The sequence below is a fragment of the Pseudophryne corroboree genome, chromosome 5, assembly GCF_028390025.1.
Source record: "Pseudophryne corroboree isolate aPseCor3 chromosome 5, aPseCor3.hap2, whole genome shotgun sequence".
Lineage (NCBI taxonomy): Eukaryota > Metazoa > Chordata > Amphibia > Anura > Myobatrachidae > Pseudophryne > Pseudophryne corroboree.
Window position 1 is genome coordinate 744,486,043 of NC_086448.1, and position 144,179 is coordinate 744,630,221.

Sequence of the window (144,179 nt, forward strand, 5' to 3'; positions counted from 1 at the left end):
TGCAACCAAGCATCTGACTTGCCTTTCTCAATGCTTTGTTGCATTGCTTTCCTGCCTTTAAGTCACTTGAAATAGTGACTCCTAAATCCCTTTTCTCCTCAGTAGTTTCCATTATAGTACCCTTGATACTATATTTAGCCTTTGGGTTTTTGAGACCCAAGTGCATGATTTTGCATTTTTTAGCATTAAACTGTAGTTGCCATGTTCTTGACCATTTTTCAAGCCTACCTAGGTCATCAATCATTTGTTTTACCCCTCCTGGTATGTCTACCCTGTTGCATATCTTTGAATCATCTGCAAAAAGGCATACTTTCCCTTCAATAACATTTGCAATGTCACCAACAAAGATATTAAAGAGAACTGGACCAAGTACAGATCCCTGGGGTACTCCACTGGTAACATTTCCCTCCACAGATTGCACTCCATTTACTACAACTGTCTGTTTCCTATCCTGCAACCAGGTTCTTATCCATTTAACTATTTTATAATCCACCCCCACACTTTCAAGTTTATTTAGCAGTCTGCGATGTGGGACAGTGTCAAATGCCTTACTAAAGTCTAGATATGCTACGTCTACAGCTCCCCCTTGATCTATTATTTTCATCACAGTGTCAAAAAAATCAATAAGATTTGTTTGGCATGATCTCCCACCAGTAAATCCATGCTGTTTTGGATCCTGTAAATTGTTTGATTTAAGATATTCCACAACTCTTTCTTTTAGTAGTTTTTCCATTACTTTCCCTACTACTGATGTAAGGCTTACTGGTCTGTGTTTACTTGCTTCTTCTTTGCTTCCACTTTTCCAGTCCTCTGGAATGGCACCTGTATTTAGTGACTGGTTGTCACGATCCGGGTATCTGGACGCCATTACTTACCCTTCAGATGCCTCCTAAGGCTGGCTCAGCGTTCCAGGACCGGATCCCGCTGTTCCTGAGTTTCCACATGCAGAATGTCAGAGTGGTGATTTCATCAGCCGCGGCCTCCGCGTCAGTGCTTTGGTTGTCTAACCTAGTTCCAGTTTGTCTCTCTCCTGTGGTTGTCTTCCAGGTTCCAGCTCCTGTCTCCAGACTTCTGCTATAGAGACCCGCACCAGCATTCCATCTGCGGTGTAGCCTGACTCTCCGATCCATTCTGGACTCACCTGTTTCCAGCTACAACAATCACCTGCTTCCAGCCCAGCTTCCAGCAGTGTACAGCTTCTCTTAAAGGGCCGGTGTCCTTTCTGCAGTTTACCACTCTCCACCGGTATTATTATTTCACCGCTCTCAAACAATCACCTGCTTCCAGCCCAGCTTCCAGCAGTGTACAGCTTCTCTTAAAGGGCCGGTGTCCTTTTCTGCAGTTTACCACTCTCCACCGGTATTATTATTTCATCGCTCTCAAGTTCGTTTATTATTTAACTGGTTCCAGCCAGTATCCACTCCGTACCAACAACAGTCTGGTTCCAGCCAGTATCCACAGCAGCCGTTTTACATTCAGCAGCCCAGCCTTTCCTGGAACATCAGCTGGTACGATCCTGGGTTCTCTCCATTGCTACAGTCAGGCCTGGTAAGGACTTTCCAACTAGAAGATTATAAGAACTGTCTCACACTACCAGTGCCTGTGGCCCTTGCCACTCTGTAGTACCCAGGAATTGTATTTATCCTCTGTTGACTTTTATGTTTCCTTTTACTGCTGCTGTGTTACGGAGTTTGTCATAATAAACATCATTGACTTTTATCCTGGTTGTCGTGGTCACGCCTTCGGGCAGTTATTCTACATGTTACTTACATGTCTAGGGGTCTGATACAACCTCCCAGGTTCTGTTACATCTCAGCCCCTACAACTGAGGCTGCCTCCCGTCAGCTCAGGCCCTCAGTTGTGACAGTAAGCACTGACCTAATGAATCCAGCCGGAGACCAGGATCAAGCGGCCAGGCCGATGCAAGAACTGGCAGCCCGACTTGAACATCAGGAGGCTGCACAGGGCCACATCATCCGCTGTCTCCAGGATCTCTCTACAAGGCTGGATGGGATTCAAACGACCCTCCGTGGACCTGGCACGTCCGGTGCGTCCACTACAGTGACACCAGCTGTAACCCCACCCACCTTACCCATTTTCAGTCCACATCTTCATCTTCCAACGCCAGCAAAATTTGATGGATCTCCAAGGTTCTGCAGGGGATTTCTCAATCAATGTGAAATCCACTTTGAGCTTCTACCTGGCAATTTCTTCAGTGACCGTACCAAAATTGCCTATATCATCTCCCTTCTCAGTGGCTCAGCCCTTAACTGGGCATCACCTTTATGGGAGAAGTCTGATCCCCTGCTATCCTCCTATACTGACTTTGTAGCTACATTCAGGCGCATCTTCGACGAGCCAGGCCGGATAACATCTGCTTCATCTGAGATTCTCTGTTTACGCCAGGGAACACGTACTGTGGGACAGTATCTTATACAGTTTAAAATCCTGGCATCCGAACTGGCATGGAACGACGAGGCCCTGTATGCTGCATTCTGGCATGGCTTATCAGAACGCATCAAGGATGAGTTAGCTACCAGAGACTTGCCCTCTAAGTTGGATGAGCTAATTTCTCTTTGCACGAAGGTTGATCTACGTTTCAGAGAGAGAGCAACCGAGCGAGGAAGATCATCTACTCCTAAATCTTCTGCTCCTCCTCCTCGTCAACCATCTCCATCCAAGGATGAGCCTATGCAAATTAGTCGTTCCCGTCTATCTCCCGCTGAGCGCCGAAGACGTCTCTCTGAGTCTCTCTGTCTCTACTGTGCAGCTCCGTCGCACACTATCAATGCCTGTCCCAAACGTCCGGGAAACTCCAGATCCTAGCTCGCCAAGGAGAGGGCCGGCTAGGAGTAATGATCTCCTCTCCATCTCCTCATGACTGTAACCTCCCAGTGTCGCTCCAAATTGCTCAACGTTATAGGAACGTCATTGCCCTCCTTGATTCCGGAGCAGCTGGGAATTTCATAACCGAAGCTTATGTTAAACGGTGGTCCCTACCCACCGAGAGACTGTCCTCGTCCATCTCTTTGACTGCCGTGGATGGCAGCAAGATTTTTGACGCAGTCATTTCCTTAAGGACTCTTCCAGTTCGTCTGAGAGTGGGAGTTCTTCATTCTGAGTATATTTCTTTTTTAGTGATTCCAAGAGCCACACATCCAGTGGTTTTAGGCCTTCCATGGCTCCGTCTCCACAACCCATCAATTGACTGGACGACTACGCAAATACTGGCATGGGGTCCCTCCTGTGCTGAGACTTGTTTAGCCAAAGTTCTTCCTGTTTTTTCTTCCTTCCCCAGGTCATCTGATGTTCCGCCTCCTCCATATCAAGACTTCACGGACGTGTTCAGTAAAGCCTCTGCTGATATCCTTCCTCCTCATAGAGAATGGGACTGCCCAATCGACCTCATTCCAGGGAAGGTTCCACCGCGAGGCCGAACTTATCCGTTGTCTCTGCCTGAGACACACTCCATGGAAGAGTACATCAAAGAGAACCTGGCGAAGGGTTTCATCCGACCATCTTCTTCTCCAGCCGGCGCAGGCTTCTTCTTCGTTAAGAAGAAAGACGGTGGTCTGCGTCCGTGCATCGACTACAGAGGTCTGAACGACATTACCGTCAAGAACCGATACCCTTTACCCCTGATTACCGAGCTCTTTGATAGAGTTAGTGGTGCAACTATTTTCACAAAGCTGGACTTGAGGGGTGCCTACAATCTCATCCGAATCCGTGAGGGTGACGAGTGGAAGACCGCCTTTAACACCCGTGACGGACATTATGAGTACCTCGTCATGCCCTTCGGATTGAGCAACGCTCCAGCAGTCTTCCAGCACTTCGTGAATGAGATTTTCAGGGACATCTTGTACCGCCATGTCGTGGTTTATCTAGACGACATCCTCATCTTTGCTAATAATCTCGAAGATCATCGTTTCTGGGTAAAAGAGGTTCTTTCCCGTCTCCGTGTCAATCACCTCTATTGTAAATTGGAGAAGTGTGTGTTTGAAGTTAAAACCATTCCGTTTCTAGGTTACATTGTGTCCGGTTCCGGACTAGAGATGGATCCTGAGAAACTCCAAGCAATCCAGAATTGGCCTATACCCTTAAGCCTCAAAGGGGTCCAGAGGTTCTTAGGGTTCGCCAATTATTATAGAAAATTTATACGAGACTTTTCCACCATTGTGGCGCCTATCACTGCATTAACCAAGAAAGGTGCTAATCCGCCCAAGTGGTCCGAGGAAGCTACACAGGCCTTTCACCTTCTGAAGCAACGGTTCATCTCTGCACCAGTTCTGAAACAGCCCGACACCGACTCTCCTTTTATCTTAGAGGTAGATGCCTCCTCCGTTGGAGTAGGAGCAGTGTTATCCCAGAGGGCCAAAGATGGACATCTACATCCTTGCAGTTTCTTCTCCCGGAAGTTCTCCCCAGCTGAGCGCAACTATGCCATTGGCGATCAGGAGTTGCTAGCCATCAAGCTCGCTCTGGAGGAGTGGAGATACCTGTTGGAGGGAGCTTCCCACTCAATCACCATACTTACCGACCACAAAAATCTTTTATATCTCAAAGGCGCACAATGTCTGAATCCTCGTCAGGCCAGATGGGCACTTTTCTTCTCTAGGTTTGACTTTAAACTCCAGTTCTGTCCGGGTTCTCAGAATCGTAAGGCCGATGCCCTTTCCCGCTCATGGGAGCAAGAAAATGAGTCCGAGTCTGCAGACAAGCATCCTATTATTAATCCGTTGGCATTCTCCACGGTAGGGATGGACTCTACGCCCCCACCAGGGAAAAGTTTTGTTAAGCCAGTTCTAAGGAAGAAGCTCATGCATTGGGCCCATGCTTCCCGTTTTGCTGGACATACAGGCATTCAGAAAACCCTTGAATTTATTTCTAGGTCCTACTGGTGGCCAACTCTGAAGAAGGACGTTATGGAATTTATTGCCTCCTGCCCAAAGTGTGCCCAACACAAAGTCTCCCGCCAGTCGCCTGCGGGGCAACTGGTTCCATTATCTGTTCCCCGTCGACCTTGGACCCATTTGTCGATGGACTTTGCTTCCGATCTACCTATCTGCAACAAGTTTAATACCATCTGGGTGGTAGTTGACCGGTTCACCAAGATGGCACATTTCATCCCTCTCACCGGTCTTCCGTCAGCTTCCAAGTTGGCTCAAGTGTTTATACAAGAGATCTTCCGACTTCACGGTCTTCCTGAAGAGATCATCTCGGATCGTGGAGTACAATTTGTAGCCAAATTTTGGCGAAGTTTGTGTCAAGCCCTCCAAGTCAAGTTAAAGTTTTCCACGGCTTACCATCCTCAGACCAATGGTCAAACCGAGAGGGTGAATCAGGACTTGGAGGCCTTCCTCCGTATATATGTGTCTTCCTCTCAAGATGACTGGGTTCAACTCCTTCCTTGGGCCGAGTTCAGCCACAACAATCAATACCATTCCTCATCTTCTTCTACACCATTCTTCATTAATTATGGATTCCACCCTAAAGTCCCAGAATTCCAACCGCTTCCCGCAACTTCTGTTCCAGCAGTGGATGTCACCTTGCGTCAGTTTTCAAATAACTGGAGGAACGTCCGCGCAGCCCTGCTTAAAGCCTCATTCAGGTATAAGAAGTTTGCCGATAGGAAGCGTAGAGCGGTTCCTGCTCTCAAGGTGGGTGATCGTGTGTGGCTGTCCACGAAGAATTTGAGGTTGAGAGTTCCCAGCATGAAATTTGCACCTCGCTACATCGGACCCTTCAAGATTGAACAAGTCATCAATCCTGTTGCCTACAGGTTACAGTTACCATCCTTCTTGAAAATACCCAGGACATTTCATGTTTCTTTGTTGAAACCGCTGATCCTGAATCGGTTTCATTCCGCACTTCCTCCAGCTCCCAAAGTTCAGACTCAACGGGGAGTCGAGTACGAGGTGGCCAAGATTTTGGACTCACGTTTCCGTTACGGTCAGTTACAATACCTCATTGACTGGAAGGGCTATGGTCCTGAAGAACGCTCTTGGACCAATGCCTCAGACGTCCATGCTCCTGCCTTGGTCCGAAATTTCCACGCAAAGTTTCCTTTAAAGCCTAAGAAGTGTCCTGGGGCCACTCCTAAAGGGGGGTGTGCTGTCACGATCCGGGTATCTGGACGCCATTACTTACCCTTCAGATGCCTCCTAAGGCTGGCTCAGCGTTCCAGGACCGGATCCCGCTGTTCCTGAGTTTCCACATGTAGAATGTCAGAGTGGTGATTTCATCAGCCGCGGCCTCCGCTGTGCCCGCGTGGTTAAATGTGCGCTTGTCAGTCTGGCGTCTCCTGTCTCCTGTGGCCGGCGTCGCCATTACTGTTTCAATTCTCACATGGATTACAAACCAAACTTCCCTCCAAGTGTCTGCATGGGCGCATCCATCTTGGATTTTGTCATCTGATCATTTCCACCAATCTGCTGTCTGTATTGTTGATTTGCATAATTGCCTAGCCAACCCCTTCCTTGCTGCAGGTATAAGTAAGCTGTGCCTGAGCAAGGAAGGCGTCAGTGCTTTGGTTGTCTAACCTAGTTCCAGTTTGTCTCTCTCCTGTGGTTGTCTTCCAGGTTCCAGCTCCTGTCTCCAGACTTCTGCTATAGAGACCCGCACCAGCATTCCATCTGCGGTGTAGCCTGACTCTCCGATCCATTCTGGACTCACCTGTTTCCAGCTACAACAATCACCTGCTTCCAGCCCAGCTTCCAGCAGTGTACAGCTTCTCTTAAAGGGCCGGTGTCCTTTCTGCAGTTTACCACTCTCCACCGGTATTATTATTTCATCGCTCTCAAGTTCGTTTATTATTTAACTGGTTCCAGCCAGTATCCACTCCGTACCAACAACAGTCTGGTTCCAGCCAGTATCCACAGCAGCCGTTTTACCTTCAGCAGCCCAGCCTTTCCTGGAACATCAGCTGGTACGATCCTGGGTTCTCTCCATTGCTACAGTCAGGCCTGGTAAGGACTTTCCAACTAGAAGATTATAAGAACTGTCTCACACTACCAGTGCCTGTGGCCCTTGCCATCCTGTAGTACCCAGGAATTGTATTTATCCTCTGTTGACTTTTATGTTTCCTTTTACTGCTGCTGTGTTACGGAGTTTGTCATAATGAACATCATTGACTTTTATCCTGGTTGTCGTGGTCACGCCTTCGGGCAGTTATTCTACATGTTACTTACATGTCTAGGGGTCTGATACAACCTCCCAGGTTCCGTTACATCTCAGCCCCTACAACTGAGGCTGCCTCCCGTCAGCTCAGGCCCTCAGTTATGACACTGGTTAAATAATTCTGTTAATGGTGCCACCAGCACATCTTTTAGGGTGTATCCCATCTGGCCCCATTGATTTTTCCACTTTTAGTTTTGAAAGTTCAGTTAGGACCTTCTCCACTGTAAATGTACTTTCGCCTACCTTATTTTTTTTTTTTTTTTAAGGATTTGTTTATTGGAAGATCACAATACATCAATAATACAGATTTCAACCTTCACAATCGAGTACAATAAAAACTCCTATAAAAAACCTGGGAAGCATGGTACTATCAAATTTCTGTATGTGATCCATTTTATCCGTTTTTAAAGAAATAAAGAAAAAAGAAAAAACAAACGTCTAGATGGTGTAGTTATTGGAGAAAGAAATAAACCTAAAAGAAGCAGAGAGTAAGAAAAAAGAGAGTTAGAGGACAGAAGGAGAACAGAGGGTAAGGAAGAAGGAATGAGGGGGGGAGGGCTGGACCCTTGCCAAAAAGGAATAAAGGATCATACGATCTAGTATATAAAAAAAAAAAAAAACCAAGAGGATAGATATTAAATAACAAAAGGAGAGCTGATCCGGTGTAGGGAGATCCACGGAGACCAAATGGCAATGAATTTTTTTGAAGAGTTATTGAGGATACTTGTCATGTACTCCATATGGTACACATACCAACATTATAGTGTGCAAAGAGGGAGCAGTCAATTGTTTCCAGTCCAATGAGATCTGGCAGGTGACCGCAGAGACTACATGGCGCATCAATTTATTTTGATGTTTGGATAACGTTGGAATATCTAGTGGTAAAAGAAAATATTTAGGGTCATTTGGAATGGGGATATGTAATAGGATTGCTATGAAGTTGACTACTTCATTCCATAAGCTAGCTATCTTGGGGCAAGACCACCATATATGCATAAATGAGCCTTCTAAGTTACACCCTCTCCAACACCTGTCGTAGGCATCAGGATAGATCTTACTAAGTCTGGAGGGGACATAGTACCACCGATATAATAACTTATAAATGTTCTCTTTAATCTTGACGCATATAGAGCTAGAGGCCACATTGTCCCAGATCTCTGACCACTCATCCTCAGTGAAAGTAGTGTTAAGATCCGTTTCCCAGGCTTTTTCGTAGGGAGGTTGTGGGGACGTGGAGCCATCAGAGAGCAATGTATAAAGAAAAGAAATCAGTCCTCTAGTGGAAGCGTGTCTGAGGCATAATGCTTCAAAAGCAGATAGTGGCCTGCCAGTGAGTGCATGTTTCGTTGAAGAGTGAAAGTGTCTAATTTGTAAATATTGAAAAAAATGTTTAGTAGGTATGTGGTTATTATCCTGAACTTGAGAGAATTGGGGAAAATTTTTATCTTTAGAAATATCATTAAGGAACAGAATGCCTCTGTGTTTCCATGGAAGAAATGCTGTACTATGCATTCCTGGAGGAAAGGCCGGATTATGGAGGAGTGGAATAACAGGGGAGGGAGAAGGAGCCAAACTATGTTTTCTATTTGCATAATCCCAGATTGATAAAGAACGAGATACAATCGGATGAGAAACCACACCTTTAGGACGGTTAGGTCTCGAGATCCATAAAAGAGAGGAGATGGAAGAGAGTCCTAGCTCAGCAGCCTCAATATCAACCCAAACCTTCCCTGCTCCAGCACCGCACCACTGCACACATTGTGCTAACTGTGCAGCGATATAATATTTTCTGAAATCTGGAATACCTAGCCCTCCACCATGAGTGTGGCGCTGAAGCAGTTGTAGGCGTATTCTAGGATGTCTATTTGCCCATATGAAGCGAGAGGACTGAAACCTCAAAAATTTAAATACATAAGCCGGGATAAAAATCGGAAGAGTCTGAAAAAGGTAGAGAAGTCTGGGGAGTATATTCTTCTTAACCGAATTTATTCTTCCTATCCAGGAAATGAAGTGAGAAGACCATGAGAGTAAGTCTGATTTAATCTGGTCTAAAATACGGGGGAAGTTAGCTTGAAACAGTTGGTGATGTCTATGTGTTAAAAAAATACCTAAATATTTAAGTTTCTTCTTATGCCAATTAAATGGAAAAGAGGCCTCTAGGGTTAGTTTGGTCGGTCCTGGAATATAAAAGTCTAATACTCCAGATTTTTCAGTATTGATTTTATAGCCTGAGAGTTGAGAGTAAAGGCCAATTTCAGATAAAAGGGGATGTAAAGATTGGGTGGGGTTTCCCAGAGATAAGAGAACATTGTCCGCGTATAGGGCAATTTTATGTTCAGTCGGACCAACACGTACACCCATAATGTCAGAATTATTACGTATTCTCGCAGCTAGGGGTTCCATGACCAAGGCGAAAATTAGGGGGGAGAGTGGGCATCCTTGTCTAGTGCCATTGGTAATCTGAAGAGGAGAAGAAGTGAGACGGTTAACAGAAACTGTGGCTGTAGGGTGCTGGTATAGGGCTTTGACGCCTTGGGAGAATTTACTGGTAAAGCCCATTCTGTCAAGAACCTGGAAGGCAAAAGGCCAGGAAATGCGGTCAAATGCCTTTTCGGCATCTAGTGCAAGGATCAAAGAGGGTAGTTTCTGCTTATGTATAGAGTGAATTATATCTATAGCCCTTCTAGTGTTGTCAGATGCTTGACGACCTGGGATGAAACCTACTTGATATGGGTGAATTAGGTGAGGAAGATAGGAAGCTAATCGTTTTGCCAAAATCTTTGCATAGATTTTGAGGTCTACTTTAAGCAACGAAATTGGCCTATAATTGACGCATTTCGTGGGATCTTTGTCAGGTTTCGGGATCACCACAATGTTTGCTTGCAGGGAGGCCGGTGCAAAGGAGGACCCATTTAAAATGCTATTGAATAGATGGGTAAGGTGGGGGGTGAGTTCATGTACAAAAGTTTTGTAATATTGGGCCGTGAAGCCATCAGGTCCTGGGGCAGCAGAAGACCGCATGGACCTGATGGCAGCCGTGACTTCCTCCGGTGATACGTCTGCGTTTAGTGATGTTAGTTGCGTATCGGTAATGGTAGGTAGAGGAGTGTTCAATAAGTATGTCCGTATATTCTCTAAATCAATTGAAGGGGAGGAGGATGTCGGCAAGTTATACAGCAACTTGTACAAATCTCTAAATTCATCCACCATTTCTGTGGAATCATACGCAGGTCCATTTAATTTTTTGGTAAAGAGTTTATCAATAGTGGTTGAAGCTTGTTTGCATCTCAGTTTATTAGTTAGCAAGGAGTCGACCTTATCTGATTTATCGTAAAATCTCTGTCTCAGTTTCTGCAAGATGTTCGCTGCCCGATGAGAAAGTAAAGCGTTCAATTGACCTTTGAGATTGTCGATCTGGGATAGGAGCGGTGCAGTAGGAGATAGTTTACGTTGGGCCAGTAAAGTAGCTATTTGATTTTCCAAAGAAGAGATTTCACGTGCTGCTTTTTTTCCGCATGACAGAGGTCTTAACCATTATGTGGCCTTGGAGGGTAGCTTTATGAGCCTCCCACACAATTCCAGGGGTGACGTCTGGAGTGCCATTTTCATCAAAATAGTGTTTCAAGGTCATTTTGAGGTCAGTTAAGGTCGAAGGGTGTAGAAATAATGTGTCATCTAGACGCCATTTACGAGTGGGTGGAGGGCCCTGGAGGAGGTCTAATAAAATATAAACGCCGGCATGATCAGTCCACTTAAAGGGGGATATACCAGCATCCGCAATTAAAGAGGCAGTGGATTGAGAAATGTGGAGCATGTCAATGCGTGAGCATTGCTGATGAGGGGCTGAATAGTGTGTGTAGTCTCGAGCCGAGGAGTGACATAACCGCTATGAGTCGCATAAGTTCAATTGTTTAAGAGACGAGGAAAGGGTGAGAGAAGCTTTAGAAGCGGTAACGTCCTTCTTAGCACCTGGAGGGCCGGATTTATCCAATGAGTGATCAATAACAGCATTGAAATCCCCACCTAGAATTATGTGACCTTGTGCAACCTTTTGAAGACGCTTAAATAAAATTTGGAAAACCTGGGACTGGTCTTGATTCGGGGCATATATAGAGGCGAGAGTGAAGGTTTCGGAGCGTAGGGAACCAATTACCACAATATAACGCCCTTCCGAGTCCGTTATTGTTTTAGAGTGAATAAAGGGAACGTTGCGGTGAATTAAAATAGCGACCCCCCTTTTTTTACAATTAGCCGAGGCAAAAAAGGTCTGAGAGTACTGCTTGCCTTTTAGTTGGGTGTGTAGACCCGTGAGATGTGTTTCTTGAAAAAAAACAATATCTGCCTTCTCTCTCTTACATGCGCTGAGAGCCACAGTACGTTTTTTGGGGGAGTTTAGCCCATTAACATTAATTGATAATAATTTCAGAGCCATAACTGAGTAGCAAAGAAGGGGTCAGCTCTAAATTCTTGAAAACACTGAATGCGCTGAGAGGAGGAAAATAAAAATAAAAAAAATAGCAAGGGTCCAACCCAAGAAGAGAAAAGTCGAGAAGAAGGGGGGGAAGAGAGAGGTTAAGTCTACAGCATAGGATGAAAAAGAAAAAGAGACAAAGGGTGCCCATAAGGGCGTAAACCCTAAAAAGGTGGGTCCCGATAAGGGGCCGCTGTATCAACAACAAACAAAATGCAATCTCTACAAACAAAGGGTGCATGGGGGTGGTGGGTTTCGAAACCGGTGCGACCAGAGAACTCTGGTCCCCAACTGTCAGAGAGTTCCAACAGAACAGCAAGATTCCCTAAACGTAGGGAAAAGATACGGTGTACTACCTGTAAGGATGGGAAGGGAAAGGGTTCACACAAAAAAAATTATAAAAAAATTGTGTGTGTGTGTGTGTGTGTGGGGGGGGGGGGGGGGGGTTACACAATACCAAGCAGCGAATTAGAACAGTTCAGGTCTGCAAGACTTCTAAACAATAACACATAAGCAGTCATACAGTAATCAGATCAAAGGCGGCCCTATAACACCCAACAACAGTTTAAAGGTTGACCAGACAAACTGAAATAACTAATATGAAATCGAATGGAATGAAGAAATGGGCCTAACTGGAACCGTTATGCGAAAGTCCGTACCATAGACTCATAGAGAACCGGTTGTCTGTGACCTGTAGGGAGAGGGGGGGGGAAAAACACACACACACACACACACACAAAAAACCAACACACACATAACACGGGGGGAAAAGGACGAGAAACGGCCTAAAGAGACCGGGCAGGGCCTGCGACTTGGTGGCGAGACCGGCCCATATATAAGTTCAACTGCGGGCGGAGCTAAAAAAAGATATGGCGGGGTCTGTTGGCCAATAAACATAAACAAAACAAAGTCTGAAAAATAAACCAAGTCAATGTGTTGCGGCAAGTAAGGGTAGAGGCACAGAGAGCGACCAAGTATAGTCAAGGGGGGTCCGCTTCCTCGGAACGTTGATGGCCCACTCTTGTCCACTCAGCTGCTGGAGGCTTCGGGCGTTGAGGTGTAGGAGAGATCGGTGGGGTGGAGGCATGGGCGGGGTCTGGGAGCAGATCCATTTTTGCTAGTAAGTCGTGACCCTGTGCCAGAGTCTTAATCGGGTACACGACATTGTTGGCAGAGACTTGGAGGAGAAAAGGGAAGCCCCACCTGTTACGGATATTATGCTGGCGAAGAATCCTCGTAACAGGCTGAAGGTCCCTCCTCTTCTGAATAGTGGAAGGGGCCAAATCCTGGTATATTTGCAGATGCATGTCTCGGAAAGGAATAGTAGGAGTGTCTCGGGTGGAAAACAAAATGTGCTCCTTGGATTTATAGTAGTGTAGGCGGACAATAACATCTCTGGGAGGTTGAGATGCCGAGGGTCTGCTCCTTAAAGCTCTATGGGCTCTGTCGCAGAGGCAGTCATCATCAGAAAGATCTGGTACCAGGTGCTGAAAGAAGTCTCCTAGAAACGCCTGTAGGGAAGGGCCAGACACAGATTCCGCAACATTCCGGATGCGGAGATTATTGCTGCGGGAGCGATTTTCTTGATCTTCCTGCTTCTCATTGAGTATTTCGATTTCGTCTTGGAGCTTGGTAAGTTCCGAGTCCATGTGCATTTGGGAGCGACATGGGTCGTCGGTCTTGGTTTCCAGAGCATCGGTCCTGGAACCCAAAGAAGCAATTTACGATTTAAATTCCGAGACCGCCTTGGAGAGTTCTTGGTTAAAAGCGGATTGCACGCCTTCTAGTAGGCTGGTCATCACCGCCTGTATATGTGGGTCGATACAGGAATCAGAGGATTGGAGGGAAGAAGGCGAGTCCAGGAGGGACCGCTGTGACTGTGTGGGTTTAGTTTTGTTCCCAGAAAAGTTTGTGGGGGCCGTTTGGCCTTTCTTATTTCTTTGCGACATAGCAAGGGAGGGTAGGAGGGGGAATGTAGATTACACCTCAGAGATAGGGGAGAAAGAGAGCGCAGGTAGTACTTTTATACAAATAGGGGACCAGAGGGAGGTATGGTCACATTAGAAAGACATGTCATAAGGCCCCCAGACAGAGGTCTCGTGACTAGAGCACATCCCTTAGAGAGCGCTGAGGATAAGGATAGTTTAGCATCACACTAGTGGTCAGTAAGTAATTAGCAGTGCCAGCTAAAGAGTATCACTGTGGGGAGAAATAAATAGAAGCCCCACGTGTCTAATCGTGCCAAGGGGCACTAAAAATGGGGCACTCTATAAGCAATAGCAGGGCAATATAATGGCCCCAGAGTGGAGTTGAGAGGGACGGGCAGTAGGGGGATCGGCTGAGGGAGGGCGTCCGCAGCGGAGCTCTCAGAGGACACCAGAGATTCCTCACTACAGAGCAAGCAGGTCACGGACACCCAGCTAGATGACCCGGTGCACGGGTCAGGCAGCACACACCACCCAGTAGCTGGTTAGAGCCAGGGGACAACAGCCGTAGAATCATCTGCAGAGAAGGAGCCCCTGTTGAATGAAGCATGCAGCTCAGGGCACAGTACCTTTGATCCCGGGCACCAGGGATCCACAGCACGCCGTCCCCCCCCAGCAGGTGAATAGGTCCGGAGCCCAGCTGAGAGGATGTGGGTGACGGGGATCCACAGTGTGCCCCCCAGGTAGCAGACTGTCAGATAATCAGGTCCGGGGCCCAGCAAGGGAGAGGAAGCAGCAGCACTTCCGGTCGCGGGTGCTGGGGAACACAGCGCACCCCCAGGGGTATAGACAGCTAGGTCCGGGGCCCAGCTAGGGAGAACAGTCGGCAGTACCTCTGATCGCGGGCGCCCAGGCTCCACAGCGTGCCCCCCCAGCCGGCAGATGATCCGCTCTGCAGAAGGTAGCGGTCAGCCCATCTACCTTATTTTTATGAATGTCCTTGCAACTTATCTGTGACCCCTTCCCTTCTCCTTCTGTAGTAAATACTGAGCAAAAATAATTATTTAAGTGATCTGCTATTGCCTTGTCTCCCTCCACCATATTCTCACTCTCTGTCTTAAGTCTTATTATTCCTCCATTTGATTTTCTCCTTTCATTTATATACTTAAAAAAAGTTTTGCCCCCTTTATCTACTGACTGGGCCATTTTCTCCTCAGCTTCTGCCTTTGCATGTCTGATCACTTTTTTAGCATCCTTCCGTCTGTCAAGATACACCTCTTTGTCATTATTATTTTTAGTCTGTTTGTATTTCCTAAAAGCCATCTTTTTTGCTTTCACACTAGTTGATACTTCTTTTGTGAACCACACTGGCTTCCTTTTCCTGGTGCTTTTCCTAACCCTTCGACCTTCAAACCCTGTCGACCTAGTGACTGTCGACCTATAGTGGTCGACCTAGACACTGTCGATCCAGTGATCCACACCCATCTTGGCTATCTAGTGTACTATCTAATACAAAGTATAGTCAAAATTGGCACTTAGTCAAAATCGTACATAGACAAAATCGAAAGTACAGATCGTCAAAATCTGTACTATCTGTGCTCTGGAAGAGTTCAAGGGAATTTGCAGAGTCAAATCGGGCATAGCAAGGATCTCACCGTGTGTACACACCTTTTGTTAGGCGCCGGGGTCCGCTCGTCTGCGCGGCCCGGCGCCTAGCAACTAGGGACGCCGTGCGCGTACAGCCGCCGGCTCCCTAGCAACGCTAGACGCCGGGCGCGCTGAGCCGCACGGACCCTAGCAACGGGGACGCCACTGGCGGACCGCGTTCCCCGTTGCTGGGTCCTGTTTAATTAATAGGTGCACCTGATCTCTGGCCGTGCAGCAAGGCAGCTGCATGGCATTCATTCTAATCAGCTCTGTCAGCAGCTGATTGGAGGACTCCTGTTTAAATACACTCTCAGGGCTTCTCACAGAGTCTCTGGAGTTACATCCTTGTGCCTTTATGTCCAGGAAATTCTCCTCCGCTAAATCCAACTATGACGTTGGCAGTTTTGTTTCTCCGCCATGTTTTCAGACTTCATGGGTTGCCTACTGATATTGTTTCTGATCGGGGTCCACAATTCATCGCACAATTCTGGAAGTGTTTTTGTGCTTCATTAAAGATGAAATTGTCGTTAACATCCGGTTACCACCCACAATCCAACGGGCAAACCGAGCGAGTTAACCAATCATTGAAACAGTATTTGCGTTTGTATTCAGCCAAACTCCAGAATGATTGGTCCAAGTTTCTTCCGTTGGCGGAGTTTGCTTACAATAATTCCTGTCATTCCTCCACTAAAGTGTCTCCATTCTTTTCAGTTTTTGGTTTTCACCCCAGAGCTAATTCTTTTTTTCATCATTCCTCAGTCTCCCCGCTAACCTTAACCTCCCATCTCAGAGCCATTTGGAAAAAAGTGCACCTTGCTCTCAGAAAAGCGGCCTTTCGAGAGAAGAAATTTTCTGACAGGCTCCGACGTCCTTGCACTTTTAAGGTGGGAGATAGGGTATGGTTGTCGACTCGTAACATCAGGCTTCGACAATCCTCGGCTAGATTGGGACCCAAATTTATTGGGCCATTTCTTATTATTAAAAGAGTCAACCCAGTTGCCTTCCAGTTACGTTTACCAAGATCTCTTAGGATTGGAAATACGTTTCATTGCTCCCTGTTGAAACTATACATTTCTTCCAGTAGATTTCCAAGGAGGATCTCTCAGGGTAGATCTCCGGTGGATGTACAGGGACAACAGGAGTTCTTGGTGGAGAAGGTTCTCGATTCCAAATTGTCCCGGGGCCGGCTTTATTTTCTGGTGCACTGGAGAGGCTATGGTCCGGAGGAAAGGTCTTGGGTCTTGGATAAGGATCTTCATGCCCCGAGGCTCAAGAGGGCATTTTTTCGGGAATTTCCTCGGAAACCTGGCTTTAGGGGTTCCTTGACCCCTCCTCAAGGGGGGGGGGTACTGTTAGGCGCCGGGGTCCGCTCGTCTGCGCGGCCCGGCGCCTAGCAACTAGGGACGCCGTGCGCGTACAGCCGCCATCACCCTAGCAACGCTAGACGCCGGGCGCGCTGAGCCGCACGGACCCTAGCAACGGGGACGCCACTGGCGGACCGCGTTCCCCGTTGCTGGGTCCTGTTTAATTAATAGGTGCACCTGATCTCTGGCCGTGCAGCAAGGCAGCTGCATGGCATTCATTCTAATCAGCTCTGTCAGCAGCTGATTGGAGGACTCCTGTTTAAATACACTCTCAGGGCTTCTCACAGACGCCGGTAATAGCTTCCTGCATGCTGTCTTTGGTTGCTGAGAGTCTGTTTCCAGTCTTGCTGTATCCGGTCGTTCCAGTCCTCTGAAGTCCTGTACTCGGGAGTTATCATCTCGTCCCTGGAGTCCTGACCGATCACCGTTTAACATCCAGTGGTGTTCGTGAGTCGCGGCTCTGCCGTGTGTAGCGGCTCGGCCGCTTTACCCTTTATTATTTGTGTTTGGAGCATTTTGCGGAGGGTTCCGCTTCCACAGGTCCACTCTGGTATCCGGCGGTGCCGGGTAGGAGTATTGGACAAGTGGATTTTGGTTGTCCTTTTCCCTGGCGGTTTTTCCGCACATACTTTAGGTTTTTTAGTTAGCTCGTAGCCCCTGGCCTGTTGTTAGCTAGAGGTCCTCTTGTTATCATCCTGCCTCGGATTTCCCTTTGTCTCTCATTAAGACCGGGGGGCATCGGAGTTGGGCAGACATAATCCGCCCTTCAAACGCGGCTGCCAAGGGCTCAAGAAACCATAGTCTCGCAAGGGATTTCCGATAGCACGGGTGAGACAACAGAGTTAGGGCGCCAGGGGCTATTATTCTTTCCTGCTCCCGTTCCCAGCATTCCATTCCAGTGCTCCGGTCATTGTCATAAGATCTACTCTGGCCAGGAGTGCTGGAATCATAACATTATTACCGGCCATACCAAAACTTAAAATTAAACAGGGTTTAATTTTTTCTTATTCAGTTTTGTGAGAGTTTATCGGCCTCATGAATCCTACAGGTTTAGGGCCAAATCCTGGTCAGCTCTTAGTCAGCCAGATTCAAGAACTTACTCAGATGGTTCAGGATCTTTCTCTTCGGGTGAAGTCGCAGGAAGATCTTTTGTGAGCTTCCCCGAAGGTAGTTCCTGAACCAAAGATGCATTTGCCTGACCGTTTTTCTGGTGATAGGAAAGAGTTTTTTAATTTTAAAGAATCCTGTAAACTTTATTTTCGTTTAAGACCGATTTCCTCAGGTACTGAATCTCAGCGGGTCGGGATTATTATTTCTTTGCTCCAGGGGGATCCTCAGACCTGGGCATTTGGTTTAAAAGCAGAGGATCCGGCATTGTTGTCAGTGGACGCTTTTTTTGGGTCTTTAGGGCTCTTGTATGATGACCCTGATAGAGAGGCGTCCGCTGAAAGTCAGTTGCGCGCTCTCAGACAGGGTAGAAATCCTGCGGAGGTTTATTGTACGGAGTTTCGCCGTTGGTCGAACGACTGTGGCTGGAATGACCCAGCCCTGTGCAGTCAGTTTCGCCTCGGCTTATCAGAGTCTATAAAAGACAATCTCCTTCAGTACCCCGCTCCTGAGACTCTCGATAAGCTCATGGAGCTTTCTATTAAGATAGATCGTCGTCTCAGAGAGCGGAGGGCTGAAAAAGGAGCACCTGTAAGGTCAAGTCCGTGTGTATATTCCATTCCTGAGGACGTAGAGGAGCCCATGCAGATGGGTCTCTCCCGGCTGTCTCCTGAAGAAAGAGCCAGAAGGCAAAATTCTGGTCTTTGCCTGTACTGTGGGGGTAAGGGACATTTTTCTCGTAATTGTCCGAACAAGTTGGGAAACGCTTTGACCAGGTGAATTGTGAGGGGGTTCACCTAGGTCTGCAGCTTATCTCCTCGAATAACTCCCTTTTAGTCCCAATTAAAGTTTCCTTTGGCAGCCTCAGTTCTTCGGTGTCGGCTTTTGTTGACAGTGGAGCTGCAGGAAACTTTATGGATTTAACTTGGGCTAAGGCCTTAGGCATTCCTCAGTTACCTTTGGGTAGGTGTGTCACCATGCATGGCTTAGATGGGAGTCCACTGTCCAATGGGGTTATTTCTCTACGTACACCCCCTGTATTACTTACAGTAGGAGCTCTACATTTTGAAAAAATCGAGTTCTTCCTTACTCATTGCCCAGCAGTTCCAGTAGTTCTGGGTCACCCTTGGCTGGCCTTTCATAATCCCACCATTGATTGGCGGTCGGGGGAGATTTCACAATGGGGTACCTTTTGTGATAGGGAATGTATTACGTTTCCAGTCAGAGTAGCAGCTGCCATTCCTGAACTCATTCCTGTGGAATACCAGGAGTTTGCTGATGTGTTCTCCAAAGGCAATGCGGACATTCTGCCTCCTCATCGGCCGTATGATTGTGCTATTGAGCTTATTCCTGGTGCCGCATTACCAAAGGGAAGATTATATGCTTTACCCGGGCCAGAAACTGCGGCCATGAGTGATTATGTTAAGGAGAGCCTAGGGAAAGGATTTATTAGACCATCAAAATCTCCTTTAAGTGCAGGTTTCTTCTTTGTGGAGAAAAAGGATGGCTCGCTTAGACCTTGCATTGACTTTAGAGCCCTGAATAAGATCTCAGTTAAAAATACTTATCCTTTGCCGCTGATATCTGTACTCTTTGATCAGCTACGTTCGGCTGTGATTTTTTCTAAAATTGACCTTAGAGGAGCGTTTAACCTCATCCGAATCAAATCTGGAGATGAGTGGAAGACGGCCTTCAGTACTCAGTCAGGTCACTACGAGTACCTGGTGATGCCGTTCGGCTTGTCCAATGCTCCAGCAGTTTTTCAAGACCTCATTAATGATGTGCTCCGTGACTTCCTAGGGAAATTCGTGGTCGTTTACTTAGACGACATCCTGATTTATTCTGAATCAATGGAACAACATGTTACCCAGGTGCGTCTGGTTCTTCAGAAGTTACGTGAGAATCATTTATATGCCAAGCTGGAGAAGTGTGAGTTTCATGTCACGGAGGTATCTTTTTTAGGGTACATTATTTCCCCTCAGGGATTTTCCATGGAACCAAAGAAGCTCCAGGCCATCCTTAGTTGGGCGCAACCCACCAATTTAAAAGCAATTCAGCGCTTTTTAGGGTTTGCGAATTATTATAGGAGGTTCATTCATTCTTTTTCTGACCTGGTTGCTCCCATTGTAGCTCTGACAAAGAAAGGAGCGGATCCTACCAACTGGTCGCGTGAAGCAGAGTTGTCCTTTCGGGCCTTGAAACAAGCCTTTGTCTCGGCTCCAGTCCTCAGACATCCCAATCCGGAATTGCCCTTTGTTGTGGAGGTTAATGCCTCGGAGGTTGGAGTGGGGGCTATCCTTTCTCAAAAGGATCCGGAGTCTCTGGAGTTACATCCTTGTGCCTTTATGTCCAGGAAATTCTCCTCCGCTAAATCCAACTATGACGTTGGCAGTTTTGTTTCTCCGCCATGTTTTCAGACTTCATGGGTTGCCTACTGATATTGTTTCTGATCGGGGTCCACAATTCATCGCACAATTCTGGAAGTGTTTTTGTGCTTCATTAAAGATGAAATTGTCGTTAACATCCGGTTACCACCCACAATCCAACGGGCAAACCGAGCGAGTTAACCAATCATTGAAACAGTATTTGCGTTTGTATTCAGCCAAACTCCAGAATGATTGGTCCAAGTTTCTTCCGTTGGCGGAGTTTGCTTACAATAATTCCTGTCATTCCTCCACTAAAGTGTCTCCATTCTTTTCAGTTTTTGGTTTTCACCCCAGAGCTAATTCTTTTTTTCATCATTCCTCAGTCTCCCCGCTAACCTTAACCTCCCATCTCAGAGCCATTTGGAAAAAAGTGCACCTTGCTCTCAGAAAAGCGGCCTTTCGAGAGAAGAAATTTTCTGACAGGCTCCAACGTCCTTGCACTTTTAAGGTGGGAGATAGGGTATGGTTGTCGACTCGTAACATCAGGCTTCGACAATCCTCGGCTAGATTGGGACCCAAATTTATTGGGCCATTTCTTATTATTAAAAGAGTCAACCCAGTTGCCTTCCAGTTACGTTTACCAAGATCTCTTAGGATTGGAAATACGTTTCATTGCTCCCTGTTGAAACTATACATTTCTTCCAGTAGATTTCCAAGGAGGATCTCTCAGGGTAGATCTCCGGTGGATGTACAGGGACAACAGGAGTTCTTGGTGGAGAAGGTTCTCGATTCCAAATTGTCCCGGGGCCGGCTTTATTTTCTGGTGCACTGGAGAGGCTATGGTCCGGAGGAAAGGTCTTGGGTCTTGGATAAGGATCTTCATGCCCCGAGGCTCAAGAGGGCATTTTTTCGGGAATTTCCTCGGAAACCTGGCTTTAGGGGTTCCTTGACCCCTCCTCAAGGGGGGGGGTACTGTTAGGCGCCGGGGTCCGCTCGTCTGCGCGGCCCGGCGCCTAGCAACTAGGGACGCCGTGCGCGTACAGCCGCCATCACCCTAGCAACGCTAGACGCCGGGCGCGCTGAGCCGCACGGACCCTAGCAACGGGGACGCCACTGGCGGACCGCGTTCCCCGTTGCTGGGTCCTGTTTAATTAATAGGTGCACCTGATCTCTGGCCGTGCAGCAAGGCAGCTGCATGGCATTCATTCTAATCAGCTCTGTCAGCAGCTGATTGGAGGACTCCTGTTTAAATACACTCTCAGGGCTTCTCACAGACGCCGGTAATAGCTTCCTGCATGCTGTCTTTGGTTGCTGAGAGTCTGTTTCCAGTCTTGCTGTATCCGGTCGTTCCAGTCCTCTGAAGTCCTGTACTCGGGAGTTATCATCTCGTCCCTGGAGTCCTGACCGATCACCGTTTAACATCCAGTGGTGTTCGTGAGTCGCGGCTCTGCCGTGTGTAGCGGCTCGGCCGCTTTACCCTTTATTATTTGTGTTTGGAGCATTTTGCGGAGGGTTCCGCTTCCACAGGTCCACTCTGGTATCCGGCGGTGCCGGGTAGGAGTATTGGACAAGTGGATTTTGGTTGTCCTTTTCCCTGGCGGTTTTTCCGCACATACTTTAGGTTTTTTAGTTAGCTCGTAGCCCCTGGCCTGTTGTTAGCTAGAGGTCCTCTTGTTATCATCCTGCCTCGGATTTCCCTTTGTCTCTCATTAAGACCGGGGGGCATCGGAGTTGGGCAGACATAATCCGCCCGTCAAACGCGGCTGCCAAGGGCTCAAGAAACCATAATCTCGCAAGGGATTTCCGATAGCACGGGTGAGACAACAGAGTTAGGGCGCCAGGGGCTATTATTCTTTCCTGCTCCCGTTCCCAGCATTCCATTCCAGTGCTCCGGTCATTGTCATAAGATCTCCTCTGGCCAGGAGTGCTGGAATCATAACACCTTTAGTCAAAATCTCTCAAATAAAGATAGTCAATATCGGTGGTTCACGGCTCTGGGGAGTTCAGTGGAAATCGCAGTAAAATTGGAAATAGTCAATATCTCACTGTATGTGCACTTTAACACTGAATATGTCAACATGGCTAAAGTAAACCCATCACCTGCACAATGTCGACATTGACAGAATGTCGACACTGTACAGATGTCAATCTTTCCATTGGGCATACCTGCCAACTGTCCAGTCTTTGGTGGGACAGTCCCATTTTTTGGTTACTGTCCCGCCAGCCCAACCGGGGGCTGCAGTGTCACACAATGGGGGTGGGAGAGTTTGGAGGCCCCCTCTTACTTGCTGTGAAAAGATGCTGTGCCCATGCACACATCTTCTATTCATGGGAGAGAGGAATTTGGGCATGTCCAGCAGCTGCAGAAGCGCTGACCATGCCCCCACAGTGACAAACAAATGGGGGCGTGGCTCACAGGCATGACATTTCCTGCTAGGCCACGCCTCTAACAGTGAGGCCACACCCATTAATTTCAGGATGTGCCATGACAACATGTTCAATCTTGACATGATGTTCATGTCAACATTGTGAATATCAACTATATATACCACATGAGGGACAGTATAGTGGCAAAGTGGTTAGCAGAAGAGCTGAATGGATAGATAAAAAGGGGTTAGGTATGTGTGACTGGCGCTCGCCAGAGGTTCTATTCCCACTCTAAGGGTGTCGTGGACACCCACGAGTGGGAATAGTCCCTGTTGGTCGGCATGCTGACCATCGGGATGGTGAGGCGGCGGGATGTAGGTGCCAGTATTGTGACTGGCGGTCTCCTGACCTCCGGCCACATAACTACATCCCGATAAAAAGTCCTGTAATCTCAGTCAAATGCAACATAAAAAATGTTTCACACACATGACAGGATGGATCTGTGTGTGGCTAGATTATGGGTATTGAAGGACACATAAAAAATTGGTTGGAACAATTGGCAGCCAAAAAAATATATCTTGCATTCCTCTTGCCATGTTGTGGGAAAAAAACGCACATCTATGATCAAAATCCCTGACATGCGGGGGGACACCCAGCACAGGACTAGTCCGCCCACATGACGGATCCTGCCCCCTCCCCCGCAGTCGTGCGAAAGCATCGCGTAGCGGAGATTATTTCATACCTGGCGAGTAGCTCCCTGCCTACGCAGCCTAGCTGTGAAGGCAGGCGGCTGCCCGCCATGTTTTTGGCCATGGTGACTGTGCCGCGACCCGAAAATGCCACTGCAACGCCGCCGATGCGCCCCACGACCGCCTCTGCCTGTCAATCAGGCAGAGGCGATCGCACAAGTGCGCACATCTCACCGCGACCGCTGTTGTAGCAGCGCCCAGGTCTGAATTAGGCCCTAAATGCTAAAGTCACATTAACCAGCTTGTACACAGTACAATGGCCCTCATTCCGAGTTGATCGCTCGCTAGCCGCTTTTCGCAGCAGTGCACACGCTAAGCCGCCGCCCTCTGGGAGTGAATCTTAGCTTAGCTGAATTGCGAATGAAGTATTCGCAATATTGCGAAAAGATTTTTCTGTGCAGTTTCTGAGTAGCTCCAGACTTACTCTTCCAGTGCGATCAGTTCAGTGCTTGTCGTTCCTGGTTTGACGTCACAAACACACCCAGCGTTCGCCCAGACACTCCCCCGTTTCTCCAGCCACTCCCGCGTTTTTCCCAGAAACGGAAGCGTTTTTTCACACACACCCATAAAACGGCCAGTTTCCGCCCAGAAACACCCACTTCCTGTCAATCACATTACGTTCACCAGAACGATGAAAAAACCTCGTAATGCCGTGAGTAAAATACCTAACTTCTTAGCAAATTTACTTGGCGCAGCCGCAGTGCGAACATTGCGCATGCGCAGTTAGCGGAAAATCACACCGATGCGAAGGAAAATAACAAGCGAACAACTTGGAATGAGGGCCAATATTATAATGAAGTGTCATGTACATAAAACAGAACAGTCTCAGGACAGCATTATTAATAAATATCAAAATTGCATTTAAAATGTACAACATAATTAAACAGACACAAATACAAAAATACTAATTATATTCAATGCAAACATAATTTTTCTCCCCTATAAGAATCAAACAGAGTCTGCCTCTCCTTCTGCGGTCTGAATGCAAATATCAATTAAGTATTATTTATTTATTTCCAGTTATTTATACAGCGCACACATATTCCGCAGCGCTTTACAGAGAATATTTGCCCATTCACATCAGTCCCTGCCCCAGTGGAGCTTACAATCTAGATTCCCTATCACACGTACACACATTCACACTAGGGTTAATTTTTTTGTTGGGAGCCAATTAACCTGCCAGTATTTTTTTGGATTGTGAAAGGAAACCGGAGTGCCAGGAGGAAACCCACGCAAGTACAGGAAGAATATACAAACTCCACACAGTAGTGTGAACAGATGGCAGTGACTTCATATAATATTGCAGCAACAGTAATAATTGATATACTATCATTGGGATGGGTCCAAGCGTAATCGGCCAATCAGAAGAGACTGTAAATTATCAACATCATTGGTGCGTATTTTACACCAAAGCACCAGCGAGAGATTTACCTCTTGACAGGCACAGATGCGTTTATGTCCAAATCTACCTTGGTTGTGCACTTACTGTGTACTCAGGGGCAACAAAATTGTGGGGGCCCCCACTAATCACACATATAGCAGGGGCACACATCTCCCACACACAGCAGGGACACAGCACACAGCCCACCCAACCCTCACACAGCCTTCTACAGTAGGGACACACAGCTATGGCGCTGCGAACATGGGGGTTTGTCACCGCACAGGGAGAAGGGGGACAGGCGGCCGCTGCACGGAGAGCTGCAGCTCACTTACATGATCCATGAACTGGAGGAAAAGGGAGGGCTGGGACAGCCAGGTCTCTCCAGCGAGTGGCCGGACAGTGCTGAACTGCTGATCCGCGGCTGAGGCAGGGACCACACGGACACAGAGTAGTAGCTGGAGATAAGACCAGCGTGCCAGATCACCCACACTGCCAGCTCCCGCCCACTGCCTTGCATTATTTCACTCACTGGTTTGTAAGTAAAGTAAAAAAGCAAGCAAGTGGGCAAAATCATGCTGCACTGCAGATGTGGCAGATGTAACATGTGCAGAGAGAGTTAGATTTGGGTGGGGTGTATCCAAACTGAAATCTAAATTGCAGTGTAAAATTAAAAGCAGTCTAACATTTGTGGGCTACATGCAAAAGCAGCCAGTATTTAACCTGCACAGAAAAAATTTATAAGTATTTGATCCACTTACATGGCCACATGGTTTGTTCCATACTTGCTCAGGGATGGACTGGCCCCAGGGGCTGGCTGGGCAGGTGGGCAGGGTGCCATCTGCCCCCCGGGCCACTGCGATTAAAGTGTTCCAGGGCCATCTGACTGCAGATTTCCTGTGAAAAGCTGGACCGCTTGCTTGAGTCTGCCCCCCCCCCCCCCCCCCCCCCCGGGCTGAAAGCTGCCAGCCAGCCCCTGACTGACCCACATGAGTACAGGTGGACCCCCCCAGTGGGCCCCACTGTCTGGGGGGGGGGGCACCTCCTCCTCTAGGGTTCAAGTTCTAGACTGTGCACTTGAATTATACATATGTTACATTATACCACTTTCATACCAAAAGCTGCTGGACTTACCTGGGAATACGGTCCCGGGGTCATGCAGGGACATTCCCGGGTCAGGCGCCTATCATACCGCAGTCAGCAGCCCGGGTTGCTGACGTCTGCGGCGGGGGCGGCGCTAGAGTTCACATGATCTCAAAGTGCTGCCCGTACATACGGAGTGAACGGGAGCCGGGTCGCATCGACCTGGCTCCCGTTCACACCGCAAAGTGAGCCGGGTTGAACATGGGTTCAACCCGGCTCAAGAGCAGGGTTGAAATACTGGGTCGCTGGACCCGGCATTTCAACCCCGGTACCCTTTCATACCGTACGTGAACACGGGTTATGCGCGTTCATGTGCCAAAATCCTGTGTTCAGAGACGCTGGTGTGAAAGGGGTATCACAGTATATTGCACATGACTATGGTGTATTTTCTTCAATGCATTGCAGTAATCTGGCACATTATCATGCATGCACTAGCAGATATATATATATATATATATATATATATATATCGATCTGGAAGAAGAAATTCAGAAGAACGCACCCATAGTGCAAATCAAATTTATTTCTTAGAGCGCCTCATTAAAATGAAACACAGGTTTAGATATGCTAGCAGTGCCGTAACTAGGTATGTGCCGGCGGTGCCTGGCACACAGCGCATGTGCACTGAGGGCGCAGGACCGCCGGCAACACGTGTGGGTTGCCGCTGCTCAGTGCTCGTCTGCAGAGCAGGACACTAGATGTGATTGCCGTATGTCCGGTCCTGTGCCTCCTTGTCTCCCAGTCCGCCTGTCTGTGCTGAAAGGGGGCGTGACCACGGGTCCACGATTAGGCCACGCCCCCGACTTTGCTGTTTGGTCTGTCTGCATCCATCTCTGCTACAGCTCTCCTTGAGGTAAAGTTGGCACGAGGGGAGGGGGGGATGTGTGTGTGTGGTGTGACTGTAGGTGACAGGGGGTAGGTGTGTGTGTGTGTGTGTGTGTGTGTGTGTGTGTATGTGTGTGTGTGCTGTCTGCCATAATGTGTAATAAGGGGACGCCGTCTGCCGTAATGTGTAATAAGGGGACGCCGTCTGCCGTAATGTGTAATAAGGGGACGCTGTCTGCCGTAATGTGTAATAAGGGGACGCTGTCTGTCGTAATGTGTAATAAGGGGACGCTGTCTGTCGTAATGTGTAAAACAGGGCACACTGTCTGCCGTAATGTGTAATAAGGGGGACGCCGTCTGCCGTAATGTGTAATAAGGGGACGCTTTCTGCCATAATGTGTAATAAGGGGACGCTGTCTGCCGTAATGTGTAATAAGGGGACGCTGTCTGCCGTAATGTGTAATAAGGGGACGCTGTCTGCCGTAATGTGTAATAAGGAGACGCTGTCTGCCGTAATGTGTAATAAGGGGACGCTATCTGCCGTAATGTGTAAAACAGGGGACACTGTCTGCCGTAATGTGTAAAACAGGGCACGCTGTCTGCTGTAATGTGTAATAAGGGGGACGCCGTCTGCCGTAATGTGTAATAAGGGGACGCTGTCTGCCGTAATGTGTAATAAGGGGACGCTGTCTGCCGTAATGTGTAATAAGGGGACGCTGTCTGCCGTAATGTGTAATAAGGGGATGCTGTCTGCCGTAATGTGTAAAACAGGGCACGCTGTCTGCCGTAATGTGTAATAAGGGGGACGCCATCTGCCGTTATGTGTAATAAGGGGACGCTGTCTACCGTAATGTGTAATAAGCGGACGCTGTCTGCCATAGTGTGTAATAAGGGGACGCGATCTGCCGTAATGTGTAATAAGGGGACGCAGTCTGCCATAATGTGTAATATGAGGGCGCAATCTGCCGTAATGTGTAATAAGGGGATGCTGTCTGCTGTAATGTGTAATAAGGGTACGCTGTCTGCCGTAATGTGTAATAAGCGGACGCTGTCTGCCGTAATGTGCAATAAGGGGGACGCTCTCTGTCGTAATGTGTAATAAGGGGACGCAGTCTGCCGTAATGTGTAATATGGGGACACAATCTGCCGTAATGTGTAATAATTGGATGCGGTCTGCCGTAATGTGTAATAAGGGGATGCTGTCTGCCGTAATGTGTATTATGGGGATGCTGTCTGCCGTAATGTGTATTATGGGGATGATGTCTGCCGTAAAGTGTAAAACAGGGGACGCTGTCTGCCGTAATGTGTAATAAGGGGACGCTGTCTGCCGTAATGTGTAATAAGGGGACGCAATCTGCCGTAATGTGTAATATGGCGACGCAATCTGCCGTAATGTGTAATAAGGGGATGCTGTCTGCCATAATGTGTAAAAAGGTGGACGCTGTCTGCTGTAATGTGTAAAAAGGGGACGCTGTCTGCCGTAATGTGTTAAAAGGTGAATCTGTCTGCCATAATATGTAAAAAGGGCTCTACCTGGTGTAGTGGTGCTACTGTGTGGCGTAATTTGAATAATAGAGACTACTGTGCACAGTAATATGAATTGGTATTATTTTGTGGCCACACCCCTTCCCCATGAAGCCGCGCCCCTACATATTTTTTGCGCGCCTACGGTGCGCACTGCCCCTGTTTTGCATAGAGGGGGGGGGGTGCCGAGGCTGTTTCTTGCACACAGCGCTAAAATGTCTAGTTACGGCACTGTATGCTAGTACCCTTTCAGACCCACTCTTTGGGCCAGTTTGTGCACATGAACAGACTCCACAAGGCAGTTACACCAACCACTTTATCCAGAAGCCGGGACCATGCACTGCGCCGGTAATCCGAGCCCGTCCGGCCACCCGCAGCGATCACAGGGAGATGTATGCACCAAGTGTAGAGAAGCAGACGTCTAGCAAGCTCCGTCCCAACGCGTTTCGTGGATACTTCGTCAGGAGGCTGGCTTGCAGACGTCATCTAGAGCTTAATATACTACCTCACATATTGTCCCAAGCAGTTTTCAATAATTAGCGGTAGATGAACAATACTCAACCCACCAGCTTTACATACAGATTTTAAACACGGTTACAGCATATAGCACAAAAATTTAAAGTATTACATATAATTAAAAAACATTTTGTTTTCAGAGTTTAAATAAACACATACAACAATTGCTAGTCTTTTAAAAACATCTGTCCCTGACTGCTACATAATCCTTTTAAAAATTAAAAACATCATAAACCATAATGTCTGAAATATATATATATATATATATATATTTAACTGTAATTCTTGCCCGTAGACCACATATATATTTATAAATTCATAAGGGGCCATAATTGAAATGAAAATGACATAAACACACACACTCATTCTGCCGTCCGTTTACTGCTTTATAGGTGTGTAGTTGGTGATGGTACTTCAGTCTATCTCATCTCTGTGCTGTCTGGGTGATAGGATGTTCTGCTGCAAGTCCTGATGATGGTACTAATTGGACCGAAACGTCACGCCGACAATCTCTTTTGCACGATTGCACTTCAATATGGTCTGTAAGTAATAAATGGACTATTTTTTCAGCTATAAGCAAATTGCTCCTTTTTTTTTGATTATTGAGTGCCCAGTTTATAATTATTGTATATATATTATAGACACACATATATATATTTATTATATATATATTGTAACAAGCGACTTTCCATCAGTCAAGACGCTGACACAGTTGTATGAAAGAAATGCAGACCGTTTACTTCCACAGCATAGTAACAGACTTTTCACAGCAAGTTTCAATGGGTACCTTAATTAGGCACCAGTTCATAAACAGCATGTACACAATCTTATGCTCCCTGTCTCTAGCCCACTGACCCATCCTCTATCGCCTGGCCCCTTGTTGGCATCAGGAGCCCTGAGCCCTTGCCCTAACGAGCTTTATAAAAGTGTGGCACAGGTGTGCCTGATTGCTGGGAGCACTTGCTCCAATACCTGGACCGGATCTTAATGGATGGGATCTCATGTATGAAATTGCAGGGTATTTCTGTATATCAACAGCAATACAATACCATACCCTCCAACATGACCCGCCCCACTAGGTACAAAATGCTCTGTTTCTGGACTTCCCTCTTAATTTATTATTGCCATCACCTGTGAAGAAACAGCTTTCTTATCATTTAACTAGTTCAACACAGGTGATGGAAATCATAAATTAAGAGGGAAGTCCAGAAACAGAGAATTTTGTACCTAGTGGGGCGGGTCACGTTGGAGGGTCTGCAATACTATAATTTCAAACTGCCAGATAATTAAAGAGACAACCTGCTGTGTCCCAACACCTCCCTGGGCTTCCTCTTGGTCCAGCCCTAAACCCAGGTCGCCTTAGCTCGGGGCACCCGAACTGTTGTGCCCTGTCCTGCAAACACATATTTGCCTACCTGACCCTCTCCATGAGGGAGAAAATGCTGTTCCTGGACTTTCCTGGTAATGTATGATTGCCATCACCTGTGGTGAAACACCTTTCTTATCAATTAACTAGCTCACCACAGCTGATGGCAATCATACATTACCAGGAACAGAGCATTTTCTCCCTCATGGAGAGGGTCAGGTAGGCAAGTATGTGCAAACACCCGGGGTGGCATCCGGACTGGCCTGCCACAATGTATATATATATATATATATATATATATATATATATATATACACAAATCAGATTAATCAGGTGCGCTCAGTATAGTTGCAAAAAAAATATCTTTAGCCAGTAAAGCTTAAGATCACTTCTCTACAGTCAAAGGAGAGTGGGTGCACCAGTGTCCTTCTTTTAGCAGAACCGCTGCTCCCCCGCCATCATAAATAACCCGGAATTCCACGGGAGACAGGTATCTAAAAAGAAAGACAGGGGGGGGGGGGGGGGGGGGGGGGGGCGCTCCATAGTGCAAAGTCAATTTTAAAAGCACACAAACACTCCGGTTCAAAACACAACGTTAATTGCCCGTACCAGAACAAAATCCGCTGTGGGCTTAATACCACATGATTTACACACATATGCCCCCGTCAATTCTCCAAACCTCCGGCAGATCTCCTGAGACAGGACCACAGCCCCGTGCCGCTGGACCGCTGGAAACAGCCGCCGCACTTCGGGACACCGTCACTCGTCGATGGCTACCGAGGCAGGAGGGGGCCCGACCACACACGTCAGCAAGCCACGCCCCTACGCGTTTCGTCACAGACTTCGTCAGAGGGCTGTCCCGACGTGCGGTGGCTGTTTCCAGCGGTCCAGCGGCACGGGGCTGTGGTCCTGTCTCAGGAGATCTGCCGGAGGTTTGGAGAATTGACGGGGGCATATGTGTGTAAATCATGTGGTATTAAGCCCACAGCGGATTTTGTTCTGGTACGGGCAATTAACGTTGTATTTTGAACCGGAGTGTTTGTGTGCTTTTAAAATTAAAATTGACTTTGCACTATGGAGCGCCCCCCCTGTCTTTCTTTTTAGATATATATATATATATATATCAAGGGGCCCAGCCCATGCACTCTCTAATGGTTAGGCAAACCAATGTGATGTCTGGTCACACCCCCTCTGGAGACTGGACACACTCCTAAACATTGGCCCCCTACCACTGCATTCCCCCGTGGGCCCTTCATACCCAAGTCCGACACTGTACTTGCGTACCCTCCTGGAAGCTGCTGGAGACTCACGATTTTTGGACTAATCCCCTGCAGTCCCGGAAGAGTAGGCGACTCTTCCGCATCTGTCAGGATGATGTAACAATCACCGGCAATCACAAGGCCACATGAAGGGGGTGGAGCTAAATTATAAGAATTAGTAGTTCAGCTCCGCCCCTCGTCACGGACCATCAAATCGCGGGTGTATTCCCTTGAGCTCCACTCCTCACCGCAGACCCGACACTGGGGGACAGGGCCTAATGAAGAGACCGTTTGGTCCCGTCCCCTGAAGTGACACGCAGTGTCTCCTCTCTGCGCTGCTCCCGGAGAGAAGACTGAAAAAGCAGGGAAGTATGGTTTGTTCCAGATACAGAGTTACTTGCTTTTTTTGTTTTATTCACAAGCCGGAATCAGGCTGATTATGAGATAATGTATCCTATTGAAAGAGCTTGAAGTTTGCGGGGATTTTTTAACAGGTGCTAATCCCCACTCTTTTGTTGTCTTATTCTTTAAGGGACACTACAGATAAAAGTGTGATATTGTCATTATTATGACTTCTCAAAATTGTAACAAATTAAAGTACAATGTAAATACTAAATTACTAGCTGAACCCTGGACAACAAATGCTAAATCTTAGCAACATAATAAATACCTGTCTATCTGGTTTAGCTGTTTTACAGCTAAGATAGTTCTCCTCTTCAAAGTGAGACGTCATTGTGTGAAGTGTATGGACCTCTGAATGGTATAAATTAGCATACTGTAGTTTGTTTATATACACGATGGTTAGTATTATAGTATTATATTATATGTGTATATAGTCCTGGGTTCCAGTCTATATGATGAAGTGTTTACTACTTAGACTCTTTTGAACTGCTATATGCATTTATAAAGGCCTTAATTAATATTGTTTTGAAATTTCCATTATAAACCAACAGAGCAGAGAGCTCCAGGATTACATTACACCCAGGGTGTACGACTTGTCTTGTCCTAAACACTTTAATAACTGTAATGAGCCCAACAAAGTCTAACGTCAATCTCACCCATTTCATCCAGACACCTGTCTGCTCCTGACCATAGAACCTGAGATGGGTTCTAATATCTCTGCTGCTGGGATCCCGTATGCAGAGGTCGTACGAAAATATGCAAATGTCGCATCTGCCGGGATTTGTACTGAGATTCCCCCAGGCAGCGTCTGAGATCCGCAGCTTGTGTACGAAGACTGAGCCATCGGACACACACGGGTCAATAATCAACCTTACAGTTGTGCAGCATGGCCATCGCAGATGCTAGAGCCATTTTGATTGCATATGGGATTGCAGTTGCAAGTTGTAACACGCCCCAGGTTGCAGCACGCCTTCATTTGAGTGACCAACCTTCCCGATACTGCCCACAAATGCTCCCTGACTGTCAATCACTTTGCCAATAAATCCTCACCACGACCGCCATCACAAGACCATCGCAGTATGTGCGCAGTACGACATAGATGCATAAAATCGCTCCACTGCTCCAAACATCGACATTGCGTCTAGGGCAGCATGGATGGTGTAATGGTTAGCATTACTGCCTCACAGCATTGAGGTTGTAGGCTCTATTCCCACCACAACCCTAACTGTGTGGAGTTTATATATGCTCCTCATACTTGCGTGGGTTTCCTCTGGGTACTCCAGTTTCCTCCCAAATTTAAAAAATATACTGGTAGGGTAATCGTCTCTCAGCAAAAAAAATGAAGTGTGTGTGTGTGTGTGTGTGTGTGTGTGTGTATAGGCAGACTAGATGGGCCAAGTAGTTTTTATCTACCATCAAATTCTATGGGATATATTTACTAAAGTGTATGTTTTTAGATGTGGAGACGTTGCCCTTAGCAACCAATCAGATTATACTTATCATTTATCTAGCACTTTCTAGAAGATAATAGCTAGTATCTGATTTGTTGCTATGGCAAAACTCCATTTCTAAATCCACACTTTAGTAAATATACCCCTATGTTTCTATATATCTCTGACACAGGTCCATAACACTGACTTTCTGACTACATTAAGCCGGACTCAATGAATGTGAACATCAAGGGGCGTATTAATTAAAGTCATTTTGCAATAAATCCCCCGAAAATAGAAATTTTGGGGAAATTCCAGCAAAAACGAATACGCCTTTCACACCGCACAAATAATCCGGTATCGACCCGGTATATTGCCGGGTCGATGTGGGTCACTGTGCAGTGTGAATGGGGTCACTGACGAATTCCCGGGTTGCCTGACCTAGTATTTCAACCCGGGAATAAAGAAGGGTTATTACCGGGTCAGGTGCAGTGTGAACGGGTTGCCGGGTCAATGCGACCCAGGACCTTTTCCACAGTATAGGCAGAGGTGGCGTGGAAATTTTCTCATCTCCCATCGCCGCCTCCACACTCGCCCCTGATGCCACCTCTGTCCCCGCCCCCGAATGCAACCCGAACCGGCAGGCCAATGTGAAAGGGTCCAATGCTGGGACGCCCCCAGGAAGGACCCGTTTCCAAATCCCGGGTGCGACCCAGCATTGCGATCTGAGGGGCTGATTCAGGTTGGATCACAAAACACGATCCAACTGCAAAAATTACCAAAAGATTGCGGGCGCATGCGCAGTGCCCATCCTGCGCATATGCCTACATTTACTGCGGGCACCCACAAAAAATGCGAATGCCTATGCCTGTCAATCAGGCAGTGGCGTTCGTGGGGCCGGGGGGGGGTGCAGCGCTCTGTTTCCTAGGCAGAGATGGATCATTGTATGGACGTGGCTACAAAACAGGGGGAGGTGTGGTGTGAACAGGGCGTGGCAGGGGTGTGATCGGGGCTGCTGCTTGATGTCACACAATCAGAAAAATGGCAGGAGGCTACCCCATCATATATTGCGATCAAGCAGAATTTCCGGTGCAACTGCAATTTCTGCTTGGTCAAGGGGGGGGGGGGGGGGGGGCGTGGGCGATGGGCGGCCCCCAGCATGCGATCACAAGGATTGCAAATTCTGTTACTTGGCAGAATTTGCAATTCTTACTGAATTGGACCCTGAAAACGGTATAAGTATCTCCTGGGGGTAGGAGGGAGACAGATATCTCCAGCATTTGCTGCATTACTTCCATTTCCGAGTGCAAAAGGGGGGCTGCTGGGGCTGCTAAACTGTCAAATTTACCAATTCTGGAGCTTGGCATAGGCAGAAAATAACCTATAGTATACTCATCCACATTGTTTTCAGAGGAGGAGCCTAGTATGGACTCCTGCCTGTCAGTCCCCACTGACATATGCGCAGCCCAACAGCGGCTTATGCACAGCACACTTACCGGGTTCATACTTGGAAGGAAAGTTATAACTGTAGTTATCACTTTGCTTCTTGCCCTGTCCCAGGAGAGGGCTTTTTGAGAAGCTCTGTCCTGGCAATCCAACTATGATAAATGCATGCAGTAATTTACATTACAGCCGTGTGAGTTGGAGCATAATTATCACCTCACAACTGCAATAAAAATGTGCTGGTGATAGAAATTCCCCATAATGTCAGTTAGTACATGACAGCTTCAGAGACAGCAACCTGACCCATTTCCTCTACTCCTAATGTGGTAGAAAATGTACTGCAGAGCATTATAATGGTACATAATATGAACTGGGGGCACTGTAATGTGGCATAATATGAACTGGGGGCACTAAAGTGTGGCATAGTATGAACTGGGGACACTGTATGTCATAATATGAATTGGGGGTACTGTGTTGTATAATGTGTACTGACAGCCCTACATTGTGACATATTGTGAACGAGGACGGTAATATGGTTCAGAAAATAAACTAAAGCACTGCTAAGGGGCATAACAATAACTAGGGCACTACTATGGTTAAAAAAATGAACTAGGGCACTATTATGTGGCATAACATTAACAGCTGCTGCGGAGGGGTTCGGTATGAAATACCGGTGGCTGGGATGCCGGCGGTCACATGACCGACAGTGGCAACCCGACACTGAAGATCCCGACAGCGGAAGGGGTAAGTATTTTAACCCTAACCCCCCTAGTGCCTAAGCCTCCCCCGGGCCCTAACCAGAACCCTGATACTTACTTTCGGGATGTCGACTGTCAGTGTTCCGGTGGCAGTTTCCTGAGGGGTGTCGGGATTCCGGTGTAGGTCACATGACCGCCAGGATGCTGATTGCATCCCCTGTGGAGAGGTGTCTCTCTAGAAGGACAGGGGCCCCTTCAAATGCTGCTATGGGGCCCAGAATGCTCTGGCTACACCCCTGCTCTGGAGTACTCTGCCATATTAACATATTGACATAACTTTTGCTCATAAAATATCCAATTTTCCTAATCATCACCTGAATAGTATTTTAATGTAGTAAGAAACTACATTATCACATTACATTATTGAGCTGGCTTGTTTTTGGTTGTTGTGTTTTTTTTTTTTTTGCAGCCATGCAACTTATAGATAAGAATATATATCTGTAATTCACTAGTAAAACATTATTTTTATTAAAATATGTATTCAATTGGATTTGCACGTTAAATAGACATGTAATATACTGTATACGGGTGTTTAGAACACGCATTGGTAAAATGCCAGCGGCAGACAGTAAATAAGGTATAATCAGTCACTTGTGACTTATTTGACCTTGATTTAGGACTAACAATACTTAAAATGTTCCCTGACCTCCCCATTACACACCGACAATGGCTATGAGTGAAACAATACGTGTACAATACAGATTGGCAGTGGAATATTGTTTCCCTCAGCGCCTGAAGGTGGAGCCCGAGAGACGGCGCCCGAACCCAGCCGAACAAGATGTACGGAAAGAGCCGAAGCGACCTGCCCAGGTATCTCTTACCTGGAAGACCACGTGGTAAGGGGGGCGGAGCAGGCACATCCCAATGACAAGTCTCCAGCCACTGCCAGGCGCCTAGCAGGGGTGCAGCCTGCATTGTATTGGTTACCTCACTGCTGTGCAAAACAAAAAAGAGGCAAAACCGGCCTCTCCCTCCCCTCCCCCCCCAACCTGGATCCTCCTGCAGAGTGAGTGCAGGTCCCCAGGGTGTCCTGTTCCATATCTATAGGTGGAGGTGATTCAAGGTGTAGGGTGGTGTTGTGTTTTTTTTCTTGTGGGGGGGCTTTTTTCTTTCACTTTTTGGGGGGGAAGGTGAAAGTTTTTTTGTTTATTTGGTTTTTATTTTGTTTTGTATATATCCTTTTTGGTTGTTTTTTTTGACACTTTGTAACCATCATGACTGCTGCTTCCCCGGATTACCTGGTGGTGCTGTTCACTACCACTGCGGGTGCAAACTGTGCTAAACTGGGCTCAGATGAGAAAGAAGTCATCCAGCTGTTGTGGAAAGTGATAGATTTGGCTAACCAGAAGGTGAGTGTGCCCTCACCTGGGGGCAGTGGAAGAGGGGACACCTGGAGCTTCACCTGTGGGGAGAGAAAATATCAGTGTTCTGCAAGCAGCCTATAGGTGGGCTGCAGTATGGGGCAGCAGTGCTACCTGGGCCCCATTGCACACACACACACAGATAATGAGATTACACGTTGTGCTGCTTTGTGTTCCAGGTGGGGGAGCTGCACGACGTTAAGGTCAGACCTGATCACCTGGACCTGACAGAAGAATGCAAAGAAGCCACAAAGATGGAGGCAGAGAGCCTGTACTTGGCCCCACAGCTAGAACAGGCTCTGCAACAGGTGAGTGGCCCCTCACCCTTGCAAAATTCCCCCTCCGGCTAAGGGAGGGAGCCTGACACCTGAATGTGCATTGGGTTATCATGGAGTGACAATCCTCAGGGCTATTTAGCCAGATAAATGCATGCAGCTTCACTTTCACTAAAACCTATATATAAGTTATGGCATTCATTAGTGCTTTGTGAAAGGACGTGTTGGCTTTATGTCATAAAGTGACGCTGCTTTTTTTTTTTTTATCTTTCTTCTCCCTTTTGTGTGTAGATGTATTTCCCTTAGGACATGCCTGGTGCTGGTTTTTTTTTTTTTTCCCATATTTTTTTTTTTTCCCTGTGGGTGTAGCCACACCAAACAAGAAAGTCATTAACTAAACAGGTGGCGTGGGTTTGCACAACCTACAGCTGTGGCGTTGTCCACCCACAATCGCTCTGCTGGTAATGACACAGAGCAGCAGAGATACGGGTGGAGCGTTTCCTGGAGGTGGAACAAATTTTGGATCACTTATTATTTGCCACCTCTTTGAGAAATGGTCTCCAGTGGTTTTTGTTCTTTAGGTTCCCCTTTGATGCCATATATGATCAAATAAAGTTTTATGCATTCTTACCTAAACTTGTGTTTTATTGCTATGTTATTTCTGATATAAATATCAAAATTGTGAGGTTGCTTATACACGCATTTATCATGTTTGAGTAATTTCAAACCTCTCAATCTGTTTTAGGGCGTATTCTGTGTAGTATCTCTGCTGTAGAGATGAATGACTCTGGTTATAGACCCTAAGCACCAGGTGCTACAATATTAACCCCGTAGTCTCCAGGAAAAATTACTAATCCGGTGAAATTAATGCAGTTTGCTCAACTTCATAGAAAACAAAACCGATATACGCTTTTAAATGTAATTGTCCTATCCAGAATATTTTGTTTATAAACCTACTTACATTTTTGCACGTATATATTTATCTCAAGATACAAAATAATTTGGTTTCTTGAAACAAAACCATTTTTTTTTGTTTCTGGACAGGTATTCCTGTCATTATTTCACCAGTAAGGGTAGATTTATCAAGGCTTGGAGAGAAATAAAGTACTTCATTTATGTAACACCAGTAGCTTATTTCATTTAGCATCACAGTAATACAAATGAAAATGTATTTGGTCTTCAGCACTACTTACCTCTCCAGTGAAGTACAGCACTGTCCACCCCCCGCAGGGTCTTACGCTCTCGTGCTGGAAGCCTAACGCTCCAGCGATGGACTGCTGAGTCGTGTATGTGCGACCTCCGGTCTGCAAATGTGCAAACTAACTTAGGGGATAATTCAGAGTTGATTGTAGATGTGCTAAATTTAGCACTTCTCCGATCATTTACTCTGACAAGCGGGGGGGGGACGCCCAGCACGGGGTTAGTCCACCCCGTATGTCAGGCACTACCCCCACCCCCACTGCACATGTACAAAAGCATAGCACAGCGGCAATGCTTTTGTACTTGACAAGTAGCTCCCCACCAGCGCAGTGCCTGTGCGCTGGCAGGGAGCTACTTGTCGCATCGGCTGCATGTGATGTCACGCAGCTGCCGCGGCCTGCCCTCACATGGTCATGGCATGCCTGCGTTTCCCGGACCGCGCCCCCAAAATGGCGGCCAAATGCCACCAACCTGCCCCCTTCCGCCCAGCGAATGCCTCTGCCTGTCAATCAGGCAGAGGCGATCGCTGGGCTGAGATGCCGATGGCATCTCTTGCATGCACATGCGCACTGTGGTGCCTGTGCAGTTCAGACCTAATCGCCCAATGCACGAAAACACACAGCAGCGATCAGGTTACAGCTATTTGGAAACTGAAAGTAGGGCAGAACCCCTGTAGCGAGTGCTAAAGGGGTTATGCATCATTGATAAATGGGGCCCAAAGTAACAACCAGTCAACTTTTAACTGCCTTGTTACAGGTTGGGCCTAAAAAATGACTGTTGGGAAAACGGATTGGTACTTGTGTTCTCTCCGTACTTTAATAAATATGGTTTGTTGCCCTTGGCAATCAAATTCTAGCTATCACTATAGAATGTACTAAGTAAATGATGGTTAGAATGTTATTGGTTGCTATTGGAAACGCCTCTGCTTGTCATCAATAGAAGGTCTGATAAATCTTAAGACATCCGTTAATGGGAGACGATGTACCAAACCCCTCTCCAGACAGACCCACGGTTTGGGATCATTTCCTTTAAACCATGCAGTAGTTTGGGCGAGAATACTAGCCGCTTGATATGAATGCAAATCCGGATAAGCTAAGCCTCCTTCAGACTTAAGGCCCCCATCCACTAGTCCGATTTGGGCAGTTTTCTTCAGATTTCGACACATCTGACCGTCATATCTGAAGAAAAGTGTCACATCGGATGGCTCTTCCGATCCGATGCGCACTCCCGTGTCAGATATATCTGACCTAGAGATCTCTGAGGCTGCCCCAACTATTTATCTGAATTTGAAGAAAACGGGTGCACATCGGATTGTTTCTTTTACTTCAGATGTATCTGATCAGATTCATCTGAAGCGTCGCTTGACTGGCATCTCCCTAGACACTCCCACCCACCAAGAGGGGGAACAGCGGCAGCAGCAGATCAATCGCATGTAGCATGTGTGCATCAGATATATCTGATGCGATCTGGCACATGATATATTGCATCCGATATATCTGAAGTGAATGTAATTAAAATTAAAGCCAGGGTCTGATCCAATTCCCGGGAGAATTCAAGAGAAATCTGATGCTATTTGCAGTTCAGACAAGTCTGAGTAGTGGATGGCCACCTTAAGGAAGCAACATCATCTTCCAAAATACTTTTTATTATAACCAATACATTTCTATACTGTTATCTGTTTAGCTTTTTTTTTTTTGGGGGGGGGGGGGGGGGGGATATGGGCAGCTTTACCCACTTATCACAGCTGGCAACAATTTTTGTGGTAAACCTGGTTTTTGCCAATTTGCAGTTAACTAGGCGAATCGTGGGCATGCGCATACCCACAAAAAGCCCATTTTCACAGCAAACCCCCCCCCCCCCCCTTACACACACACACTACAATTGTGGTAAATAACTGCAATTTTGCGGCTAGTTGAATTGGTCCCCATGTAGCATTTTCTAGATTAAAACGCCATTGTAATAAATGATGAACAATGCTGTTAAAGTAAATTCACTTTTATTAGTGTGATATTAAATTTTCTCTCCCGTCTAAAGTGACGGGAGATTGGGGGGCGATGTTCTATTTGTTTTTGTTGCACTACTCACGCCCTGAGATGTAAAGCAGCTAAAGCTGACCAAAGTAATGGGCGCAACATGAAAAATCCAGTTTGAACGCTAAAACGGGTCATTTTGTTCATTTTAATGCCAGCGCTGGCAGCTGATTGCGCACGAACAAAGCTACAATTGAATGGCTCCATTGGGTGCCATTTACTGGCTGCAGGCGGTTCAAACAAATAAATACCACCCTTAATGTCCATTTAAAAATATATTGTTATATATTATATAAATTTGTAGCCCAAATCCACCATATTACCTTCTTAATTCCTATTATTTACATATATCTTAATGACGTTCTATGTTCATCGGTCAGTAGTCAACTATATCTGTCTGCCTTAAATTGTTAATCATTTTGTTTAGGAAGTTTCAGCAATTGTAAGTCCATTGCTCATGCAACAGTCTGTACACAGTCTAGTAAAAGAAATGACATTGTAGCTAACTAAGGTAGAAACGGTGTTACAAATTTAACATTGTGAATCATATACTGGGATACAAATGTACATGATAAAGGTTCCCAGGAAGATTTGATACATACAGTATTATCTAGCTGAGTGAAAGCTATCTCTTATCTGTTCACCCCACCCGTCTCCCAATCCATATAGGAACAAATATTTGTGTTGCCTGTTCATGGACAGGAAGTTGGTCATGAAGAAATTATTAATAATAATAATAATAATTATTATTATTATTATTATTATTATTATTATGTCAATACATAGGAAATTCGGATTTCTAAAATTCTAAAGTGGAATTGCAGTATCAATATATTAGAATGCCATTGAGATAGATAGATCAATCTATCTATCTATCTATCTATCTATCTATCTATCTATCTATCTATCTATCTATCTATCTATCTATCCTCTTTATAAATTATAGTAAACAAATCTAAACTACCTAGTGGAGCCTTGCTTGTGAGAAGGGGAATTCTGAACAGAAGCATCAATGGTTTATTGACCTGTATGACTATTACATATTCCTTGAACTACATAATACAACTGGTGCTACTGTATATGAATATATTATGTAGATATACAGTTAAGAATTTGAATATGTGTTGACAAGACACACACACACACACACACACACACACACACACACACACACACACACACACACACACACATCTATAATTCCTTCTATATGGTCGGTTTCACTAAACCTCAATACATTGTACCATTGTTGTGCGAGACAGGCTTGTCCCTACTGTGCATGTATAAGCATGTCCCGTCATGCATGTCTAATCCTGCGGTAGCATTGGACTGTCTCACTGGTGGCATCTATGTGCATGGTATGGAAAGCTAAGAGGAGCCTTTAGGGCACAGTAGTAGCAGTTCTGAGCACCCAGTGTCATATTCCCTATAAAAGTGAAAACAGCAGTTGTCATGTCTGTATTATAAAGTCAAAGCAATTTGTCATACTGGAATATTTCTGACATGGGGCTGCTTTTAAACATCTGTATTAATTGAAACAATAGTATTGTATTTTAGTGTATTACTGATATTACTGACTGAAACCGCTCTATTCTATAGATGTAAGGGCATTGAGTTTCTGATTGGACAGTCGTTTGGGTGGTATGGTAGCACAATAGGCAGTGTACAGGTCTAATTTTCCTTCATTTACCAAGAGTGCAGTTGTTATCTGATATGTACGGGTATTTTTGATATGTACAATACCATCTTCGAGAGTATCTCTATCAGTGAAAAGAGACAGAGGAAAGCTATGGGCTTCTCTACTGTTTTTTTCTGCTTCATACATCACCCCCTCCCCCTCCCTCCTCTTTCATGTTTCAGAAAGACCTATGTGGCTGCTCCAATACTTACAAATTACTAGAGATGAGCGGGTTCGGATTTACTCTGTTCTTAACGCCAGAACTATCGCAAATTATTTTTTTCTGTATATTTCTTATTGGCTAACCAAAACACGTGACGTCCGTGAGCCAATAAGGAGGTTCGGGTAAATCCGAGTAAAACCGAACCTGCTCATCTCTACAAATTAGCAGTTATTTTGAGTGCAGGGGGATTTGGATTCAGTATGAAATACAGATGCCGGATTCCTGGCAGCGAGAGCGCAGTGAGTCCTCTTGCAGGCTCACAATGCTTCTGGCATGGTGGCAAGCTGCGCTCGCCACTCTATTATATTTCCCCATTGGGTGGTGGAGTGGACCACCAGCTGAGTGGGAATACCGGGCTTTCGTCTGGATTCCAACCGCTGGCATTTCCCCGGCTGTTGGTCTCCTGACCGCTGGAATCCCAACAGCCGGTAACTTAACCGCCTCCCGGGGAATATGTATAAAGCCACCTATGTAGTGGACAAGTGGTGCAGAAGTTGTCCATAGCAACTAATCAGCTTTGAGGTAGCATGTTTCCAAGTACAGTCTATAAAAGGATAGGTAGGCAACTTCTCCCCTATTTAGATGGCTTGGAACATCTGCCGGCTACTTGAGGTGGTGGATGGGAGGTCGTATACAGTATGGCCCATGCACACTGTTTATGTGGGCATTTGGCAGGTCATGTCCTGGCTCTACTGTCCGTGCCTCCTAATAACCTGACTTGTCATTGTTTTCTCAAATTGCAGTTTAACCAGTCAGTAGGCAATGAGATAAACATTGGTGTGGGGACCTCTTTCTGCCTGTGCACCGACGGACAGCTTCATATCAGACAAGTGTTACACCCGGAAGCATCTAAAAAGGTAACCAATGTCTCTTGTATACATGATTAAATATAGATTTGGTGTTTTGTTACCCAAATTTCACAATAACGTATTTGCAGGTTGACTTCTAATGGTGTATAGGAGTTTTATACGTGATGCGGTTACATTGCCGGCATCCAGGCGATCAGGATACCGACGCCGGAATCCCAACCACTGGCAATGCTGACAGTCAGAATCCCGGCTAACGGGGGCTATTCCCACTCGTGGGTGTCCACGACACCCGTGTAGGGTGTGTTTAGTTTTAGCTTGTGTGTTTTTACGTGAAATTTGTCTTGACCGCGTAAAACTAAAAAGGGAATGTTCTATCTCTGAAAGCTCAAACTTAGATTAATAACCTTTTTCTGTTCTCTTTAGCAAATGCCGATACTACTTGGTATCTAGAAGAATTGTAGATCTGTCAAAATATTGTTTCAGATATTGCTTGATAAACCTAGTAGAAGTTGTCTGCTATGGAGCTATAAATGGCAGACTCCTCACAGAGGTGCACAGGCTGTCTTAACAGCAGTGTAGGCCCCTGGGCACAGAAATGCACTGGGGCCCCTACCCATCCTCCAGTGGTAGGGATGGGGGGGTGCTATCAGCACAGCTTTGATGTCCAACGGGCGGTAGGGGGTGTTCTATCTTCAACTCAGCATGTAGGACCTGGAGCAGTAATTTCTCTAATTACTCCTTTACTGCACAGATGGGGCTAAACTGTATAATGGGGCATTGGGCTGAATGAAGAAGTCCTGGTACATGACTTCCAGGGTGGTAGGGGGTGTTTAACACGTAGGGGAGGGGAGGATAGTGGAGTGGGCTTAATATTTATCACTTTCCAGTGGGAGGGCAGCTTGCTTGACTGCAGATATCTCAAGTTCCTGAAAATATATTTGTTAGCTTTGAATGGGTTAAAAAACTAGAGTTCCACCTTTTAGGAGGTACTGGGGACTTGGGGATCAGAGTTCAGGGGCCAAAGCAATTCACCAATGAAAATCTAAAACTGCATATTAGGCGTGTGGAGCTGGAGCAGGGACCGGTTGCTTGAAGGCTGATATCTCTGGTTCTGGGCATAGTAGAGACAAGCTGCCAGCGTCCACCAAAAGGGGAGATACGCAGCTTTAGGATTATACCCTCAGAAATACTCTACGTCGGACAAAATCCAAGCTATCGGGCTGGAAAGAGCGATTAACAGGCTTGGTTGGGGACCACTGCTTTCAAGTCAGATATCTCCAGTTCCACAGGGCCGATTTTAAAAAATCTGGTACCCCTGGAAAGAGGGGACCCTCAGCTTAAACTCCTGGGGCCCTTGGGCAAGAGCCCATTGAGCCCATACAAAAAGACGGCCTGGGGGGGTGTTCCTCTGTTATTATTTGAAGTCTTGCTGATAAGTGCTGCAGATTTGGTTTGGAGAATTGATGTAACTGGTAAATGCTGTATCTTTCAGATGTTTGGTAACATGACACCCTTAAAATGGAAAGTCTAATTATAACGATTACCCAGGCAGACTCCCAGTGGACTCCGAGATACTAAATGATCTGTTTACAGTTTTGGATATAATTTAAATGTAGTGTATAATCCTATTGACTGCTGTCACCCCATTAAGTATATAATATCTGTTCTCAATAAGCTTTAAACGGATATGTTATTTGGCCTAGTTTGGTGGTTTTCAGAATATTGCAATTAGTGTTTTAAGTACCCATTGCTTATATTGTGACATGTACCCCACTAGCACTAGTAACCAATATGCTGCAATATGTGAAGGGTGTTTTTTTTTTTTTTTTTTTTTTTACACCTACAGAATTGATGGGTTACAATCTAGTATGTATGTTTAAGGCCGAGATTGATTTTCAAATGTACAAGCTTGTTTATAGTGAAGACAGATATGGATGCAAATACATTGTGGTTTTTGTTTTTTTCCTTTTGTGAAAGTACATTCATCACCTTTTGTACATGTTAGATCCGCTTTTACCTGCCCAATGAGGCTAACATGGGGCAGTGCTGAAAGGTTACTTTTTACCCGGTACACGTGAGGTGGTACTCTATCACCCCTGTAACGGAGTCTGCGCTCAGTCAAATGTGCGGATACTTGGCTGACCAGTTTTTGGTTTCTTAACCTGTTCTAACGACTATTAATACAATAGATTAACCAAAAAGGAAGAAAGACAATTGTGTACACGCTGATAAATGCTAAGATACAAAATGTGCATGGAGTTAGTTGTTACCGTACTAGGAGGCAGCCTTTTAGTTATTATATAATATCAAGTGTGGGTAATCTTACACCATTATACAACGGTGACTTTATTTTGCAAGAATGTGCGGAAATGCTTCTTTAGTATGGAGGATATTTCTTTTCCTCAGAAGAAGGTTGCAGAATCTTATGCTGGGTACATACCTAGCAGAGGCGTGTCTATGTAGATAATATAAATCTTTTTTCCTTTCTCTCTGGGTAGAGTAAACACCTACCGATCGGTTGCTCAAGATGTCTGTCCAGACATCACAGCTGAGTGGGATTTTAAGTTGCCCACCCCTTTGTAACGTCTGTGTCAGCAGTCCCTACAGGCACTGTACAGGTGGTTGCAGGTTGCCCATACAGACAGACATGCCGATATATATTGGGCATCGACTGTGCTGCAGGGCTGACCCACCTGCCGATATAATGAATGATAAATCTACCAGTGTGTACCCAGTGTTTGTTTACCTTGTACTCACATAGGTGGACAGAGGTCCAACAAACTGTTGCATCATTGTCTGTTTTGTGTGTAGTTTTGTTTTTTTATCCTCTCATTCACACCTTCTTCTAAAACTTTGCTCTTGACTGTTTCCTCCTTCTAATTAGTCGTTGAGATTAATATTTCCATTTTTATTTTTTAGATTTATCCTGCATTTTGGATTGCTTGTTTCTTATTTGTACTTTTTGGGATGGTGGTTTTTTGTTTTTTTTGTTTTTTGTTTTGGTAAATAAAAATGACTTATTTAGCCCTAGGGGGCCTATTTGTTCAGCTTTTTTCCCCATAAAATTTTGTGGATACTGAAGTTTAATGTGCAGAATTCTAATTAGCACTACAGATTGCAGTCCCCATTTCACCAATAGGGACTACATCTGACCCCTATGTACTAAACCCACGTTCGTTTGTGCCATCTTCAGATGGCGTGAACTGCTTTAATCCTATGCTGGCACAGTATCGGGAGAGAAATCTCTTGGTCTCCCTCCTGCAGCCTCTGTCTGGTGCTGCCCCCGATCCCAGAAACTGACGCAATGTACATTCGCAGCGTCCGATTCCCCCAGAGGAGTTTTTCACAATTAGAAAATCTCCTACAAAATGCCGGGGAAGTAACTCGCAGGGACAGTGGTTATCGCTACTTGCGGGTTTCTCTACTTGCATAGTAATAGGGATATTTTCATACATGCATTTAAAAAAAGGTAACCAGCTCGAGGTTGAATCAGTGTGGCCTCCGGACAGCCAACCTTCGACAATCAGTCACGGACTCAAAGCCAGATCACAGACGCCGGCCAAACTCCAGTCAATGTGCTACACGTCCTGTGCTATGCGTTGCCAAGCAGGACGTGTAGCACATTGACCGTAGTTTGGCCGGTGTCTGTGATCCCGCTTTGAGTCCGTGCAGCTGAGAGATTTCAGCGGCTTTTGGTATCCTGAAAGGGTAGATGCTAGAATCAAGTGGGCTAAGGGACCTTTTCCGTAAGGGGGAGGAGTTACGACGCAAGGGGGAGGAGCTAGGCCAGCGGGATAGTTCCTCTACTATCCACGCCACCAACTATTACCTTTAGTAATTAGGTGGTGAGCAAAGCGGAGCGGAGCGAGCCACCGTGCCCGAAGCGTGGCGAGCGAAGCGTGGCGAGCGAAGCGAGCCCGCGAGGGTACTTTTCGGGTACCCTGTTCGCCCGTAGCTCCTCCCCCTGGTGACATAGCTCCTCCCCTCAATATGTCACAAGGTCCCTTCAGCCCCTCCGATATAGAACCAACCATCCTGAAAGCGATGGTGATTGTCGGAGGTTGGCTGTCTGGAGGCCACACTGATTTCAACCTCGAGCTGGTTACCTTTTTATTTAAAAGTATGTGAGTTATTACACATTAGTAAAATACTGATATATCTGATACTCACCTATGCGCCCTCCATTTTTTTTTTTCTTTCCACATTCACCTGAGGAGTACGGGTTGACTCTTTAAAGGAGGATAGCTGCATACTACATTGATTGGACTACTATTGATTACAAGATGGACTGTTTTAATGTGCAACTATATTTTTGTGTGTGTGTGTGTGTGTGTATATATGTATGTATGTATGTATGTATCTATGTATGTATGTATGTATGTATATATATTTAATATTCTGTCCATTTAATTCTCCATGTATTCTAGTATTTATCACAGTATGGGCGAGATGCATAATTGCTTGTAGAGTGAAAAAGTGCTAGCCAATCTGGTCCTAACTGCCATGTCACAGGCTGTGTTTGTGAAATGACAGTTAGGAGCTGATTGTCTGGTACTTTTTCACTCTCCATTTTATCACTTTCCAAGCGATGATGCATCTGGCCCTATATTTTACACCCTCTGTTTGTGGTACACCTTCTTGTAAGTCACCCACCCTTAGAGGTTGCAGAAGCACTGGATAAACTCACCTTTACTTAGAGTATGTGGGTCTATTGGCCAGTTCCTGTGTTCCCACCTGCAGACCTTTCTCTTTGGTGCAGACCAGCTCCCGCTATCTCCTATATGAAGAGTAGTGCTTCTGCTGTACACAAAGTGTATGTAGTAATGGGATTGTACGGGATGGCTGCAGTCAGAATACAGACAGCGGCATCCCGTCGTGCAGAATCCCGACACCTGGTAAGTGTTCTAAGCCGCACCTTCCCTCCCTTGGTGCATAACCTTTACCTTCCCTCCCTTGGTGCATAACCCTACCCTTCCCTGAAGTGCCTAAATCTAAACACCCACCTCGTGTAGCGGAACTCTTACACTCATACTTACGATGGATATGCTGACAGTCAGGATTCCAGTGCATTATGATCGTTGTCGGGATTCTGACTGCCGGCACCCCTAATGCCGTTATGCTAACTGGATCCCGTAGTAACTGCATCCATGGGTCATTATTAAACTACTTTAAGCATATTAAGCAACCTGATTCAGGTTCTTATTTGGTGCCACGGGGTCATTTGCTAAACCGCAAACTAAAATTTCTTATTGCGCAATATGAGACTGTAATTTATGTTTTAGGTTATCTTTAATGGTATATACAAATCTGCCTCTATATACGTTCACTGAGTGGTCCATCTGCACATTGCATATGTGTGATTATTGTAATTGACGAGTTTGGGTGCCACAGTGCATCTGGAGTGATATCACCACACACATCCTATTATCTCTCCAGACAACCCCCCCCCTTTAACTCTCATTGCTAAAAACATTTTTTTATTCTTCCAACTATTCCTCGCCTGACCCTTATTTTCATGCAACTCATGCTTTTATTTTACGTTACCAAACCTCTGCATTTCCATAACTCAAGTCTATTGGTTCAAATATTAATAGGCCTACACAATGGTTTTATAAATGTACAGTGCATCCGGAAAGGATTCGCAACGCTTCACTTTTTCCGCATTTTGTTATGTTACAGCCTTATTCCAAAATGGAATAAAAAAAAATTTCCCTCTAAATTCTACACACAATACCCCATAATGACAACATTAATTTTTTTTTTTCATTATTTTTTTTTTTACATGTATTACAAATAAAAAAAATGAAGAAATCACATGTATACAAGTATTCACAACCTTTGCTCAATACTTTGTTGATGCACCTTTGGCAGCAATTACAGCCTTAGGTCTTTTTGAATATGATGCCACAAGCTGGCACAACTTTCTTTGGCAAATTTCGCCCATTCCTCTTTGCAGCACCTCTCAAGCTTCATCAGGTTGGATGGGAAGCGTCGGTGCACAGCCATTTTCAGATCTCTACAGAGATGTTCAATTGGATTCAAGTCTGGGTTCTGGATGGGCCACTCAAGGACATTCACAGAGTTGTCCTGAAGCCACTACTTTGATATCTTGGCTGTGTGCTTAGGGTCGTTGTCCTGCTGAAAGATGAACCGTCGCCCCAGTCTGAGGTCAAGAGCGCTCTGTAGCAGGTTTTCATCTAGGTTGTCTCTGTACATTGTTGCATTCATCTTTCCCTCTATCCTGACTAGTCTCCCAGTTCCTGCCAATTAAAAACATCCCCACAGTATGACACTGCCACCACCATGCTTCACTGTAGGGATGGTATTGGCCTGGTGATGAGCTGGGCCTGGTTTCCTACAAACATGACCCCTGGCATTCACGTCAAAGAGTTAAATCTTTGTCTCATCAGACCAGAGAATTTTGTTTCTCATGGTCTGAGAGTCCTTCAGGTGCATTTTAGCAAACTCCAGGTGGGATGCCATGTGCTTTTTACTAAGGAGTGGCTGCTGTCTGGCCACTCTACAATAAGGGCCTGATTGTTGGATTGCTGCAGTAATGCTTGTCCTTCTGGAAGGTCCTCCTCACTTCTCAGAGGAATGATGTAGCTCTGACAGAGTGACCATTGGGTTCTTGGTCACTTTCCTGACTAGGACCCTTCTCCCCCGATCACTCAGTTTAGATGGCCGGCCAGCTCTAGGAGGAGTACTGGTGGTTCCGAACTTCTTCCATTTACGGATGATGGAGGCCACTGTGCTCATTGGGACCTTCAAAGCAGCAGATATTTTTCCGTACCCTTCCCCTGATTTGTGCCTCGAGACAATCCTGTCTCGGTCTACAGAGAATTCCTTTGACTTCATGCTTGGTTTGTGTTCAGACATGAACTGTCAAGTGTGGGACCTTATATAGACAGGTGTGTGCCTTTTCTAAATCATGTCCAATCAACTGAATTTACCACATCTCAAGGATGATCAGTGGAAACAGGATGCACCGGAGCTTAATTTTGAGCTTCATGGCAAAGGCTGTGAATACTTATGAACATATTTCTAAAAATCTCAACTTTTTTCACGTTGTCATTATGGGGTATTGTCAAGGCCGGATTAAGCATTCAGGGGGACCAGGGCACTTAAGGCAGGGGGGGGAGCCTCCCCTTCTGGTCAGCAACTACCTCCTGGATGTGCCTACTGTGTCGCCCCCTCCCTTCCAACACAATGAGGCTGATCACTTAACGCACCTTTATAACGGGTTCTCCCTGGCGCTGCTGCTGCACCATTTCCTGCTCCTCACTGATTTGCTGGGGCTGGACTCTGGTAAGGCTCCTTGCTAGGGTGGAACAGAATGCAGGCAAGCAGCCAACACAGGGTGGGGGTGGGGGGGGGGGGGGGGACTTTGTGGCATGCTGTTGGGAAGGGAGGGTTTTATGCTGCGGGGTGTGTGGTGGTTAAGGGAGATTTCGGGGCAGGCTGTCGGGGCAGAAGAGTTTCAGGCTGCGGTGTCGTGGGGGGGGGGGGGAGGAGACTTTGGGGCAGGCTGTCGGGCAGCAGGGTTTCAGGCTGCCAGGGGGGAGGAGAGTAGTGACTTAAAAGCAGGTGCCGCAGCTGTGTGTTGTCAGGTGTGCAGCATCTCTTCTCCCCCTCCCCTCCTTTCGGACAGCGCACCACGCAGAATTAAACTGTAATCTCCAGCCTCCGCTGCTGCCAGCGAAGGATGGAGAGGGGAGACGGCTCCAAAGTAGCTCTGGCCAGGGGGCCCAGGGATACTTAACCCCTCGGAAACTTCCCCCCTTAATCCGGCTCTGGGTATTGTGTGTAGAATGTTGAGGGGAAAAACAATTTTTTCCATTTTGGAATAATGCTGTAACATTACAAAATGTTGTAAAAAGTGAAGCGCTGTGAATACTTTCCGGATGCAGTATATGTTTGTATTGGTTATGTTGTGTCTAGTTTTAGGGAATAGTCCTGGACATGAGGGCAGGACCTGGTTGAATGGCAAAATAGCCAGTACCGTGATCTAATCTAAAGTGACCAGGGCTAGAATTTGGGTTAAGTATACAGGTGGGAAATCTTAGTATGGTGTAATTCCATGCAGTGGCACATAAAACCAGGAACGCCTTTATGTATGTTCCGTCTGTTTTCCCCCGCCAGCAATTTTTAGTGACCTTTTCAGTAAAGCAAAACTGGTTTTGTGATTTTTGCCCATAGTAAATCAAATAATTATGTAAAACCTGCAGCTTTCTCCCTGTGGGGCTTTATACACATTCCTTCCTGAACTATCAACAGCCTCCAGAAAGTCATTTAAACACACTGGTGACTTTTCCTTTTTTAAACCAATATTACAGTGTGTCACAATAAGGTGTATATGTACTCTACTTCCCTAACGCCAACATTCTCAAAACTGGCAATACATCCTTTTAAACCTGAAAAATGTAATTCTTCTAGATCGATATTGCAACATTTACTTGAATAGTAAAATTATCATATTTTAAAGAATTAAATATAACAATTATCTGACTAATCTATAGGCAAATGATCCAAAAGATCAGTACACAAATAGTGTGGATCTTGCTGATCTGTGCTTATCGCCCGAAAACCCAGCCAATCTTGCAACATCCATGGCATTCCATATATAGACAGGTTTCCGTTCACTGTGAACTCTCAGTGAATTGAGGTACCCTAGCGGAAACGGAGCAATATTTCAATATCTATTACCCATTTTCATTACTGGTAATTTTTTATGCCCATCCCCCAGCTAAGTTTAGAGAGTCTAATCACATGAAGCAAACTGTAAAGACACTGCATCAAAAAGTAAAATATTAAAATCTGAAAAGTATATAATTTATTAAGCTACTGCCTGTCTTGTAGCCTGCAGAATTAGTGGGATAAACTTTAGAATCTGGATATTGTTTCAGTTCTCCTCCTTCCCTTACACAACTGATCCTGTATCCTGTGTGCAGCCTCCCGACCCAGTCGTTCAGGTCTTAGAACAAGCTGAAGCTTTCAACAGATGTGTATAAGAGTACATTTTGATCTGTTGTCACTGATTTTCTTAAGCAATCTTGGCACCAGAGTCAGAACTCTGGGAGGCAACGGAGTCAGCTGCCGCCGGGCTCCTGCTTTGAAGGGGGGCACCTCTCCTCCTGTTCTGTGTTTAGCGACATTAATCCATTAAATTAATTGACAGCAGCCGGTATCTCTTCCGTAGCGGACTTCCCCACTAGTCACTACACCTTACAAATCTCACCCTCTTTATTATAGATACACTGGAAGCAGACAACTTACTGATGAAGCTATTTGCTCCTATAGAGGAAACATGAGAATTCTAACTATATGAAGTTATTCTCTGACAATTACACGAAACTTCATGTAGTTAGAATTCTCATACTTCCTATGCAAGAGCAGATCTCTCCACCAGTAAGGTGCATGCTTCCAGTGTAAAAAGTTGTGGGTTCTAATCCTGGATATGACACTTGCAAATTAATTGTCAGAGAAATAATCAGCATTGTGAGTGACTGAGCAGATCTATGTAGTGTGTGCCTGTACACTACATAGATCTGCCTAGTTGCAACGGTTTTGTAGTAGCTTCATATACTGTAGTTAGAATCAGAGATGAGCGGGTTCGGTTTTACTCTGATCTCAAAATGACATCTTATTGGCTCACGGATGATATATAGGGGGGGGGGACGGACCAATATTTTTCTTGCCTCCGGGCAACTGGGATAAACTTGCGCCACTGCTTGGCACGATGGTCTAATGTTAGGCTTTCCTTCCCTCATGTCCCAGCAAGTGTTTGTAGACCTGCTACCTTGTACATGTTGGCTGATATCATTGCAAAGCATGTTGGTTGCCCATAAGAGCACATGTGTGAAGCAAACAGTCCTCATACTACTTAGTATTTGGCTGTGCAGGTGTATAAGAAAGTGAGGCGGTTGCAGCGAGTCTTACAGGCATGACTGGTTTCCCTGCTTGGCATAGTGTTAGTGCAGCTTTCAGGGCAGTTAAGCGGATTCTAAGACAAAAAGGAATGGTTCCTTATCTGTAGCTGCTGCCAGTGTAGACTTTCCAGCACATCTATAGCTTGGTTGCTTATTTTGATTACTTTATAAAGGGGTGTCGTACAATTTATCCCATATTAATAAGGAAAAATGTGTTCTCTCCTTTTTTTTTGGGGGGGGTGGAGGGGGGGTTGGAGACAGACTGGTCACCTTTTAGACCTGTGTTGTGGGCACTTGACTGAGTAAACACTGCACTCCCTCTGGAGGCTGGCCACGCCCCTAAGCATGGGTATGTACCACTGCTTGACCCCGGTGGGCCCTTCAGTCCGACTGTGCAAAGCTACAGTATTATTGAGTACTGTGTACATGCAGGAACAGCTGTTGCAGCGGTGGCACGGATGGCTGGCCACCTTTTTTAGACCTTTTGTTGTGGGCACTTGACTGAGTAAACTCTGCACTCCCTTTAAGTATAGATGCAGATTACAGATGCACAGCAGCCTACTGTTTCAGTAGTGGGTAGGAGGCTCCAAAATCTAAAACGATCACATTGTTTCGGTCCTAGGACTAGATTCCAATATATATTGCAAATCGCCGGTATCCTTAACGCCGCGATCCCAACAGCCGCCATTTTAACTGCAAACCAGGCTAGCCATATGGAGATTGTTAGACGCGGGCTTTTTCAGTGTCTGCTTTGTGGACTTTAGGCTGTCATGCAGTATGTTAAATCTGTCTGTACACAAAGCTTCTTCCTGACATTTTCTAGCACTTTTTTTTTAAAATGAGAAGAATCCTGAGACTGTAGTCTATAACATTGTACCCTGATAGGCCAGCTGGAAAGACGGTCCTTATGGAGGCGAGCTGGGTACGCATTAGACGGAAAATTAGAATATCTTTTAGAGCCGAATTGGAATGACAAATAGACCACATCGTCCAGTGTTTACGCACTAGCACGTGTGCTCCCGCGAGTCGTTTTGTCTCATCTACCAGTCTGTCGATATTGTCAACGATTTTGTTCAAATCATGCAGTGTGTACGCACTTCCTACATGTATAACTCCATATATCATGAACGACCAAACTACCGAACAAACAATATAAAGTTCGGTCGTTTGACAGATTGCACAGGGTGTATGCACCCCCCCCCCCGGACGGCCTCTTCCTCTAAATCTTCTTGCGTTTGCTGCTACGAACGCTTTCTTCATTCTTACCATCACTGCTCGGCGATGGCCGTTGCGCTTGCGCCTTGTGGGCTTTGTGCATGCACTGTTCAGACCCGATCGCATGGCTGGGAAAAAAGGCAGCGTGCTATTGGGTCTGCATGACCCCCCTATATCGTTTTGTCCAGGAGTTCAAGGCAAATTTGGACGACCATCACGTTGTTTGTATATAGTCTCTTGTGTACCCAGATTAAATCACTGTAAATTGGTATCCCAGGCACGTGGTGGTAGTTTTATGAAGCACCACAAACCTTTGCAGCTCCATACAGAGCAAACAAACTATAATAAGTAATATATTCAGATTGGACTAAGTTATACATGTTGTACTGCTTTAGTCGGCATTGAGCTCTGTCATTACCAGTCTTATTGCATTTTGGAGATTATCTAGAACATGGGTCTTAAACCTCTGCCCTACAGCTGCTGTGGAACTACACATCCCAGCATGCCCTGTCTCCGTTTAAGCCTTCCTTAATAGCAAAACTGTGGCAGGGCATGCTGGTATGTGTAGCTCCACAGCAGCTGGAGGGCCGAGAGTGAAGACCTATGATCTACAATATAGTGTCCTTATTTTGCCAGAGTTATTAACGTTGCACAGAATAGTTAATTACTACAGAGAGATGTAAAGAAGTGTGGATTTCTGTGGGATTAAATATTTATAGTCCATGCTAAGAACAGAGGTGTAGCTTGGTGCCTGGTGCAAGGGTATGTTTTGGTGCCCCCTCCCCTTACTGAATTGGGTGCATGTTTACATTTGTGATTAATACCGTATTACAGCTATATTCAACCAATGTGCAGCGGCACACTAGTGTGCCGCCAGCTGTCTCTAGGTGTGCCAGCACCAGCCAAAGATGCATGCTGTCACCTACCGTTGCCGCCCTCCAGTCAGTGAGACCCACCGCCCGCAGCAATCCATAGCCAGCTTGGGCAGTGCTGAGCACGTTTGCAAGTGGCCCGTGACCTATGGTGACTCATAGGTCATGCATGCCACGTCGCATTCCTGCCTGGAGTGCCCTGCAGCCCACTGGCCACTGCTGCTCCTCCATCCATGCTTCTCCATGCTGCCTTCTCAGCGCTCATCACAGCTGCAGGTTATATAATTAAAAAAAAAAAAAATTTGCGTGGAATTACTGTGGGGTGGGGGCAAGCAATGTTTGGAAATACTGGGGGGGGCAGTGAGTGGAATTATTATGAGTGGAATTATTATGGGGGACAGTGTGTGGTGGAAAAACGGGGGGGGGGGGGGGGAAATGTGTGGCATTATTATGGAATTGATATGTTTTACCAACAAATGGGATGCTGGCTGCCGGTATACCAACAGCAACATCCTGTCTGTTGGAATCCTGCCAGCGAGACCCCTCCTGGGCTTGCTGCGCTCACCACTCTTCAGGCCCGGTGGTTCGCTTCGCTTGCCACAGGTTTTATGCCCACTCAGTTGATGATGTGGACCCACCAACCAAGTGGGAATACCCTGCAGAGGTCAGCATACCACTTTTTTTCTACTTTCACTGGCTGTCGGGATTCTGGCATCGGTCTTCTGAATGCTGGGATCCCGACAGCTGGTATATTAACTGCATCCCATTATTATAAATCTGTTTTATTACCGTGGGAGTTGAAGCATTTTTTTATTAACGCGGGACCCATTGTGTATTACTTTGGGGTCCATTGTGTTTGTTTAATTACTGTGGGGGCCAATGCTTTTTTCCCCCGTGGGGCACTGATGGTGTGCCTTGTCAGTTTTAAAGTCTTATCTGTGTGCCGCGAGTTGAAAAACGTAGAAAATCACTGCCGTAATATATCGCATAATACCATTTTTGTACATGTCAAGGTTTTTTTTTTTTGTAAGTAATGTCACGTATGTCAAAATTGCTTTTGATATGTAATGTATACATGCTTCAATAAATTAAAATTGCTAAAAATAAATACGTAAAGTTTCCTTTGCCCCCCCCCCCCCTATGTTTAAAATAGGGACAGTGCACACCAAAAATATAGGAGTGTGGTCATATAATAGTACCAATTTCCATTACACCACACAGTAGTACCCCTTATACACGTTATGCCACACAGTAGAGACACTTATACACATTATGCCACAATAGAGCCGCTTATACCTGTTACTCTGCAGCTTCTAATGCAGAGAGAGGTGCTGCAGCAGCAGCTGGGGCAGACAGTGGTGCTGCAGCATCAATATAGAGAGTGGTGCTGCAACAGCTGGGGCAGAGAGAAGTGACGCAGCAGTTAAGGCAGAGAGAGGTGCTGCATCAGCTAGGGCAGAGAATGGTGTAGCAGGACAGAAGTAACCCTGCTGTACAGCTACAAGCAGTAGGACATATAAAGAGGGCGGCAGAGCTCAGGCATGTGATGGCTGTTGGTGTCTCCTGCTGGTGCCTCTGGCCTGCCCTGTTCCTTACCTAATCTCTGAGTCGGCGTGCATCCCTTTGCTTCTTCTTCCTTTGTCCGTGGTATAGTGAGGGGGGGGGGGGTTCAGGTGGCTGTACAACCGCTAACCTTTCCAGCGCCTGGAACTTGCGCTCCACTGGAGCCACCCTCGCTACACCCCTGGCTAAGAACAATGCTAAGTACACAATACATGGCATACTAGTGTTGCAGATGTATTAAGCCTGGAGAAGTGATAAGAGCAAGGTGATGGGGGCCGATTGGCTGGTGCGTTAACTCCAATTTACATATTTGAGATGATTGGCTGGTGCGTTATCACCTTGCACTTATCACTGCTTTATCACTTCTCCAGGCTTAATACATCTGCCCCAATGTTATAAGCAGACTGGACCAGAATTTGATTGCTTACTTGTTAGCCTGAAGCTGAATAACATGGTTTCTTGGATGCAGAAAAAGGCAAAACTAGTGTTACCATTGTGCTATTGTTTTTGGTCCTCAAAACACATTAACAGGCCTGGTTTTAAGGATATCCATGCTTTAGCACAGATGTCATAATTAGAACCTCAGTCATATTGCTCTAACCATCTGTTCATGGATATTCTTAAAAGCTGGACTTTTATTGTATTCTGAGGACAGAATTAGATATGCACTGGCCTAGATGTTAGCTATAGCACATCCTGTATATGGGGTATGCTTGCCCTTTGGGCTTCAATATAATGAAAACCCGGTGTCTTTTGTTGCCCTCAAATATTTTCTAGAATGCAAACTTTAGTGTAATCAACCTTTTCATACAAGTGGGCAAACAGAGAACCAGGAGTAATCTACCTTGCTCTTGCCCGTTATCTCATGGTAGTATGCAGCTGTGTCCTTGCAAACGTAATCACGAGTTCACCAGTCAGTGCCTCATGCAGGATTGGCATGATAAATGGGGTACACAAGAAATTATCAAATCCATCAAGGAGTGGAGAGGGCAATATGAAATTCAGATTTCTAAAAAATCAAGTTGGATGTTTTAGAGGAAATATTGCATAGCTTTAATTATTAGACTTCTTTTATGGTGTGACCTTGATTGACTGAAGGAATTTATCCAATTGTAGTTATTCTTAATTTGTTTTGTTTTTTTGGTCAGTCGAAATCTTTATTACCCCGTCTCAATCTAAATTGGTATCTGTCACACTGGGGCGTTTACTTGGGTTTTCCTTGGATAAACAATATTACAAGTTCTATGAAAGGTTGACCTTGTTGGATGAGTGTGTTGTGCTTTTTTGTTCTTTCTTCATCCTTGCTTATGAACTGTGTAATGTGTGTTAAGTTCTTGGAACGTTTTGCTGGTAGTGTGTTTGTATAGTACGTACTGCAATTCTAAACATGAAGCGATTGGTCCATATTTGTTAGGTACTCAAAATGTTAAGTACCACTGGTTTCATAGGAATGAGTTCTCTATCTTGTGGTTAGTATTTATAAACCTGGTAATATGAAGACTTGTGATGGGGATTGAAGCCTCCGCTACAGATTTGTTTTCAAATCCTAATGGAGATGAAAATACAAGGCAATATGACATGTCATTTTTAGTTTTCTTCTGATTGTGTGTAGCGTCTACATCCTGACCACATATAACCTGAATCCCCATTTTCTAAAAGTTTTGGGGTGAGCTTTATAAGCAGGGCCGTCTTTTCCATTGGGCTTAATGGGTAGTTGCCCCAAGGGCCCCAGGAGTATAAGGGACCCGGTGATAGCTGAGGGCCCCCTCTTTTTGGAGATACCATTTTTTTTTTTTTAAATCAGCCCTAGGTAGGGAGGCCAATCCCAGGCCTTTTTTTTTTTTTTTTCTTTTCTTTTCCCAATCTCTAGTATCTGGATTGAATAATGACCAATCCTGGGATTGGGTTGAAGTTATTAAAATCTTAATTACCCCCACCCCTTTCCTGGGCCCGCCCAGCCCACAGAACTGCACACCATCCTCTGGGAGTGCAGGCGGTGTAGTGCAATCCGGGCAGCGCGGGCGGTTGGCGTCGGACTGTGCAACGTGAACTGACTTCACGCTGCACAGCTGGGGGGAGCCGGGAGCTGGGTAGCGTCTGAGCCTTCTGAGGATGCTCAACGCTGCCTGGCCTTAAACAAGGTGGCTTTCTAATCCTGAAATCCCCAGGATTGGAAACTCCAAACGCTGGATTGAATCCCAGACAATGTTAGGCCTAAATCCCGGGATCCCGCCAATCCTGATCGCTGGATTGGCCACCCTAGCCCTAGGGAAACGGTTATATCCAACTTCAAAGCAGTGGTCCCCATCTGAGCCTGTTGATTGCTCTTCCCAGCCAGATATCTCTGGTTCTGTCTGTGTTTTTTTTTTTTTTTTTTTCTGAGCATATTATAATCCAAATGCTGGGACTCTATATTTTTTTGATGTACACTGGCAGCTTGTCTCTGTCTTGGCCAGAACCTGAGATATCAACCTTTAAGCAGTCTGTCCCTGTTCCAGCTCACCACACCTTCAATGCGGTTTTATATTTTCGTTGGTGGATATCTCTGGCCCCCAAATGCTTATCTCTAAGACCCTAGTATGTCCTGAAAGGTGGGTCTCTCTAGTGTGTTATCCAATTGAAAGCTAAGAAATCAACCCCTGGAACTAGAGATGTCTATGGTCAAAGTTGTCCTCCCACCAGAAAATGATAAATATTTACTATCCGCTCCTCATTCGCGAATTAAACATGCCCTACCACCCTGGAAGTCGTGTACCAGGGCACCTTCATTCAGCCCAGTGCCCCTTTCTAGTGATCGCCCTCACACTCCATCTCACTATTTCCTCCCACCCCCTACCCCCCCCCCCCCCCCCAAATCTGTGTAGTAAAGGAGTAAGCAGAAATTACCCACCGGGGGACATCACAGCCGCTTATCTTGACAAAAAGTTGGTGTCCAATGACTTGGGGGTCTATTTATGAAGCAGTGAAAAGTGTGGAGAAGTTACCCTTGGCAACCAATCTGCGTTGAAGTAACATTTATAATTTGCAGATTATTAAATTTATACAGAGCAGCTGATTGGTTGGGGCAACTTCTCCACTGGCTCACTATAAATGTATCCCCTTTTTATTTTTTTATTTTAGTTTTTTTCCTTTCTAACTTTTTGGGATGTGACATGGAATACATAATTTCAGTGATAGTTTAAGAATGTGAGGGTTAAATAATTTATACTGATTGTATAGTCAGATGTTACTTTTATTAATGAGTGTAATAAAAAGGGTATGATGACAAAGTTGTTCAATAATAAAACCTAATGTAGTTATCTCACTACAGAATGTATGGCTCATTGCTTGCATGCAGCTACTTACACCGCTTTCATCATAGTCTTATTGTTTTTGCCTTTCAGAATATACTTCTTCCTGAATGCTTCTATTCCTTTTTTGACTTGAGAAAAGAATTTAAGAAATGCTGTCCAGGATCAAGTGAGACGGGTGAGCTGGATGTCGCTGCAATGGAGAGTTGTATCCTTCTGTTATATCAATTAAATGTGTTTACTACTGTGCAACAGATATTACTTTTGGCCTCTCCTTGAAAACACACTAAAACCCCTTTCACATCGCACAAATAACCCGGTATCGACACGGCATATTGCCGTGTCGAAACGGGTCAGTGTGCGATGTGAAAGCTCCTTTGAATTAGCGGGTCGCCTGACCCGGTAATTCAACCCGGTAAAAAAGGGTTATTACCGGGTTGAATACCGGGTCAGGTGCAGTGTGAATGGGAGCCGTTCCGATGCGACACGGCTCCCATTCACAGCATAGGGAGAGGCGGCGCAGGAGATGAGCTCATCTCCCAGCGCCGCATCCACCTCCGCTGCTGCTGCGCCCTCCACTGCTATGGCAACTGACCCGGTATATTGCCGGGTCGGAAAGCCAGCAAAGTAGCGCAAATGCCGGATCCCACCCGGTAAGGACAAGTTTCTCTTACCCGGTGGGATCCGGCATTTGCGATCTGAAAGCAGCATAAAAGAAACAGGACCATTCTAATATAGCACCAGCTTCTGGCCCATACCCCTAAACACTGTAGGACAGGGCTGGCCAAACCGGTCCTCGAGATCTACCAACAGTTCATGTTTTCCAGGACTCCTGGAGATCTGTAGATTTGTCAGTTAGGAATGACTGCAGCACATCTTAATTAGTAATGCATACACCTATACAGCATCTAGGTGATCTGGAAAATGTGATCTGTTGGTAGATCTCGAGGATTGGTTTGGCCAGCTCTGCTGTAGGACTATGGTGTTGCCCTGAAAATATTTAAGTCGTGGTTTCTAAATAGGGAGCCATGAGGTGCTTGCAGGGGTGCCTTGGTTGGTGGCTCAGGACCAAATCAAAGTATTTATAGTCCTGGTGATGGGCAAAACCAATGATGGTGACTGACAATCTGGACAGTGAGAAGCCCAACTGTACACCACATAACTTAACCTAAGGATAACAGGTAGGAACAATTGACATTTTTAGTATTTTTATTCAAGCTATCAATAAAAACACTTTTTAGGCTAGGGGTGCTGATACTCTAGGGTGCTGTGATTAAAAAAAGTTTGGGAACCACTGGTTTAAGTATTAGGAGAATGAATGGTGATCTACCCTTTCTGTGTTGAAAATGAGTGTGTGTAAAAAAAAAAAAAAAAATATATATATATATATATATATATATATATATATATATATATTACAATTGTGAAGTGTGTGTGTATATGGATAGATAGATAGATGGATATATATATATTATTATTATTATTATTATTATTATTATTTTTTTTTTTTCCTGCCCTATGGAATACAGCGGCTCCTGTTTAAGTGTAGAAGGCATAACAATATGACTTCGTATTTTAGTTGTTTGAGTTTTGTGCTTCATGGCAAAGTTAGTGTAATTACCTGTGTAACTGAGGATTTGGACAGCTCCTGTCCTTTTGTGTCGCGTTTATTCGACTCTTGCATTAACTATTTTTGGATCCTTGTTATATATTAATGCACCAACTAGTGATCTAACCTGTAAGAGCCCTGAATGCGTCTTAGCCCCAAATTTTAAGTAGTGTAAAGCATCTGTTATGGTTGGCAACAAATTATAAGTAAACATAATAATTTTCCATAGAACTAATGGTTTCTTGAATTGATTTAAATATTATGCATGTTGGTTCTAAGGGTGTGTGTGTGTGTGTGTGTGTGTGTTTTTTTTTGTCGTTGTTGCATATCCTGGTCACTTACACACAGTTAAGACGAATGGCCTTATCATAAAGGACTGCAAATACGCTGTTTGCATTTATAATCTCTAGAACGTTGACTTTCTGGAAAGCCTTACTGTTGGCGGCCAGTAACAGTCTTTTTACTTTGACACTCCTCTGTTGATTCTTGTCATGTGCTGAGCTCATATCCGGGTATTTCTATCCTGCAAATGCACACTTGCGCCTATCCAGGCTTTCTGTATTGTTCTACTTGCAAATTGGTCTTGCATCCTGAATAGGTTGTGAGTTTTATGGCGTGGCACTTTATATTTGTCTCTTATGCCCAGGCAATAGCGAACAATGAAAGTATTTGCAAAAATCATGTGGTAAAGTCTATAAATTCAGCACTATCTGACATTCTACAACAATCAACTATAAACCACTCTGCAATAAACTGAATTGTCTATGAAAAGTCATGGCAGAATTCAGATTACTTAGGGGACGATTTTTCACCATCAGCATATGATGATGCTGATGACAGGTGACGATATCTATCCCAATGCCCTGCGGCACATGCGCCACCAACGTTGCCGGGACACCCCACCCCTCTTGCCGCAACTACTTCCGCGCTACAAAAGGGCACCCCCCCCCCCCCCTGGGATTTGTACTTGCCAGTCCGAGGAGCTAGTTTCCACTGCTCCAGGGGGCTGCCGGATCCTGCTGCTGCGTGTGACCTCCAGTGGTGTAAAGTGAGCTGCTGCTTTGCAGAGTCACTTGACTGCACAGGGGTCACCGCGCAGCACATGGAGGACCTGGTGCCCGGCAGCACTCGCCAGAGCACCAATTCCAGGTGATCAGTTTGTGTGTTTGCACCGATTTCTCTGCCAGGGGGAGAGGAAGCTGGGCAAAAAACTGCATATCACAGTATTGCCCTGTGACTTCGCCAACTGGAGATGGCATTATCACAGGGCACACTGCGTTGTTGTGTGTTTTTTTTTTTTTTTTTTTTTTAGTAAATTCGGCCACATCGCTTGCCCTTTTTAGAAGTATGGGGAATGCTAAAAACAAATGAGTGTTTGGAGCAGATTTTTCAGAAAACTGCTTCAGAAGCCCTTTAATACATTGAATGATACTTAAATAATGTGAAAATGAGATCCGTGTGAAATGCCGGTGGACGAGATCCCAGCTGTCATGATCCCGACAGCGGGATGCCGGCAGCAGGACGACTGCTGGAAAGCGCCTTGCGTGCTTGCTGTGATCGCCACGCTGCGGGCACGGTGGCTCGCTGCGCTCGCCGCAGATTCTATTCTCCTTAAATGGGTGTCGTGGACAGGACACCCAAAGAGGGCAGAAGAGCCTGTGTCTGTGGTATTCCTGCGGCGGCCTTTCACCGATTGCCTGAATCCCGGAGTCTACATTGTGACCGCCAGGATCCCGACTAGTGGTATTTTAACCGCTTCCCATAAAAACACCCTTTTTTTGCATTATTTTAGTAAAAATTGTATTAAATGTGCCCCCTGGATTCTGTTGGGCTGCAGCTGTAGACCGAATTTCTCATCTTCACAAAACTTTACAAAAGACAGTAACATCTCGGGTATCTTACTGAGCAGGAAACAAGACAAGTTATCTGGCCAGTGGCTACAGGACAAGTAGAAGTCATCACAGATAAATTACCATTTACCACAGGTCTCCTTAAATAAGGAGATTTGACAGTATAGGATCATTCCTTCCCTCTGAAGAAACAACCAGTGTGTGACGGTTGAGAAACGCGTCAGGGTTGCTTCTAGGATCCAGGCACTCTCCACAGATTTAATAGCCACTGATCTTCAATATCGTCCACTTTATTGGATAGTTTGGTCCGTGGGTCTGGAGCCACCTGCATTGGTCCCCTTTGCAAAGCAGGGACCGTGGCTGCCAACCACGCGCCTGGAGCCAGCGGTCACAACAGGCGCCGCAGCTTCAACTACTTTTGAACACGCCAGGCGGTGAGTCTAGCCTCAGCGCCGTGGATCTAAATACCCAAGGAAGCGGTAAGATATCACCGCCCTGAACACTATTAAGTGATTAAGGTAAAGAGCAGCAGACGAAGACGCTCCCGGTGTGCTACGAGCTAAAGCCTGCTATTTAATATACTGACTTACAGCCACTTGAAGTAACAGTGCATTTGTTACATAATGTAACAGTTTCAACATCTTATCTAAAGGAAACCGTAACCATGATCATGGTATAGATACATGAAGTATTACATAGAACGCAATTGGTGGATATTAATACGTGTCTTTTGCTACTCTTAGACACTTTCTATATTGACTCTATTAAGGACACTTGTAACATCCATTCTGGTATTTACCAGGGTACTATCCAAGTGGAATTATATGTTGACTTGAGTGTTAAGGATCCTATGAAATGAAATATATTTTTAATGTTTTAAGTCTGTTTTAAATTTATTTGCCAATTGGTATAGATTAAAGTATGGTTTATGTGCATATTTTAGCTACATTAAATATGGATTAATTTCAGTCTATTTGCGCTCTCTTCTTTTTTTCTGTTTGTTCATTATTTATAGGGTCGCTAATACCCTATCTTGAGAGCAGCAAGTAGCATCTCAACATAGGTTCTCTTTTAGGCGCCTTTCTTCTTTTTTGGTGAAGCTGGGAACTGGCAGATAATAGATATACCTGGCTTGATTGAAGGACCTTTTTCATTATGACACAAACTGTACAACCCACCTGAATCTCCACCTCCTTGTTTCTTCATTTTTAAATCACATTTTAGGAATCTAACCTTAGGATCTCAATGTGGGGGCCTATTTATCATTAAATATTTACAGGATATTACCTGAAAACAGATGTTTTTGGGGGTACCAAAAATATTAAGTATCACCCAGATATACGATCAACAGTAGCTATTTCCAATATCTTCTGTCCCTCCATTTTTATTTGCAAATGCAGCCCCCATAGGCTTCTATGGGGTGGGCTGCGGTACTGTCCTATTTGCCATGCTCTGGCATGTGAAGTACTCTGGAGTATGGTCCCAATAGAATAACTTCATTTCCAGATGGCATTACCCTATAGTAACATCTGGTCTACTAATACCCCTTTCACACTACCGCTTCGACCGTGGTTACTCTGGGTCGTGGCTCTGTGTGGAAGGGTCCATGGGGAAAAAAAACCTGGTCGAGTGACCCGGGAATGCTCCCCAGACATCTTGCATGGTTGAAATGGGAAGGACCTGGTTTAAGGGGCTCTCCTTACACAATAGGGAGAGCCAGATTCCCTTCACTTGGAGATAATGTCCTTCCAAATGCCGGCAGAACAGTTCCATGGCACCCGTGTGCAATTTAAATGGTGCCAACCCGGGTCGGATCAGTGCTGTGAACGGGGGCCAACTTGGATCGCAACAGTGTTCCAAATCCCGGGTCAGACCTGGAATTTTGGGATAATTTGCAAATTTTGCCAGTGACACATGCTTTGGTCGGATAGCTGCCCGCTGGCTGTTGTGGACCCAAACCAGGAAGCAGTATAACATTACGTTATCACACTACTTCTAGCTCTTCGATAAGAGCCTGTCTCCTGGTAAGAGCTTTTTAATACATTTGCTTGAAAAAATAAATTTTTATATTACGAAATTGGGCAAAAAAGTTTCACATCCACATTAAAAATGCGTATTGTGATTAAATATTTTCTGATATTTAGGGGCATATTTAGTTTCCCAAAGTGTATTGTGGTGGTGGTGGTTGTTGTTGTTGTGTGTTTTTTTTTTTTTGTCTTTGCCAATCATACTGTCTAATCAACAAAAGCTCAAGATGGGGAGGTGGTTGGGTGTAATGTTTGTTCTTATGTTTTGCATAGATGGTTCCTACGTTTACGTACTCACACTTTAATAGTAGGTGGCTAAAGGAAGCCAGGGCAGATAAAAGAATAAAAATAAAAATGTGTTACTCATCAACAAACATTATTCTAAGTGAGGAATCTGTCATTAATGCTTGCACAAGCTACTGTTTTCTTTCCATTTGTCTAAATACTCCCCATCCATGATTCCCAAATATTTGATGACTGCCATCTTGTAGAAGCTCTTCGTGGCGATTGCAATAGTGCAGGCTTGGCCAACCTCTCCAGCTGTTGTGAAACTATACATTCCAGCATGCCCTGCCACAGTTTTAGCATTCCCTAATTGCATAACTGTGGCAGGGCATCCTGGAATTTGTAGTTTCTCAACAGTTGGAGAGCCACAGGTTGGCCAAGTCTGCAGTAGTGGGTATGTTCTGTACATATCTGATGTATATCCGTGTTTTCCACCTCCAGTCCTCCGGACCCCTAACAGTCGTCGTTTTACAGATCTCCTCAGTATCAGCCAGTAATGAATACACCTGTGCACCAACTATTGGATCTGTAAAACGTGCACTATCGGGGGGTCCCTGAGGACTCAAGTTGGGAAACACTGGTGTATATGCTGCGTAGCTGTTTACAGTTAAGAGCCCCATACACTTATACAACATGACGGTCCGTCATGTCATATAAGATTTACTTCAACCTCCCGGCAGCCTCCCCGTTGGCAGGATAGTATTAGATATATTGTATGCAGTGTTTTTTTGCAAACGATGTTTCTTTTACTTTCCCATCCATTTACTGCTGGGTCCGACATATAACGAGTGCAGCACTCGTGATATGTCGTATCTAGGGGGATCCGATCCGATGCACACAGGGACTCTGATCGGGGGAAAAGCACACCGAAAATGCCCGATTTCACCCAATATATCAGGCCGAATTCCCGAATTGGGCTGAAATCTGGTATTATCGGTCTAGTGTATGGGGCCCTTTACACTAATCCTATAGCATTTGGCATGCTGGAATGTGTAAAATTAGGGCGTAAAGATGAAAAACTATTGAAAAAATATTGGGATTTATGCGGCACATAATAGGAAAGTATTGTCAGAGTAGGATGCAGCGCTGATTGCACGTTCTCCCTGGAACTTTCACGGTTTATGAAAATAAGAGAATTCCTGTTTAACTTCATGTTGTTAATGCATCCAGGATGCATTTGGTCTTTGCATAGTGAATGTTCTGTTGATTGTTATGGGTGGCTTCAACCTAAATGTGCTGAAGTATGTATTACGATGCTTGGCTCCTTACTTATCACCTGTCATTCAGGTTTTGGGTTTTTTTTTTTTTTTTCCTCCATGGTAGTCAGTTTACAGGTTTTTAAACGGTCATTTTAATTTTTTTTTCTAACGTTATTCTCAGACTTTCATACTGTGTAGCTCTCCGTCAATTATTTGTCCAGCACATTTTTCCAGATCCTGCTTCCATGTGTGTGTAGGTTGAACATCACCGTGGTGAGAGCGAAAGTGCCACGCAATGAGACCCAAGGGGCCATATGTATTGGGGTCAGAGTTTGCCGGAGGTGTGGGATGATCTTGGACTTTTTTTTTTTTTTTTTTTTTTTTTTAAAGCTCCAATCCTTTTACAAAAGCAAAACCATGACTTGAAATGATTGCTGCTTTAAAAAAAAGTCAGAGATCAGCCGGCATTCCGCACTTCCAACAAACTCTGACCGGATTACGTATTTTTTTACATGTATTTTTTTAGAGGTCTGATGCATTGTTTGTTCTGGAAGTGGCTTTAATCCAAATGATCATTGCAAGGTATTTTCTGACTATCTTTCTTTGCTGGTGAATTTATATAATGTATTAATGTCCCTTTCACTTAAACGCTCCATTTAAAATGTTCATAATCCTCTATTAAAATCTACGTAACAAGGTGTTTCTCTGTGCAAATTAGAAGGTTGGTTCTGGTTAAATCATTAATATTGCAACCATGCTGAAGCTGATTAAAAAAATTAGTGTGACGCTGACAACACAAGGTATCTTCTTAAGATCCCACTTCTACAGCTTCAGAAGCGTTTCTACCTCATTTTCTAGCATTCATCACATCAGGGAAACATTAAGAATGACACCGCACATTGTAGGAGTGCTGAAGAAGCTGTGCACAAATAGAACAGAGCAGTGGTTCTCAAACATTTGGGGCAGATGTATTAAGCCTGGAGAAGTAATAAACTAGTGATAAGTGCAAGGTGATAACGCACCAGCCAATCGACTCCAATATGTACATTTACAGTTAGGACCCGATTGGTGCGTTATCACTTCTCCAGGCTTAATACATCTGCCCCTGTGTCCTCTGGACCCCAAACAGATCACATTTCCCAGGTTACCTATCACAGGTGCAATCACTACTCACTGACAACTTTTAAAAGTTCCACAGGTGGAGCAAATGATTTAACTTGTGATTCAGTTGGGAGACCTGGCAAACATGAACTGTTTGGGTACTTGTCTAAAACTTCAGTATTCTTTTGGTTCTTAATGACTTTGGAGCATTTACACTCTGTGCTTTCACCTTTAGTGACCTAGCACTAGTCTAATGTAAAGTTCTTTTAAGATCCTTTTGCTACCACGCAACAGGTGCTCTACAGCTGCAGAGTGGGTTAACGAGATATGTTTGGGTAGGGTCAGTGCTACATGACAGTTCCAATGTTCGTCAAGCCTGCTCAGCAAGTTTGGTCTGTTCTCTATGCCTTATGGCAAGGTGAGTGGAGTGGGATTTTTTTTTTTCTAGGCTGTTTTTACATGAGTCACCCAACCTAACTCACAGCCGCCTTTCCCTGAAGAGAAAATACTTAAGTGCATAATTGCAGCCCTGTGATCCACCCAGTGTAGTTATCGCGTTGACATGAAATGTGATTTTTATCTACTTTATTGCGACTTTTGAGGCTCCTCAGATCATCTGTAGGTTGGTAAACCTTTACATAATTTTAGGTTATGGTATTTATAACTTTCACATCTGACTGGCCAGCATTTTAAGCTTAACGATGAATATCTTAATACCCTACTCTCTACTGGCTAACCTAGCATGACATTACTTTCACAATGTTAGAGCTGAAGAGCAGCCATTGGTTTTACAATGGTGTATATTGAAACGTTTAGTTCTCTTTAGGCAATGACGTGACTCACCGGAGTTCTAGAGCAAGCGTTGGTTTGGGTGATCGTCCTGTTCCTAAACTGGATCCGGTCTCTAGGTCGACAAGACTTGGATAGACGATGTCTAGGTCGAGCGCTGTAGGTCGACATGGTTTCTAGGTCGACAGGGACTCTAGATCGACATGACAAAAGGTTGACATGAGTTTTTAAAAAAAAAATTTTTTTTTTTCATACTTTACGATCCACGTGGACTACTATTGGGAACGGTAACCTCCTAGTGGAGCAACGCACCTTGCCTGAAGCATGGCGAGCGAAGCGGTGCACTGATTGGGGATCCTGGTCACTCTACGAAGAAAACGACACCAAAAAAATATTTAAACAAAAACCTCATGTTGACCTACTTACTGTCGACCTAGACACTGTCAAACGAAGTCTAGCAGACAGGACTACAGCCCCATTCCCCAACATAAAAATAAGCCTATTAACATGGCAATGTGATCATGACCAGCTGGCCAGTGTTGGCCATAGATGATAAATATTAAACTTGGATTTCTATTTTCCTGGGGATGTAATCCCTTCCTGCCTTACTTTCCCATGTGTTTCATGTGTGGATACACTTAAGTTTTAACTCTTATTGAGGAAAGATTGCTGGCAAGACTCTCGGACCTGATTCCCATCTGCGTCTAGTGAAGCGGTGTGATGTTGCTCTAAAATGACTTGTTTGTCTGCATCATTGCACAATGTATGTCCTGAAAACCCAATTGATGTAGGTTTGTCTACATGTAGTGACAAGCTAGGATTCAGGTGATAAAAGGGCTGGGTCTCGCCCTCGAGTTATGCAGAGAACACTCATAAGTAGAAAACCTACCCGGGCTGTTTACCTGCTGCCGGATCTGATTCTAACCGCATGGAAACACTCAAACAATAAATGTAAAAACTGGAGCATTGCTTTTTAAAATAAATATTTTTTATTTCCCCCCCCCCCCCCCCCCCCCTCCTCCTCCTATGTTTTCTGTTACTGTTTCTTTTGCGCTTTTGTAAACTGTGATATTTAAATAAATGTTCTAGATTCAGACATTTACTCTCCCCAGTCTCTGAAGTCCCTTATCACGAATCTCTCTAAGCTCTTCCCGTCTCTTCCATCGTCCTAATCTGATGCATCTAGCTTTCCTTAACTGAGATTTGCAGATTTGGGTCTTGAAAAACAAAATACGCAGATACCCCATGGAGCTTCAGAAGTGTCTGCTATGGGAGATATCATCGTGACATTAATGTCAGAACCGTACAGTAAGTGACAATCTACATTCTATGCTTGATGTGCTCTTTATTCCTAGAATTGTAAGGAAATGGAAAAAAACAAACAAACCTGTCTATTTCAAGTAGATACGGATTACTGGAACTGAACATACCCGCATGCCTTCTATCCCCTTCTGGTGTCTGAATTTCACTGCTAAATGGCTATGATGCAGTGATGTGCAGTCAGATGAGACAGAGCCTCTCCTGTCATACTCCTGGGCTGGCAACAGAAATCACAGGGCCCTGTACTCCTTTTTATTTTTTTAAGGGTCCCCCCATAGAGAGGTGGATGTGCCAGCCTCGTCCGCTTCGAGGTCTCATAGCCACTATCCAGCAGCAGCCAGTCCCCCGAGTGCTGCACATAGGGGGAGAGATCCAGCTGGGAGAGGGTAGAGGTGAACCCAGCAGGTGGAGCAGCAGATGGAGTGCCCGGTTCCGCATGGTGACTGGCAGCTGGAGACAGTGACACCGGGCAGGAGGGATATTGAGCACTGTGCCCTGCACTCATAGACCCTGGACTATCTGTGCCCCTGCCCTTTCCCGGGGCCCCCTAAAATGGGACCAAGTACAGCTGTACCCTTAGTACCGTCCGCCACCCCACCCCCACCCTGTCGCCGCACCTGGTCATACTCCAGAGTTTGGGCTATAAAAATGAGATGAAAAATATAATGAAGATCTTTATAAATATCATCTTTTGTATTATTCTAATCAATTTTTATAGTCCAAACTGTGGCGTATATTGGTCTGACAGGTGATGCACTGCTGTCTATCTATCCATCTATCGCCAGGGCCTGACCGCATGTCACTGCTATATTAGGATGAGCAGCTGCATCTATTTCAGGGGAGTCCTGTAATCCCTAAATTGTCGCACCTAGTAAAAGCAGTGATGTCATTTCTGTAATACAGCGTGGCTCTGTTATTTTACTGTTTATTTTAAATGAGCATATAATCCTTTTAATGTTTTTAGATTTCTGTTGCTGTACATTTGTCATTTGCAGCCTTTTTATTTTATTTTTTAATAAGAATCTTGACACTGAATGGGTGTTGATACCATCTTTAGGTTTGTTTTGGGGTTTTTTTTTTGTGTGTGTAAATGTTAGATTCCATGATTTCTAGTTGAACAAACATTGGGGGAATTAAATTAACGCTGGTGGCCACTAGATGGCGCCTGACAGAGCAAATGGGTTGATCCATTTGGGCACATGCAGCTGCCAGCGCTGATATTTCTGCGCCCTGAGTGGTCAAGCAGAAATTAGTGAAAAGTGACCCATTTGGGTTCCTAAACGGCACTTTTTGCATCGTGCCCAGCAATTTCTTTGGGTTTAGCTGTTTTTACGCGATCATTTGAATTGCACCCCGCAACCTCCTGTCACTTTAGATGGAGAATCGGGCGCACAAAACAATTGAATTTCCCACCCCCCATATGTCTCATTAGGCCTATAGTTTCACTTTCCATATTCATTCATCTATTTTAGTGATCCAAGTGGTAATTTGTGTGTAGCTGTTCCTGATCTGTGACTAGTCAGGAACAGAATTGTTACAAAAAAAATGTGTACTGGAGCACAGGTTTCTAGACTGGAAGGATTAGAATGCCAATAGGAGTTGGGGGAATTAACTAGGTTTTCCATGATAAAATGTTCTGCTAAATATTTTCTCCTCATGAATAGATTTCCTGGCGTTTATTGTAAGCTTTCTTTGACCACTGACAGTTCTTAATGGTCTCTTTTAGATCATAAATTTACAGATCCTGAAAGAGTAAACTACAAATTTGAGTCTGGCACTTGGTGAGTATTCGATTTCATTTATAGGGTTTTGTGGAGATATAAATATTTTATCACTGTGCATTTAATTCTATATGGGGATAAAGCTAATAAAATGGCATACTACAGTATGTAGTTTATTCAAACGGCATCCAATTACAAAGAATGCCTTTACTTGCTCATAGGCGCTGTGTATTGCGCAGCATGCGCTAGGGTAAGCACTATTGCGCAGAATGTGTATTTTGATTATATCTCTTTATGAAAGCAATGAAACATGACAAATATAGTCTAACATCACCTACCTGCCTAATCAGACTTATTTTACCCATTCATGTTACATATTTGTCACATATAATAAAGCTTCACACAGAAAACTTAAGTGTTATAAAATATACCCCTTACTCATGATTGCCTTAACCCTCAGTCAGACGCAGCTGGCCTGACAGGCGCCGCAAAACTGTTCTCGCTCCCCTCTGCCCCAAGGGGGCGCAGGGGCCTATCCCTCCTAGTACCTTCCTATGGTGCTGTTCTAAACCCCCCCTAATCAGTTTTCCCACTGCCTGCGTGGAGTACAGTAGTGACCCTCCTGGCCTCTCGGGCACACTGCGCCCAAACTCCTCCGACTTTTGAAGGTTTGTTTTTCCTTTTTTATTTTTATTTATTTATTTATTTTGCTCATTTTCTGAAAGAAAATTACAAAGGTTGTGCGTATTTTGCGGAAATATGTAGGTTTGTCCAGGGCGGCCTCTCAGGCACACTGCGCCCAAACTTATACTTATATATGTTCGTGTTTTCTCTTTTTTTTTTTTTTTTTTTTTGCTTCAGATTTTCTATTGAACTGGCCCATAAAACCTACGATTTCTCTTTGTACGTCCTAATGAAGGTCACTGATCACTTTAAGAGCGTTAGAATTGAGTTAATTAGATGCTAATGACAGTTTTCTAACAGGCGCCTGTCAGGTGCAGTGCGCGCCTGAACCCGGGAGTCCCAGAGGTGTGCCTGACGGAGGGTTAAGCGATGAATCAGTCCATAGGGGCCTACTCTCTTGAAACAACTGCCGTTGCATTGAAACACCTGATTGGGGGTGGCACAAGTGTTTTGGGTGGTGATTTCATTTAGAGTAGATGAATGAAACCATACTTGAGGAGAAAAATAAACTGGAATCAGTCTTGCACTAGAGTTGTAGAAAGGGTGATGTGGTGACGACATGTTTGCACTTTGAATGCTTCTGCCTCTCTGCACACCCAGGTGCCCTGCTAGTATGCAGAGGTGCTTTTCAGGATTTTGTATACTGGAGTGGCCGTTGCTGCCAAAATGTCACCATTCTCCTCAGGGAAAGGCTGGGGCTCTGCAACAGCCCTGGCATTCCACGGCAAGGGGGTGTAGTCATATCTTACAGGAGTGGTACATGGGCTTATGGGGTAGGACCTCACAACACACTCTCGTGTCTCTGTATGCCAAACAGCGCAGCGGAGCTGCCTGGTAAGCCCCTGCCGCTGCTGGCTTTTAGGCCAGTCCAGCCCATCAGGCCATCGGACCTCCTGATATTTGGCAGAAGTGCCAGATGGCCAGTCCAGCTGGCCCTGCTTCTCTTGATTGTTGTAAGCCTGCTACACAGAAAGGTGCAGGCCGTCTTGTTCTGTGATGTCATGATTGCATGTTTGCCAAAGGCAGAGGAGGGGGGTGCAAACCCAGGGCACCTCTGCTACAGCACTGCACTGAGGCTGCAAGCCAACACTCTGCAACATACTGTCTTAGTTCAAGAAGATGTCATGTGTTAGCTTTTCATTTTCAGTTTAAATAGACTACGCCCAACAAAAGTTGATGATCGAATAATTTGAATGGATATCTGAAATTGTATGAAAAATACTTAGGGGTATATTCAATTAGGGTCGGATCCATTCCGACATGCATTTGTCGAAATGGATCAGACAACCCCTATTCAATCCTATCTCAATTTAACTTTAAAAAAAATTCGAATTGAGATGAGACCTGTGAGGAGAGGAGGGAGACCAGCGGGGACAGCCGCGGGCAGACGGAGGAGAGCAGCGCTGCAGAAGGATGTCTCACAGCCGCCAGACCTCACGGCAGTGTCCACCCGGCTCCAGCAAGCGTGACCTCACTTGTTGGAGCCGGGTGGACGGTGGCATGAGCGGCGCGGCTGTGTCACATCCTCCTGCTGTGCTGTAACGCTGCTCTCCCCTGTCTGCTCTTCACCCCCCCCCCTTCCCCTTCTCCTTCTCCTTCTCTAAGGTCCCTCATCTCAGTCTGACATTGTTTTATGTTGCACTGAGATGGTTGGTAAACGGGGCCAAATCCTGTCGAATTTGGCCTGGTTTCACTCAAAAGTACGTGAATCGGCAGCTATACCGCTGATTCACGTACTATTTGATAAGTCGAATTACCCGACTTGTCGAATAAAAATAGCTGGGACTGAATAGGTCGAATCACAATTCGACCTTTAAAAAGTCGGAAACTGACGTCTCTTCGACAGACTGCAGCTTTCGACCCTAATTGAATAAAAGTTGCAGAAATTATTGAACAATATTTAATAACAAATAAATATATAAACTTTATTTTATCTTTTGAAATATTCAATTTCTGCAACGTTTTAGTATTTTTCGTAAAATTTCAAATGTCCATTCTAATATTTATTTTTGTGTGTGTATGTGTATGTATATGTGTATGTATATTATTTTATATAATCTCTTTATGGGAAAGCTTATTTTGAATTTAAATATAGCAGGTAAAGGAGACTAAATCAAGGACCTACTGGTAAATGTGCAGGAAAGTGGCTGAATCCCATTGCGGTTGGTCAGATGTCTGTATTAATCTTCTAAAAACTAGTAAAATATCAAACGTTCATCTCCACCACTTGCCAAAGAAAATATTTAATTGCGTTTTCTGTCTTACAGCAGTAAGCTGGAGATAATCGATGATAACACAATTATCCGAGCTAGAGGTTTACCATGGCAGTCGTCTGATCAAGATATCGCCCGTTTCTTCAAGGGCTTAAATATTGCAAAGTGAGTTGGTCACCCTTCCTCCTGGCTTCCCTATGCCCTAACACCCCTTTTGTATTTCTGTGCTTGTATGTATGCAGTTTAGTTATTTTTACTTTTTTGTTTTTCCCAGTTGGGAAATTCCCATTTCTTAAAGGGGTGATTGTATGCACCCTACATTGCATAAGGTAAGATTAGTGCAGGTTTCACGGCAGGTTGTGGTCTACGCTAAACAAGATACCCTGCTGGTTTTTGTGTTGGGATTTTTTTTTATTTTCCAGCCGTGTGAGCTCTCCTTCCCCCTCCCTGTACTGGGTTGCTGTATTTAGTATGGTTTAAATTTCTCTCCCTTCTGGCGTAATTTTATTTTATCGGCACATCAGTAGTTTGATCTGCTATAATTTGATCTCTGCATGTAATAAACCTTTATTTGCTGTGAACCTGTGTTTTGCGGTTTGGTTTTGTGATCTTAAAGGGATGTCTGTGCTCCTTGACAACAATGGGAATGGTTGCATCAAATTGAATAGATTTTGTCCTTGTGAATGCTTGGCACTGTTCCGAATGGGCCGTTGTGGCTAATGTTGGCTCTTCTCTGTGATCCCTGTGTGTTACACGTTTAGGGGTGGAGCGGCCCTCTGTCTCAATGCTCAGGGAAGAAGGAACGGAGAAGCTCTGGTCAGATTCATTACTGAAGAGCACAGAGATCTGGCTTTGCAAAGACACAAACATCACATGGGGAATAGATACATTGAGGTATGCTCCAGGGCGAGGGCGCAATGCCATGAGTTCCGCAGACTGAAAAGAGAATAACACAATTTCTGTTCCTCTTCTAGGTGTATAAGGCAACCGGTGAAGATTTTCTGAAAATAGCTGGAGGTAATTATTTGCTCTAATGTCAATTAAGTTGGAAGGGAAAAAAGTGAAATAACAACCACAGGTTATATCTATGAATGAATGTTCATATAACGGTATATACATATGCCTGGTGCATTTCAAATATTGTTAGTGCGTACTTTGTACCTAAACTGGTAGCCACAGCCGGAACTCGTGAGTAATTTAATTGTACTTTTACTTCACAGAATTTAGAGCTCATTAAATAATGGGTCTTGTTACTAGCAGCATATTTCATTTAATATCGGTGATACTTTAATATCGGTGATACTGGTATTTAACATTACTTACCTCTCGTGCATGAAGTCCAGCTATGCCCCCTCCTGTGTAGTGTTCTCCGCTCTGTTGATGCCAATAATGGGCTGCTGTGACATATTATCCATTATTTATATGGCGCCACAAGGTATCCGCAGCTCCTATTATATACTAATGTGCAACGGCTAGCCTGCACCTGTGCATTACACTTTCACCCGGCGGGGACCAGCAGTTCCTGGAAGGCTTTGATTAAGCCGGAGAGGCTGCTGCTGTGTTCCCCATTGCCGTCAATGTGGGCCGTAGTGCTCTCGCCATCCATAGAGGGTGTAAGCGATACAGCTTACCGCTGTTTGAATACTTAAAGGAGGATATGTTATAGCCATACACTGCACAATTGGCATGTCACAGCATGAATGATGATCAGACATGTCTGATAAGCAAATCAAACTATCCCAACCGTTGTTCAGCTTTTTCATACTGTAAACAATTATGTCCCATGCGCTGAGTAATCCGTAAGAACCGTAGATTCATTGTCTGGTCTGAACAATTATTGATCAGTGTATGGACAGTATTAGGCTATGGAAATTGGGTTTGAAGATAAGTTATACCTCAATTGGATTGTACACATCACCTTTGTAATTTTAGTCTATGCAAGTTTTACGGCTTCTATTTATAGTCTGTCTAAATGAGGTCTGTGTTTTATCATTGGTCAATTTTTTTTTATTTTTGTAAATAATTTTCAGGTACCTCCAATGAGGTTGCGCAGTTTTTGTCCAAAGAGAACCAGGTGATTGTGCGCATGCGGGGGCTCCCCTTCACCGCAACGGCTGAGGAGGTGCTGACGTTCTTTGGTCAACACTGCCCCGTTACCGGAGGCAAGGAAGGAATTCTGTTTGTCACCTACCCTGACGGCAGGCCGACAGGAGACGCCTTTGTCTTATTTGCCTGTGAAGAATATGCACAGAATGCTTTGAAGAAGCACAAGGACTTGCTTGGCAAGCGATACATTGAGCTGTTTAGGAGCACAGCAGCAGAGGTGCAGCAGGTCTGTCCATATTAATAATCCTAATTTTATCTTGCGTTTTGTGCAGCTAGTATACCAGTTGATAAATACAGGTGGTGGGATAAAGAAGGGGAGTGCTGTGTGTCTTTGTATTGAGTTTACTTGCAATATTAAGTGTTCGAAGACTCTTATGGTGGTCCCATGACTTGAATAAATGTATTTTCTGTGCAGGTTCTGAACAGATACTCGTCTACTCCTCTCATTCCGCTCCCAACACCTCCAATAATTCCTGTACTACCTCAGCCATTCATTCCTCCAGTCAACGTCAGAGACTGCATACGTCTTAGAGGGCTTCCATATGCTGCCACCATTGAGGATATCTTGGAGTTTTTGGGTGAATTTTCTGCCGATATCAGGACGCACGGTGTTCACATGGTGCTTAACCACCAGGTACCTCTTTCAGTTGTGTCAATCTGAACTTCATACGTTATTTCATTCGGAATTTTTGGGTGAATTATGTTGTCATGGCTAGAACAATAGTGAATTTCATAGTGTTGTCCGAATTGCCCCCATAGGTAACTGGTGGTAGTTAGTCTACTGGTTTATGGGTCTTGTTATGCTTGCTGTAGATCACGGACACTCTTGCTTTAACGGTCTTTGGAATGGTTACAGAAGACCTTAGGTGTTTGGAGGGGCAAGGGGGAGGCACCAGTCATTGTAGTGGGTCATGGGATCTATCTAGGGTTACCACGGGCGGTGTCAGGATGGAGATAATTCCTTTTCCAGGCTACTCCATCCCCTCCCTTCCCACAGCCCACTGGCATATCTATAATGGGTGCAGTGTGTGCGGTGGACACGGGCCCCTGGGGGGGTCCCCACACCACACTTGCTGCGCCCATTTATTTATTTATTTTAATACTCAAACACCCCAACCCGCCCCACCCCAGAGTCCCATGCCGACATCACTGGCGCTGTTAAAATCCCATGAAAATGGTCATTCTGCCCATGTGCAGTAGAGAAATCACTGGGAAAATGTTCACTGTGCCAAATTCCTGGAGATCTGCGCATTCGCTCTACAGCACTCCCGGCAGAGAGGTGGGGACCCGAACGGAGGAGGCAGCACACGGGCTTCCACCTGTCTTACAGCACCCCTGCCACAGCCTCTCTCCGTTCACCTCCAGGGCCCTCCTCTTCCCTGCACCCGGCTAGTTACCGTGGGCTGGCCCGTTCTGTGACCTTCACTGCTCACCTCCCACTTCATATGTTCCATCTTGGCTCCCCCTTCATCCTTTCTCCCCATACCCTAGATAGATATATTTATATAGATATATCTTTCTGTATATCTCTGTGAGGTAGTTGGTGTGGCGGATAAGCCCCGCTACCATTGAGTGGGCGAAATTCGACCATTTAGGGGTATCAAAATGATGTTATATCCCCCCCCACATAAAACATTGTGGTGCCCTTGCAGAAGGCCAAACATTATTTCTTCCTAATCTGTATTGTTACCCACTGAGGAAGTATCAAATTATTGATCCCAACTTTTCACATTTTTCCAGCATGTTGAAAACTGGCAGCAATGCAAATTCAAACTCTTCCTATCTGATAATGTGTAAAACTGAAGGCTCTTCTGTTTTGTTGGGTCGCACTAGGTCGACAGGTGAAGAGGTTGACATGAGTTTCTGGACTTTTTTTTTTTTTTTGTTTGTTTGTTTTTTTATCTTGGTAACGTGACTGGAAACCCAATGCTTCGGGCAAGGTGCCTCGCTACGCTCGGCACAGGTTACCATTCCCAGTTGCAGTCCACGTGGATCGTAAAGTATGAAAGTCCAAAAAAAAAAAGAAATCGAAACTCATGTTGACTTAATGCCCATGTCGACCGAATGACTGTCGACTTGAGTTGTGTCGACCTAACGACCGTATCCCGTTTTGTCAGGAGAATAGTGATGGTGGCTTTTTTTTTTTTTTAAATCTTTTATTTTTAAATTTTAGTTATGAGTTTACTTAGAATCGCCTGCTATTAAACCAGTCTATGTAGGGAGTTTTATAAAGAATTGCTAAAGATCGAGGAAAGGAAAGATTTTATTGGGTGTTGTGCTGCAATTATCTCTGTGCTCAAACAAGAATGTAAAACGAGTAGAACCACCCTCTCGGGCCACTTCATGCTTATAACTTTATGCTGCTTAAGTGGTTTGAAACTTCTTTATGGGACCTGGTTTCGTTATTTCGTTATTTCCAGCAAATGCAAAACCTAATTCCAGCTTATATTGTAGTCCTGCAGATCAATACTAAAAAAAATATAAAGTAATATCTGGCTAGTTAGTCGGAAGGCGTAAAAAAAGAGCAGTGAAATACTTCTACTCCATGTGAATCCGTATTCCAGTAAAGTTGTCTGCAGTTGTCCGCGTGTTATGTAAAACGTTCTGCTGCTATATGTAATTAACCCAAACTTAAAATCTGTAAAATGTAGTTGAAAGCTAATGTTGTATGAGATGTTATACAGTTTCAGAGGGAGATATCAAACCGTACAGAGATAAAGTGGAGAAGTTGCAACCAATCCGCTTTTATACTATGCTGAAGGATTGCTAGAAGCGGATTGGTCACTACGGGCAAATTCTCTGTTTTTTTTATTGCGCTCAAAGGTTTGAAGCATCCCCTTATACTCCTTTCAGACTGCTATAGCCGGGTCGCACCTGGGATTTGTACACCGATGCGACTCGTCAGAGACCCCTTTCAGACTGGCAGACCCCTGCCTCTTCCTATTCAGTGAACGGGTGCCTGGTCGCATCGACCTGTCTTACCCGTTCACAATGCACCGTGTTGCTCGCTACCAGAGCTGAAATACCGGGTCGCTCCACCCGGGTTCTATCAACTGGCCCCTTTCAGACTTGAGCAACCCAGGTTATTGCTGGCAGTCTGAAAGGGTTAGAAGTCTCCCTCACGGTGGTGGTGGGAGCTGCTGTGCTTGGTCAGATCATGAGCGCGTTTTCAAAGTCAAAACAAAAACCTAATATAGTGCTGTAAGCAGGCGTGCATTGCACAGCAATCATGAATGGCGGGGAGATCCATAATATACATGGTACCAGCCAAAGCGACAATATTTCCATATATGTATACAATACAAAAGCTTTCAGTGATGATAAATAATATACTGCAAATCTGTGTGGATGGTAAATAAAATAGAGGGGATTTTGTCATATTTTGATCAAAACATGTTAAGCTTGCAGGCCATCTTATATCAAAGTCTTGACTTTGCTGTACCATGGTGTTTTTTGTCTTATTGTTATTGTCTTGGCAGGTTGTATGTTAAATAAACAAAACTCTATGGACAGTGGAAGTCATTCTGACCCGGTCGCACGCTGCAGTTTTTCGCAGCGTAGCGGTCGGGTCAGAACTGCGTCGACGCCGCAGTGCGCCGGTGCATGGCCACCTGTCGCTTCGCTACGACCGCCTCTGCCTGATTGGCAGAGGCGGTCGATGTGCGGAAGGGGGCGAAACGGCAGCGTTTGGTCCAGCCAACGCAGGCGTGGACGGACCGTGCGGGGAGTGGCCCGCAGTGGCTGCGTGACGTGGCCGCTGCAGGCCGGGGAGTGAGCCTGCACTCCCCTGCGTGGCCGCAGTGGCAGCGCAGCCGCTGCAGGCCGGGGAGTGAGGAGTAGCTCCCGGCCAGCACGCTAAAGCTGCGCTTGCCAGGAGCTACTCTTGAAGTGCAAAGGCATCGCTGCTGTGCAATGCCTTTGCACTTCTGCAGGGGGGGGGGGTGGAGGCGGCACTGACATGCGGGGCGGACTAGCCCTGTGCTGGGCGTCTGCCCCCGCATGTCTGTGTTCATGATCGTAGCTGTACTAAATTTAGCACAGCTACGATCAACTCGGAATGACCCCCAGTATACCTGGTAGTCTAAAGCTGGCCATACACTTATGCGATTTCTCGGAGGGAAGAAGTCGCATACGATCACCCTTGAACCGCCCGGCAGGATCACATATGGTACATCGTATGCAGTCCTTTTACATACGATGTATCGTATGCGACCCCAGCCAAGGCTGCCGGTACGATATATCTATAGCAGAGCTGGCCAAACCAGTCTTCGAGATCTACCAACAGTTCACGTTTTCCAGACCACCTAGCTGGTGCACAGGTGTAGTCATGACTAATTAAGATGTGCTGCATTCATTCCTAACTGCCAATTCTACAGCTCTCCAGGAGGCCTAGAAAATATGAACTGTTGGTAGATCTCGAGGACCGGTTTGGGCAGCCCTGATCTATAGTGAATTACTTCCGATCTAGGGGCTCCAATCCGATGCCCATGGGGCTGCACATCGGAGGTAAAGCACATGCGATTTTGTCAGTTTTCATCCGATTTATCACCCCGAAACGTCTGTATCGTATGAAATTTGGCAAAATAGCACTAGTGTATGGGCACCTAAAATTTTGGTCTCCCAAAACCCATCATAGATGGCACCGTGCCTTAAAAAAAAAAGTACTGGTACCTAGCCTACCACTATACAACAGTACTGAGGGAGATATGTACCAAGCAGTGAAAAGAGTGGACAAGTGAGCATTGAAGTAACACTTATAATTTGCATACTATACAATTATACAAAGCCGCTTATTATGGGCAACCGATGAGGTCTGCCACCAGGTGTCCTATGGAAGTGAGAAGTGGTTTGCAGAGGACTGGAGACTATTTAACCCAGCAGGGGAAAAAATGCAATAATTGCAGCACATGTGGTAGCAAACATCATAATCTAGCATGAGCTTTTATCGATCAGTGCTTTAGTATTTCAGCCAAAAAAGAGATTCTGTACTGTTTTATCACTTGAATCATCAGTTTATTGGTAACATAATGTAACCATGAGCAGTCCGTCTGTGCTGCAGGATATAAAGTGTTAATATTGTGCGGCTGCAGAAATAGTGATTAAAGTCTTTGTCATTAAGCAAATGGGAGTTGCCTGGTGCCAAGACTCTGCAAGGTATTTTCCTGGTGACCTTGGATAAGTTAACAATATCTCCGTCTGTGTCTATCGTTACACTGTGAATGCCGCGCGCCTGGCCCAAGTACATGGAAAATACACCTGCTGTGATATAAACACTGACCGAACCAAACAATAACCCTCTATTATAGAAAGTGCGACTATAGAACCCTTCTAAATGCTCTGTTTTTGAGTTCCGTAGCGGCAATTTTAATACTAACCTTCAATTATAAATACTGCTTGCAGATGGTTAAAGATTGTTTACAGTGGTAGAATGGCTGGACTTCAGCTAGCGATAGATTCTGTCTTACCAAAGGGAAATAATGATACAAACTTACGTAATGTTCTCCTATAAAAATCATGACGACTGTGTTCTCCACGCTTTATGAATTGAATTGTATCTGGCTGATTAGCTACAAAATACATTGGGGGAGGTGTATCAAAGCTTTTAGAGATAAAGTACCAATGCAAATGACATTTAGACAGATTGGTTGGTACTTTATCTCAACTTTTTCAATTTCTATATTTTGATCTCCCCCATTGTGCGGTTTCTTCCACCCCCTAGGGACGACCATCAGGAGACTCGTTTATTCAGATGAAGTCGGCAGAGAGGGCTTTCTTGGCTGCGCAGAAGTGTCACAAGAAGACCATGAAGGACAGATATGTGGAGGTGTTTCAGTGTTCTGCAGAGGAGATGAATTTTGTCTTAATGGGGGGAACTTTAAATCGCAATGGCTTGTCCCCGCCGCCATGTAAGTTACCATGTAAGTTTGGGTTGAGGGTCTTGCCGCTTCTCTGCGCTTTGAGCTGGTAGGTGTTGGAACTGCTTTCCTTCCTGTCTGTATTTTGGTTAATTATTTGCCATTACACGTGTGGTTTATAATACAATAAAACAAAATCTGCGATTGCAAATCTCTTGTGGTGAATGAGATTTTGGGGGCACCGGTGGAATATCTATGCTGCCCTTTTAAAGGGGAACTAAAGCAAAATTAAACAAATTGAACCTCTTCTTTTGAGGTTAGCATTCATGGCACTTGATCCCTGGTCCCACCACATTTGTTATGGAAGGAGCTTGTGAATGAGGTGGTCAGTCTACTTCCCTGCTGTCGCTCATTAGCGCCGCTCATTCATAGCAATACCAAGTGCAGCCAATACTCTTCATAGTTCTAGGGTTTGACTTCCTTAAATTGTGAAGATCTCTTGGGTTCTTTGAATGTTGTAACCTTGGTGCTAGTGAAATGGCTGGCATTTGAGTGGTCAAGGGGAGTACCTGTTCAGTAAAGCTGTGCAACACTTTCCTACAAGGTTCTCCGTGATTTCACCAGTAGCACTTTATAATTAAGCTGCAATCAATGCTCAGACCTTAAAGGCTGTTAATGTAACTTTGGTCTGACTCTAGTCTACAGTGAAGACCTAAACCACATGACCCTCTTTCCCATCACAAGAGTAGACCGAATTGGAAATGCATTAAAGTAGTGCATGTATGCACTGAGGAAAAACAATCTGTTTGGATTTAGTTCCCCTTTAAGCCACTTTTTCGTAGACTAGAGGCTTCTTCCAAAAGCAAATTGTGACACTGTATCCTTGATTTTTCTTTTAGTTTTGTTTTCTGTCGATTTGTTGGTGCTGAGTGGGGTAGATGGTCTTGCAATGCCACGGAAATAGGCCAATTCCGCAAATAATTTAGCTGCACATATTTTAACTTTTTGTTTAGGGAATCTTCTGTCAAATTTTCTACACTTTAATATTGGATTGCTGCTGAATTCTTTTGAAAAATACAAAGCTAAAGTTAATGTAAGATTTGCATTTAAAATATTTCGTTTTTCATTTACACTTTTCTTTTGTGTTGGACAATTTTGAGAAATCCATTAAATCAATCATATGGCCGAATTCAGACCTGATTGCAGCAGCAAATTGGTTCTCTAACCATGTGCGCTGCAGGGAGGGCAGATATAACGTGCAGAGAGTTAGATTTGGATGGGTTATTTTGTTTCTGTGCAGGGTAAATACTGACTGCTTTATTTTTACAGTGCAGTTAAGATTTCAGTGTGAACACACCCCACCCGAATCTAACTCTATCTCTGCACATGTTATATCTGCCCTCCTTGCAGTGCAAATGATTTAGATCATTAGAGAACAAATTTGCTGCTGCAATCAGGTCTGAATTAGGCCCAAAGTACGGATATCTCATGAAGGCATGTGTGCAAGATTAATGCTTGTGGCCCCTATACCCTAAAATTAGAGAGTAATGGGAATATTTGAGAAATTGTAGGTAGATCACCGTTGTTAGATTCCTAGTACTGTTTTTGGAATTGATTTCTACCTCTTTCACACCAAAATGCAGGGTCCGACCAGGTATAATTAACACGGTTACAACCCATGTTGATACCCCTTTCACAACGAGGCCAAGTCCTGGGAAAAACCCAGGTCTTGTGTCTGTGTGAAAGGGTTAACCCGGGTTAGGTGTGCTGGGTTCATGACCCTGGCTATGACCAGGAGTTTTTGCTGTGGTCTGAATGGGTGTATGCCAGTTATGTTTAAATTGGCTAATTGAGCACATTTTAAAACATAACCCAGGTCAACCCTTTTACACAAGTGACCTGAGCATACTCTGTTATTTTACAGGTCCGGTGCTTTGTGGAAAAAGGGTATTAGTGTAGGGGTGAGGTGATTGGCGGTGGATATGGCTGAGTTGTTCCTAGTGACTATAGACCAATTAAAAATAACTTGCAAGAAAAACACTGAAGATTTGTCATCAAGATAAGCTTTTGACAATCAGATGAAGCAACTAGACACTTCTGGCTTCTTTTGAAGAAACCCAGCTTAGATTGGTTGGAGGTTTCCAGTCCAACAGCTGGATAGTTGGTCATCTTGCCACCAACTTTTCAGAAATGTCCCCAACACTTGCAGTTTAGAAAAATTGTTTAGTTACGATTTGAATACTAGTTTTTTTTATTTTTATAGATTGTACCAAACGTGTAATATATGGTACATACTACATACCTGCATTCTCAAAGTTTAAAAGAAAAGGTGAGCTGTCAGGGCAAGTCCCACATCCCAGTGTTTCCCAAATGTATTCCTCAAGGGACCCTAACTGTACATTCTTGCCATACTCGGTACTTGTCCACAGGTGCGTTTACTGACTCATTTTACTGGCCCATTTACATCCACGTGTGGTACTACTAATATTTTGTTTAACTTTGGATTCAGCAAGGAGAGTTATATAAGTACAGAATTTAAGTAAAGGGAGTCTATAAGAGCATAGAAAATAAGCTGTGCAAACCTTTTGATTTCACTTACCTATAAAGCAGTGGTTCTCAAATGCACTCTTCAAGACACCCGAACAGTCCAAGTTTTAAGGATATCCATGCTTAGGCACAGGTGGCTTAGTTACTACCTCAGTCGGTTTGATTATACTATCTGTGCACATGCAGGGATATCACTAAAACCTGAATTGTTGGGGTCCCTTGAGATGGCTTTGGGAGACTCTGCTATAATGAATGAATATACCAAGCTAGTAAGTACTCTATGGCTTAGTGTTCTTGCTATACGTTTGCAACACAAGCACAATGACTGGATATTTGGGTATGTCGGGATCTTGATAATGTTTCAACTGCCCAGTTGCCAGAACTTTATGGTATGTTACATGTTCGCCAATTAAAAGGTCCCTGGATCCTAGTTTATAAAGTCTTGACATGTTTTGCCACTCTGCAATCTCTTTTATAACAAGGGGACATGAATATATGAAGTAGCAACGAATGGCATGAATTGTGCTTACTACCTAACAGGTGTGATGACCAATTAATAAAGATATATATATGTGTGTGTGTGTGTATATGTATGTATGTGTGTATATATATATATATATATATATATATATATATATATATATATATATATATATATATATATATATAAAAAAAATATTTTATATAAGTATACACAATGTACTAATTTTAAGTTAGAAGTGATTTTTATTTTGAATTTCTTTTATTCTTAATCTCTCTCATCTGGGCAGCTGACCTACCAGGAACTTAAATACCTTCTAACCTGAATATTATTTTTCAAGTTGCCTCATGTTCTAGAATGACTAAAGCTGTAGTGTTTTTGCCCCGTGGGTGCATTATGACTCTTCTATACTTTTGAGGGAAAAACTGATGCTCCTGTTACGTTTTTAGCTTTGACACAGTGCGGGTTACTTGGTGACTGTTTCTTGTAGTGTGCTTCTGTACTAAAACCAGCAATTTGTTTTATCTGTTTAGTGCAAGTTAGACAATAAATGTAAAAGTCTGGTTGCTAGGGTTTTATTGCTGTGTAGGAGCCAGGCTGCTACTTTCTGTGGCTTATACTAGACCGATTAAAGCCAGTTTGTTGCTACAGCTTAAGTGCTAATGTGTAACTGTGAACCGTTTTTGTAAATAGCTCTCAATGTGTCACAAACCTAGAATAGCCTGATTGAAACCCTATGGCTCTTTAGGCAAGAAACTGGTTTGGGCCCACACTTCCTCCTCCATTTAGATTTGGGAAAAAACACCATCAAAGGTTATAATTTGGGCCCTAGGCAGAATCCTAACTTGCAAAAAAAAGGTTGATCCGGCTCTGCATTCCAGTTTATAAGCAGCACATGGGCCCATGTATAATAGTCTGTGATTTTGGTGTAAGAGCTGCTAGATTTAAAGCGGCAACTCGTATAAAGCTATTAACCAAACTACACCAACATCTCTTCGCTTATCTCAAAAAATCTCCCAACTTAACCTCTCCGCTCTGCACAAGATCTGCGTCTCTTATCTGCATGGATTACGCTCTCCCATTCCCAATAGCAAGACTTTCTTCAGGCAGAATCCACACTATGGAATGCCCTTCCATGCACAATAAGACTCTCCTCTAGCCTCCAAACTTTCAAGTGTTCACTGAAAACTCACCTATTCAAACGAGCCTATCAAATTCCTGAACTGCCACATAACCTTCAGAAGCATTCATATCTAATTACACTCCATCAGGACCGTCTTTGCAATCTGGTGACTGATATGCTATAGATAGAGCCTATCCTTGTGTATCCTTTTCTATTTCCCTATAGATTGTAAGCTTGCGAGCAGGGCCTTCCTACCTCTGTCTGTCTGCTATTACCCAGTTTGTCTTATCACTGTTGATTTCTAATTGTAAAGTGCAACAGAATATGCTGTGCTATATAAGAAACTATAAATAAATTGGTGTTCAAGTTAGAACAACCTGGTCTTGTTTTAAAATGAATTGCAATAATGAAGCGGCTATCTCGCCGAAATCACGGTCTATTACATATGGGCCAATGAGTTCAAATGTGATGTTCTTGCCTAAAGTTTTATCCCACACATACAACATTAGATGAGGTCTAGATGATCAGGTGTTTAGGAGCTGATAGGAGTACACTTTCCTACTTGCCATTTTTTGGTGAGGTGTTCCTGGGAGTCAGTGAGATCAGGAAAACCTCCCTGAGCCTGCTCCTTTCCCTAGTGCATTGAGCTTGATGATGCTAGTTGTGTCCTTATGGCCACATGCCCACGGCATGCCATATTTCGCTATAATCTTGCCATGTGGATGAGCTATGAGGATGCGAAACGCGCTGACTCCCCCCAACTTCACTTTGACCTCCTAAACCCATATATCTGCCTCTACCAAACTACTTTCCTTTTCCTGCCTCTACCAAAAGTTTCCTTTTTATTTCAAGACTTTCTAAGATGGAAATTTAAAAGTTGCTTTAATATGAATCTTCACCATTCACATTAAAATATGGGTTTGTAAAGAATTTCAATCATCTGCTCCTAAATATCCAAGGACTGCGTACTCTAAGGTGGTAGAAGACCATTTACACAAATGTTTATCCCTTCGCCACTGATTTATATGTAATTTCTTTTACAACAGGTTTATCTCCACCATCCTACACATTCCCAGCACCAACAGCCGTTATTCCCACCGATGCCGCTGCCCTCTACCAGCCTTCTTTGCTCTTGAATCCACGGACTCTGCAGCCATCAGCGGCATATTACCCAGCCGGAGCGCAGCTCTTCATGAACTACACTGCATACTATCCAAGGTAAGACTAGCCGGGCACAAGGTGCTGCGGGGAGTGAGAATGGTCTTGGGGATTTGCTGTATGTGCAAGATCTATTCTGTAAAAAGGATTAGTTTTCATTAAATTCCATAATAGATTCAGTATTCTTTTTGTGACCATTATGACTTTATCCCAATCTTTTTTTGTAAATGGTGTTGATAGGCGGTTTCTATTGCTGCAATAAAAGCCAGCCTGTTGTCACTTACTAGCAAACCACGTTGATTTCCCACACTGCGGCGTTGTGTACTCTTTTTGTGAAGTGATAGATACATGAGATGATGCTTTCTAAACTTGTGTAGTTAATGATTGCCATTTGGCTTGTGGAATGTATTTGTAAGTCTCCATGTGACCACACCCCCTCCGCTCGCAGTGCAGTGGACTCACACAGGTCTCATGGAACATGGGGGTATATGCAATTGTGGTCGAATCCCGTCTGGAATTCGACCGTTTTTAAATTTGACACAATTCGACAGTCAGACACCCTCCCGCCGGGACCCGAATTCGACATATTCAATAAAAAATGGATTCGACAGTCCCGCTGTCGAAAAACGGACCAATTGACGATAGTGTGCATCCTGGATTCGACTTCATGGACGGCACAAAAGTGTTTAAAAAATCAAGAAAAAAATTGCGTGGGGTCCCCCCTCCTAAGCATAACCAGCCTCTGGCTCTTTGAGCCGGTCCTTGTTGTAAAAATACGGGGGGGGGGGGGGGAATGATAGGGGATCCCCCGTATTTTCACAACCGGCACCGGGCTCTGCGTCCGGTCCTGGTGCCAAAAATACGCGGGACAAAAAACGCTTTGCGTCAGCGGTTGAGGTTACTCGCGGTCAACCGCTGACCGCAAAGTTCCCACCATTGACTATAATGGAGTGGCATAGTGCTATGCGCCGCCCGACAGTTCAGACGCGCACAGCCAATCAGGAGAGTGCCACGATGTGGCGCTCCCTGATTGGCTGAAGGGACCCTCTGTGACGGGAGTCACGGGGAGTCTCCGCAGTTGGGGAAAGGGGTCCCATGTGTAAACATGGGACACCTTTCAGTGCGTGGTCCGGGTTTTGCGTTTTATTATTTTGCCAAGTACGTGGATTACAAACAAGAAGAGGACAGATCTACACTGGATTTTTGGGAGTATAATTTTATTTACAGGTACACCGGGGATTCTACGTGGAGAAGGGGACCGAGTCGGTGTGTCAACATAGGTAAGTATGTGTGTGTCGTTGTGCATGGATGTAATAAAGTTTTACTATCAGTGTGTGTGTGTGTACTGTTTTTATTTGGGTATTTTTTTTGCAGTAGAACTACAGGTACCAGCAGGCACGTTTCCCCCCCGCATGCTGGTACTTGTGGTTCTCCAAGTACCAGCTTGCGGGGGAGGCTTGCTGGGACTTGTAGTTCTGCTACAAAAAAACAATATTCTTTATTTTTGTTACTTGGCTATCAGCCTCCCATCCGCAGCCCTTGGATGGGTGGCTGGAGGGGGGGACCCCTTGATTTAAGGGGTCCCCACTCCTCCAGGGTACCCCGGCCAGGGGTGGCTAGTTGGTGATTTAATGCCACGGCCGCAGGGACCGATCTAAGTGTCCCCCGGCTGTGGCATTATCTCTCTGACTAGTGGAGCCCGGTATTTTTGGCACCAGGACCGGACGCAGACCCCGGCGCTGGTTGTGAAAATACGGGGGATCCCGTGTCTTTCTCCCCCCCCCCCCCCCTCCCCGTATTTTTTACAACCAGGGCCGGCTCAAAGAGCCCGAGGCTGGTTATGCTTAGGAGGGGGGATCCCACATATTTTTTTTTCATGATTTTTAACCCATTCCCACTGAAAAACATGCTCTGATCTCTCCATATTATTTTAGTCAGTAAAAAAATAAAAAAATATTCTTTAAAAAAATATATTAAATAATACTTGTGGCTCCTAATAGACAAACCAAGTAGATAATCCCTTCTAATATAAATAGATATGCTATTAGCAATAAAAAAACATGTTATTAAAAATTTTTATTAGATCCCGCCAGCAAAATGAGGCGGACTGAAATTGACGAAATGACTGTCGAAAAGCACTGTTGTCGAATCGACATTCTTCAATTGAATATACTTTTGTCGAAAAGCCGCATTTTTACCATTGCAGACATTTCGATTTTGACAACTCTCGAATTGCAAAAAGTTGAATTTGAAACGGCCGTTTTTTTGTCAAAGTATGGTATTGCATTGTCGAATCTTTTTTGGTTGTTGAAAATGCCCCGTTTTTCGACATTTGCGGCAATTCGACCGCAATTGCATATACCCCATGGTGTCCGCACCATGTTCCTCCTTCATCCTTCACATGAGCAATCCTCTATGAAATGGCTGCCTTGCCATTTTACCAGTGATTTCTGCAGAGCTGACAAATGATTTCAGAGAAGGTAGGTGTAATCTGGGATGGACCGAAGGCCGAAATGGGCCTTGGCATGTGTGTATGCCGCAAAAGGGGGCACGCGGATGCTACCAACGGGGGGTTCTAGGAGTCAGATAATGGACTCACCGCACGCCCCAAATTCCATGGAGCCTTCCTGGCTCTGTGTGACAGGACCGGCCCACCAGCCCATCGGTCCCTATGGCATTTGCCAGAAGTGCCAGATGGGCAGTCCGGCCCTGGAAATAATTTTAAATGGATGCAGAGTGTGCGGTGTGGTGGGCCTCCGAGCCCAAGTGTGCCTGTGTACTACACACCCTTTACCCATTATATATACACCACTGGTTACACTTATGCAAGTGGAAGCATGTTACAGGGCTTGTGCCCTTATTCTGACAGCTGCCAAGAGTGTAGGGGACCCGTGCAAAGCACTTGGGCCCCTGCGGGCCCTGGAATGCAAGGCCTGAAGATGGCATGGCATAATGAAATGTAGCCATGCAGACTCTTGGCAAAATCCCCCTCTAATCTGGGCCCGGCCAATAATTTGATGGCCCTACTTGTTGTGACCTATGACATTAATAAACTCTGCAGAGTAGCGTGATCCCAGCACCAGTATGCCAGCAGCGGGGCAAGCATTAGAAAGCCCCTGTGCTCGCCACACTGCAGGCATGGTGGCTCGCTGCACGTACCACAGGATCTATTATATCTCTCTCTATGGGTGTTGTGGACACCCACAGAGGTAGAAAAGCCTGTGGCGCCGGGATTTCACCGCTTGTCAGGATTCCGGCATATGCATTTTGACCGCTGGGATCCCGACAGGCAGTCTCGTGATCACCTCCCGTATAACAGACTTCAAGTTGTAAAGACATCATTTTCTGTGTAAAAAGTTGGTATACTGTAGTAATCGTCATAATTACCCATAATACACCAGGTTGTTGCTTTGGATTCCTTAAAACCACTGCAAAGTACAAGATATTAGATGTCGGGAGGCTACACAATGCGGAAAATCCCAAAACCAGTAGCTGAGGAATCCTTGAAAATGTGTTAGGGAGGCAAACTATATTTCAGTTCAAGGGCACTGGACGCAGTGAGAGGTTAATGGGCTGAGCCAGCAGCAGTAAATTGTCTTGCAGTAAAAGCTTGTATAATGAGCAGAAATCTTTCAACCTGCCAGATAGTTGCCCTGGAGTAAAAATAGTTGCGTGCAAGGTCAGGCTGCTTTTCTTTTTTAGGTTTGCAGCCTCTGTAGAGTTGGAAGAATGTTACCTACGCAGGAGACATTACTGTGCTTGCATTGTTGTATGTTTTCCAAGCTTCTCTAGGAGTGGCCCACAGTATACCTGTAGAGTAAGTTTCCTCTTGAACACGTTGCACCTTTACTTGTCGTGAAAGGTGTGTTCTGATGCTATCACAAATAGAAAGTGCCAATAAACTTGCGTTTGCATACATTAATGTAAAATTCCCCAGAGATAATTTATGATTTGTCGCCCTGGGATCACAAATGCCTTAAAGCAAAATAAAAGCTACCTTTAAAAGAAGGCTGCCACCCCCTACATTTAAAGGGTAAGAAATGAAAGATCGCAATCTCCAAAACAGGGGGGGGGGGGGGGGGGGGGAATCAGGCTTGGGTTTTGTTTGTATATATTTCTGAATGTATGTGATCATTAATTACATGAATTTCAATTTTGATTTAAGAAACCAAAGTATGTCTATAATATACAGAAGCAAAGCCATTTAAATTCCTGTTGTATATGGGGGGGGGGGGGGGGCACCATGACACGAGAGAGGGGGTGCTATTTTTGCACACTGAAGGTGCGCTTGCTTCTGGTAAAGTGGGTGTGGTCTTGCAAAAAGGGGCATGTCTTAAAAGGGAATGCCATATCCATGTGATAGGAAGAGGGTGATGACTTGGAGATGCAGAGGGTGATGGGGAGATAGTGACACAGGGGAGAGGCAGAAGGTGAAGTAGTGGGTGACTACTAGGTAAGCTAGCAGTGCCCCTTATACGCATACTGCCCACGGAAAAGGAGCGGGGTAGTAAGCCCCCATAACACTTAAACTAACCTGCCACTAGCATATCATACAGGGAGAAGCAGTCCTACACAACTGCAGCAGCCTCCCTTCTCTGTCCACAGTAGCATGTGTTATCCTGTCTGAGCTGGATTTGGAGGAGCACAGGCCCACTACATGTGAAAATTAGAATATCGCACAAAAGTTCATTTATTTCAGTAATTCAACTTAAAGGGTGAAACTAATATATTATATAGACTCATTACATGCAAAGTGAGATATTTCAAGCCTTTATTTGTTAGAATTTTGATGATTGTGACTTAGTTTAAGGAAACCCCAAATCCAAAATCTCAGAAAATTAGATTACATAAAATCAATAAAAAAAGATTTCACCTGCAGGGTCCACAGGTTATCCACAGGATAAACATTGTGGATATGAGGTAGCTACAGCGGATTGGCACCAATGATCAAAGCTTTCGGCCTCTCAGAATGGAACTGGACAGTCCCCTATATCCCCGCCTCCTGGCTCAGGCAATTCAGTTTTGGTGCGGCAGGAGCCGGACCATGGTCAGTGGGCTGCTGGTTTTAGCAGCCATAAGCTTTTTTTTATTTTTTTAGTCTTACTTTTTTTTGAGCGATCTTTCAAAAAATAAGAATTTACTTACCGATAATTCTATTTCTCGTAGTCCGTAGTGGATGCTGGGGACTCCGTCAGGACCATGGGGATTAGCGGCTCCGCAGGAGACAGGGCACAAAAGTAAAAGCTTTAGGATCAGGTGGTGTGCACTGGCTCCTCCCCCTATGACCCTCCTCCAAGCCTCAGTTAGGATACTGTGCCCGGACGAGCGTACACAATAAGGAAGGATTTTGAATCCCGGGTAAGACTCTTACCAGCCACACCAATCACACTGTACAACCTGTGATCTGAACCCAGTTAACAGCATGATAACAGCGGAGCATCTGAAAAGATGGCTCACAACAATAATAACCCGATTTTTGTAACAATAACTATGTACAAGTATTGCAGACAATCCGCACTTGGGATGGGCGCCCAGCATCCACTACGGACTACGAGAAATAGAATTATCGGTAAGTAAATTCTTATTTTCTCTGACGTCCTAAGTGGATGCTGGGGACTCCGTCAGGACCATGGGGATTATACCAAAGCTCCCAAACGGGCGGGAGAGTGCGGATGACTCTGCAGCACCGAATGAGAGAACTCCAGGTCCTCCTCAGTCAGGGTGTGCCCCTGACCAAGTATCAGCTCGGCAAAGTTGTAAAGCCGAGACCCCTCGGGCAGCCGCCCAAGATGAGCCCAGCTTCCTTGTGGAATGGGCATTTACATATTTTGGCTGTGGCAGGCCTGCCACAGAATGTGCAAGCTGAATTGTACTACACATCCAACTAGCAATCGTCTGCTTAGAAGCAAGAGCACCCAGTTTGTTGGGTGCATACAGGATAACAGCAAATCAGTTTTCCTGACTCCAGCCGTCCTGGAAACTATATTTTCAGGGCCCTGACAACATCGAGCAACTTGGAGTCCTCCAAGTCCCTAGTAGCCGCAGGTACCACAATAAGCTGGTTCGGGTGAAACACTGACACCACCTTAGGGAGAAACTGGGGATGAGTCCGCAGCTCTGCCCTGTCCGAATGGACAATCAGATATGGGCTTTTTTGAGACAAACGCCGCCAATTCTGACACTCGCCTGGCCGAGGCCAGGGCCAACAGTATGGTCACTTTCCCTGTGAGATATTTCAAATCCACAGATTTGAGCGGTTTAAACCAATGTGATTTTAGGAATCCCAGAACTACGTTGAGATCCCACAGTGCCACTGGAGGCACAAAAGGGGGTTGTATATGCAGTACTCCCTTGACAAACTTCTGGACTTCAGGAACTGAAGCCAATTCTTTCTGGAAGAAAATCGACAGGGCCGAAATTTGAACCTTAATGGACCCCAATTTGAGGCCCATAGACACTCCTGTTTGCAGGAAACGACCGAGTTGAAATTTCTTCATGGGGCCTTCCTGGCCTCACACCACGCAACATATTTTCGCCACATGTGGTGATAATGTTGTGCGGTCACCTCCTTCCTGGCTTTGCCCAGGGTAGGAATGACCTCTTCCGGAATGCCTTTTTCCCTTAGGATCCGGCGTTCAACCGCCATGCCGTCAAACGCAGCCGCGGTAAGTCTTGGAACAGACATGGTACTTGCTGAAGCAAGTCCCTTCTTAGCGGCAGAGGCCATGAGTCCTCTGTGAGCATCTCTTGAAGTTCCGGGTACCAAGTCCTTCTTGGCCAATCCGGAGCCACGAGTATAGTTCTTACTCCTCTACGTCTTATAATTCTCAATACCTTGGGTATGAGAAGCAGAGGAGGGAAGACATACACCGACTGGTACACCCACGGTGTTACCAGAACGTCCACAGCTATTGCCTGAGGGTCTTTTGACCTGGCGCAATACTTGTCCAGTTTTTTGTTCAGGCGGGACGCCCTCATGTCCACCTTTTGGTCTTTTCCAACGGTTCACAATCATGTGGAAGACTTCCCGATGAAGTCCCCACTCTCCCGGGTGGAGGTTGTGCCTGCTGAGGAAGTCTGCTTCCCAGTTGTCCACTCCCGGAATGAACACTGCTGACAGTGCTATCACATGATTTTCCGCCCAGCGAAGAATCCTTGCAGCTTCTGCCATTGCCCTCCTGCTTCTTGTGCCGCCCTGTCTGTTTACGTGGGCGACTGCCGTGATGTTGTCCCACTGGATCAATACCGGCTGACCTTGAAGCAGAGGTCTTGCTAAGCTTAGAGCATTGTAAATTGCCCTTAGCTCCAGTATATTTATGTGGAGAAAAATCTCCAGACTTGATCACACTCCCTGGAAATTTTTTCCCTGTGTGACTGCTCCCCAGCCTCTCAGGCTGGCCTCCGTGGTCACCAGCATCCAATCCTGAATGCCGAATCTGCGGCCCTCTAGAAGATGAGCACTCTGTAACCACCACAGGAGAGACACCCGTGTCCTTGGAGATAGGGTTATCCGCTGATGCAACTGAAAATGCGATCCGGACCATTTGTCCAGCAGATCCCACTGAAAAGTTCTTGCGTGGAATCTGCCGAATGGAATCGCTTCGTAATAAGCCACCATTTTTCCCAGGACTCTTGTGCAATGATGCACTGACACTTTTCCTGGTTTTAGGAGGTTCCTGACTAGCTCGGATAACTCCCTGGCTTTCTCCTCCGGGAGAAACACCTTTTTCTGGACTGTATCCAGAACCATCCCTAGGAACAGCAGACGTGTCGTCGGAAACGGCTGCGATTTTGGATATTTAGAATCCACCCGTGCTGTCGTAGAACTACTTGAGATAGTGCTACTCCGACTTCCAACTGTTCTCTGGACCTTGCCCTTATCAGGAGATCGTCCAAGTAAGGGATAATTAAGACGCCTTTTCTTTGAAGAAGAATCATCATTTCGGCCATTACTTTGGTAAAGACCCGGGGTGCCGTGGACAATCCAAACGGCAGCGTCTGAAACTGATAGTGACAGTTCCGTACCACGAACCTGAGGTACCCTTGGTGAGAAGGGCAATTTGGGACATGGAGGTAAGCATCCTTGATGTCCAGGGACACCATATAGTCCCCTTCTTCCTGGTTCGCTATCACTGCTCTGAGTGACTCCATCTTGATTTGAACCTTTGTATGTAAGTGTTCAAAGATTTCCCATTTAAAATAGGTCTCACCGAGCCGTCTGGCTTCAGTACCACAATATAGTGTGGAATAATACCCCTTTCCTTGTTGTAGGAGGGGTACTTTGATTATCACCTGCTGGGAATACAGCTTGTGAATTGTTTCCAATACTGCCTCCCTGTCGGAGGAAGACGTTGGTAAAGCAGACGTCAGGAGCCTGCGAGGGGGAGACGTCTCGAATCTCCAGTCTGTACCCCTGGGATACTACTTGTAGGATCCAGGGGTCCACTTGCGAGTGAGCCCACTACGCGCTGAAACTCTTGAGACGACCCCCTACCGCACTTGAGTCCGCTTGTACGGCCCCAGCGTCATGCTGAGGACTTGGCAGAAGCTGTGGAGGGCTTCTGTTCCTGGGAATGGGCTGCCTGCTGCAGTCTTCTTCCCTTTCCTCTATCCCTGGGCAGATATGACTGGCCTTTTGCCCGCTTGCCCTTATGGGGACGAAAGGACTGAGGCTGAAAAGACGGTGTCTTTTTCTGCTGAGATGTGATTTGGGGTAAAAAAGGTGGATTTTCCAGCTGTTGCCGAGGCCACCAGGTCCGATGGACCGACCCCAAATAACTCCTCCCCTTTATATGGCAATACTTCCATGTGCCGTTTGGAATCTGCATCACCTGACCACTGTCGTGTCCATAAACATCTTCTGGCAGATATGGACATCGCACTTACTCTTGATGCCAGAGTGCAAATATCCCTCTGTGCCTCTCGCATATATAGAAATGCATCCTTTAAATGCTCTATAGTCAATAAAATACTGTCCCTGTCAAGGGTATCAATATTTTCAGTCAGGGAATCCGACCAAGCCACCCCAGCGCTGCACATCCAGGCTGAGGCGATCGCTGGTCGCAGTATAACACCAGTATGTGTGTATATACCTTTTTAGGATATTTTCCAGCCTCTCAGCTGGCTCCTTGAGGGCGGCCCTATCTGGAGACGGTACCGCCACTTGTTTTGATAAGCGTGTGAGCGCCTTATCCACCCTAAAGGGTGTTTCCCAAACGCGCCCTAACTTCTGGCGGGAAAGGGTATACCGCCAATAATTTTCTATCGGGGGAAACCCACGCATCATCACACACTTCATTTAATTTATCTGATTCAGGAAAAACTACAGGTAGTTTTTTCACACCCCACATAATACCCTTCTTGTGGTATTTGTAGTATCAGAAATATGTAACACCTCCTTCATTGCCCTTAACATGTAACGTGTGGCCCTAAAGGAAAATACGTTTGTTTCTTCACCGTCGACACTGGAGTCAGTGTCTGTGTCGACCGACTGAGGTAAATGAGCGTTTTACAGCCCCTGACGGTGTTTGAGACGCCTGGACAGGTACTAATTTGTTTGCCGGCCGTCTCATGTCGTCAACCGACCTTGCAGCGTGTTGACATTATCACGTAATTCCTTAAATAAGCCATCCATTCCGGTGTCGACTCCCTAGAGAGTGACATCACCATTACAGGCAATTGCTCCGCCTCCTCACCAACATCGTCCTCATACATGTCGACACACAGCACACACACAGGGAATGCTCTGATAGAGGACAGGACCCCACTAGCCCTTTGGGGAGACAGAGGGAGAGTTTGCCAGCACACACCAAAAACGCTATAATTATACAGGGACAACCTTTATATAAGTGTTTTTCCCTTATAGCATTTTAATATATATATACATATCGCCAAATAAGTGCCCCCCCTCTCTGTTTTAACCCTGTTTCTGTAGTGCAGTGCAGGGGAGAGCCTGGGAGCCTTCCCACCAGCATTTCTGTGAGGGAAAATGGCGCTGTGTGCTGAGGAGAATAGGCCCCGCCCCCTTTTCGGCGGGCTTCTTCTCCCGTTTTTCTGAGACCTGGCAGGGGTTAAATACATCCATATAGCCCCCAGGGGCTATATGTGATGTATTTTTAGCCAGAATAAGGTACTATCATTGCTGCCCAGGGCACCCCCCCCCCCAGCGCCCTGCACCCTCAGTGACCGCTGCTATGAAGTGTGCTGACAACAATGGCGCACAGCTGCAGTGCTGTGCGCTACCTTATGAAGACTGAAGAGTCTTCTGCCGCCGTTTCTGGACCTTCACTTTTCGGCATCTGCAAGGGGGGTCGGCGGCGCGGCTCCGGGACGAACCCCAGGGTGAGACCTGTGTTCAGACTCCCTCTGGAGCTAATGGTGTCCAGTAGCCTAAGAAGCCAATCCATCCTGCACGCAGGTGAGTTCACTTCTCTCCCCTAAGTCCCTCGTAGCAGTGAGCCTGTTGCCAGCAGGACTCACTGAAAATAAAAAACCTAACAAACTTTTACTCTAAGCAGCTCTTTAGGAGAGCCACCTAGATTGTACCCTTCTCGGCCGGGCACAAAAATCTAACTGGAGGAGGGTCATAGGGGGAGGAGCCAGTGCACACCACCTGATCCTAAAGCTTTTACTTTTGTGCCCTGTCTCCTGCGGAGCCGCTAATCCCCATGGTCCTGACGGAGTCCCCAGCATCCACTTAGGACGTCAGAGAAAAGCGTCTTATACGTATCCTAGAGTCGCTCCAACGACGCTCCGCCGGGTCGCGGCAACGCTTACCCACGTGTACAGTGCTGTTTCGGCGGGCATTTGCGTAGGATGTACTCGCAACTCCAGCACGTTACCAGGCTGTGGCCGGGGCACGGGGAGAAGGTAAGGCATCGGTTCCGCTTAGAGGGGAAATGCGAGACACAGCCGCACTGTTTTGGGATGGAGACTACCAAACAGTCGCTGACGCGGCTGCCACCTCGAGTGCACCAGCGCTAGGCCTCAGGGATCATAGGCTTCGGGGGCAGTATGAGGCCGCGATCCCTGGGGTTGATGTCAGCAGTGGGGAGTAAGTCGCTCCCCTGGTCGCCCCCCAGTTCATGACCAGTTTCCTCCAAGTTTACTGCCATGATCTGATTTCCCGCTTCCGTCTGAGACACTGTGTATCTAAAAGGACCCAGTCGCATTATAGGCGGCTGTACAACTGGTGCGTCGGTGTTCACTTGGGCATCTGTGTTCACTGTAGGTTCACAGGGCGGTTGTCTAGACCAATAGCGCCTAGATCCACTCAGCATTCACTATCGTTTTGATCCTGGAAGCGGGGTGAAGTCTCCCTGTATCCCACGCTGACCCAGTCGCATTATAGGCGGCTGTACAACTGGTGCGTCGGTGTTCACTTGGGCGTCTGTGTTCACTGTAGGTTCACAGGGCGGTTGTCTAGACTAATAGCGCCTAGATCCACTCAGCATTCACTATCGTTTTGATCCTGGAAGCGGGGTGAAGTCTCCCTGTATCCCACGCTCCTGAGCCAGGTGATACAGCACTAAGTTTCTATCTACCATTTGAGTACGAATAGTTGGATAAGTGCCTGATGAATTTGAGTCTGTAAACTATTGCTGCTGTTTCTTTCGCTGGGCGACTGAATACGTTTAAAGTCCTATATAAGGTAATGCAGTATTATGAAAAGCCCTTTGCAAAGTATAATCATGTGTATGTACTCAGTACTTGGTTTGGGCCCCTTTTGCATGAAATATTGTCTTAATGCGGCGTGGCATGGATTCTATCAGCCTCGAAGACCAGGATGCTTTAATAGCGGCCTTCAGCTCTTCTGCATTGTTCGGTCTCGTGTCTCTCACCTTTCTCTTGGCGGCAATGCCCCATAGATTCTATATGCCACGCCGCATGGAGGCAGTAATTCATGCAAAAGGGGTCCAAACAAAGTACTGAGTAGATATGCATGATTATACTTTTCAGAGGACTGACATTTCTGTTTTTAAAATCCTTTTTTTACTGATGTTATGTAATATTCTAATTTTCTGAGATTTTGGATTTGGGGTTTTCTTAAACTGTAAGACACAATTAGATTTCTAACAAATAAAGGTTTGAAATATCTCACTTTGCATGTAATGAGTCTATATAATAGTTTCACCAATAAGTTGAATTACTGAAACAAATGAACTTTTGCACGATAGTCTAATTTTCTGAGTTTCACCTGTATAGGAAGCCAGTTCACCACAGGCGCTGCTTATCCCCATGCCCAGAGCTGCAGAGTAGAATCAGACTGTGTCTGCGGGGTGCAGCCTCTCCAAGCCGGCCTTGGTTCCAGATTAAGTTGCCGTGTGTGTGGGGGGGATGCCATGGGCTGACCTATCACTGTGGCCAGCGGCTGTGATCAAGACACGCTGGGGCAGAGCTGCGGGAGCCAGGGTACTGGGATCACGTAGACTGCAACAAGTGATTTAACTAAAATAATCTCCTAAATGGCGGGGTTGTGGACGACACGCATGGCTTGGTGCCCCCTCTCCCCCCTGAATCCGCCAGTGCTTTCTTCTATATATAGTATTTGATGTTTTGTTTTTTGGGAGTTTTTTTTTTCCTTTCTTTCAAATTAAACAACATTTTGTATTGCTTCTACAATTATCTGACAGATTACTTGCCAGATCTGGCTGGTTTGAATGAAAATCTGGTAAAGGATGAGAGCAAATGACCATTTGCTCGCAAACTCTGGAAAACTGACTAACTGTCATTCATACACATTGATTAAACCACGGATTTAACTAATTTGTTTGAACAACAGTTTTTGTCCATTTTCCAGTGTTTGGTAGCAAATGTAATTTTCTTGCATACATTACCAGATTTTCATTCCAACCAGCCAGATCTGGCAGAAGATCTGCCAGAGAATTGTTTAGTATATGCCCAGCTTTATTCTTAGAATATTTTGCAGAATCTTAAGCATTGTGGTAATTCATTACACTTTTCCTAGATGAGGTAGACCCCTCTTTACTCGGTATAGAACATGAATTGCATTATAGAAAAGAGTTGCTTATCATTTTTCATTAAAACGTTATGGGTATTATTTTTTAACCTTGATAAAATTGGTGATTGGTATTACTTTATCTGCTATGGAGTTGATTATAAAATGCACACGCATTATCTGACATCAGGGTAGTTCTTGTCGGCCGGCGTTGTCTTGCAAGGGGTGTTGCTGGTTCCAGTCTCTCATTTGCAGAATAAAGCAAATACATTTACTTAGATTAGTAAGAAATAAAAATGCCACTTTAATATTTTTCTCTGCTTTTCAGCCCCCCAGGTTCTCCAAGCAATCTTGGGTTCTTCCCAGCTCCAGCTACCACCAGCACCCTCTCCCCACATAGTGGAGCCACAGTAGTGCGCATGCAAGGTCTGGCATACAATTCTGGTATGAAAGAGATCCTGAACTTCTTCCAAGGTTATCAGGTAGGTCATCTGGAGAGGCTTACTACACTCTGGGGCTGGAGGACTTTTACTACCCACAAACGTCTGAAAACGTCCTGTTTTGTGGTATTCAGTGTTTTGACTGAGATATTTGGGAATTGCAGTTAGTAGAGGACAGTATGATAAGGGATCAGTGATTATGGCTTAAGTTAAGGAGCCTTTATTAAGTATTAATTGCTTAGAAATTAGTAGCTAAAGTCACTCTCCCAATTACTTTTTGTGTTAATATTCGGACAGCGAAGTAGAATAGGTTGCATCTTGCAAAGGTATGGCTACTAACATGAAAACGATGTTTTAGAAAGAAATTGCACTCTTTTTCTTTTTTTCTTTCGTTCTGGAAGGTTCTAAATTGCTCTAAAAAGAGGAGCTTTTGTAGACTGAGGGGTCTATTCATGAAGCAGAGAAAAGTGTGGAGAAGTGAGCCAGTGAAGATGTTGCCCATGGCAACCAGTCAGCATTGAAGTAACATTTATAATTTTGTATACCATACATTTGTATGGCGCAGCTGATTGGTTGCCATGGGCAACTTTTCCACGGCTCACTTCCCCACTCTTTTCACTGCTTCATGAATAGACCCCTAAAAACAATAACGTTATGAGTATTGGATAGTTGTGTGACCAGTAACCTAGGAGTTCAATTTGTCCATCGTTCTCTTTGCTCTTAGTATGCCCCAGAAGAGGGACTTCTTCCAGTAAGTGACCAGGCCAGGACATTAATCACCCACCCAAAAGAATGGGTGTGCATCTAGAGATCTCCCATGCCTTTTGTAGAGGAGGTATGCAAATGTATTATTTTAACAACTACTTCTCTCCATTTATTTTACAACTACTTCATTAAGGAGGAGATTTGCTAAAGCTGGGTGCACACATCGTCTTCTGTATACCCACTACAGGGTGCTCCCGTAAGGCAGACGGCCCGCCAGACAGGATCACTCGGCAAACCGCTGCATGCAGTAGAATGCAGCCATGAATGTGCCATTGCACTAAATATCGTTCATTGTGTACAGGATGGCCAATGATTTATTAAATCGGCTGTCCCGTCTGCTGCGTACACACCTAGTTAAGTGTGTAGCCAGCTTAAGCTGTGGAGAGTGGCAAGTACCAACCAGTCAGCTCCTAACTGCAATGTTACAAGCTGTTTAAAAAAAAAAAAAAAAAAAAAGCGGGAGCTGATTGGCTAGTACTTTATCTCTCTCCACCATATCACTCACCAAGGCTTAGTACATCTGCCCATATATGCGCTTTGCATTTCTTAATTTGCCAGGCTTTGACATGCTCACTATTCAGAACTTTGCTTATAGGCGCAGCTGTGTTGGCATGACTACATAATGAAAAAAAAAAAAAATTAAAAAAAAATGTAAGGATGTCCCATTCTACAGACGCGTCGCTGAAATCCTGCACTTATGTCTTGTAGTCTGTGTTCTCTCTTTTTGCTGTATTCTTTGCAGTTAATTATTTTTATTTTGTTCCGTACATTAGGATCTCCTTGACCAGATTAATTGCAGATCTCCACCTTGCTCAACAGGAAGCCCCTGGTTTTTTTTATTTTATTTTTTTCCTCCACTTGACCAGGAGTTTGACTGGATGGAGACTTGGAAACCATAATGTGCCCTTAAACTTCTGAAACTTGAACTTTAATCGAAAGTCAACACATTCACCATAAACTGGGTAGATGGACAGATCTTCCAATGTGCAAAGTCCATTCATTCCCAAAACGAGATCAGTCATTTACCAATACATCGTCTCATCACCACCTAAAGGAAATGACTTCTGTTTATACCTGCTAATGGTAAATTATTTCACTGGTCAAGTGGTAATCCATTTTTTATTTTTTAAATATTTTGACCTGTCAAGCTACGTAGTGCAATCCCCTAAGTATAAGAAATTTATATATAATAGAAATTTATTTTTGAACTTCTTGTACTTTCCACTGCGGCACCAAAAGTGTTAAGACAGCGGGTGATTTTTTGTTTTTGTTTTTCCTTTATTAAATAAGGGGCTCACTCTGCCTACCAAATAGCAGGGTTGCCATACTTTGAGAAGACTGGCTGTCAATTCTATAAATGTGTTCTCTCAATGTTTCTGAAGCAAGTTTTTTTTTTTTACACCAGTCTTTAACTTTGTAAACCTTTCAGATGTTATAAGTAGCCTTTTTATTTTCTTTAAAAAAGAAAAGCTGAAAAAAATTAATTCTAAAATTCCATAAAAATAAGTAATAAATTTGTGTGCTGGCAACATGAAGCAGACGTATACCTGTGAGGGTTATTGTACTCACATGCTGCACTCCTGTCATTTTTGCTTTTGTCAAACACTGTATGTTACATTACCTATATATATTGTGTATATATATTTTGAAAATAGATTGTGAAAATTGTTCTAATACTGCTTAAGTAGCGCTTTAATTATTCATTTACAACTTAAATATTTTTTTTTATTAAATGCAGTTTCTCAAGTATATTCATGGCTCTTGCACAACAAAAAACCTCCATTTATTTCCATTTATTGCCGTGTTTAAATAGTGTCATGCTAAGCTATAATTCTCCCCAGTAAGCCGAATTCTGTGCTATGAATTAATGCCCTGCTGCAAAAGCAAACACACTTGTTGTGCTACCTTAACCATTAGCACTATAATGTCTTGTACAGAGTGTGCATCTTTGACCCTAGAATTATTATTTTTATTAGGTTTTTTTTTTTTGTACTGTCATCCACTTTAACAAAAAAAAAAAAATACTAATAATTAAGGCAGTCACTGAGCATTGATTAACTTAAAAAAATATTTGAAAGTATTGGTAATTGTCCTGTAAAACATTCATGCTAGAAAAAAATAGTTAACTTTCGAAGGTCTTTGGTTTCGACACAGCAATGAATAAATTGGTGTTGGAAATAGTGAAATATAGGTGAGTTTATTCCACAGTGCAGATGTAGTGTAGCCATAGACTACTTGAAGAGTCTTTACTACGTGCAATTCTCAGTCTTCATCTAATTACTGTTGAGCGATCAATCCTGTGTGGAATCTAATGAATTCCTTACTCCCAGTCCCAACTAAAGTTGCCCATTTAGAATTTTGACTACCATTGGCAATTTCCACTACATTACTTTTGCCATGTTTAGTAACTGCACACTCATATTCAGATAAATAATGTTTTGCTATTTGCCAAATATCGATGCGGACTACCATAAATATATGTATTTCTTCTGTAGGCCTAAACACTGCTTTTAAAGGTTTGTGGTAGAAAAAGTGGTCTGTTTCTGTTCTGACCTTTTTGCCTACGTCCTTAACTGTTTTGTAACTGCTGTATTACATAAACTAAAAAAGCAAAAAAAATCAGAATGTCTGAATAAAATGTTTACATGTGCAGAAAATGTAACTCTTTTCCGTACTTGTCAAGCTACTTATATGGCCTTACAGGTCTTTGTAGTTACTAGGAAGAATTGTTGATAAATATTTTATGATTATTTGACTTATATATATTTTCTCCCTATTTTGTACTTATCTTCTATCCCTTTTTTTCAGTTGTTTTTGAATGTCACAAGTTTTTGTCATGGTTTTTAATCACTTTTAATGAATTTTCCATACCAGTTCTTTGTGTGACCTGGCATGCTAACGGTCCTAGTCCAAGTTCTAATTTTTCCCCTTGTCAGGGTGGTCTCGTAGCTTTCTTGGCAAAGGTTTCATTGCAGCACACTACTTCGACCGCTTTCTACAGTCCTAGCCAATTCACAAACTTCTTACAGTCTTTTGTCTACTGAGGACTAGAAACTACACCCATCAGTGCTAAAATTAAACAGTCTGCAGTTCTTAGTACAGAATGCTAAAAAAAAAAAGTTATGTTTTATCTACTGTAAGGTTCTGTAAAATTGTGATACAAGCTACACTAACTTCTATTCCCTGGTAGCTGCTGAATGAAGCACTGACAATATGTATTTAGTGGGAATCAACATATTTAAAGATGGATTTGCAAAATTTGAAAGTGCACTTTAAATGCCTAAACCTTGACTACAAACCAAAAAGGCAAATTAAATGGTGACTATGCACTATTTCTTAATTTAATGGTAGCAATCCCATCTTCTAGACACACATGCCTCTCTCAAAATTAGGCCTATGCAGCTATATCCTTCCCACGCAATGTTTTAAAAAAAGGATATCCTTAAGGTGGACCAGTTGCCTACACTCAGTGGATGCAGCATTTTGTGAGTGGTTGCCTTCACTGTGGTAATGAATGAACGAGTGTGTCCTTGTAAAGATCAGATTTGCCAGATCAAATCCCGGTCTGATTTAGTCTGGCAAGTCTGACACATAAGGCAATAGGTTGTGAGTAGCCATCTGCTATGCACAAATTAATGAGGCCTCTTGCTAGCTGATTATACAGCTATAACGACCTATGCTGCCCAATCAGCAACAGATCGGTTTTATTTGGGCTTCACCAGAAGTTTTGAAGCAATGGCTGTAGGTGGAGTAACTGGTTATCCAATCCCCTAACAGACCATCAAGCACATGTTACATTGTTATTTTTTTTTGCAACCCATACGGTGTTTGGTAAACCGGTCTGTTTATAACTGATAGTATACAGCAGTCTTTAGCAAGTAGTGTCAATATTTTTATATATTTCCTGCTTATTCCTTTGCGGCAAAGGGACATTCTAGATGCCAGAAAAGCTTGCTGCAAACCTCAAAGAAATATCCCCCAATTAATTTTTTCCTGAAAATCCAGTCATCCTTTCCTAGATTCTCCACCCCGTTTGCAATAGTGTAGTCACCACTGTTGACCCTGACGCTGCCTATTGTAGGCCAGTGCTTTTGGGTTCAATTTTTTTTTTCTTCCTTTTTGCTCTTTATCCACTGAAGTGAAGTGCTTTCTACTGTATCATTTTGTGAGCTGCAATGAAATGTGTAATATATATATATATATATTAGAGAATTAATGTGCATGTTTCTTGAATGAAATAAATGTCATGTCTAATTAAAATAATAAAATGTGTTGTGGCAAAAACTGAACTGTCTATAAAGTTATCCCAATTTGTAGATGGTCATAAAGATTTTTTTGTATGTTGTACTTCATAATAAAAGTTATGTTCCTGTTCCGCCTGATGCTGCTGTCAGTCATTTAGTGTGTAAGTGGTACCTGCCAAGTCTCCCTCTACACCTTGTTTTACCATTGTGAAGTGGCAGCCATCATTTGGTTAACCTCCCCCTCTGTAAAGTATACAATTAATGCGAATTGTAACAAAGGGTCATATGAAATCACATTATTTTATAGACTTGATATAAAAATAAAAAAAAAAGCAAGCTACGTATTTCAAACTTTCTTACTACAGATTAGATTTGAATGTCTTCAGAAACTAAATTGTGGTTTGTTCCCCCCCCCCCCCCTTTGTTTTTTATAACTATCAGACTGTAAAATTAGCATAGTGTAGAGTGTGTACGATAGTTCTAGCACTTTGCACATAATCAGTGAGGAGGGCAGTTATGCAAGTATGGCTGGTAAGAAATTGGCAGCCGGTACGCCGTACTGCCAGGCCGACCACCTTGCAACTGCTGTGTCCGAGGGGAAGAGAGTGCAAAATGCGCTTCTCCTGTCCTCGGTCTGGTCTCCTCTCCCGGCGGCGGCGTGTATCACAATCAGGTGCCGGTTCCAGGGGCAAACGCAGGCTTTAGTGAGGGGGGTTTCTGGGTGGGGTCTATGTGTGTTAGTGTATTTATGTATGTGTGTGTGTATATATGTATATATATATATATATATATATATATATATATATATATATATATATATATATATATATATATATATATATATATATATATATATATATATATATATATATATATATATATATATATATATGTGTGTGTAAACAAGCGCCCAAGAGTGTAGTGATTAAATTCAGGGGGAATGAAGGTGTAGAGGAAGGGATGATAAGGATCAGCTTAAAACACTTATCTGGTAGAGAGAAGCTCAGCTCAAGCAGCACTCTTTTTGTGGCTTAAAAACATGCGGATAAAACAGAAGAAAACTAACATAGTGTATACCGTTTATATTTCGTATTGTGTTACTGCTTAATTTCACAGGCCTAATTAGGGAACTAGCTTATTCCCAAAGGAGATAAATATATAGCCTGGGCAGTGTATATATTAAAAATACAAAGAATTTAATAACATAATCACATAAAAATACACATAAAATGGCTGGATAACATGCGTACAGAATAAAAGATTATATCAAGCTTATCTGTCCATAACAATGGCTGGAATGCATGCGTACAGAATTTAAAATTGTTTGAAGCTTATCTGTCCATAAAAGGAGATGTCTGCAGGTACTCCCTGCAGACATCTCCTTTTATGGACAGATAAGCTTCAAACAATTTAAATTCTGTACGCATGCATTCCAGCCATTGTTATGGACAGATAAGCTTGATATAATTTTTTATTCTGTACGCATGTTATCCAGCCATTTTATGTGTATTTTTATGTGATTATGTTATTAAATTCTTTGTATTTTTAATATATACACTGCCCAGGCTATATATTTATCTCCTTTGGGAATAAGCTAGTTCCCTAATTAGGCCTGTGAAATTAAGCAGTAACACAATACGAAATATAAACGGTATACACTGTTAGTTTTCTTCTGTTTTAGCCGCATGTTTTTAAGCCACAAAGAGTGCTGCTTGAGCTGAGCTTCTCTCTACCAGATAAGTGTTTTAAGCTGATCCTTATCATCCCTTCCTCTACACCAGGGGTGTCAAACACAAGGCCCGCGGGCCAAATCCGGCCCGCCAGACCTCGTCTGATGGCCCGCGGTGCCGCCGCCAGCCTTGCAGCCTCCCCTTTTTTTTTTTTTCAATGAATTTACTCCGTGCCTTACCTTCCGGGACCTGGCCCGACTTCTTCCTGCCCCGCACTGCTCCCTGGGTGTCGGACGTGACGTCATCACGTGACGTCCGCCCGACATCTCCAGGGATCAGAGGAGCGCGCGGACGCCGCGGAGAGGAGCAAGAAGAAAGAAGTAAAAGGTAAGGTAAGTAAAGTAAATGGAGGGGGCAGATGGCTGGGCACTATAAAAGGGGGCAGATGGCTGGGCACTATAAAAGGGGGCAGATGGCTGGGCACTATAAAAGGGGGCAGATGGCTGGGCACTATAAAAGGGGGCAGATGGCTGGGCACTATAAAAGGGGGCACATGGCCTTGTGTTTTCCATATGTTTAATAAACAGTGTTTGGCAATATTTGTATGTTTAAAAAAAAATTAATGTTTGTTACCAAAAAACATTTTTCAATACATTGTACAATAATTGTACATTTGAATATCTACTTGTCATTATTCTGACTATGTTTCTGCTTTCAGAGCTAGTTATTACTTACATTATTACAAAAAACAGTAATAATTGAATGCAGTGACATTAATTTATGATAATAAAGAGTGGACACATAGACCTACAGATACAACCGGCCCTTTGATGGGGACCAAACTGCTGATGCGGCCCCCGATGAATTTGAGTTTGACACCCCTGCTCTACACCTTCATTCCCCCTGAATTTAATTACTACACTCTTGGGCGCTTGTTTTCACCAATTCTTGTAACAGATTTTATATGCATGCCAAGCATATGTTTATGTATTACAAGCTGCCACTCAAATAATTTATTGAGAAGTGTTTATATATTAAAAAAAGGGGTGTTTACTATATTATATTTTTCACTATATTTTTATAATTTTAATTTCATACTTATGGTATAATTATCACAAAACTGCACCCGAGCGCCGTAGTCTTCAATTCTATATATGTGTGTATGTGTAGCTGGCACTCACCCTATATGTACGGCTCCGGTGTCCTCTGGAATGATAAGTATACAGCAGATGGAAACATGCAGCGGCACTCAGAGACTGATCCCAGTTGATAAAGTGCAAAGAGTAATTTTAATCCATAGAAAACAAAGTGGGGTGACCAACGTTTTGGGGCGCTAACACCCCTTTGTCAAGGTGATACAAATGTGCATAACAACATACCTTTAAATAAGCAAAGAAGACCCGCGAACGGGACCCATGCCGGCGGAAAGTGAGGTGGGAGCGGGATCCGTTCAGTGCACTTCCGGGTGTGGTGACGTCAGCGCGCCAATATGTCGCGGTCCGTCACTTCCTGGAAACCCGGAGCGTCTCCCCATCGTTCGCGAATGTGTATATTTTCCAGGAGGAGGAGGCAGTTTTCTTTAGTGACAGGTCTGTTGCACAGCATATAGCGTTGTTCACAAGATATATAGACGATTTATTTGTGTTGTGGACAGGAGGGAAGGAGGCATTTATACAGTTGATGCAAACAACAAATGCTAGACCATCGCCCATTAAATATACCTACCAAGTCAGTGAGACCTCTCTCAATTACTTAGATGTTCAGGTATCTCTGGTAGGGGGCAGGCTCAGTACGAGCCTTTATTCCAAACTTACGGATAAGAATGTACTCCTTCGGGCCAATAGCCATCATCCCAAGCCTTTGAAAGAAGGACTCCCTCGATCACAGATGATTATGGCCTCTAGAATCACAAGTGATTGTTCCACTTTGAATCAAGAACTGGACAATATGGTTTCCAAATTTATGGCCAAAGGATACGAGCCAAGAAAATTTAAACTACAAAAGGCAGAAGTTATGGCGATTCCGAGAGAGACCCTGCTGAAACCATCCATGAAGGAGAATAAACAAATTATCCCATTTGTCAATAAATGTAATATTGCCAGCCCAGTGATCCAAAGGGCAACAAGGGCTTTGTGGCCCATTGTAGCAACAGATAGTGGGGTTCAGGGACAAACGTCCCATGATGTGTTTCTCTAGAGGCCGTAATATCAAAGATACGATAGTACACACAGATATTACAGGGTTTCAGGCTACAAGAGGTAAAGCATAATCCTCTTTTCTTAGTAAACAACCGGGCTGTTATAGATGCCTTAAGTGCACTAGTATGATCATTGGGTCAACCTTCAAAAATCCACATAAAGATAAAATTTATCAAATTCGTCATGTGTTGACTTGTACATTGACGCACATAGTGTATCTTATTTCTTGCCCCTGTGGACTCCACTATGTGGGCAAATCTATTCGCACGATGAGGGAAAGAATGGCCCTACATAGATCGTCTATTAAACAAGCCCTATTAGGGAAGCAAGCAGAACAACCGGTAGCCAGGCATTTTGCAGTGGCAGGGCATACGCTGAATGATCTTAGACATCAAATTATAGATCATGTACCCAAGAACATCAGAGGGGGAGACAGAGACCGCAGGATCCTACAGTTGGAAACAAGGTGGATCTATGAGCTGGACAACGTTAACCCTCGAGGATTGAATGAAAAATTCTCATGGAATGTGTTTTTATAGCCACACATTGGACCATTGATTAGCCTGATTGATGAAGGGCAGTAACAATAGGGCAAAGCACTGTGATGATAATCGTGGAGTATACTGAGTCCTGAGAGGTTGACGGTGGTGGAGGGTTTAGTGAGGGGGGAGGTGGACACAGGGCCAGGAATATAAGTTTTTTTTTTTTTACATATACAGGATCCCAAGTGTGGGTAAGTTAGTCTTTTTTGTAGTGGGACTTTCCATATAGTCAGGAGTTTAGTTAGATTGCTATAGGTGGTTGGATAACCATTATATTGCTTGCCATTAGAGTCCAGAATCATTGGCGACAGCCTCCCCATAAGGGGAGGGCAGCAAAACACCAGCATGTAGCAGCACTTTATGCAGATATTAGGGGGCGGGGATTCATTTTTTTATTTTTTCACCCTTATTGTACTTTTACATACACTTATTTTATCCTTCAGTATTTTTTTTTATTGAGTTAGTGTTTTGATAGGGTTATAGCTTCCCACAATAGATATTGTTTATAAATCTTTTTTTTTTATAAATTATTGGATATGCTGACATATTGAGTCAGCATCATTAAATTTTCCTAAGTAAAATGCACCTATACACATCAGTATTGAGTAAGGTGTGGAGTTTATATTTGTCCGTGTTTTTTTGCAGATTGGAATAATGCATCACGATAGGGATTCAATGGCTTTTATGTGCACTTATTCAGTGCTCCAATAGGGGCTTTTTTACTGCAACATAGGACTGGTTGTTTAGAAGTGTGCCTTATATTAGAATTCAGGAGGGCAGCAATTAACTGGGTCCTGGCTCTACCCCAGCCCTCACTGATCAGCTCACCAATCTGTTTTATTTTAATGCAATATAGCCTGCTGTCACCTAAAATATATTCTTTTCCATGAGGTGGAGGGTCTCTGTTGGTATAGACACTACTATGGTGTGCGTCAAGGAAGTGGGGAGGATCGTAGTAACTGCACTAGGTTGTCGGGGCCAGCCAGCGTCGTGGTTGCCGAGACAACCGGACGGCGCAGGGAGGGTGACGTCATAGGAGAGGGACCAGCGTCGGAGCGGAAGTCTGTGACGCTGATCCGAGCGGAATGCACTGGCGGGCTTCTTCACAGCATATAAGGTAATCGCTTGTGTAATGTATGTATGTTACTCACCTTGACCAGTGCCGGTGCAAGGCTTCTCGGCACCCTAGGCAAAACCTCTGCCTGCTGCCCCACACCCACCCACCCCTCAGGAAAAAGTGTGGCAGTGGCTTCTTCGAAGTTCCACAGCTGTCAAAAAGAGACCGTCCCCTAAAAAAAAAAATATATATATGTAAAAAATAAATAAATAAATAAAAAGCACACTCACTGACACAAATTCCGCTGACACAAACACACTGACACAGATACACTACCACTACTTACTGACACAGACATCACTTGTTGGCACATACATACTTACTGACAGACACCCCCTAACTGACAGAGACACTAGTTACTGGCAGATACCTCTTACTGACACAGATGCCCCTTACTGACAAATACCCCTGACAGACACCAGTTATTGGCATATACATACCCAGACATACCTTAGACACAAATTTACTGACATATACCCTTTACTGACACACACACTACTTACAGATATACAGTACACCCCTTACTGACATGTACATAGACACCCCTTGCTGACAAAGATACAACTTACTGACACACACACACTACACAGACACCACTTACCGACACACACAAACACACTACTTACTGACACACACACACACACACACACACACACACACACACACACACTTACTGACACAAATGCACATACTACACAGACATCACTTACTGACACACAAAAACGCTACTTACTGACATAAATGCACACAGACACCACTTACTGACGCAAACACACACACCACTTACTGACACAAATGCACATAGACACCACTTAGTCACACACACACACACCCCTACATAGACACCACTTACTGACAAGAATGCAGACACCAACTACTGACACACAAATGACACACTAAACAAACACCACTTACTAACACAAGGTGAGAGGGTAACCCCCAGGCTGTGCGCCGCTTCACGCAGATGTCGGCTCGCTTTGCCTTTCACGGACCCGGCTGTCATCTTCTCAGTGCAGCCTCCTCTTCCATGCCCAGGTGTTGGTCCTACTGGCAGGCGGGGGCCGGGTTCTCTGGGACACCCAGTGCCAGATTAAGGTCATCATGGGCCTGCAGCTGAAATCTATGAAGGGCCTATTGTGTACCACCGCAAGGGGTGTAACCAGCATGGTGGGGATGTGGCCACTGGTATGGGGGTGTGAACAGCGCTGTATATATTGTGTGTGTGTGTATGTATGTATGTATGTGTGTATGTATGTATGTGTGTTTGAAACAGAAAAATCTCAGCGCATTACTAATTATATTACAATAGTTCTTTTATTAAAAGGGAAGGAAAAAGGGGGAAGAACAGTGGAAGATGGGAGGAAGACAGGAGGAAGAACAGGGTCTAAATGGGAGGAAGACGGGAGAGAGACAGGGAAAAGAATAGGGGCCAAGTGGGAGGAAGACGGGAGGGATACAGGGGGAAGAACAGTAGGAGATCAGAGAGAGAAGTTAAGATGGCAGGAAGAAGGGAGGGAGACAGGTGGGAGAACAGGGGAAGATGGGAGGCAGAAGGGGGATGGGAGAAAGAACAGGGGCTAGATGAGAGGAAGACGGGAGAGACAGGGAAAAGAATAGGGGCTAAGTGGGAGGAAGACAGGAGGGATACAGGGGGAAGAACAGTAGGAGATCGGAGAGAGAAGGTAAGATGGCAGGAAGAAGGGAGGGAGACAGGTGGGAGAACAGGGGAAGATGGGAGGCAGAAGGGGGATGGGAGAAAGAACAGGGGCTAGATGAGAGGAAGACGGGAGGGACAGGGAGAAGAATAGGCAGGGCCGGCGCTACCTTTAGGCAGCTTTAGGCAGCTGCCTAGAGCGCCAGCCACTGGAGGGCGGCACTGATCCTCTTAACAAAAAACACAGAAGGATGTCTCTTGTCTGAGAGACATCCTTCCATTTAGATAATGCCGGCAGCAGCCGCAGGCCGCCAGACTTATCAACCCCTCACCCCTTCCCCACAGGCTAGCATATTTCTTTTCTTGCTACGAAGTCGCCTCGCCCGCTCACACCCGCCATTTAAGCCCCGCCCCCAATCGACATTTGGCCCTGCCCCCTTTTACAGCCCAGGACACACTACAAGGGGGGCGGGGCCTGATTGAGTTAGGCACCCGGCAGGCTCCTGTTCCAGTTGCATACCCTCCAACATTTTACACAGAAAAATCGGTACAAATCCGAAAAAGGGGCGTGTCCGCGTGTAAAGGGGGCGTGACCACGCCCCTTTTCCTATACTTTCAATGGAAGTTTGGAGAGGCAAAAAGCGGTACAGACCATGAAAAAAAGGTACTGTACCTATTAAAAAGGTACAGTTGGAGGGTATGCAGTTGCAGTCAGTGACCTACTGTATACGCTGTGCTGCTCCTGCTGCTGATCTCAGTCAGCGGTAAGTTAAGAACGGGGTGTATGTACAGCCTAGATATATATTGTGTTTGACTTGTAATTATTGATGCCAGTGTACTTATGGGGGGTATTTTATTTATATATATATATATATATATATATATATATAATTCATACAGTACATACACAAACACTAACACACCCCACATATAGAGGGTCACCTCAGTCTCTGCCTCCCCCCATGTTTGGGGCTCCAGCCAATCTTTGGAAACACCCCTGCATAAATCCTGCGTTTGCCTATGCACATAGGGCCGGCTGGCCAATTACGCTGGGTACGCAGCCGCGTATGGTGTCAAGCTTCAAGGGCAGGCTGCACTGACAACTTAAGCAGCAGCTGCCTGCCCGTCAGTGCTTACTGGCTCAGTCACCGCTGATGTATCCGGTCTTCTTCCTCGCAGCTCTCACACGAAGCAGCCGCATTTGCGCATGAGGAGCTCCAGGCACAGGGACTCCGGCAGGCTCAGCCACAGTACGTCGACGTCCCTGCACAGGGTCATAGTGGAGAATGAGGAGCAGCGGTGCCACCAGCTGCCATGTGTCTGCTCTAGGACCCAGGGGAAAAACAGACTATGGAGGATGAGGTGAGGGGCCTGGGCGCACTGCACCGCGGCACCTACCTCTCACGCTGAGCATGAGAGGCATTACTGGCGCCTCGGGACAACAAGAAGAAGGGCCGCGCAGCTTAACCTCTCATCTGTCAGTCACAGCACCCCCCACACCGCAGTGAGATGGTACTTGATCTGCGCTGCTACCACTGTACACTGCTGCGGTATAGTCGTGTGTAGTCAGGGTTTATATGAATGACACAGTGACACACGTCTCTGTGTAGCTGGGCAGAGGGAAGCGGAGGAGTGGGTAACATTAGCACAATATCCCCCCCCCCCCCCCTCCCTCCCTTTGTGTACATGGCATGACTAAAGGTGCATACACACTGAACTCTTTTCCCCCCTGCACAGCGATGTCAGCGGGGGTGAGCGGCTTTCCATAGCAGGACGCTATGGAAAGCCGCTCACCCCGCCGTTCATCTGCTGGTAATACCAGTAGATGAATGGCGGTCGCCAGCGATGAAGCGCGAGCGCGCGTCAGCGCTCACCACTCATCGCTTGTCCATACACACTGGGCGGCTTTGAGCTGAAAGCTGCTCAACACACCAAAAGTGACCTGCTCTCAGCTCACAATCGCCCAGTGTGTATGGGCCTTAAGGCTCTGATGGGAGAGTTATGCAGAATCAGAGATCTTAGGGGGTGATTCAGACCTGATCACTGGGCTGCTATCTTTGCTGTCCTACGTTCAGATAGTCGCCGCCTTCAGGGGGAGTGTATTTTCGCTGTGCAAGTGTGCGATCCCATGTGTACGCCGAGCTGTAAAAATCCAGTGTGTGCAGTGTGTGCGTAGCCCAGGACTTACTCCTACAGTGCGATGAGAACAGGCTGATCGGGGGCCGGAGAAGACGTCACACACCCTCCCTGAAAACGCTTGGGCACGCCTGCGTTTTTGTGGACACTCCCAATAAACGGTCAGTTACCACCCACAAACGCCTTCCTCCTATCAATCACCTTGCGTTCGTTTTTTTCGCACCATCCTGTCGCTGACCAGTGATGCCCTTTGTTGCTGTCCGGCGCGCGAGCGCATTGCGGTGGATGCGCAGTTATGCCCTGATCGCCTGCTTTGCGAAAACGCACAGCAGCGATCAGGTATGAATCACCCCCTTAGTAACATGGTCACTAATAGGGATGGGACATGAGTTGTGTGCACCTTGTTATTCAGTCAGGGTTGGCCGCCCAGTTTTGCCAGGTACTCAGGGGGACATTTACTAAGCAGTGATAATAGTTGAGAAGTGAGCCAGTGGAGAAGTTGCCCATGGCAACCAATCAGCACTGAAGTAACATCTATAATTTGCATGCTATAAAATTATACAGAGCTGCTGATTGGTTGATGGGGCAACTTCTCCACTGGCTCACTTCTCCTCTCTTATCACTGCTTAGTAAATCTCCCCCTCAGTCACGTGCAGCACAAATCTGCAAGGGTGCCATCTTCCACTTGCTGCACTGACAACGACCACCGGCGCTGTTAGCTTCACCTGTAGCTGCCTGCCCGTCGGTGCCTCCCAGCTCCTGGTCCCCACTGACTGATCTAGTCTTCCTCCCTTCATTGCTTGTGCATCCATCACCCCATCGTGGCTGCCCGCCCGTCTGCGCCTACCAGTACCGTGCCCACACACGGTTTTGTCAATGTATGTAGAAAGTTTGGTGTGTAATTTTCTTGTTAGCAAATATGTGGATCAAGTGGCAGCTGCGAATAGAGTATATATAGCTACAGACTGAAGCTGGATTCATTTGTTAATGAGGAATAACATGGGCAGGCATTTCTGCTTTTTGTTCCAAACAAATTGACTAACATTTACCAAAGGTTCTTACTGAATTATTCGAAGTAGAATTAATAAAAAAATTATTTAGTTGAACTTGGTTTACATGTGCATCATTGTCTATCTACGGGACATTGTAAAATACTGTAGGTCTGGATTTATATACTATACAAATGCAGTTTGTGTTTGGTATGTACAGTATTGAGTATACTCCAGTGCGTTTCATTATTTTCATGTGGAGGCTAATGTCCAGTATGTGGTTTTTTTTTAATGTGGGGTATATGTGTATGGTTTTTTTTTATCGTGGAGGCTAGTGTGTGTTTTTTTCCCCACATCAAGCAAATGACAGTTACAGACAGCTACGTTCGCATGAATGGGTGCACCTATACTCGCCGAGAGTGCTCGTTAAGCGCAGATGTAGCCATGATGACCATGGCTACATCTGTATGTAAAAATAAGGATTTATTCCACCGAGGGGTGCCAAAATCTATATCCGCTTACCAAAAATATTAGGCTAGTGTAGCGCCCTAATGAAAAGATGGCTACAGGGGTATGATATAGTAACCTGGTGTAAAGTGTAACACTGTAAAATATAATGTGTACATATTGTTTTATTTAGCAATTAATGATAATGTTTTGTAAGGGAGCCCTGAGCGTGGTAAATGGAGGGCACTTGAGATACCCTTCTAGAAGCCCCTCACGCCGGGAAGGTGTGATCGCGCGGGTAGAGGAAGAGAGAGGCAGTGCGAGCAGAGATGACCGGTGAGGAGAGCGCGGTGCAGGTGACGCAGGATGGGGGTAGAGGTCTGGAGTCCCGGGGTCGCTGAGTGAGCTGTGTCCGCGGCCGTAGAGGGAGCGGCCGGCCTGAAGTGTCGAGTGGCAGCGGAAGCGGCAGCGGAGGAACGGAAGCTGTAGATAAGCTTGGGAGCTAGCTGTGTTGACCGGGAAGCCACAGCCGGGGGAGAAAGAGCCGGACCCGAGTGGTAGTGTCTAGTTTCTCTTCATGCTAAGGACCTTTCCCATAATCCCCTGGGTCCATGTCACAATCTATTTGGAATAGTAAAGCGAGGCGAGCGAAGCGAGACACCGAGCCCGATGCGTGGCGAGCGAAGCGAGCCCGCGAGGGTCCAATACTGCATAGAAAAACAAACAAACCCCCAAACGGAGAACGAAGCAGACATTTAGGAGCTGTAAGGGCGGAAGTTCTCTCCTGCCCTCTCGTTTTGTCACGTCCAGGTCCTTAGCACGAAGAGAAGATAGACACAACCGACACTGCACAGCAAGTGAGAAGTGAAGTCGAGCCACAGCGGGGGTGAGCTTCTATAGATGAGCAGCAGAGGTTAGGGCGGCTTCATATTCAATAGGACGTCTGCTACATATCAGCTGATAGCCTGCATGCCCCAGATCGAGGATGAGTAGCAAGTCAGCTGTGAGAGGAGGAGTCGGGGGAGTGCTGAGTAATCACTCTGCATCGCTTTGGAAGCAGTGAGGGGAATATAAAGCAGCCTCAGGTAGCCGCACCATCATTGATAATGGTACTAGCTCCCACTTATCGGTAGCATCGAGAGTAGACACTGGACCAAATACGCATACCTCTATTAAGTGACATAACCCTGAATCTGCTGTAGTAGAAAATAGGGGTGCATGTTCCACCAAGGAGCTGGAAAGACGGCATAAGAGCACAGATAGTAAAAGGTCCGTGGGACGGCTAGCCGCAGCCTGCGATGTTGGTGTCTAGAGGAAATATACACTCAGTTAAAGCACCCAGGAGAGAGGCATATTAACAAGTAGACGGAGGAGTATTGCTGAGTTACGGTGTAATTAGGTACCTGAACTGGGGGGGTATATAGACTAAAAATAGCAAGAGACTAAACTGCACCGTAGCACACGAGACTAAAGACTAATTTCGTAGGGCTTTCTAGAGATAGAGCCCATTCAGGAGATATATTCCAGAGAGCTGCTCCCATTAGCAAGAGCTTAGTTACTACAGACTGCTGCGGCGAGCTCTAGACTGTATACAGGATAAATTGGGCTGACAGTGATATTCAGAGGGTAAGCTGGCGTCAACCGGTCACAAGCTGTTATCCAAGGAGCGTCCCTGTGCCCCAGCGCTCTGAGATTGACAGTAGACACCTTACAGCTTGTTCACCCCTTATGAGGTGGTACTGTCTGAGCCAAGGGAACTGAACTCCTGCTATAAGGTCAGAGCTCTAGGTATCGCCATACTGGACTGTAACACCCTAAAGTATCAGGATTATCTACTCAGCCAGAGGAACATATATTTGTAAGGGGCCCAACGAGTGCACTCACTGATTAAGGGTATCCGGGTCTAAGACCCCTTGGGAAAGGTGAAAGAGTTTTTTTTGTAATGCATGCAACCTTTTGTTGTATAGCCAAAGTGAGAGGGAGTAGAAGTATATTTATATTCACATGTGTGTACAATTGTTATTGAAGGTTTATTGTATGGACCCCACTATCTGTTAAAGTTGATAATATTTACCGTAATACTTGTATTCGGGGAGATGGGTCAGAGGAGACCTGGTGGAAAGAGGAAGAAGAACAGGTAGAAGTACCCCAGTATAATAGTATATCAGGGTAGAACCCACCTAGTGGGACAGGCTTACCCAAGCAAGTCATTTTACCCTACCCTCTTGGTGTAGCTTGGGTGGAGGCACATTCTAGTATTGTAACCGAGTTAGTACAGATTAGGAAGGGTTACACTCGGGCAGTGCCTGCCTGCACATATGATTAAACTGCCAGCCTGGCGCTAAAGGTCCATACACACTAGACGACAATGCTCTATGAGCGATGTTGTCTAGTGTTTCCCCTCCCGGGCTGAGCGGTCGGCGACCCGCCCATACACACTGAGCTATATGACTGTTCATATTGCTCAGTGACGTCACACAGCCGCCGGCCGTGCATGCACTGCCGACAGTCCAGATAGAGCATGCATGCACTGCCGACAGCGACGATCGTTGCTGACCTGCAGGGCCGCGCATCGGTCGTCGCTGGTGGCATACACACTTGCAGAGAAAATGAGCGATGTCGCTCAGGAAGGGGGAAAATGAGCGATGTCGCTCAGGAAGGGGGAAAATGAGCGATGTCGCTCAGGAAGGGGGAAAATGAGCGATGTCGCTCAGGAAGGGGGAAAATGAGCGACGTCGCTCATTTTCTCGGAAAGTGTGTATGGGCCTTAAGTGCAGGTCTCAGTGTGGCTACAACATCAGCACTGACAGTCACATGACTGTCATGTGCTGTGATGTCGCCTGCCTGTGCAGCACCTGCTCTTGGGTGGCTCCTCCCTGGCTGTAGTCTCTCCATTCCCTCCTAGTCAGCAATGAATTATCCCACCCCTTTTGTTCTGGTGCATGTCACCACATTTGGCAACTGCAGCTATAGATCATGGGAGTTTTGTGAGTCTTGTATTAATCCATGTAACTGACTGACATGATTATGCCCAGCTAGCAGAGGGGCCACAAGTATCTAGCAATAGAGGTACTACAAGCACCCAGCACACCCTGTACTCAGTGTACTGTATTGCAATCCCAAAGGTGTTGTCTGTATGGTATGGTGGTCACTGTTACCGTGTGCTGTCTGTGCAATACGGCAGATGATAGGATGCTCTCTGTGCGGTGTGGCACTTACTGGCATGCTGTCTATGTGGTGTGGTAGTCATTGGGATAGTGAATGTGCAACATTGCGGGAACTGCAGTGTTGTCAGTATTGTATGGTCTGTCACTGCATTGATCCTATAATCATGGGTGTAACTATTGTGGGTGCAAGGAGTGCCATTGTTATGGGGCCTAGGGGCTTAGGGGGGCCTGGACTCAAGTTTATAAAGTTGCATAGCAATTTCCCTAGTTTTGGCTGCTAAGCAATTGGGTCTGATCCATTCCCAGCCTGTGCTGTGTGACATTACATTGTCCGTGAGAGGAGTGTGTAGTGGATGTTATAATGGTAGAGGGCACTGTAATGTGGCATAATGTGATCTACTCATTGTAATGAGCAAAGAGGATTGGTATGGGATCCCGGCAGTGGCGATCCCTGCGGTTAGGAGAGTGACACTGGGATCCTGACAGGCGGAATCCCGGCAGCGAGCGCAGCGTGTACCCATGCGGGCTTGCTGCGCTCGCCACACATCGGCCCCAGTGGCGACCTTTGGTCGCCACACTAATATATTCCCCCCTCGGACCACCGTGGACCACCACACAAGGGTGAATTCCGGGCTTGTGTCGGTATTCCGACTGCCGCCATTTCGCAGAGTGTCGGGATTCCGGCGTCGGTATCCTGACTGCCGGATCCCGACAGCCGGGATGTTAACCGCATACCGAGCAAAGAACCCTCCCTCGCAACTATAGTACACTTCATATGCTGTGTATCTATTTATATCTCTTGCCTGTGTTGTCCCTCTTCCCTACACTACAGCCTACCTGGGGTCCCTGCAAAAGTCGTGCTTAGCATTTTTTTTTTGTAGGTGGCATTCTCTATTTAGCAATATCGGCTGTTGAACTTCTAAGACGCCACCTCCACATTTTCACCTGAGGGGGAGAGTGCGCAGAAGTTTTGCCTAGGGTGTCGAGAAACCTTGCACCGGCCCTGAGAATAGGGGCTAGATGGGAGGAAGACGGGAGGGATACAGGGAGAAGAATAGGGGCTAGACGGGAGGGATACAGGGGGAAGAACAGTAGGAGATCAGAGAGAGAAGTTAAGATGGCAGGAAGAAGGGAGGAAGACAGGTGGGAGAACAGGGGAAGATGGGAGGCACAAGGGGGATGGGAGAAAGAACAGGGGCTAGATGGGAGGAAGACGGGAGGGACAGGCAGAAGAATAGGGGCTAGATGGGAGGAAGACGGGAGAGACAGGCAGAAGAATAGGGGCTAGATGGGAGGAAGATGGGAGGGACAGGCAGAAGAATAGGGGCTAGATGGGAGGAAGACGGGAGGGACAGGCAGAAGAATAGGGGCTAGATGGGAGGAAGACGGGAGGGATACAGGGAGAAGAATAGGGGCTAGATGGGAGGGATACAGGGGGAAGAACAGTAGGAGATCAGAGAGAGAAGTTAAGATGGCAGGAAGAAGGGAGGAAGACAGGTGGGAGAACAGGGGAAGATGGGAGGCACAAGGGGGATGGGAGAAAGAACAGGGGCTAGATGGGAGGAAGACGGGAGGGACAGGCAGAAGAATAGGGGCTAGATGGGAGGAAGACGGGAGGGACAGGCAGAAGAATAGGGGCTAGATGGGAGGAAGACGGGAGGGACAGGCAGAAGAATAGGGGCTAGATGGGAGGAAGACGGGAGGGACAGGCAGAAGAATAGGGGCTAGATGGGAGGTAGACGGGAGGGACAGGCAGAAGAATAGGGGCTAGATGGGAGGAAGACGGGAGGGATACAGGGGGAAGAACAGTAGGAGATCGGAGAGAGAAGTTAAGATGGCAGGAAGAAGGGAGGTAGACAGGTGGGAGAACAGGGGAAGATGGGAGGCACAAGGGGGATGGGAGAAAGAACAGGGGCTAGATGGGAGGAAGACGGGAGGGACAGGCAGAAGAATAGGGGCTAGATGGGAGGAAGACGGGAGGGACAGGCAGAAGAATAGGGGCTAGATGGGAGGAAGACGGGAGGGACAGGCAGAAGAATAGGGGCTAGATGGGAGGAAGACGGGAGGGATACAGGGAGAAGAATAGGGGCTAGACGGGAGGAAGACGGGAGGGACAGGCAGAAGAATAGGGGCTAGATGGGAGGAAGACGGGAGGGATACAGGGGGAAGAACAGTAGGAGATCGGAGAGAGAAGTTAAGATGGCAGGAAGACAGGTGGGAGAACAGGGGAAGATGGGAGGCACAAGGGGGATGGGAGAAAGAACAGGGGCTAGATGGGAGGAAGACGGGAGGGACAGGCAGAAGAATAGGGGCTAGATGGGAGGAAGACGGGAGGGATACAGGGAGAAGAATAGGGGCTAGATGGGAGGAAGACGGGAGGGACAGGCAGAAGAATAGGGGCTAGATGGGAGGAAGACGGGAGGGATACAGGGAGAAGAATAGGGGCTAGACGGGAGGAAGACGGGAGGGACAGGCAGAAGAATAGGGGCTAGATGGGAGGAAGACGGGAGGGATACAGGGAGAAGAATAGGGGCTAGACGGGAGGGATACAGGGGGAAGAACAGTAGGAGATCAGAGAGAGAAGTTAAGATGGCAGGAAGAAGGGAGGAAGACAGGTGGGAGAACAGGGGAAGATGGGAGGCAGAAGGGGGATGGAAGGAAGATCAGATGCTAGATGGAAGGAAAACAGCAGGAGATATGGGGAAGAACAATGGAAGATGGGAGAAAGATAGGGGGAAGAACAGTCTGGTGTTCTGGTGAGGAAGTGGGGGATCAGCCTGGTGACAGGGGAGGAGGGGTATTAGCCTGGTGACAAGGGGAAGAGGGGGGATTAGCCGGGTGAGGGAGGAGGGGGGGGGGGGAATTAGCCTGGTGAGGGGAGGGGGGGTGTTAACCTGGTGACAGGGGGAGAAAGAGTGATATGTCTGTAGGGGGGGTTAGCCTGAACAGTGGGAGGAGGGGGGGTTATGCTGGTGAGAGGGGGGGGGGATTAGCCTGGTGACAGGGAGGGAAATTAGCCTAGTGACAGGGGTAGGAGGGGGATTAGCCTGGTGACAGGGGGAGGAGGAGGAATTAGCCTAGTGACAGGGGGAGGAGGGGGAATTAGCCTAGTGACAGGGGGAGGTGGGGGAATTAGCCTAGTGACAGGGGGAGGAGGGAGAATTAGCCTACTGACAGGGGGAGGTGGGGGAATTAGCCTAGTGACAGGGGGAGGAGGGGGAATTAGCCTAGTGACAGGGGGAGGAGGGGGAATTAGCCTAGTGACAGGGGGAGGTGGGGGAATTAGCCTAGTGACAGGGGGAGGTGGGGGAATTAGCCTAGTGACAGGGGGAGGTGGGGGAATTAGCCTAGTGACAGGGGGAGGTGGGGGAATTAGCCTAGTGACAGGGGGAGGAGGGGGAATTAGCCTAGTGACAGGGGGAGGTGGGGGAATTAGCCTAGTGACAGGGGGAGGTGGGGGAATTAGCCTAGTGACAGGGGGAGGTGGGGGAATTAGCCTAGTGACAGGGGGAGGAGGGGGATTAGCCTGGTGACAGGGGGGGGAATTAGCCTAGTGACAGGGGGAGGAGGGGGAATTAGCCTAGTGACAGGGGGAGGTGGGGGAATTAGCCTAGTGACAGGGAGAGGAGGGGGATTAGCCTGGTGACAGGGGGGGGAATTAGCCTAGTGACAGGGGGAGGAGGGGGAATTAGCCTAGTGACAGGGGGAGGTGGGGGAATTAGCCTAGTGACAGGGGGAGGTGGGGGAATTAGCCTAGTGACAGGGGGAGGTGGGGGAATTATCCTAGTGACAGGGGGAGGTGGGGGAATTAGCCTAGTGACAGGGGGAGGAGGGGGAATTAGCCTAGTGAGAGGGAGAGGAGTGGGGATTCATTTGGTGAGGGGGGTGGGTTAGCCTGCTGACAGGAGGAGGGGGATTAGGCTGGTGAGGGGGCGAGGAGGGGGGATTAACCTGGTGACAGGGGGAGGAGGGGGATTAGTTTGCTGAGGGGGTGAGCCTGGTGACAGGGGGAGGAGGGGGAATTAGGCTGGTGAGGGGGGGTTAACCTGGTGAGGAGGGGTGATTACTTTGGTGAGGGGGGTGGGTCAGCCTGGTGACAGTGGGAGGAGGGGGATTAGTTTGCTGAGGCCTGAGGGAGTTAGCCTGGTGACAGGGAGATTAGGCTGGTGAGGGAGGGGGGCAGGGGGGATTAGCCTGGTAACAGGGGGAGGAGGTGTGATCAGTCTCGAGGGTGGGTTAACCTGGTGACAGGGGGGTGGTGGAGGAGATTAGCCTGGTAACAGGGTGAGGTATGGGGGATTAACCTGGTAACAGTGGGAGGAGGGGTTAGCCCATTCACTTGCGCTGCTGCTACATAATGTATTCCGTATATTACCTGTCACTGCCAGATGGTGGCTCCGGTAATGCAGGAATATGGGGCTCCAGGTTATCTTGCTTACTAGGACCAGACACAGTTTTAGTAACACGCAAGGCCCAGCCAATTGCCGCACAGCCGCGGGCCGCCCAGCGTCTAGAGGGAGCCGCTGCTGAGACAGGAACCCTGCGGGAGCCGACAAAGCCGGGGATGCAGCTTGGCCTTCCAGATAGGCTGGGGGCATGGCCCAGGCTGCCCGGCGCCCCTCTCACTGTCGCATACGCTAATAATAGGGCCGGCCCTGGTCCCCTCCCACTCGTCATCCCCTCAAGGCTCATCTCTACTCTGCGATAGTGCCAACAGCAGCAGAGCAGTGCAGCTGGTTCCTAGTGCCGCAGGATCCTTTCTAATGTCCAGCAGTAGATAGAGCTCAGGCGGGGTGGATCTGCAGCTGTGCCCACGAGACTGCAGCATCACTGGCAGAGCTGGAGTCCAATTGAGGGGGGAGGAGGGGGGAGCTGGTGAACAACATACAGGAGCCAATCGCGGAGGGGGGGAGAGCAGAGAACAAGATGCGGGGGAGCGGGTAACATACGGGGGAGCCCAATCGCAGAGAGAAGAGGGGGGGGCGGGCAACATGACGTGGGAGCCAATCGCGGGGGGAGCTGCCAGCTGTTAATTTATTCAGTGTGTGGTGCCGCCCTCCAGTGGTCGCCGCCCCTAGGCAGCTGCCTAAAGCTGCCTAGTGGTAGTGCCGGCCCTGACCTTGACAAAGGGGCGTGCGAGCCCCGAAACGTTGGTTTTGGACTTGATGTGAAATACACTTCAATTTGTTTACGAATCCCATGAGTGCCGCTGCTGTTTGATTTTGGACGTCTACAACATGTTTTCCAGAGGGCACCAGGGTAGGTGATTGCATGAGGGGCAGAGTGCCGGTCCACCCAGCGTGTATGTATATATGTATGTATGTATATATATATATATATATATATTAGTGTGTGTGTATATATAAACACCCCCCCCTCCCATACATCAATCCATAACTGCAAATATATACATACTGTACACACATTGTTTGAACCCTGTTTTCCCCACCAGGCATTCGGAGCAGACGGGCAGCAGCATAAGGAAGGAGGGAGCTGCTGTGGCTGAGCATGCGCAGCCAGCAGCTCCCCACCAGGCATTTTGTAAGATGAGATCTACTGTACATACAGTAGCTCTCCGTTGCTGCAGCAGCTTCACGGTCGAGATCACGGCTTTTAGCTGAGACGGGGACAGCTGTGTCTCCGTCTCAAAAATAGAAAATTTGGCTCATCAGGGGGGGTTTCCAGGTACTCGCCCCCCCCCCCCCCCCCCCCGCGTGCGCCACTGGGTTCATAAGCCAATCAGGAGCCGCCACTGCCTGACCGCAAGCTGTGATTGGCTCACAAACTAGCGCCTGATTTGTGATGCACACCGCCGGAGACCTGACTGAGGGCCTCTCCTCGGACACAGTGGCAGCAGCGGTGAGTTGCACTGCTGGGGGCATATGTGTATCTAGCACTATTGGGGGGGGGGCATACATGTGTATCTGGCACTGCACACAAACACATAAAGGTTTCTACATTAAAATTCTATCCATAAAATTCAATATAAATATAAAGCACACCCCAGGTCTGGTGCGTATCCCGAATGGTAATGGATGAAACAAATACTGGCTGCTTTTTTTTTTTTTTTCCCCTCCATTTTTTGTGTACATCATATTGAGCTGCATATCTTCACTGTTGACCCATTGTGATGAGATCATGAGGAATCACGAAGACCATGGACATATAGTGGACTACTTTCTGAGAGAAGATTTGTTGAACTTTGTGAGAACGTTTCTCAGCCAGCCACACACATTCCACATATTGGCAACAGCGCCAGTGGGAAGGCTTCCTATTTCTTTTTTTTTTCTTTGAATGACTGAATTGGTGTGGGGTGTTGGGAAACACCCTTTTCGGTTCCCTGGCCACATTTGCGCATCTGAGAGGTTTCACATATTTTGTTTGCAATATCCAAGTGAGTCAGGCTCAATTGTAGTAAAGAGCTTGTCCAAAGTAGGGCAGTTCCATTAGAGACACTGGGTGAGCTAGGCTGCTAAAAAGGAGCTCTCTGGAATGGCCACAATGCAAGTCATATTCCTGAATAGTCACAAAGGCGCACATAGACGGGAATCCGGAGGTCTTATGAATGTCAGGGTTGGTGCGAATCTGGGCAGCCAAGATTTCAATTATTAATGTGGGGATAGGGGGCACCCTTGCCTAGTGCCATGGGAGATGTGAATGACAGAGAGCATACCCCACTGCAAGCAGCATTGTATCTTCATCCGATCTTCAGGAGGGGCATGCAGGAGACGTCTCTGTAGAAGAGGCGCCTCCTGCATTTTTCTGCGATCCCATTATGGTATCTTACTTGCCAAGCAGAAACGCATTAGTAAGTACGCAGAGTTTGAGTCGGTTTTTAGCAGAGTTTGTTATATAAAGCAAGGAGACCGTTCAAACAGGCTCAGCCGATTATCGTTCCACAGATAATTCAGAATATCTGTGGAACGATAATCGTCTGAGCCTGTTTGAACGATCTCCTGTTGCTGGGACTCTCCATGCATCTCCGGATAAGGCTCACATTAAAGGTTTGGAGCACCAGAGCCGGGAGTTAATAAGCGCTGCCCATAACCCAGAAGGAGGACGTGGTGACAATTGTATTTTAACCTTTAGCAGCATGGCCATGTCTAATAGCAATTACTTTATATAACAAACTCTGCTAAAAACTGTCTCAAACTCTGCATGCTTACTAATGCTTTTCTGCTTGGCAAGTAAGATACCACAATGACTGTGGCGTAACAAAGTGGCTAATACTTAACACCCTTTTGATACAGACTTTTAAAGCACTACAATTATACTGGATACAGGAAATTCTATTGCAATAGCCTGTTAATTTGCAAACATCTGGTATTTATGTTTCAGGCTGATACAGAAACTTTTTTTGTGTTGCAACAAGCTTATTAACATCTAATATTGAGCAAATGTTTTGGTATAGATACAAAATAGCTTTTTTTCTGTAGAGGTATAACCATCTGTATAATGAGTATGTGTTGCCCTCTATGTATTTGGAGAAAGTGTGCAGGTGTATAAAGCAGTATTTCTCTGGCTGGGTCCACAGGATTATCCACAGGATAACATTGGGATATTGTCGAGCGACAGCGAAAATGGCACCAACACGGTCACGAGCTTTCTGGCCTCCCAGGATGCATTGGGACCTCCACTATATAGTCCCGCCCACTGACTCAGTCAGATCAGTTTTTTGCTTGGTGCTGCAGGAAGCCGCATGGCCACAGGGCTGCTGAGAAAGCAGCCTCAAGTTTTCATTACTTTATTTTTATAGACTTACTGTTTTGGTTTTTGAGCGACTTCTCTTAACAGCGTTTTAAACGCATATTAGACAGAGTCGCTCCAACAACTCCCCACCGGGTCGCAACAACGCTTACCTTCGCGGTACAGTGCTGTCTCGACGGGCGTCTGTGTCGGATGTTCTAGCAGGTCCAGCAGACGTTACCAGGCTGTGGCCGGAGCATGGGGAGACGGTGAGTCTATGGACTTCCTCTTACTAGAGGGGTCAGGACACAGCTACACTGATTTGGTGGAGACTGCAAACAGTGTGTTGATGCGCCGAACATCTCGAGTGTGACAGCGCTACGCTCTGGGGATCATAGGCGCCAGGACTAGGTGAGGCCGCGATCCTGGGAGTTTGTCAACAGGGGGTTTCAGACGCTCTCCTGGCCGTCCCTCCTCCGAGTTCATGGCCAGTTCCCGCGTGTCTCTCGTTTCATGAACTGAATGACCTCACTTCCGGTCAGACGCTACCACGAGGGTACTCGGTCGCAGCTTAGACGCTGCGGTTGTGTACACTGGATATAAACCCGCCCAGACCGAGTTGCAGGCCTTTGGCGTCTGCATGCACGTGGAGTCGCTCAGTGTCCGTGTCCGTTGGTGAGCGTCCGTGTCCGTTATCAGTTACCAAAAGCGGCAGTGTACACCAGTAGCGTCTGAATCCACTCAGCGTCTTACGAGCGTCTTTTCTTGGATATGGAAGTGTGGTGAGTCTCCCTGTATCCCGCTCTCTGGAGGCAGGGTATACAGTACTAAAAATTCCTTCTACTTCTTAGTGTGCATTGTTAATTTTTAGTACCTATTGCATATGAGACCTTTATATTACTGTGTTTTCTGCATGTTATGTTGAAAAAAGAACCAGTTAAACAGAAGTACAATTTTCCTACTTATGTATAAGTTATTATGGAGGTTGTATTCTCATATGACAATGTCTAATGCTTTAACATGTGACTGACTGCTAGTATGCGTGCTGACTTTTCTGTGTAATGTCAGTCCTGTTCTGGCCCTCAAATCAGGTGCACTGTGGTCAGATTGATTTCACCTCTATATACTGATTATAGGGTGTTTTTCAGTCACAAAATTGTGTAGTCAATATCAGAAAAAATGTCTGTGAGTGGCAAAAGTGATGAGGAGAATTTGTCAAGCACTCCCATAGCCCTAACATGCTTATCTTGTAAGTCAGGGGTAATTGATATGAATCAATTGGTCACTTATGAGGGTTTGTGTGCAAACTGTTTCGCTTTTCAGCGAAGTAAAAAACAGGAGTTAGTTCAACCTCCAGTAGAGCCACCATGGAATATGTTCGCAAAGACTCTGTCTTCAATAGCGGACAGGTTAGCTCCAGTAGCACCACCTCAAGGGTTAGGTTACACTATGAACCCATACATGCAGCTCCCTTCCTATGGTTTGGTTATAGTAGCCTCTACAAGCAACCAAGGGGCAGGTAAGACTAAGACAGATACGTCTGTATGGCAGACTACACAAGAGGATACATCGGATGATGATGCGGAAACAATAGATTCAACTCCGTATGATGATCAGTCGCAGAGCTTTAGTTCAGATGATGTAGCTGAACTCATTAATGCAGTAAAGGCTGTGCTTTCTCTGGAAGAACCAGCCAAGACAGCGTTAAAAGCAAAAGCACCTGTATTCAAACGAACAAAGTCAGTGAAAGCTGAATTTCCAGCGTCAGAGGAGTTGACGGAAATGATGGATGAGTCTTGGGCAGCGCCCGGTAAAAAGTATAAGATTCCTAGGAGATGGGATTCTTATTATCCATTTCCTGCTGGAGATTGTTCGAAGAGAGAAGTTCCTCCAAAAGTAGATGCACATGTTCTGCGACTCGTGCATAAATCTGCTTTGCCACTGTCATCTACCTCTTTGAATGATGTCACAGACAGGAGGGTAGAGAGCTTATTGAAAAATATTTTTTCTCTTGTGGGTGCAGTGGTAAGACCTGCTATGGCTTCGGCCTGGGTAGCAAAGGCAATGGGCGAATGGATAGAGGAACTAGAGAATGACATCCCCTCTCCTACTAGGGAGCAAGAGGATCGTTTTTGCCGTTTAAGACAATCTGCCCAGTATTTAGAAGAAGCAGCCATTGATGTAGGCACTGTTGCTTCTAAAGCTTCAGCCCTGGCAGTAGTCGCTCGCAGAGCAGTCTGGCTACGGACCTGGAAGGCAGATGCGGAGTCCAAGAAGGAATTGGAAGCATTGCCTTTCGTGGGTAATATATTATTTGGAAAACCTTTATCGGATATCCTAGAGTCAGAGGCTGAATCGAAGAAGGTCAGATTTCCGGCTACCTATAACCCTAAGTCCAAGGGTTTAAAATTTCGCTCATTTCGCTGGCAAAGCAAAGCGAAAGGTAAAGAGGAGCCTAAACAACCCCAGTTTAAATCCAGGGAAAGGAAGCAGTGGGCTAGCAAAAAGCCAGCTTCCAAACCTGAACAGAAACCCTCAGCCTGAAGAGACGGGCCTCCGCCTGGAGGATTCCAGGGTTGGGGGCCGACTCCTGCAATTTGCACACATATGGCAACAGTCAACAGCAGATGCCTGGGTGCAGAAGGTAGTATCTCAGGGGTATGGGTTCCCATTCAGGAGGCAGCCTCCTCAAAGATTTTTTTGCACCAGCCCGTCTCGTATAGAGTCGAAGGCCAATGCCCTGCAAGAAGCAGTGCAAAAATTACTGCAGTCAGGTGTGATTGTCCCAGTACCTCCATCACAAAAGGGACAGGGGTATTACTCCAATCTGTTTCTAATCCAGAAACCAAATGGGTCATATCGACCAATTCTAAATCTGAAGATGTTGAACAACTACATATGGATCCCGAAGTTCCACGTGGAGACGTTACGCTTTATAATGTTGGCTATGGAACCGGGGGACTATATGGTATCTCTGGATGTACGGGATGCTTACCTGCATGTACCTATAGCACTATCACATCAGTGTTACCTCAGGTTTGCCATCCTCAAGGAACACTTCCAGTTCCAAGCTCTGCCCTTCGGGCTAGCTGCAGCACCCAGGGTGTTTACCAAGATCATGGTGGTTATGGCAGCTTGTCTGCGCAAACAAGGGATAAGAATATTCCCATACCTAGACGACCTATTAATCTTAGCACAGTCGCAAGATTTACTGTTGAGCCATCTCCAACAGACAATAGTTTGTTTACAGAGACACGGGTGGCTCATAAATTGGGAGAATTCGTCCCTGAATCCGTCACAGCGGATGGTTCATTTGGGAGCCATATTGGATTCAGACCTACAGAGAGTTCTCTTACCAGAGAAGAAAATAGTCAAGGTGCAGGTCATGGCTCAGGAAGCGTTGCAAGCCCAGACAATGTCAGTCCATGCAGCAATGCGACTGTTGGGTCTGATGGTATCAACGTTCGACATGGTGGAATATGCGCAATTCCACTCCAGACCATTGCAGCATCTCATTTTGACCAAATGGAACGGAAATCATCAAACAATAAAGAAGCAGATGATAAAGATTCCAGTAAATGTAAAAAGGTATCTAGCATGGTGGCTACAGACAGACCATTTAAACAAGGGGAGACCCTTTTGGATAAAAGAGTGGCAAGTCCTGACGACAGATGCCATCCTACAAGGCTGGGGGGCGGTACTCGGAAGCCTATGGTTCCAGGGAAAATGGACCACAAGGGAAAGTCGCCTGCCGATAAATCTGTTAGAAATAAGAGCCATTTACTTGGCCCTAGTTCAGGCAAAGGACAATCTACGAGGAAGACCAGTCCAGATCCGCTCAGACAATGCGACGGCAGTAGCATACCTCAATCATCAAGGAGGAACTCAGAGCAAGAGTCTGATGGAGGAAGTAACTCCCATTCTAAAATGGGCGGAACTCCATCTCCCAGCATTGTCAGCAGTATTTGTCCCGGGTGTACTAAATTGGGAAGCGGATTTTCTCAGTCGGCACACCATTCAGGAAACCGAATGGGTACTACACACAGAAGTGTTTCAGACACTGGTGAACAGATGGGGTCTACCGGAGATAGACCTTATGGCATCTCGTCTAAACAACAAAGTTCTGAGGTACGGATCAAGAACAAGGGACCCAGGAGCGATCCTGGTAGACGCACTGTCAGTAGAATGGAGCTTTCGGCTGGCATATCTGTTCCCTCCAATATCTCTGTTACCCAGAGTAGTGAGAAAGGTAAAACAGGCAAAAGGAGCAACCATTCTAATAGCTCCAGCTTGGCCAAGAAGGCATTGGTACACAGATCTGTTGAGAATGTCCGTGGAAGCACCGATACTGCTCCCTCAACGTCCAGATCTGTTGATGCAGGGTCCTTGTTGTCACAGTCATCTGGATCGCCTGTCTTTGACGGCGTGGCTGTTGAAACCTCTATCTTAGAGGCTAAAGGATTTTCGAAGCAGGTAATCCAAACCATGCTTAGAGCAAGAAAGCCTTCTTCGGCCCGTGTTTATCATAGAATATGGCAAGCCTATATTCATTGGTGTTCTGGAAAAAATTACAATCCGAGATCTTTTAAAGTAGCTAGAATTTTGGATTTCCTGCAGGCAGGATTGGATAAAGGGTTGAAGGTTGCTTCCTTGAGGGTGCAAGTCTCAGCGTTGACTGTATGGTTTCAGCAGAAGATTGCTGACCTACAGGATGTACGTACATTTTTCCAAGGAGTAGTACATATTCAACCTCCATTTGTTCCTCCTGCAGCTCCCTGGGATTTGAATTTAGTTCTTAAATTTCTCCAGGGTCCTTTGTTTGAACCACTTGAGAGAGCGGATCTTAAGTGGTTAACTGTTAAAGTTCTTTTTTTACTGGCAATGGCGTCAGCCAGAAGAGTGTCAGATTTAGGAGCATTATCATGTAAGTCTCCTTTCTTAAGTTTTTTTCCAGACAGAGCAGTTCTCAGAACGAGATCTAGTTATCTTCCAAAGGTGGTGTCAAAGTTTCACCTGAATGAAGAGATTGTAGTCCCAGCTTTTCAGGTATCGGGACTATCTGCGGGAGAAGCGTCACTGGACGTGGTCCGGGCTTTAAAAATCTACATAGATCGTACTAGTGCCATCAGGAAAACAGATTCCCTCTTCATCCTCTACGGATTCCATAGGAGAGGTTGGCCTGCTAGTAAACAGACGCTGGCGAGATGGCTCCGAATGGTAATATCAGAAGCTTATTCTCATGTAGATCTCCCTATTCCGGCTAATGTTTCTGCACACTCTACACGTAAGGTAGGTCCTTCTTGGGCAGCACAACAGGGTGCATCAGCAGAACAGATATGTAGGGCAGCCACATGGGCTTCCATAAACACATTCATCAGACATTACGCCTTGGATACTTTTGCCTCTCATGACGCAGACTTTGGGCGAAAGGTCCTCCTGTGCAATCAGGAGCGTCCCCACCACTAAAATGGCTTTGGGAATCCCAATGTTATCCTGTGGATAATCCTGTGGACCCAACCAGAGAAATAAACGTTATGGTAAGAACTTACCGTTGATAACGTGATTTCTCTTATGTCCACAGGTATCCACAGGGATCCCACCCTGACGCATCTGATTTGAGGATCTAGACAAACACTAAAAACCTCTTCCTTCTTTTATGGAAGGGTGTGCATGTGTGTTCTTATCGCCTGTACAGGTCTCTACCTAATGTTCCTGCCTAAAATCGCTGTGGAAAGAACTGATCTGACTGAGTCAGTGGGCGGGACTATATAGTGGAGGTCCCAATGCATCCTGGGAGGCCAGAAAGCTCGTGACCGTGTTGGTGCCATTTTAGCTGTCGCTCGACAATACAATATCCCAATGTTATCCTGTGGATACCTGTGGACATAAGAGAAATCACGTTATCAACGGTAAGTTCTTACCATAACGTTTATATATTGAGACTGAAAATAGTTAGAGATTATTAATTATCTTGTGTTTATATATTTTTTTAATGAAAGCCAGCTATTACGGTTTACAACCAGATATAGATTTTTTATGTCTAAATGTAAAAATAAAACAAAAACTTTTTAAAGTATAGTTTGTCAGCGCTTTCTAAACTTCTTTTTTTTCTTAGTGTTCTTTATTTTGAAGGGCAGAGTAGTCCCTTTGGTACAAGAGAGCGGCAGCCAAACTATTATTAATTACTGAGCATTTTAATTGGCGCCAGGAGCTACTTAGTACTTTATTATTGTTTTTTGTGTTAAAAATAAGAATTTACTCACCGGTAATTCTATTTCTCGTAGTCCGTAGTGGATGCTGGGTACTCCGTAAGGACCATGGGGAATAGACGGGCTCCGCAGGAGACTGGGCACTCTAAAAGAAAGATTAGGTCCTATCTGGTGTGCACTGGCTCCTCCCTCTATGCCCCTCCTCCAGACCTCAGTTAGGGAAACTGTGCCCGGAAGAGCTGACACTACAAGGAAAGGATTTGGAATCCAGGGTAAGACTCATACCAGCCACACCAATCACACCGTACAACTCGTGATAACTATACCCAGTTAACAGTATGAATAACAACTGAGCCTCACTGAACAGATGGCTCATAACAATAACCCTTTTTCTCTATCGTCCTAGTGGATGCTGGGGTTCCTGAAAGGACCATGGGGAATAGCGGCTCCGCAGGAGACAGGGCACAAAAAGTAAAGCTTTAGGATCAGGTGGTGTGCACTGGCTCCTCCCCCTATGACCCTCCTCCAAGCCAGTTAGATTTTTGTGCCCGGCCGAGAAGGGTGCAATCTAGGTGGCTCTCCTAAAGAGCTGCTTAGAAAAGTTTAGCTTAGGTTTTTTATTTTACAGTGAGTCCTGCTGGCAACAGGATCACTGCAACGAGGGACTTAGGGGAGAAGAAGTGAACTCACCTGCGTGCAGGATGGATTGGCTTCTTGGCTACTGGACATCAGCTCCAGAGGGACGATCACAGGTACAGCCTGGATGGTCACCGGAGCCTTGCCGCCGGCCCCCTTGCAGATGCTGAAGTAAGAAGAGGTCCAGAATCGGCGGCAGAAGACTCCTCAGTCTTCTAAAGGTAGCGCACAGCACTGCAGCTGTGCGCCATTTTCCTCTCAGCACACTTCACACGGCAGTCACTGAGGGTGCAGGGCGCTGGGAGGGGGGCGCCCTGGGAGGCAAATGAAAACCTATTTTGGCTAAAAATACCTCACATATAGCCTCCGGAGGCTATATGGAGATATTTAACCCCTGCCAGAATCCGTTAAAAGCGGGAGACGAGGCCGCCGAAAAAGGGGCGGGGCCTATCTCCTCAGCACACAGCGCCATTTTCCCTCACAGAAAGGCTGGAGGGAAGGCTCCCAGGCTCTCCCCTGCACTGCACTACAGAAACAGGGTTAAAACAGAGAGGGGGGGGCACTAATTTGGCGTTAGAAATATATAAAACAGATGCTATAAGGGAAAACACTTATATAAGGTTGTCCCTATATAATTATAGCGTTTTTGGTGTGTGCTGGCAAACTCTCCCTCTGTCTCTCCAAAGGGCTAGTGGGTCCTGTCCTCTATCAGAGCATTCCCTGTGTGTGTGCTGTGTGTCGGTACGTGTGTGTCGACATGTATGAGGACGATGTTGGTGAGGAGGCGGAGCAATTGCCTGTAATGGTGATGTCACTCTCTAGGGAGTCGACACCGGAATGGATGGCTTATTTAGGGAATTACGTGATAATGTCAACACGCTGCAAGGTCGGTTGACGACATGAGACGGCCGACAAACAATTAGTACCGGTCCAGACGTCTCAAAAACACCGTCAGGGGTTTTAAAACGCCCGTTTACTTTAGTCGGTCGACACAGACACAGACAGGGACACTGTATCCAGTGTCGACGGTGAATAAACAAACGTATTCCTTATTAGGGCCACACGTTAAAGGCAATGAAGGAGGTGTTACATATTTCTGATACTACAAGTACCACAAAAGAGGGTATTATGTGGGATGTGAAAAAACTACAGTAGTTTTTCCTGAATCAGATAAATTAAATAAAGTGTGTGATGATGCGTGGGTTCCCCCCGATAGAAAATTATGGGTGGTATACCCTTTCCCGCCAGAAGTTAGGGCGCGTTGGGAAACACCCCTTAGGGTGGATAAGGCGCTCACACGCTTATCAAAACAAGTGGCGGTACCGTCTATAGATAGGGCCGTCCTCAAGGACCAGCTGACAGGAGGCTGGAAAATATCATAAAAAGTATATACACACATACTGGTGTTATACTGCGACCAGCGATCGCCTCAGCCTGGATGTGCAGAGCTGGGGTGGCTTGGTCGGATTCCCTGACTAAAAATATTGATACCCTTGACAGGGACAGTATTTTATTGACTATAGAGCATTTAAAGGATGCATTTCTATATATGCGAGATGCACAGAGGGATATTTGCACTCTGGCATCAAGAGTAAATGCGATGTCCATATCTGCCAGAAGATGTTATGGACACGACAGTGGTCAGGTGATGCAGATTCCAAACGGCAAAAAGGTGTATTGCCGTATAAAGGAAGAGGAGTTTTTTGGGGTCGGTCCATCGGACCTGGTGGCCACGGCAACTGCTGGAAAATCCACCGTTTTTACCCTAAGTCACATCTCTGCAGAAAAAGACACCGTCTTTTCAACCTCAGTCTTTTCGTCCCTATAAGATCATATCTGCCCAGGGATAGAGGAAAGGGAAGAAGACTGCAGCAGGCAGCCCATTCCCAGGAACAGAAGCGCTCCACCGCTTCTGACAAGTTCTCAGCATGGCGCTGAGACCGTACAGGACCCCTGGATCCTACAAGTAGTATCCCAGGGGTACAGATTGGAATGTAGAGACGTTTCCTCTTCGCAGGCTCCTGAAGTCTGCTTTACCAAGGTCTCCCTCCGACAAGGAGGCAGTATGGGAAAAAATTCACAAGCTGTATTCCCAGCAGGTGATAATTAAATTACCCCTCCTACTACAAGGAAAAGGGGTATTATTCCACACTATATTGTGGTACTGAAGCCAGAAGGCTAGGTGAGACTTATTCTAAAAAATTTTTTGAACACTTACAAAGGTTCAAATCAAGATGGAGTCACTCAGAGCAGTGATAACGAACCAGGAAGAAGGGGACTATATAGTGTCCGGGGACATCAGGGATGCTTACCTCTATGTCCCAAATTTGCCCTTCTCACTAAGGGTACCTCAGGTTCGTGGTGCAGAACTGTCACTATCAGTTTTAGACGCTGCCGTTTGGATTGTCCACGGCACCCCGGGTCTTTACCAAGGTAATGGCCGAAATGATGATTCTTCTTCGAAGAAAAGGCGTCTTAATTATCCCTTACTTGGACGATCTCCTGATAAGGGCATAGTCCAGGGAACAGTTGGAGGTCGGAGTAGCACTATCTCGGATACTGCTACAACAGCACGGGTGGATTCTAAATATTCCAAAATCGCAGCTGATCCCGACGACACGTCTGCTGTGCCTAGGGATGATTCTGGACACAGTCCAGAAAAAGGTGTTTCTCCCGGAAGAGAAAGCCAGGGAGTTATCCGAGCTAGTCAGGAACCTCCTAAAAACAGTGCATCATTGCACAAGGGTCCTGGTAAAAATGGTGGCTTCCTACGAAGCAATTCCATTCGGCAGATTTCACGCACAAACTTTTCAGTGGGATCTGCTGGACAAATGGTCCGGATCGCATCTTCAGATGCATCAGCGGATAACCCTATATCCAAGGACAAGGGTGTCTCTCCTGTGGTGGTTATAGAGTGCCCATCTTCTAGAGGGCCGCAGATTTGGCATTCAGGATTGGATGCTGGTGACCACGGAGCCCAGCCCGAGAGGCTGGGGAGCAGTCACACAAGGAAAAAATTTCCAGGGAGTGTGATCAAGTCTGGAGACTTTTCTCCACATAAATATACTGGAGCTAAGGGTAAATTTATAATACTCTAAGCTTAGCAAGACCTCTGCTTCAAGGTCAGCCGGTATTGATCCAGTGGGAAAAACATCACGGCAGTCGCCCACGTAAACAGGCAGGGCGACACAAGAAGCAGGAGGGCAATGGCAAAAACTGCAAGGACTTTTCGCTGGGCGGAAAATCATGTGATAGCACTGTCAGCAGTGTTTCATCCCGGGAATGGAAACTGGGAAGCAGACTTCCTCAGCAGGCACGACCTCCACCCGGGAGAGTGGAAACTTCATCGGGAAGTTTTTTCCACATGATTGTAAACCGTTGGGAAATACCAAAGGTGGACATGATGGCGTCCCGTCTGAACAAAAAACGGGACAGGTATTGCGCCAGGTCAAGAGACCCTCAGGCAATAGCTGTGGACGTTCTGGTAACACAGTGGGTGTACCAGTCGGTGTATGTGTTCCCTCCTCTGCTTCTCATACCTAAGGTGCTGAGAATTATAAGACGTAGAGGAGTAAGAACTATACTCATGGCTCCGGATTGGCCAAGAAGGACTTGGTACCCGGAACTTCAAGAGATGCTTACAGAGGTTTTATGGCCTCTGCCGCTAAGAAGGGACTTGCTTCAGCAAGTACCATGTCTGTTCCAAGACTTACCGCAGCTGCGTTTGTCGGCATGGCGGTGGAACGCCGGATCCTAAGGGAAAAAGGCATTCCGGAAGAGGTCATTCCTACCCTGGTCAAAGCCAGAAAGGAGGTGACCGCACAACATTATCACCACATGTGGCGAAAATATGTTGCGTGGTGTGAGGCCAGGAAGGCCCCACAAAGAAATTTCAACTCGGTCGTTTCCTGCATTTCCTGAAAACAGGAGTGTCTATGGGCCTCAAATTGGGGTCCATTAAGGTTCAAATTTCGGCCCTGTCGATTTTCTTCCAGAAAGAATTGGCTTCAGTTCCTGAAGTCCAGAATTTTGTCAAGGGAGTATTGCATATACAACCCCCTTTTGTGCCTCCAGTGGCACTGTGGGATCTCAACGTAGTTCTGGGATTCCTCAAATCACATTGGTTTAAAACCAGTCAAATCTGTGGATTTGAAGCATCTCACATGAAAAGTGACCATGATCTTGGCCCTGGCCTGGACCAGGCGAGTGTCAAATTGGTGGTTTTTTCTCAAAAAAAGCCCATATCTGTTTGTCCATTCGGACAGGGCAGAGCTGCGGACTCGTCCCTAGTTCTCTCCCTAAGGTGGTGTCAGTGTTTCACCTGAACCAGCTTATTGTGGTGCCTTGCACCTACTAGGGACTTGGAGGACTCCAAGTTGCTAGATGTTGTCAGGGCCCTGAAAATATGTTCCAGGACGGCTGGAGTCAGGAAAACTGACTTGCTGTTTATCCTGTATGCACCCAACAAACTGGGTGCTTTTGCTTCTAAGCAGACTATTGCTAGTTGGATGTGTAATACAATTCAGCTTGCACATTCTGTGGCAGGCCTGCCACAGCCAAAATATGTAAATGCCCATTCCACAAGGAAGGTGGGCTCATCTTGGGCGGCTGCCCGAGGGGTCTCGGCTTTTACAACTTTGCCGAGCGGTTATTTAGTCAGGGGCAAACACGTTTGTAAAATCCTACAAATTTGATACCCTGGCTAAGGAGGACCTGGAGTTCTCTCATTCGGTGCTGCAGAGTCATCCGCACTCTCCCGCCCGTTTGGGAGCTTTGGTATTATCCCCATGGTCCTTTCAGGAACCCCAGCATCCACTAGGACGATAGAGAAAATAAGAATTTACTTACCGATAATTCTATTTCTCGGAGTCCGTAGTGGATGCTGGGCGCCCATCCCAAGTGCGGATTATCTGCAATACTTGTACATAGTTACAAAAATCGGGTTATTATTGTTGTGAGCCATCTTTTCAGAGGCTCCGCTGTTATCATACTGTTAACTGGGTTCAGATCACAGGTTGTACAGTGTGATTGGTGTGGCTGGTATGAGTCTTACCCGGGATTCAAAATCCTTCCTTATTATGTACGCTCGTCCGGGCACAGTATCTAACTGGCTTGGAGGAGGGTCATAGGGGGAGGAGCCAGTGCACACCACCTGATCCTAAAGCTTTACTTTTTGTGCCCTGTCTCCTGCGGAGCCGCTATTCCCCATGGTCCTTTCAGGAACCCCAGCATCCACTACGGACTCCGAGAAATAGAATTATCGGTAAGTAAATTCTTATTAGTTAAGCAATAACTATATACAAGTATTGCAGACAATCTGCACTTGGGACGGGCTCCCAGCATCCACTACGGACTACGAGAAATAGAATTACCGGTGAGTAAATTCTTATTTTCTCTGACGTCCTAAGTGGATGCTGGGTACTCCGTAAGGACCATGGGGATTATACCAAAGCTCCCAAACGGACGGGAGAGTGCGGATGACTCTGCAGCACCGAATGAGCAAACTCAAGGTCCTCCTCAGCCCAGGGTATCAAACTTGTAGAATTTTGCAAACGTGTTTGATCCCGACCAGGTAGCAGCTCGGCAAAGTTGTAAAGCCGAGACCCCTCGGGCAGCCGCCCAAGAAGAGCCCACCTTCCTCGTGGAATGGGCTTTGACTGATTTAGGATGCGGCAGTCCAGCCGCAGAATGTGCAAGTTGAATCGTGCAACAGATCCAGCGAGCAATAGTCTGCTTAGAAGCAGGAGCACCCAGCTTGTTGGGTGCATACAGGATAAACAGCGAGTCAGTTTTTCTGACTCTAGCCATCCTGGAAACATAGATTTTCAGGGCCCGGACTACGTCCAGCAACTTAGAAGCCTCCAAGTCCCGAGTAGCCGCAGGCACCACATAGGTTGGATCAAATGAAACGCTGATACCACCTTAGGGAGAAATTGGGGACGAGTCCTCAATTCTGCCCTGTCCATATGGAAGATCAGATAGGGGCTTTTACATGACAAAGCGCCAATTCTGACACACGCCTAGCCGAAGCCAAGGCCAAAAGCATGACCATTCCACGTGAGATATTTCAACTCCACGGTCTGAAGCGGCTCAAACCAATGTGATTTTAGGAAATCCAACACAACGTTGAGATCCCAAGGTGCCACTGGGGGCACAAAAGGGGGCTGAATATGCAGCACACCCTTAACAAACGTCTGAACTTCAGGCAGTGAAGTCAGTTCTTTCTGAAAGAAAATAGACAGGGCCGAAATCTGGACTTTAATGGATCCCAATTTTAGGCCCATCGTCACTCCTGACTGCAGGAAGTGCAGAAATCGACCCAGCTGAAATTCTTCTGTTGGGGCCTTCATAGCCTCACACCAAGCAACATATTTTCGCCATATGCGGTGATAATGTTTTGCTGTCACATCCTTCCTAGCTTTTATCAGCGTAGAAACGACTTCAACCGGAATGCCTTTTTCCATCAGGATCCGGCGGTTAACCGCCATGCCGTCAAACGCAGCCGCGGTAAGTCTTGGAACAGACAGGGCCCCTGCTGTAGCAGGTCCAGTCTGAGAGGCAGAGGCCAAGGGTCCTCTGAGATCATTTTTTGCAGTTCCGGGTACCAAGTCCTTCTTGGCCAATCCGGAACGACGAGAATAGTTCTTACTCCTCTCTTTCTTATTATCCTCAGTACCTTTGGTATGAGAGGAAGAGGAGGGAACACATAAACCGACTGGTACACCCACGGTGTCACTAGAGCGTCCACAGCTATCGCCTGAGGGTCCCTTGACCTCGCGCAATATCTTTTTAGCTTTTTGTTGAGGCGGGACGCCATCATGTCCACCTGTGGCCTTTCCCAACGATTTACAATCAGCTGGAAGACTTCTGGATGAAGTCCCCACTCTCCCGGGTGGAGGTCGTGCTTGCTGAGGAAGTCTGCTTCCCAGTTGTCCACTCCCGGAATGAACACTGCTGACAGTGCTATCACGTGATTTTCCGCCCATCGGAGAATCCTTGTGGCTTCTGCCATCGCCATCCTGCTTCTTGTGCCGCCCTGTCGGTTTACATGGGCGACCGCCGTGATGTTGTCTGACTGAATCAGCACCGGCTGGTTTTGAAGCAGGGGTCTTGCCTGACTTAGGGTATTGTAAATGGCCCTTAGTTCCAGAATATTTATGTGTAGGGAAGCTTCCTGACTCGACCATTGTCCTTGGAAGTTTCTTCCCTGAGTGACTGCCCCCCAACCTCGGAGGCTTGCATCCGTGGTCACCAGGACCCAGTCCTGTATGCCGAATCTGCGGCCCTCGAGTAGATGAGCACTCTGCAGCCACCCCAGCAGAGACACCCTGGCCCTCGGGGACAGGGTGATCAGCCGATGCATCTGAAGATGCGATCCGGACCACTTGTCTAACAGATCCCACTGAAAGATCCGTGCATGGAATCTGGCGAATAGAATTGCCTCGTAAGAAGCTACCATCTTTCCCAGGACTCACGTGCAGTGATGCACCGACACCTGTTTTGGTTTTAGAAAGGTCTCTGACCAGAGATGACAACTCCTTGGCCTTCTCCTCCGGGAGAAACACCTTCTTCTGTTCTGTGTCCAGAATCATACCCAGGAACAGCAGATGCGTCGTAGGAACCAGCTGCGACTTCGAGATATTCAGAATCCAGCCGTGCTGTTGTAGCACTTCCTGAGATAGTGCTACTCCGACCAACAACTGCTCCCTGGACCTCGCCTTTATAAGGAGATCGTCCAAGTACGGGATAATTATAACTCCCTTCTTTCGAAGGAGTATCATCATTTCGGCCATTACTTTGGTAAATACCCTCGGTGCCGTGGACAGACCAAACGGCAACGTCTGGAATTGGTAATGGCAGTCCTGTACCACAAAACGGAGGTACACCTGGTGAGGTGGGTAAATGGGGACATGTAGGTAAGCATCCTTGATGTCCAGTGATACCATGTAATCCCCCTCTTCCAGGCTTGCAATAACCGCCCTGAGCGATTCCATTTTGAACTTGAACTTCCTTATATAAGTGTTCAAGGGTTTCAAATTTAGAATGGGTCTCACCGAACCGTCTGGTTTCGGTACCACAAACATTGTGGAATAGTAACCCCGTCCCTGTTGAAGGAGGGGAACTTTTATTATCACCTGCTGGAGGTACAGCTAGTGAATTGCCGCCAGTACTACCTCCCTGTCCTGGGGAGTAGCTGGCAAGGCTGATTTGAGGTAACGGCGAGGGGGAGACGTCTCGAATTCCAGCTTGTATCCCTGAGATACCACTTGTAGAACCCAGAGATCCACCCGTGAGCGAACCCACTGGTCGCTGAAATTCCGGAGACGGGCCCCCACCGCACCTGGCTCCACCAGTGGAGCCCCAGCATCATGCGGTGGACTTAGTGGAAGCAGGGTAGGATTTTTGTTCTTGGGAACTGGCTGTATGGTGCAGCTTTTTCCCTCTACCCCTGCCTCTGGGCAGAAAGGACGCGCCTTTAACCCACTTGCCTTTCTGGGGCCGAAAGGACTGTACCTGATAATACGGTGCTTTCTTAGGCTGTGAGGGAACCTGAGGTAAAAATGTCGACTTCCCAGCTGTTGCTGTGGAAACGAGGTCCGAGAGACCATCCCCAAACAATTCCTCACCCTTGTAAGGCAAAACCTCCATGTGCCTTTTAGAATCCTCATCACCTGTCCACTGCCGAGTCCATAATACTCTCCTGGCAGAAATGGACATTGCATTAATTCTAGATGCCAGCCGGCAAATATCCCCGGTGCATCTCTCATATACAAGACAACGTCTTTAATATGCTCTATAGTTAGCAAAATCGTATCCCTGTCGAGGGTATCAATATTTTCCGACAGGGTATCGGACCAAGCTGCTGCAGCACTACACATCCAAGCTGAAGCAATTGCAGGTCTCAGTATAGTACCTGAGTGTGTATATACAGACTTCAGGATAGCCTCCTGCTTTCTATCCGCAGGCTCCTTTAAGGCGGCCATATCCTGAGACGGCAGTGCCACCTTTTTTGACAAGCATGTGAGCGCCTTATCCACCCTCGGGGATGTCTCCCAACGTAACCTGTCCTCTGGCGGGAAAGGGTACGCCATCAGTAACTTTTTAGAAATCACTAGTTTCTTATCGGGGGAAGCCCACGCTTCTTCACACACTTCATTCAACTCATCTGATGGGGGAAAAACCACTGGTTGCTTTTTCTCCCCAAACATAATACCCTTTTTAGTGGTACCTGGGTTAATGTCAGAAATGTGCAACACATTTTTCATTGCCGTAATCATGCAACGGATGGCCCTAGTGGAATGTACATTAGTCTCGTCCTCGTCGACACTGGAGTCAGACTCTGTGTCGACATCTGTGTCTGCCATCTGAGGTAGCGGGCGTTTTTGAGCCCCTGATGGCCTTTGAGACGCCTGGGCAGGCACTGGCTGAGAAGCCGGCTGTCCCACAGCTGTTATGTCATCGAACCTTTTATGCAAGGAGTTGACACTGTCGTGTAAAACCTTCCACATATCCATCCACTCTGGTGTCGACCCCGCAGGGGGTGACATCACATTTATCGGCACCTGCTCCGCCTCCACATAAGCCTCCTCAT

At 45.8% G+C, this 144,179-nt stretch overlaps 1 protein-coding gene across 3 annotated transcripts; it reads left to right on the forward strand.

Annotated features, from left to right (window-relative positions):
- Positions 1 to 36,231: 36,231 nt before the first annotated feature.
- On the forward strand, positions 36,232 to 106,267 carry ESRP1 (epithelial splicing regulatory protein 1). 3 transcript variants are annotated; one of them, XM_063924119.1, is made up of 16 exons: positions 36,232 to 36,565; positions 36,757 to 36,885; positions 42,727 to 42,840; positions 59,755 to 59,869; positions 69,731 to 69,829; positions 71,568 to 71,622; positions 74,514 to 74,624; positions 75,221 to 75,353; positions 75,434 to 75,476; positions 76,490 to 76,791; positions 76,981 to 77,199; positions 82,285 to 82,483; positions 87,618 to 87,789; positions 101,016 to 101,169; positions 101,852 to 101,962; positions 102,666 to 106,267. In XM_063924119.1, the coding sequence occupies exons 1-15, from the start codon at positions 36,431 to 36,433 to the stop codon at positions 101,933 to 101,935; spliced, it is 2,064 nt and encodes a 687-aa protein (XP_063780189.1). In that variant the 5' UTR covers positions 36,232 to 36,430; the 3' UTR covers positions 101,936 to 101,962; positions 102,666 to 106,267. The 3 variants fall into 3 exon arrangements, with proteins under 3 accessions (XP_063780189.1, XP_063780191.1, XP_063780190.1); XM_063924121.1 differs by having other exon boundaries at positions 82,285 to 82,471; XM_063924120.1 differs by having other exon boundaries at positions 74,517 to 74,624.
- Positions 106,268 to 144,179: the final 37,912 nt, after the last annotated feature.

Coding starts and splice junctions, on each gene's coding strand:
- ESRP1 (XM_063924119.1), top strand. CDS start 36,431: ATGACTGCTGCTTCCCCGGATTACCTGGTGGTGCTGTTCACTACCACT. Junction 74,625..75,220: donor AAGGGCTTAAATATTGCAAA/GTGAGTTGGTCA, acceptor TTACACGTTTAG/GGGTGGAGCGGCCCTCTGTC. Junction 82,484..87,617: donor GCCGCCATGTAAGTTACCAT/GTAAGTTTGGGT, acceptor CTTTTACAACAG/GTTTATCTCCACCATCCTAC.